This window comes from Brachyhypopomus gauderio, chromosome 5 (genome assembly GCF_052324685.1).
Source record: "Brachyhypopomus gauderio isolate BG-103 chromosome 5, BGAUD_0.2, whole genome shotgun sequence".
Taxonomy (NCBI): Eukaryota; Metazoa; Chordata; class Actinopteri; order Gymnotiformes; family Hypopomidae; genus Brachyhypopomus; species Brachyhypopomus gauderio.
Window position 1 is genome coordinate 28,309,121 of NC_135215.1, and position 143,596 is coordinate 28,452,716.

At 44.0% G+C, this 143,596-nt stretch overlaps 9 protein-coding genes, 1 long non-coding RNA gene and 1 other non-coding gene across 11 annotated transcripts in view; 3 read left to right on the forward strand and 8 right to left on the reverse strand.

The window, feature by feature from the left end:
• Positions 1 to 22,097: 22,097 nt before the first annotated feature.
• On the forward strand, positions 22,098 to 23,556 carry LOC143513901 (uncharacterized). The gene is made up of 3 exons (XR_013130719.1): positions 22,098 to 22,203; positions 22,381 to 22,475; positions 23,399 to 23,556. It is a non-coding gene; the product is annotated as an uncharacterized LOC143513901 (long non-coding RNA).
• A 16,759-nt stretch (positions 23,557 to 40,315) lies between these two features.
• On the reverse strand, positions 40,316 to 42,827 carry rpl18a (ribosomal protein L18a). Its single transcript, XM_077006885.1, has 5 exons — positions 42,670 to 42,827; positions 41,749 to 41,928; positions 41,269 to 41,398; positions 40,782 to 40,891; positions 40,316 to 40,459 (listed from the first exon to the last, which is right to left on the reverse strand). Exons 1-5 carry the CDS (start codon positions 42,685 to 42,687, stop codon positions 40,367 to 40,369), a joined length of 531 nt encoding a protein of 176 aa, XP_076863000.1. The 5' UTR covers positions 42,688 to 42,827; the 3' UTR covers positions 40,316 to 40,366.
• On the reverse strand, positions 41,060 to 41,196 carry LOC143515577 (small nucleolar RNA SNORA68). The gene has a single exon (XR_013131144.1). It is a non-coding gene; the product is annotated as a small nucleolar RNA SNORA68 (small nucleolar RNA).
• On the forward strand, positions 42,823 to 44,790 carry commd9 (COMM domain containing 9). The gene is made up of 6 exons (XM_077006884.1): positions 42,823 to 43,102; positions 43,292 to 43,417; positions 43,510 to 43,649; positions 43,782 to 43,816; positions 43,908 to 44,011; positions 44,140 to 44,790. The coding sequence occupies exons 1-6, from the start codon at positions 43,052 to 43,054 to the stop codon at positions 44,275 to 44,277; spliced, it is 594 nt and encodes a 197-aa protein (XP_076862999.1). The 5' UTR covers positions 42,823 to 43,051; the 3' UTR covers positions 44,278 to 44,790.
• Positions 44,791 to 45,245: 455 nt separating this feature from the next.
• On the reverse strand, positions 45,246 to 59,072 carry fcsk (fucose kinase). The gene is made up of 23 exons (XM_077006887.1): positions 58,907 to 59,072; positions 56,183 to 56,334; positions 55,618 to 55,668; positions 54,845 to 54,970; positions 54,676 to 54,748; positions 54,436 to 54,533; positions 54,273 to 54,353; positions 53,959 to 54,078; positions 53,620 to 53,791; positions 53,414 to 53,520; positions 53,150 to 53,251; positions 52,355 to 52,528; positions 51,990 to 52,063; positions 51,470 to 51,828; positions 50,790 to 51,006; positions 50,534 to 50,700; positions 50,231 to 50,458; positions 49,565 to 49,708; positions 49,079 to 49,198; positions 47,388 to 47,575; positions 47,201 to 47,300; positions 46,558 to 46,781; positions 45,246 to 46,339 (listed from the first exon to the last, which is right to left on the reverse strand). The coding sequence occupies exons 1-23, from the start codon at positions 59,001 to 59,003 to the stop codon at positions 46,253 to 46,255; spliced, it is 3,261 nt and encodes a 1,086-aa protein (XP_076863002.1). The 5' UTR covers positions 59,004 to 59,072; the 3' UTR covers positions 45,246 to 46,252.
• Positions 59,073 to 59,793: 721 nt separating this feature from the next.
• Positions 59,794 to 73,208, reverse strand: ptdss2 (phosphatidylserine synthase 2). The gene is made up of 13 exons (XM_077006888.1): positions 72,901 to 73,208; positions 72,260 to 72,567; positions 71,464 to 71,565; positions 70,449 to 70,531; positions 67,715 to 67,782; positions 67,021 to 67,155; positions 66,860 to 66,910; positions 66,312 to 66,425; positions 66,067 to 66,185; positions 63,817 to 63,931; positions 63,188 to 63,333; positions 62,733 to 62,918; positions 59,794 to 61,804 (listed from the first exon to the last, which is right to left on the reverse strand). Exons 2-13 carry the CDS (start codon positions 72,478 to 72,480, stop codon positions 61,648 to 61,650), a joined length of 1,497 nt encoding a protein of 498 aa, XP_076863003.1. The 5' UTR covers positions 72,481 to 72,567; positions 72,901 to 73,208; the 3' UTR covers positions 59,794 to 61,647.
• Positions 73,209 to 77,288: 4,080 nt separating this feature from the next.
• On the forward strand, positions 77,289 to 79,673 carry cdkn1cb (cyclin dependent kinase inhibitor 1Cb). The gene is made up of 3 exons (XM_077006889.1): positions 77,289 to 77,929; positions 78,020 to 78,131; positions 78,509 to 79,673. Exons 1-2 carry the CDS (start codon positions 77,443 to 77,445, stop codon positions 78,127 to 78,129), a joined length of 597 nt encoding a protein of 198 aa, XP_076863004.1. The 5' UTR covers positions 77,289 to 77,442; the 3' UTR covers positions 78,130 to 78,131; positions 78,509 to 79,673.
• An 8,844-nt stretch (positions 79,674 to 88,517) lies between these two features.
• Positions 88,518 to 91,096, reverse strand: LOC143513902 (putative oxidoreductase YjmC). The gene is made up of 7 exons (XM_077004592.1): positions 91,046 to 91,096; positions 90,842 to 90,940; positions 90,458 to 90,593; positions 89,886 to 90,004; positions 89,590 to 89,685; positions 89,307 to 89,417; positions 88,518 to 88,580 (listed from the first exon to the last, which is right to left on the reverse strand). Exons 1-7 carry the CDS (start codon positions 91,094 to 91,096, stop codon positions 88,518 to 88,520), a joined length of 675 nt encoding a protein of 224 aa, XP_076860707.1.
• Positions 91,097 to 98,685: 7,589 nt separating this feature from the next.
• Positions 98,686 to 100,393, reverse strand: ifitm5 (interferon induced transmembrane protein 5). The gene is made up of 2 exons (XM_077004593.1): positions 100,095 to 100,393; positions 98,686 to 99,127 (listed from the first exon to the last, which is right to left on the reverse strand). Exons 1-2 carry the CDS (start codon positions 100,299 to 100,301, stop codon positions 98,906 to 98,908), a joined length of 429 nt encoding a protein of 142 aa, XP_076860708.1. The 5' UTR covers positions 100,302 to 100,393; the 3' UTR covers positions 98,686 to 98,905.
• Positions 100,394 to 122,179: 21,786 nt separating this feature from the next.
• cat (catalase) lies at positions 122,180 to 130,463 on the reverse strand. Its single transcript, XM_077006890.1, has 13 exons — positions 130,191 to 130,463; positions 129,004 to 129,175; positions 128,664 to 128,774; positions 128,095 to 128,225; positions 127,841 to 127,945; positions 127,609 to 127,734; positions 127,339 to 127,530; positions 127,056 to 127,208; positions 124,130 to 124,268; positions 123,868 to 123,998; positions 123,668 to 123,775; positions 123,494 to 123,577; positions 122,180 to 123,378 (listed from the first exon to the last, which is right to left on the reverse strand). The coding sequence occupies exons 1-13, from the start codon at positions 130,254 to 130,256 to the stop codon at positions 123,319 to 123,321; spliced, it is 1,578 nt and encodes a 525-aa protein (XP_076863005.1). The 5' UTR covers positions 130,257 to 130,463; the 3' UTR covers positions 122,180 to 123,318.
• Positions 130,464 to 131,349: 886 nt separating this feature from the next.
• The window catches only part of syt12 (synaptotagmin XII), a 12,715-nt gene continuing 468 nt past the window's right edge, over positions 131,350 to 143,596 (reverse strand). Inside the window, exons 1-8 of the mRNA XM_077006893.1 lie at positions 143,498 to 143,596; positions 138,691 to 138,747; positions 138,378 to 138,571; positions 137,902 to 138,282; positions 136,346 to 136,561; positions 133,643 to 133,763; positions 133,390 to 133,523; positions 131,350 to 132,797 (exon numbers count right to left, since the gene is read on the reverse strand). The exon at positions 143,498 to 143,596 is cut by the window's right edge and continues 468 nt beyond it. Coding sequence (XP_076863008.1) covers positions 132,624 to 132,797; positions 133,390 to 133,523; positions 133,643 to 133,763; positions 136,346 to 136,561; positions 137,902 to 138,282; positions 138,378 to 138,571; positions 138,691 to 138,736 — 1,266 coding nt within the window. The 5' untranslated portion in view covers positions 138,737 to 138,747; positions 143,498 to 143,596 and the 3' untranslated portion in view covers positions 131,350 to 132,623. The remainder of the gene's footprint in view (positions 132,798 to 133,389; positions 133,524 to 133,642; positions 133,764 to 136,345; positions 136,562 to 137,901; positions 138,283 to 138,377; positions 138,572 to 138,690; positions 138,748 to 143,497) is intronic.

Genomic DNA, 143,596 nt, shown 5'->3' on the forward strand with positions numbered 1-143,596 from the left:
ATATAAGTTCTAAAAGGACATTGTATAATCCTCAGCACACTAATAGGAAATGATTTGAAAGGAAGGAGGTGATACCCTGGAGTTTGCCATGAATGCGTACTTTGAGAGGAGGTTTTTTCTTTTGATGTTTTTCGAGAGGAATTGAATTAAACCAAGAGGAAGCAAGCGGTGGTCTTGGGTGGAGTGTATGTTCTCATGAGCTTTTCTGCTGCATGATGTCATAATTTTTAGCATTTTTGGGTATATTTAATTCCAATGTGGCATTGTATTACAGTAAACACGTTGCTGGGTAGAGGAGGTTAGAGACCTATGACCTATTAATCTCTTTCTTGGTGAATTAGCCTTAAGACACATAAGTAAATGGAGGTGGTGTAACCATCTGTTACATTACTGACAACCATCATAGGGTATTTAACAAAGATATAGCCACGCACAACAGAAGTATACAATCAGCCGAGTCAGCACTTTATGTTTAACATGTAACTTTAACATGCAAACAATTTGAAAATTACTGGACTAACATACCCAGGTGTTCCAAAAATTTTGTAAAATTATGAGCAAAATCCTAAAATGTGGTTTACTAGGAGCACAGTAGCAGAATGATGGGAGACATCAAACACATTATTAGGTCTCTCACAAAATGCATAGGTGTATATACAGTACATTGTCCCCATCAAGAACCTGAAAACAGTCAGTAAGATTTGGCAAAAGAGAGAATCAGAGCAAAAAATATGATGGTGCGAGTGTGCTGAAGGTGCAGTCAGAGGGTGGAGGTGTGGAGGTCTGCTACTGAATGAGCCAGTAAAACAGGCGTGCCTGCCTGTGGGTGTTTGTGTTTTCAGTTTCCTCCACAGCAGGGCGGCAGGAAGTCTTCCACATAGGCTGAGGGGCTGGGTGTGTCTTGGATCATAGGTCAGTCTAGCAGAGCCCTGCAGAAACTCATAAGCTATACAGTAGAAAGCTACCGCAGATACAGAGTTGCACTGTGGTACAGTAGTACTGGGAATGATAGGTTGAATGGAGTGAAATAAAACAGGGTGAAAACAAGACATTGCTTAACATAAATTGAAGTAAAATATGGTGATTCCATACTTTTTGCCAGGGGTTGTAGCATGTACTGCATGTGTTATGGAGACACGAGCGGACTATTGATTGGTCAAAGGCTGTCACTGATGATGAAGAGGGCCACGCAGCCTCATACCACATCCTATCAGGTTGATTCTTTTACACCCATGTTTGTTCTGCATTAGTCATTTGTATCTCAAGCATTTATAAGGTGTTGTAGTTCAATCAACCTCCCACTGAACTGTATCAATAATCTGATATGATATTATATTATCTGCCATTAGAGTTGGTGAAGAAGTACAACTGCATATTACAGTAAGTTTTAAATTTAAAGTAAACAAAAAGAATACATTTTGGAGAATGTAGGAGTGAGATAGCCAACAGTGTAGTGGTACATGAAAAATGATTGTGTGCTAGTCTTCAACAGCTTGAAGCTATGTCTTTATAGGGTGAGTCAGGTTTAAACTAGGCATTGGGATGTTTGACATTAAATATGATGATAGAAAATAGTGGAAGGAACCATGGTATATTTATTCAGATTATGCTGTATAACTTTACATACTGCAAATTTTTTTCATATATGAAAATAATACCAAATATCAATACACCCATCTTAGAGAACAATGATATCATTGATGGAAATCACATAGAGTCACGGCACAGGTTCACAGCAAAGTAACAGAGTCAAATTGCTGGTTATCGAATGACCAGCAGTTATAAGGAATTACTGGTTTAATTGGTTATGAGTGCTTTGTGAAATTGCTTCCAGGGAGAGTGCTTAACTCTATTTAGAATGAGGTGCAACTCCTTCTGTAGTGTGAGAACTGTTTGGATTTCGCTGGGTGTGAGGCTGTGCACGAACACCGCTCTGTCCCCGTAGATCGCAGTGTGCACCGGGCCTGCTCGTGCTATAGCCTTCTAATGGATCCTTCATCTTGTTTTTGGCTCAAACTGTCTGTATGTGTTCCTCACTCAAACAGATAAATGAAATGTGAGGTGTGATAGCCAAAATCTGAATGCCAGTCTTCGCTGCGGTTGGGCCACTTGCAGCTAACAAGTCTGGCACCTGAGGAAGAACAATAGTCCTGAATTTGTTTTCCTGTTAGCCTACTCCTTCATACCCGAGTCTGCCAATCCCACAGGTGCCTTAAGCCAGCTCCAAGGTGAAGCAGAAGCACGATTCACTGGAAGAATGTGCTTTCTGGTGTGAGCCTTCTCGTGTGCAGCTCATTCTTTTTCGCTGCTGACGCACTGTGAAGTCTCAGGGGGTGTTTCGTGGTCCGTGCCACAGGGCACACACAGTTCCTTTTACATGCTGAATCGTCACATGAGAGCCACACTTGTTGAGTCCACAGCAGATTGTCATTCAGTAAGGCCCGGGCGAAAGGAGCGGCGTTGTGCGGGCCCCCCGCTGAGCGCCGCCGGTCCGTTAAAACCGATACGGCCGTGGAGGCCTGCATTACGGATAGAGTGGGTTTGAGATTTATCATCCTAGTGAAAGCGAAGACTGCTAGAGGTCGTTTGGATGTCATGAACACCCTCCAGGTTTGATATGGATCCAGGGCCAACAGTCCCTACAGTGCCAGCAGTGCGTAGACAATCTAGCAATCTCCCCCAGCCCCAGAATGTTCCACTTCCCTGAGAATCTTCTGCTCAGTATAAAGAGATGTATATGTAATGAAGGCTGAGAGACTGAGAGACCTTGCTGCTCTTGTGAAGTCAGAATGAAAGAAGATTAAGTGAATAATGACATTGAAGAATGAATGTATGCTAGAGTGCGGGCCACAGGTGAGCTTTCCTCGCCTACATGACAATGGATTGCTTAACACTTCTAAACACCCACTACGCTGTCGGCTATAAGCCTATCTCTCTGTGCCCTTCCGAAAATGACACTAATGGGTTTTCCAGGTATTTTCTCAGGAAAAGTGATTTTCTGAGACCATTCGCATAAAGCCAACTGTACCGCACATTTATTTTTTCTATCTTCATAATGCGCTCAGATCTGCCTAAATGTAATACTTCATTTTAGGTAGCTATACCTAATAGCCTATTGGACATTATCAAACGGGGTGAGTGTTGCGGTAGAGAAAAACATCCGTTATGAAAACAGCCGCTATGTCACGGCCCTGCAGGTGGCGCTGGAGGGCACCACTCAGACATCTCACAGGATTCCATCCGTTGCTCTGACACCAAAGAGCGAGCTGATTCAGAAGCCTTGCACAGCGGGACAGCTCTCCGTCTAAATTCATGTTGCAGATGGAAGCCATGTTTCCTCTTAAGTAAATTATACGTGTGCCGTATGCTTATGGTGGTTAACCAAGGATGTGAAATTGTTTTCTCAAATCACAGAGCTGCTGAGGAAAATGAGTGAGGTTTTTTGGGTGATTTCAGAGCCAAGCTCCTCCATCTACACTTCTTAGGCTAGTCAATGAAGCTGCTCTCTTTGCTCACTAATTGGTCAGATTTCAGCATTTGGCACATGGATGTAATGATTCATGTGGAACTTGCATGACATTTGGAAGGTCTTGGGGTTTGGTACAGAGCAGTCGGTCTATCTGGCTGTCATTTGATTGGGCAAGTTATTGGTCATGGGACGTTCCGATTCTCTATGCAGTAGTGAGTAACTGGAGTTGAAACGCTTGGTTAAGATAACAATCTAGCTGAGATTTGTTGTAATACATTTAAGAGGCTTCCTCTTACATTGGTTTGGGGGTTGGGGGTGAGGTCTGCACAGTGGGATCACTGTTCCCCATCAGTCTCATTAAAGCATACATAACCTAGGACTAAATGTCACAGCACACAAAGTGGAGACTGTCCCTCCATATTATAACACAAGGGCTTGAAAAGGCCAGTACTCTGCTGTGCCACCATTTCAGCCAAACGGCATGCAGTAAGGGGATCAAGATCAGAACTCATGGTGTGCCGAGCAGCCTCTCAGTTCTCAGGGTACAGAAGGGCTGAAGCACCTAAAAACCATATATAAACCATATGGAAATCAGCTTAGCTAGACCATTAGACTACTCCATGTTCTTCACTATGCAATGTATATAATTCCAGTCAAAGACTCAAATGTGATATAGTGTGACTATGGTACTAAGCTATGAAGCAGAATGGCCATAACATACACCAGGCATCCTTCAGGTCTGCCACCAGACCTCAGATCTGCTCTACTGACCTCAGATCTGCTCTACTGGCCTGGGATCTGCTCTACTAAACTAAGTTGAACTAAATTCAGACTTGCCCTGCAGAAGGACCTCAGACACTGCCACACTTCAGCACTATTGACTTTACTCCGGTGATCATCTGAATCAGCACAGAGCCGAGGCTGGGTCTCTCACGGGTTTGAATTCCACGGAGGTAACAGCTTGAGCCGTTGCAGGTGCAGTGAGTTCGCCCTGGGTCTTACAAACAAACACCACCAGAAGGTCATGGAAATCTGAGGCAAGTTTGATCCGAAACAGTAATAACCATGTGTGGTTGAGGAGTTCCTCCCACTGTGAAACGCTGACAGAATCTGTCTTCAACAGCCTTCGTTTGACTACATTCTCTCATGTCCTAGTGATAAGCTATGACATCATGTTTTTAAAAAGCCATTCCCTGAATCTAACACACCTTTCAGACATTTAAACAAATATGATTAAAAAAAGAATTAATATGTCTAAAATATTATCTTGGCTCTAAGTTAGATTCATCATTTGTGTCATTTGCATGGGTAAATAGATTAGACCTAGACTATTAGACTATTTCTAATCAGAAGAGCATGAAATTATATTTATAGACTGCTGCATCATGTGTGCATTTGCTATTATTACTTTTGAAATTGTTGTTCTATGCACTGTAACTGGGTCTTCCAGTGACTGCTCATTACATTTAGTGATTAAAGTGAATTATAGAATTGTTTTATTTCATCTGGAGGTTTGGCCTGACCAGGACATTGTCTTGACTACTGCATCAGCATGTCTGGTTTGGATATGTGCAATTGCTTTGGTTTGCACACATCACACAAACATTCATAACCACACACACACACACACACACACACACACACACACACACACACACACACACACACACACACACACACACACACATACACACACACACACACACATATACTCATACCAACATTATATTATCATCCCTTTACCTCAACACATATTTGTTTGTCCTGAATTATTTTAGTATATATTGTTCTGATGCATATTCCAGCCTGTATGGTGCTTCTTTATGACTTTTGAATACAGTTTACAAAGTTGCTGTAGACTCACTCAGCAGTGTAACCCGCGGCTTTCTACCTGTAGTGAGGAAGCTTTCCTGTCTAATGCCATTAGTCTTTCACCTCTTTGGTAAATTAGTAAACAAGCCATAGCTGCCCTTTGAGAGTGCTAGATCTAATCACCATTGCATGTCTGCACCGGCCACACCAGACAACAGCTCACCGTCATCACGAGTCATCACTTTAATATTCATCACACCAATTATGTCAGTGTTCCTCTTTTTTTGTCCTTTTCAAATGGAATTAGGTCCACTTTCATATACGATGTCCATCGGGATAGACGCTTCTGCATTAGACCAGTCTGGATTCAGATGCTAAGATTAACATAGGCTGTGTTCTCATCATCCATGTCGTCACTGACATAAATAGCATTTATTCATTGCAGGTTAAACACAGAAGCATGCAACTTGTGCAGCATAAGAGGAGACCAGAGTTTGAACTCCTCCATTAAAAACAGAAAACGTCTTTTTTCATTAACCGTCAAAGGAGCGCATGTGTAATTGAGTTTTAAAATGACGCAGACAGGAACAATCAAACGTGCAGGAGGCGGTGTGCTCGAACAAAGCCTCCAGTCAGTGCGGTCCGGGAGCAAACCCTCCGCCACTTCAGGGCTGATGCCTACTCACAGTCCCAGTAATCAACTGCAGCTCCAGCCACGCTGCTCTAGGATCAGTTTAGTTCTCCAGACCGCTTGGGAGTCTGTTCCCCACCGTCTGTTATGATGTAGTACGTATCACATTAGGCAGTGTGGAGAGTCTGAGCTAGGTGCTGTGTGGTTACTCAAATAATCCTCACCTGAAACCTCATTTTAGCTCTTTTGGAAAGAAAAAAAAAACAGTGTACATGAGGTCTTTTGGTAAATGATTGACGACTCGAATGTAACGCTGATCGTTTGTTTACAGATTGAGGCAGAGAGCTGCTGGCTGAACACGCCATGTCACAGGCCAGCAGACGAAATCAGCTACACACTGGAAGACTTTCAGCACTCACTGGTGGCTTAAGAGGCAGGTAATACTTGCTGTTGCCTGCAGTCTGTGATTCTGTGTATTTGTAAGGTAGTGGTGAAGGGCTCTGCCAGCCACCAGCGCTCTCCTCTACTCCGCATCTGTCTGCACCAGCCCCAACGCTTTAAGCGGCCCTTGGCATGTATGTCAGCGGAAATGAGATGGTGAAGATTTGGAGCAGCAGAAGAGTCAGCACTGCAAACAGTGTGGCAGTATACCGTGTTCAGCAGAGCTCCCGCATGGACTTTGTGGAACCAAAGGAAAACCCAGTTCAATTTACATGGAGAGTGCATTTTACTATAATCATCTGTGTTCTAGACATGAGTAATAGCTTAGAAGAGTCTAAAAATAGCATCGAAATTGTAATGGATTATATTCCCTATGATTTTCCCTGAAGTGCAAGCCAAGGTAAAAAAAAAAGAGAAAAGAAACAGCCACCTTTAAATATCAATAAGTATTTAAAATAGAAAATAGAAAATTTTAATTGTTTAAATTTAAATAGTTTTTACAATTAAATTAATTGTAAATAATATTATTATTACTAAGTCACATTTTCTGAAGTGATTTAAACATTTAAAAACATTGATCAAAAATGGCAATAAACCAGTATCAATTACACAAGAAAAAACATGAATATGTATAAAAAAAAGGTTTATTTAGTTACCATGTCTTTTTAAATTGTTTATTTAGTTACCATGTCTTTTTTAATTGCTAACAAAAAATTATGATAGACTCTGATAAACAAAATGTCAGTATCTTTCATTGCTTTTCTAATTGGCCAAGTATATATCATAGTAATATCATAGGGTCTTTTTATTAAAATAGGTTTATTTTAGACCTTTTACTCTTTAGCGGCCTCTTCTGTTGTTCACTGTATTTAAAGATGTTTTCTATATAAATTGACTTACCCTACAGGGCCAACCATATGTAATATGACAGAAAATCATGTGATTTGCCTTTTTCCCCACTCTTTTTTGTACTTTGTAAAAACAGTGTCACCGTGAGTATATCAGCCAGGAAACGTGGCAGAACACCATTGCAAGCGACTGTGCTAAGACGTTTCCTTGGCACAGTTGTGATGTCATGGGGCAGTTTGCAGAAGACAAATTTTGTCTGACAACAAGACATGAACATTCAAGGAAAACCAAACCTGTTTCAGCCAACTGGTATCTGCCTTCATGACATAAGCTTCACTAAGAGTGTCCGCATGAATAAGGGTTTGTTATGTTCCCTGTCTTTAGGAATAAACTAGATAAAAACAAGCATATTTGCCAACATTGATTGAATGGGAAATTTGTTTGAGCATACCAAACATAGTCAATGTGGTTAATCACAAACTCAATCTCTGGTCTGGACTTAATTTTCTGATTTGGCATGATAGTCTATTAAATGTAGCCCCATATAAAAGTTTAAGAGCCAAGGCTCATGCAAGACCAGGAAAAGGGGGCTGCCTTCCCAGGCAGACACAAAGACCCCCTTGTCCTTTATACATATTGTACAACAAATATCATAATTAAGCCAGACAGAAGGGTTGGAGGTCTTTAGGTGATGTCTCGGTGTGTGGGATTGTCTCAGTTCATGTTTTCTTAGTATCTGAGGGCTGCGTTTTCCAGCAAGAGATGTGAAAATCCATCCTCTCCCTGCATTGGATGGTCGTATCCTTCTGCAGAGAATGATGAAACAGAAGCAGCTCCTTCACGTAGCTGATTTAGTATCTGTAATAGAATTTGGTTATTAATCTTGACACAACAGACAATCTTGTTTGTGCAGTTACCCAAGCAACTGCAGCCAGCTTTGAGCTGAGCTGAACTGAACAGATGGCTGATGAAAAAGTGTCCCAGACTGAGCAGCTCTGGTGAATTTACATTTACATTTTATGGCATTTGGCAGACACCCTTATCCAGAGCAACTTACATTTTTATCTCAATGAGTAATTGAGGGTTAAGGGCCTTGCTCAGGGGCACCTCAGTCATGGCCTCAGGTCTGGGAATCGAACCCACGACCCTCCGGTCACAAGACCAGTTCCCTAACTGCCAGGCCATGACTGCCCATGGTGAATAACTCACTTTTAATAATTTTATGAGTTTATTCTAGTCCTACACTTTTCATTAAACATTAAACTCTTTTCAATTACTACACAGTTAATGTATATAGGAAACTATAAATTTATTTTATTTATTTTTTTTTTTCAAACCAAAAATGTTTAAAACTATATTTTTTAGAATATAATAGAATATATATGTTTATTATATTTTTGTGTCTTAATTAATATATCTTTGTATCAATGGATTTTATATCTTTTTTAACTTCTGCAATGAAATAATATAATAATATGAATAATATGTGAAATAAAATACAATATCTTTGCTAGTCGCAGATGAAGCTGCATCTGTCATCTTGATATTGATGTTTAACTTTAGCTCTTTAAGCCTATGTCTGCACTGAAGAGTTTAATAAGTGACCTGTCTATAGCAATAACACGTTCAGTGAAATAATAACATACATACACACACTGGTGTCTAAGAGTGTGTCTGTGATCTTCATGCAGAATGGTTTGGACAAAAGCCTTTCCCTTCAGCTGCTGCATACATAATCTAATCCTACCACTAAGGTGCAGATGTTTATAGTAGACCAAGCTCAAGCTGCCTAAATGCCCCCCAGAAAGGCACATTTCATTCATTTAGTTTGTGGTCTTCATTTTTAAACTCTATTAAACTCTCTATTAACTCTGGTTAGTTAATGAATTTCATAAAGCAAACAAAGGCAATAGGACTGTTCATATTCATATACCTGTCTTATATTCATGTCTCTTTTGAAGTCTTGTTCTATTCAGACTTTGAATAGAATTTGTTATAGCTGCCCATTAAAGGGGACCTATTATGCTTTACTGGTTTTCTTTTAGCATTATATGGCTTTTTGAGCATTAAACCAGTCTGCAAAGTTACTCAAAATACAGGCCAGTGGGAGTAACTCACTCCCACAAAACACACTTTTCTCAGCTGCCTGAAACACCTTATTGGAATTCCAGCCATTTTTTTTTATTACACAATGACAATTTCACTGTTCTAATTATTTTACTGTGTGCCAGGCACTTCACAGACGACTGCTTCAAGAACTGTGTGCAGTTTGATGCTGGATTTTCACATTTTTTGGTGAGTTTTTGGCTGCAGCTGTTATTGTATTGTATTACAATTGTTACAATCAGACAATCAGAGCAATTGGGGGGACCTAAAGATATGGGAGCTCTAAAAGAGCATTTCAGATAGACGTTGGAAAAAGATGTACAGTATTATAAAAAAGTATCTTTGGAACATTGAAATATGTATATTTGTTCTAGTATACCATCAAAAATTATGAACACTGAAAATGAGCATAATGGGCACTCTTTAAAAAAAATTGGGCTGGGATTCCCAAAATCACTGTAACACATATATTGCCTTAAAATAACACTGGACAGTCTCTCACTCATAAGATAGTCTTTATACTAGAAAGTGTTTCGGAAACAGGGTCCTAAAGAGCAACCAGCATGTCACAAGGTTGCCTGATGATTCAATGTCATAACTTTGGCAAAAACAAACCAGAAAGGTTGTGGCACCAAGGGCTCCTGCATGATCATTGCTGCACCGGACCTCACCACCCTCATCATTGCGGATCAGATTACGGGTCAGAAGGGGACCAGATATTGTCCGCTGATGAATGCGGAGGGGATTGAGGCCAGGGGCCGCATGCCCAGCAGCTGTTAACCTGAGATGGAGCGGGCGGAGAGGGAGAGTCTGCCACAGTGCACCTCAATCAGAGACATCAAGGTAGACCTTTAGCATCACTGCTAAAGTCGTTAGGCATACAGACAGAGAGAGATGGATGCACAGAGAGAAAGAGAAATTGAGACAGTCAGCGAGAGTCTCTTTACCCCCCCCCCCCCCCCCCCCCCCCATCCCCCAACCCACCCCCCCAAATCAACACGTCTTCTTGTGGGATGATGGAGAATTAACGGAAAGGAAGAGTGGGAGATGGAGTATGACAATAAACTTAGCTGTGGGAGCTTTAGACAAAGAACTGCACCCACACACACACACACACACAGACTAGACTGGTTAGCAACATTGTACTTCAGGTAAAGCTTCCAGTTAACTGAATCTTCTGAATAAAAATGTCTGGCCCTGCTCTAAATGGAAAAGAGACTAATAAATCACTGAACTCTGTTTCTATGGCTTTTATTATGTTTTGTGATATTCTGTAATGTCCTGGCAAAAATGTTTTATTTGTTGCTTTGCCAAGGGAAGTTACTGAGACTTTAGGAGGCACTCAAAATGTCTCCTGCTTGACTGGCCCACCTGTGTCCATTTCTGCCTAATTTGAGCTGTTTCTGATATCATGTTATGAAATGCTATGGTAACATTCTCTCTGATGACATAGCTGCTTACACAGTGACAGCATTGCTGTTTTATACATGTAATAAAATTAAGAGCTGATCACTATTACTCAGATCCATGCATCACTGATTACACTGATCAAATTAACTGGATCACAGTAAATCCTGGTTGCAAACACACTTTCTCACCACACACACACACACACACACACACACACACACACACACACACACACATGTTGTGCATTAGTCCAGCTGCTGTGCAGATTAAAAGCAACAGCAGCCGATGACATGGTTGCTGTGGGGGATGAGTATGTGTGGCGTGACGCTTCGCAGCTTCCCCCTCATCCACACAGGCAGATGGAGGGAGCGACCCATGCCAGAGCTGTTTTACCCATCACACCATGGGCTCGCGCCCTCAACCACGGCCCACTGCAGCCCCCCTCCGTCTCAACCAAGCCGTCTGGACACTAATCCACACGCCACGTACTTCCTCATATAGTGCAATGGGATCATCGCATGTGTCCTATCACGTCTCTCCACTGTCTGGCCTGAGCAGCAGTCTGAGCTCCATCTGTGAAGCATTCCTGCCATTTGCCCAGGGTTGTTTTGGTCTGCTGAAGCGTCAGGCATAGCCCATAAAAATGCTATCTGCCTGTCTGCTCTGTCTCTCCATTTCTTTCTGTTTCCATTTCTGATTACACTTTTATGTCTTTCTCTCTCTCTCTCTCTCTCTCTCTGTCTCTTGCTCTCTCCTTCCCCACCCTTTCTTTCTCAGGAATCAGCTGATTATTTATGTGCAGTTCATCGGGCTAGACCGCTCAACACAAGCCTTTTTTGAAGATCCAACTACAGTTCCTGACACACACACACACACACACACACACACACACACACACACACACACTCACACACACACACACACACACACACACACACACACACACACACACACACACACACACACACACACACTTTGGGTAGCTCCAGAGCATTGAGTTAGCTCCTGTGGAGTCCATTTGAAAAAAGACAAGAAGAGACCCAGGAGTTATGAGTGAATACACTGAAATGATGAGGAAAATCAACTTTTTACAATCTTGAGTATACTTTTTACTATGCTATGAGATCTACACAATAATAGGAGCACAGTATATATTCTACAAATATTACTGGTCTTTACTTTAAGAACATGAACCTTGTAAACCTTTTAAAATGTACCTTTTGGCTCTAGATATTTGTAAAGACATTCCTTAGTGCTTGCTAGCCATCTCTCCTACCTTACTGTCTTGTCACTTTCTCACCCAACATATGTGCAAACCCCCATCAAAGATAAACTACTACGTCTGTGGGACCACATTGATCACAATTCTTGTGTTGAGCAGTGAATTCTGTTTCACACCCGGTTTAGAGTTCCCTGTTTCCTGTGTATGTCTGTGTAGAGTAGATTAGCATGTGCAGTTGTGTTATTTGTGCTTTTGCCCATTCAAATATGTGTTTATACGAAGCGGAGTACTGCTTTTTCCTATCACACATTCCTGTTCCCAGCTGTGAAACAGCAGGGTGTATGAGAGGATGGACAGACTGTTTTCTCTCTCTCTTTCTCTCTCTCTCTCTCTCTCTCTCTCTCTCTCTCTCTCTCTCTCCCTGTGTGTATTGGTGTGAATGGAGATCTGCTGCTGTGCAGATGGAGACAGGTTATTTGTCTTAATGGAGCTCCAGCGTCCACACAGGACTTATGTGTCTGACTCAGGCAGTGTGCAGAGGGCCACGCAGGTCGAAGCCCACGCACAACCTTCACGCCCTCTGACCTCCTGGCCCCCACCATCAGGACTGCCACCAGTTTGCAATAGCTCATCACTCAGTCACCTGCCCAGTGTTTTCTTAAGGGAAATACCCATTTAGGCCTCATTAATCAAGGCCAGGCTATATTTAGGCAGCTATGAGCTCACAGGCAGGCCCGAGGCTGACTACAACCATTCAGGCCTTGCACCAGGACACTGCTGTAGCTGCGCTGTAGAAGACATACGCACCGTGGTGGTGGAACCAACAGGTACCCCTATGGCTGAGCTGCTGGCTATCCGAACTGCACGCAACCCATGTATGTACTTTTGACGTAATTTGTAGCTCTCACTTATCTGTTCATATAAATGTTTTTGATGGTGAAAGTCCTGCTGGTGACACGCCATATTGCACATTGTCTCATGTCATCAGCTTCTAGTTACTTGGCTTGTGATTATTCAGTTGATGTTTGAATGATTCTTTGACTACCAGCAGCGTTTCACAAAATCCCCATGTCATAGCATGTGAACCTGAACTCCACACACACTCGAACTGACTCATTCACTCCACACCTCTCCACCTAATCCTTGACTGTCGCAAAAGCCACGCAGCGCCTGTTTCCCAGAGGCCACAGCCAATCATGAGAGAGGAAACAGAGCCTCTCCATTATTACAGTTTCCCTGTTTTTCAGTCGCATGTGGTTCTGATTTTGCCATGAGGCAAAGTGTTTTCTTTGGAGGCTGCAATTGGCTGAGTTTCCTGTTCTCCCCGGAGCTGTGCGCCATTCCTCTGTGCGCTTACTTCCTGCAGCATGGAAGGCGATCCTGCTTCTGGAGAGGTGCAGCCCTTGCCCCCGTGCCCCCATGCCCCGTGCCCTGTGCCGTGTGCCTCGTGCCCCCGTGATGCGTGCCCCCATGCCCCCGTGCCCTGTGACTGTGCTCCCACTTAAGTGACTTCCTCTCCAGACATTGGGATGTCATCTATCACATCTGGACAAGGGGTTGTACATTGCAGTCCATCAGGCAAAGGTGGTTCCTAGTCCAGACCTCCAGGAGCACCTGGTGTAGATGGGCTTTGCAGACCACTGCATGGGAACTGGGCTTTAAGACCTCCAGCACAGCCTGGAGTGGTCAAAATTTTGTGGGATCACTCGTGGGATCAATACAGATATTCTATTCTATTCTATTCTATTCTATTCTATTCTATGTCTACAGTTTACAGAGATGTGAACTCTGTAAGAAATGAAGGAGCTTTAAGAGCTTCAAGAATTTTAAACTCTTTATAGTTTTTTTATGTTCTAGAAATATACTCTTAAATATACTTTTCATTATAAACATGATGTAGGAAATGTTCCTAACATCTAAATATTGCTGTTATTAAGGAATCAAGACAGGAGTCAGACAGAGGAGTCAGACAGAGATCCTGTGTGGGATCTTGTGTTGAAGCCGCAGCACTGAAAACAGATACGTTTAGGGTCTGCACTGTACTGCACCAATGAGAAACGCATGACGCCCACGTTCCCCTCTCAACCTACTTATCAGTTTCCACGAGCAACAGTGACTGATGGTGTATGATGAGCCAGACTGGCACATAAAAAGAGAGGGAGGAGGTCTGGAGAAACCTGCCCCTGCAGAGGGGAAGCTGAGCATTTGAGCGGTAGCTGTCTGAATGAGAAATGGAGGCGGCCATGTCTCAGCCAAAGCAAAGCTCTGCACACTGTATGTGTTTGAAGGGACTTTGCCATCCAACAGCCAACAATGACACCAGTGCTTGTGTAACCCCAAAGACATCTCCTGCAGTGTGACTGCTGGCTGAGCTCTGGGAGAAGATGAATGACTCAACTAAATATGCTCCATTCTTCACCATAGAAGGATGCAGAGTGTTTTGACTGACTTGCATTAAATTTTATCATTCTTTTTAAAAATCTATTCACAGCTTGCAGTGTAGACCTATTGCTGTTATCCAATGTGGGTTTACATGTCATGGCCCTCTGGGCACGGTTAGAAGTCATGTGCGGGATCACATTTAGCCTTAATACTGACTAGATGTCATTGTTCTTTCTTTGCAACACTTTATTTTTTAGGACACTAATTATTTACATGATAATTAAGTAGACGAGTGATGCTGAGAGGTGTTTCCACTGGGGTTTGGGAAGGAAAACCTCTGATCGACAGACATGTTTCAGTCCTGCAGTAATTTTGTTAGTTACTTTTCCATAACACCACTTCAGTACTTATGCATGCAAAAGGAATAAGAGTTTCCATATATAACGCATGCATGTTTGCTCTGGGAGCTCTGAGTCTGGTTGTGCACTGGACATGTTTTAGCAGGTTTTCATTTAAAAACATTATCAAAACAGAACTTCATGTTTAATGTCATTTCATTATAAAACCACGGTTTTGACATTTTGACAAATCATTTTTCATTTGTTTAACATACTATACAAAAGATTTTCTTTCTACAAGAGACTAACATAACTAACACAAACAGACAGTTTTCTTTAGTGTGTCAAAAATTAGATTTTTTAAGTCAACATAATTCTGGAGGATGTTGTGGTCTACGTGGACTCTACATAAACACTTTGTTTTTGGGGGGGTTTTGTAAGTAGATACAATCAGTTCCTTTGAGCAGTTGCTAGAAATGATTTACTTCTGTAAATGCTTTCCTGGTACACATTACAAGTCCTTGCATTTATTACTTGACATACAAGTAAAATATTGATGGTGATATTATTTTCAAAGTGCCCACAAAGTATTTTTTTACTGTGATTCTTATTTGTGAGGACGTTAAAGTCATAAAAGTAAATGGCATCAGATTGCACACACACAGCCTCCTGTTTATGAGCTGATGCCAGGCAGAGTCTCACATTTCCAAATTAAAGTTCAGGTTTTAAAGCCATTCCTCCATAGAGATGTTTCTTCTTCTAATCCATGTTGCACCACACAACAGGCAGACAACAGGCAGCACACTGGACCGACTGGAAAGTGTCAGGTTTGGTGACTGGTCATGTGTACACTGAGAAGGTCTGTAAGCTGTGGAAAACTGTCCACTGTCAGAAAAAATGTGGATGGTGCATCCCTGTAGCAGCTGGGCTTATTGCTTAGGGCTTAGTGTTTGTAGCATCTGAGGAATAGGGCTTAGTGTTTGTATAATCAGAGGAATTATGGCTTAGTGTTTGTAGCAGCAGAGAAATTAGGGCTTAGTGTTTGTATAATCAGAGGTATTAGGGTTTAGTGTTTGCATAATCAGAGGAATTATGGCTTAGTGTTTGTAGCAGCAAAGAAATTATGGCTTAGTGTTTGCATAATCACAGGAATTAGGTCTTGGTGTTTGTAGCATCAGAGGAATTAGGGCTTAAAGTTTGTAGCAGCATTCTACAGTAAGAATTGCCTAAGTAAAATAGTTGTCATGGTGAGGAGGCCGGGCCGCCACCAGAGGGCGCGTGCACCCACACCCACACACACACACACACACACACACACACACACACACACACACACACACACACACACACACACACACCCCCACACAGCACACTCCCTCTAACTCCAAACCACTACCTCGGTCCCAATCACCTCTGTACTAACACCTGTGTCTTGTTATGTTTTACCTTCTTAAGCTCACAGGTCGCGCTGTCCAGTGCTGCACATTCATCCGAGAGAGCTGCTCATCACTGGACCTGCTCCTTGTTAGTTCGTGTTCTGAGGACCTGCTCGGCCCGTTTCTTTTGCCTGTACAACCTCTGCCTCCGGCCGCCTCAGTCCCCACGTTACAGTAATCCACCATTTTTTCTTTTAGCTTAAACTCAAATTCTTAGTACTCAAAAACATTTTTTTCAGTGGTATTTTATTTTCATTCTAAAACACTTTCCTTCAAATAAACAGACTATGACTAAAATAAAATAGACTAAAATAGACTATGATGATATATTGCATGGAAATTGTAAGTAACTGTGGAAAAATATTTATGAATTGTCTTAGAAGAGACACAGGCACTCATGTTTTTTTAAATCATAGTGAATGGACTGAGATGGACATGGTTTGGACTGAGCAGTGTAAATGTACGTGGAATCTTCCACATTAATTTTGGACAAATATATGTCTTTATCTGTGGAGCTTACACACAGACATAACATACACACTAGCAAACACTTTTACAACACTTTTAAGTTATTGACCATAAATCCATGATTTGTCTACCACTATTTTGGTTGATCTCCATACACTACATGTTGTGAAGTTATGTGTGTTTGTCTGACTACATGTTGTCAGAAATTAGTGTGTTTTGCTTTACACAAACGTGGCCACAGTGAGGGAGCATGTATCCCTGACACACACGCAGTGACACTGACCCTGACACTCCGATTCAACTTTACAGCCATTTTGTGGGTTTTTTAAGATTTTAAAATCACATTTAGGGTTTGACTTCAGTTGATAAAAGGGCATTCAGTACAAATCTGATTTGTCTGGTGTGTGGGACAGAAAAAAAGAGTCACTTGTGTGAATGAACAAAAGAGCTAGTTAGTGAGGTGTTTCTGTCTCTGCGTCCTATCACAGAAAGAAGAAAGAGACTGGCCCACCTTCACAGACAGACAGACAGACAGACAGACAGACAGACAGACAGACAGACAGACAGACAGACAGACAGATAGATAGTGTGTTTTCTTAGGTCTACTGTGTTTCTCAGGTCTACTGTAATTCTCACATTTAGTGTTTTTTTGCAGGTCTACTGAGTTTCTAGATAGATAGATAGATAGATAGATAGATAGATAGATAGATAGATAGATAGATAGATAGATAGATAGATAGATAGATAGATAGATAGCAGGAAAACATGGCTATTACTGCCATAAGTTGTTTTGAGATGTTTGAGATTTATGTCCTAAGAGTGGACAGGCAAAAATAGTTTAGCATCTTATTAGTCTTTATAGCAGACATCTTGAGTTCTGCTTGGATGTCTGGATCTAGTAAACAATTTTACTGTGGAATTGAATACAGCTAATTTGATCTGTGGCTATGATTTATGACATTTATACAAAATCTATTTTTTCTTCTTATTGTCCATACCTTCTCCCATATAAACGCCAGGACTCTTGCCCGTGTTTTCTATGTGGAACTCTAACCCACCTTGGTTATTTCACTTATTTATGCTGAGATTCCTACCCACATCTTCTATGTGCAGCTTTAATCCACCCTGGCTAATTGAACATGGAAAAACCAACCCCCCCCAACCCCACCCTCTCCCGTTCTTCTTTAATACAGTGATTCTGCCACCCAGGCCAGACATCCCACCCAAGAGTGGCTTGCTATGTGGAATTTGCCCTGGGACCTGGAGGTCCTCACTGTTTCGTGGGATGTTGGAATCTTGCCGGCTATGTCAGAGGAATTGGGTAGACACTTTCTTTAGATTTAGGTTTAATGTTCTTTAGCTTTGATAAAGAAATGCACAGCTGTAGTGAGGTTTTAACACTCATGACACAAACACACTCATGTTTATTCAGCAGAAACCATGTTAGAAGAAGACACTTCAGCTATGAAGTCCTGACATGGTTGTTTTCAAACTTCATTGGTTATCAGTGACAAAGAAGTCTTAACCAATTAGCCACAAACACTTTATTACCCAACCACAGCTAGAGCGCAAACTTTTCATAATACATAAAACACTGAATAACTATGAATGCAAATAAAGTGTAAATCATGAGTAAAATAATATATGAATGAAATATTAAAAGTCACTACCACAAAAGACAGAACTAAATACTCATACAGCAAAACCATGCTTGCTTCTTGTAAAAGAAAAAAAATGAGCATTCATCTAGTTACCAGTTAGGGGAAGTGACAAATGAGCCTGGATCATTGTAGAAGTTGTAAATAAGCAGTGCTAGTGGGATTTAAAATGAGACATTAGAGCAGATGAAGTCAAAATGAACCTCTGAAAAATGAATAGTTCAATGATGGCAAAGAAAACAGGCCTTTAGCCTGCTATGACATGGGGATTTAGCCTTTCATTTTGTCAATCACATCAGCAGCTCATCACTGTATCAGACACACTGTATTTGCTTATTTACGCCTTTTATCTCACTGCACTCTGTCTGTGCCAAAGTACCTGTGCATATGCTGCATTACATCTACAGTGTAAATCATTCTGATTGATTCGCAGTGTGTATGTACAAGTGTACATAGCATTGCAATTATATGATTATGAACACGAACTTCACAGAAGGTGTTGCTCTGATGCGTGGTCCCTGGAGGACAATCTATCTATGTGCAGATACAGACACAGAGATCCACAGAGCTTCCCAAAGCTCTGACTGCTTATGACAGACGTGTAGTACATACAGAATGGTACAGAAATAGAAAACACAAATAATACCCTTATTAAACACAGTTAAGCCAATCAAGCCTTGGGGTTAAACCCACTGCTCTTGGCCAGGATCTGAGAAGCATGTCATAGGAGTAGAACAAATAGCACATTACATTCTGATTACCTTTGATCATATTATGCTGTATGTCGTGTCCCATATCTCATGCTGGGAGGGCTCCACACTGCGCACTCCAATGTCCACTTAGACATGTTTAATGCCTCCCTTGTAAAGGATCATGCTCAGTGAGGCAGGATCTTGGATTAGCTTTCTGAGGAGAAAAAGATTAATTAAATGGAAACACAAAGGCTCCACAGTTTGAAGTAGCCCACCTGCTTGCACACGCTCACAGGCGAGCGCACGCACATGCGTGCACACACACACACATGCACACACACTTACGTTCACTCACACGCACACACTTCCAAGACCTCAATGCACCTCACAGCTTACGCGACGATGTTCTTATATGTCTTTGAGCCATTACAAATGCACTTTAGAACTGCAGGTGCTGTTATTTAGCCTCACAACATTATCTAAGACTCAGAGAGTCTAAGAATTTCATCCGAGCTGACATCGAAGATGTAGAACATGGCCATCATTTAGCCATCTGGCTGAGAGCAGTTTTTTAACCAGACCTTGATGCGAGTTCCTCTGCAATCTCTCCTGTGTGCTGCCCTCTGCTTCTATCAATCTAATCCCCAAGTCTAGCAGGACTTCTCATGCAGTGATTTAGAACCTGGGCGTTAAAATTCCCAGCGTAGAAGCCATGGACCAGAGAAACAGAATGAGGGGGGGGAGGGCGTGAGCCCGGGACTAGGAATGCGCCGAGGGTCCAGGTGACGCCGAGCTCTTCGTGGGTGGTGGATGCTGGAGATGGAGGTGGGCGGGCCAGAGAGGGAACAGAAGCCTCCATTCAGGCAACGTGCACTTCCACCACTGCCTGCTGGCCCGGGACGGGCTTAGCCCTGGACAGGGGGGAAGCAGTTAGTCAAACTCCGGGTTCCCTTCGATGACAGTCCCGGTGGTTCTCCTGCATGCGGTTACCTTGTCACCCTCTCAGGTTGCGCTGAAAAGTCCCAGCATGCTGTTGGCCCGTGATCTCCATCAGGCTTTGGCTCAGCAGGTTCCTGACTAAAAGAAATGGAAGTATATAAAAAAAACCTGTTTCTTCTCACATTTGTTTGACTCGTAAGTTCTTGATTGTGTGTGTGTGTGTGTGTGTGTGTGTGTGTGTGTGTGTGTGTGTGTGAAGATTCAGTTACATTCTGTTACTACTTTTCCTACTCATGCTCTAAACCTGACTTAATTGTTATTATTCCTTAACAAATGCATTTCATTTTAAAAGAAAAGAGGTATTTCAGCATTTCCGATGTCACATGTAACATGACATGCATGTCGTGAGCGAGGGAGGGGAAGCTGAAAGAGAGCGATGCACATGAATAACATTTATTTAACATGGACGAACAGACAGAGAGTGTGATACAAAGTCAGACAATGGAGGGCATAACATGAATGTTTAAATACGCTTATGTTAAAGAGGGCAGAACAAGAGACAAGTGAAACAGGCTAACATAGGGTAGGCTAACAAGGGTATGTGGCATAACAACAACAATGTGGACCAAACCACTACAGACAGGTGAATGGGGGGAGGGGGTGCCATTTTGTGACTAATGTCTTCTTCATTTACTAGTCAGGGCAGGTTTCCCCAGAATAATAAACCCTAAACTCAAAGCAAAACAATTTGTACAAAGAAAATAAATCACAGTAACTATATAAATGCAAACATATAATGATACAAATGTAAATAAAATATATATATAAAAAAAAAACATTGACGAGTGCCACAAATCTTCATTTCCCAGCCAAGTTAGTGCTCTTCTGGGTTTTGTCTGGATCTGAATTTCCATCTGGATCCAGTGTTTGGTTGGTGACACTTTGTTGGAACAGAAAAATGCAGAAAAAAGGGTTCAGTATAATCCCCACCAGAATGGACACTACTAAAGTGATCAGGACAAGCCAAGCTTCAGAGGTGTACTGATCACAGTCTCAAAATGTTCTGACATAATCCAAGCACATCAAGTTGTAGTCCGAACTGTGACAGTAGACACTGGACACTGGTTGCGGCCACAGTAGCGTAAAGCTGGTCAAGAGCCACAATCTAATATAAAATACATGTGTAAATAGACATAGTGAACGAGTAGGCATAGTGAAAGTCTACACAAGCATATATAACAAAGACAAAACTTTTATTAGACAATGAGTTTATACATTTTATGAAGTACATAATTCCATGACACCTGCATAAAACTGACTTCCAGGTCGTTTCACTGTGGTTCTGGGTCTGTGTCCCATCACAGAGAGTCTGACCCCAACGTTACCTCACCCAGTCAGCAGGGGCACTGCTGTCATTCTGGTCGAGGCCAGACCACAGCAGCCTAGAGCTGTCACTGTGAGAGAACGAGTTACACACAGCACAGCAGTGACCATTCACTGAAGAGCAACCTCTTAATTACACAGCCACACCACCTGCTTGGTTTACTGCTGTGTGCAGTGTGGTCTCTGCAGACAGAGAAGTCGCACTGGAACTGACGGCTGGACAGACTAGTCAGAGGATTCTAAGGAAGACCTTCACCGAAGATGTCTATACAATGCACAGCACACTGAGTAAAGTGACAGACTGCAACAGAGTGGCCCAGAGCATGCAACGGGCACATAGTGTAACCCTTCCTTTGTTATGCAATAACCTTTAACTGATCTGAGGCCAGTGAGCTCATTGTTTCATACTGCATTCTTCCCTCATACAGTGTAAATATTTTTGGTTGGAAGCTGTAACAATTAACCAATTAATGAATGCATGAATGAATGGAGGAATCAAATAATTAATGATTTTATTACTATTTTTGACATGAAAGGAAGGAAAGAATATGAGTTTATTCAATGAATGTATGATTATATATTTTAAAGATTGTGTAATTTTAATATTGTTTTGTCAGTTTATTGTAAATATGCTAAAATGGTCAGGTTGTTACATATTAAACATTACAAACCCAAATGTGTAGAACTGTTTTTGTCATCAGAAATATGTTTTGAAAAGTGTTTTTTTTTTTTTTTAGGAATCCGCTATTTATTCCTATTGATTTATTGATTTAGCTATCCGCTCTTATTTTGAAATCGTGAACCGCGATCTCAAGACGATGCCGGGTATTGCCTTTATGGCAACAACAAACAGGTAGCAGACGCCCAAATGCGTACATCAAAACATAACTAGATGAATCCTGAGTTTACTAGGTTCCAACCTAGAAAGAGATTAGTTCATTTCCAATATAGGTGCAATATTATGACTGTAAGTGTAAATGGTTTCTGCCCTCCCTCCTATTCCTCATTAATATCACCCTGGGTAATGTATAAACTGCTGTTCCGGGAGATGTGAGTTTAACAGGGTGCAAAGCTTTAAACACACACCATTTTACACAATGTTTTTGGTATGATTTAACCAGGCTTTATTTGTACAACTTCGCAGGAACTGAGGATTCCATTTGGTAGAACTTTTCCCCTGATTGTCCAGTTTATTTTTGCGTGCCTGTTTCTGCTCCTCAAATTAGAATTCAAAACGAGGTAATGTCTCCCTCTCTTCTCCACAGGAAATGTCCTCCACAAATTAGCTATCCAAACATCATTCTCAAAACGGACTAATTGAATAATTCGCCCCAGTTCCCTAGGCAAACACACACTTTCACGCATGCTGATAGGATTAACGGCCTGCAGTGAGGGGTGGGGAAATTTTTCAAGCCCAAATTGTAAGATCTGTAAGCCAATATTGAGGCTTTCCAGTTAGCCACCGATGCCCCTCTGGTTAACTCAGAACCACTTATGGTCACTGACTGGTTTGAGTCCAGGTACCTCCACTGTGTGTGTGTGTGTGTGTGTGTGTGTGTGTGTGTGTGTGTGTGTGTGTGTGTGTGAGAGAGAGAGAGAGAGAGAAAGAGAGAGATTCAGAAAAACTGAGAAGAAGCTGAGCCAAGGGCTCTTCTCTCAATTGTCACATGACCCTTATGCAAAGGTTGAGCCCAGATGAAATCTACAGGTCTGGAAAATAAATTATGAGATTATGAGAGGGCTTCCCTCTGTTCTTTAGATTATGAGATTATGAGAGGGCTTCCCTCTGTTCTTTAAATTATGAGATTATGAGAGGGCTTCCCTCTGTTCTTGAGATTATGAGAGGGCTTCCCTCTGTTCTTTAGATTATGAGATTATGAGAGGGCTTCCCTCTGTTCTTTAGATTATGAGATTATGAGAGGGCTTCCCTCTGTTTTTAAATTATGAGAGGGCTTCCCTGTGTTCTTTAACCTTTAGCTCCCTCAGATGTGATGATTCTTCCAAACCTCCCTGAACATCTGAATATGTAAAATGATCAGAAGATGAAATGAAATGAACAGGCTGCTTCCATTAGCGGAGGCCTGGGTGTTCCTGATGCTGATCAGAAGGCCCTTACAGTGCTGCTGACCTGCAGGTCCTCTGCCTGCCCTCTCTGCTCTTAGTGATTCCAAAGCATCTGGACATGTCCTGCTGGACAGAGTCATGGCCACGGGACATCCAGGACATAAAAGGGAATTCACTAAACCCATCTTCTTCAGGCACTGTGGTTTATCTCTACAGAGTTGCACTGTGCCAAGACTTTCTATATCCTTTCTGTGTAACAGTATTCCTTGTAGCCATTTCCTAATGATGATCAAGTCTCATAATTGATTATAAGTCAATATTCTTGGTCTCTGCATGGTTTCGTATCTTACTGATTTACTTCACTCACTTGACTCTCCATCACAGCCACTCCTGTCTGCTGACACTAACCTGCTGGATGTTTGTCCTTCTAGGCTTTTCCAAAAAAAAAAGCCTAAAAACAAAAGCTTTTCGAGTTTGCTTTTTTGTGCTGCTCTGTTCTTATTCACTCTGTTGTATTATCTTTTGTTCTTATTTTAGTAGTAGTCCTCCTGGAATTTTCTTCTCTCATGTTATGTCTTATGTTGTGTTTTTATCTTCTTTCTGTGCTTGTGCTTTTTTAATCTTTGCCTGTGTGTTGTTATTGTGCTACTAGGTCTTGGTATTGTTCTCTATTGTCCTGTATGTTATTGTTATTTCCCTATATTGTCTCAGTTGTTCTATATATATATAAATTTATATTTACTGCCTTTGTATAGCAACTTTGGGTATCCTGAAAGGCACTTATAAATAAAACGGTAATATTAATTATTGTTATTGTTGTTGTTGAGGAAAGTGACCTTTTTGGAGGTTGTAATCTTCTATATGTTTTGTAAAGATGGCATGTGCACAGTTTGATTTATTTTTAATAAAGTTTTAATATGCAGCACAGATTCAAATTCTTACATAGTAATATGTGTCCAGATGTGGTTATTTGTTTGCATTATATAGTGCAGGGTACAACATAAGTGGTGTCATCTTTATATATGGTGTCATCTCTGTGTATGGTGTCATCTTTATATATGGTGTCATCTCTGTGTATGGTGTCATCTTTATATATGGTGTCGTCTCTGTGTATGGTGTCATCTTTATATATGGTGTCATCTCTGTGTATGGTGTCATCTTTATATTTGGTGTCATCTCTGTGTATGGTGTCATCTTTATATATGGTGTCATCTCTGTGTATGGTGTCATCTTTATATATGGTGTCGTCTCTGTGTATGGTGTCATCTTTATATATGGTGTCATCTCTGTGTATGGTGTCATCTCTGTGTATGGTGTCATCTTTATATATGGTGTCGTCTCTGTGTATGGTGTCATCTTTATATATGGTGTCATCTCTGTGTATGGTGTCATCTTTATATTTGGTGTCATCTCTGTGTATGGTGTCATCTTTATATATGGTGTCATCTCTGTGTATGGTGTCATCTTTATATATGGTGTCGTCTCTGTGTATGGTGTCATCTTTATATATGATGTCATCTCTGTGTATGGTGTCATCTTTATATATGGTGTCGTCTCTGTGTATGGTGTCATCTTTATATAGTAAGTAAGTAAGTAAATTTTATTTATAGAGCACAATTTAAAACCAAAGTGCTTTACAATGTCAAAGAAACACCATACCCTCTGCTCTCAAAACATATAACTTACATAAAATAGAATAACATAAAACATATAACTTACATAAAACAGAATAAGACATCCCTCCAAATGCAGTTAAAACAGTTTAACAATTGCAGAAAGCTAGCTTGTAAAAATATGTTTTTAGTTTTGATTTAAAAACAGTCACAGATTTGGTGAGTCTAATGTCATGTGGAAGACTATTCCAGAGTTTAGGTGCAGCAACAGAAAAAGCACGATCCCCACTCTGCTTGAGGCGAGCTCGTGGAACCACCAAAAGTGACTTTGATACAGACCTTAATGATCTCGAGGGTGTATACATACAAAGCATGTTCTCTATATAAACAGGGGCATATCCATTCAAAGCTTTAAAAACCATCAGCGCTACTTTATACTGGACTCTGTAATGCACTGGGAGCCAGTGCAAGGATGCCAAGATAGGAGTAATGTGATCCCTTTTCTTGGCTCCAGTTAATAATCTGGCTGCGGCATTTTGAACCAACTGTAAGCGTTTAAGGGACGCTTCATGCATTCCAATATACAGTGCATTACAATAGTCCAGTCTAGAAGTAATAAAAGCATGGATGACTTTTTCCATATCTAAAACATTAAGAAATGATTTCAATTTGGCAATTGTTCTAAGCTGGAAGAAACTAGCCTTGACCGTTGCATTTATTTGTTTGTCAAATTTTAATTCTGAGTCGAAAATTACTCCAAGGTTTTTAACGTTTGTTCTTAAAAATGGGACTAAAGAACCCAAATTTGTTTTTAAATTTTTGGTTACCATAGAGGAACCAATTAATATGACCTCTGTTTTAGCGACATTCAGTTGGAGAAAGCTATTTGTCATCCAATTTGTAATGTCAGTGATACACTCGTGAAGTCTATCCAGGGAGGAACAATTTCCTAAACTTAAAGGTAGGTATAGTTGTAGATCATCTGCATAACAGTGAAATGAGATGTTATGTTCCCGAATTATTTGACCAAGGGGGAGCATATATAATGAAAAGAGGACTGGGCCTAAAACAGACCCTTGCGGAACCCCGGAAGCCAGAGTAGTGGCGGCAGAGGAGAAATTACCAATATTAACAGAAAAAGTTCTTTGTTTAATATAAGAAGTGAACCAATTAAGAACTAAACCTTTAAGTCCAACACAATGTTCCAGACGTTCGATGAGTAAATCATGATCCACAGTATCGAATGCTGCACTCAGGTCCAGTAAGACCAGGATTGAACAATCACCAGAATCGGCATTAATAAAAAGATCATTAGTGACTTTTAAAAGAGTAGACTCAGTACTATGTAGTGCCCTAAAACCAGATTGAAAGATCTCATAAATGTTGTTGCTGTCTAGAAAAGACGCTAACTGACCAAAAACAACTTTTTCCAGAACTTTTGCTATGAAGGGCAGTTTTGATATGGGCCGATAATTATTCAGAATTCCAGTATCTAGATTATGCTTTTTTAAAAGTGGCTGAACTACTGCATGCTTAAAATATGCAGGAACTATGCCAGAGGCCAAGCTTGTATTTATGATTGATAAAACATCAGGGCCAATGGTATCAAATGATTCCTTAAATAACCAAGATGGAAGAATATCAGCCGAAGAGGTAGAGCACTTCATGTGGGAAACAATGCCAGATAGCTGGGATAGAGAAACTAATTCAAATTTCTCAAATATTGGGATATCCAGCTCATAGACAGGACTAGTTGTGGAAATCGATATATTAGCTCTAATATTTTCAATCTTCGTCAGAAAGAAATCCTGAAAAACTTCACAGTTTTCCTGGGATGGCTCAGGACCATGATATGAAACTGGACTTAATAAAGAATTGATCGTGCTAAACAGAAATTTTGGCTTATGTTGATTTTTTGAGATGATTTCTGAAAAATAATTTGCTTTTACAGATCTAACAGTTTCCTGGAATCTAAGCAAGCATGATTTAAGAATCTCAAAAGACACTACAAGCCTGTCCTTTTTCCACTTGCGCTCAGCTTTCCTGCATTCCCTTCTAACAGCTCTAATGGACTCATTCAGCCATGGTTGAGATTTAAATTTAGTCTTTCTCACTCTGAGAGGGGCAACCACATCGAGTGCATTTGTACAAGAAGATTTAAAAGAAGCAGTTAGGTCTTCAATGTTCAGGTGAGGAACAGTGGAAGACAAACAGTTTCTGTATACAGCTGAGAACTGAACCGCTGCAGTGGGGCTAAACTTCCTAGAACGCAGCTCTGAGGCTCTGACTGGCTTAGCTTGCGCAGCTAGCAGTGAGTTGAACATAACAGGCATATGATCAGAAAATGCTGATTCTGCTATTTTCATATCACTGACATTAAAACCATGAGATAAAACAAGATCAAGAGTATGACCGTGCTCATGAGTAGGGCCATTTACACATTGCATAAAATCAAAAGAATCCAATAAGTGGATAAATTCACTAACCATAGGCTTATTAGGGCAGCAGATGTGGATATTAAAATCCCCCATAATCAAGATATTGTCGGATATCATGACTACTAAGGATAACAAGTCAGAGAACTCTTTTATAAAGTCTTTATTTGCTTTAGGTGGCCTGTAGATGAGGATGCAGAGCACTGAGATCTCAGAATCAATTTTAAACATAAGTGATTCGACACTGGTATAAGCCTCACTAGTAAGGGCAGTGCATTTAAATCCATTTCTAAATATGACTGCAAGTCCTCCACCTCGCCCGGTGATCCGCGGAGAGTTTAGAAAGCTGCAGTCTGTGGGACAGAGATCTGAAAATTGACTTAGGTTATCCACCCGCAGCCACGTTTCAACCAAGTATAGGAAGTCCAATTCTTGAGATATAAAAAAGTCATTTAAAATAAAAGCTTTGTTCGAAACTGACCTTACATTGGCCAGTGCCATTTTCACTATAGAGACACGATCGCATGCAGGCTGTGGTGTAAACTCGAGACGCCGCAGGTTTTGGAAAACAACGCCTCCTTTCCTGCGAGCAGGGACTCTCTGATTCAGAGGGTCGATCATGAAACATCGGCGATTCCCATTGCACAGCATCGATGGTAGATTAGGGTAAACGGGCACCAGATGAGTGTTGATTTGAGCGCGAGGAAAACTTCTCATTCTTGCTCTCACACCAGCTCGCTTACCCCGCTTTCTCTGGCGCTTCCTCTTTTGCGTAGTGCAGGACAAGCAACGGATATAATTTAAAGCCCCCACGGGTAACCGCGGATGAAAGAAACGATTTCCGCCGGTCCTTTTAGCATATATATCCATGTTAGATCGTATGCTGAGTAGAGTTTCACGATCGTATTGAAACTGGATCGCGGATACTGTAGAGAGTTGATGGAGGAGGACAGACACTAGCATGAACACACATAAGACAGGTAGCGACAGAGTTGGTAGAAACCGACGGCACGCCGACAGACATACTGGCGCCATCTTGGATTTGAACTTGGTATATATGGTGTCATCTCTGTGTATGGTGTCATCTTTATATATGGTGTCATCTCTGTGTATGGTGTCATCTTTATATATGGTGTCGTCTCTGTGTATGGTGTCATCTCTGTGTATGGTGTCATCTTTATATATGGTGTCATCTCTGTGTATGGTGTCATCTTTATATATGGTGTCGTCTCTGTGTATGGTGTCATCTCTGTGTATGGTGTCATCTTTATATATGGTGTCGTCTCTGTGTATGGTGTCATCTTTATATATGGTGTCATCTCTGTGTATGGTGTCATCTTTATATATGGTGTCATCTCTGTGTATGGTGTCATCTCTATGCACATGGTCACCAGAATTCCTCTTCTGCTTTTAGAGTAAAGACACATCCAGGCCAAAGGCGTGATAAGCTTTCAGACCCCCCCAAGATATTGTGCTGTTTTAAAATCAGGTCTGGAGCCGCATTCATTCTGAAAAGGTGAGTCAACCTCCCAGTTTTAGTAATGAGGGTGTTTTTTCCCTTGAAACACACATCTCTACTACACAGGTCTTTTTCCTTTCTGCTCGTCTCAGGGGTGGTGAAAACCTAATGTAATCAATCTGTTTCACAAAAACGTAGAAAAATGTAAGAAATAAATCATTTCGCTGCATTTGGATGTACGAAGCAACAAATGTCTGAAAAAATTAAAGCAATTTGTTAAACCTCACTAGACATAAAACATGGATGCACATCTGAAAGGTGACAGCTTTGGTTTCACTGCATTTATGGATGGAGTGGAGACATGCGGTACCAGAAACACGCTCTGAAAGCGTGCGGTGCACATTCAACATCTAGAACATTAAAATAAGCTCTAGTGTGCCCGCCTGCTCTTTCTTTCCCTCCTGTGTGTCCGTGGAAATCAGAAGGCAAATATATTTTAGCTCTACTTTGGCGTGAGGACCCAGAGAGGCTGCCTTTACCTCTGTTCATCCTGCGGTCGCCCTTGGCAACACATCCCAGAATTCCCCTGCTGTCGACCTGAGAAGCAGGGCCTCCTTTCTCTCCTCTTTTTTTTCTTAATGGATCAAAAATCCATTTGTGGAAAGACTGCTGGATCTTTGCAGGAAAAAAGGTCAATTTAAACTCAATGAACATACAGAAACTACTGTATTCGACTCCCTCACCACCCAGTGTGCCAGGAGCTGGCCTCCTGATAATGCTTGCTTTATTTCAGACTGTAAGGGGGAATCTTGGCCAGGATCTTGCAGGGGCTCCATTTTTTATGCCCTCAAATACTGGAACAAAATGAAACATTTTTAAGGACACGTGAGCATAATACATGTGGGTATAATACCTGCTTATTGTCATGTCCTGTGTTTCCTGTCTTCCTGGTGTTCAGTATTTCAGTCTTCTGACTTTAACTCCAAATATGCAATGCAAATGGAGATAGAGCACTCCAAAGATACTCCAAGGTTACTTCATGATGGTCTGTACTGCACCGTTTGTGTACAACCTTTGTCTCTGACAACGTCCCAGTCAACGCCCTGGTTAACAATTGTGACAGTTAACAGTAGCTCCAGAAAAGGTCGGCATTGCCTTCACTAGGTCTTTCTGGTTTAAATGTCACATGCCTAAGAGTTAAGCTCAATAAAATCCTACAAGCTGTGGCACTTTCTCACCTAGTCAGAGACATCTGTCACCCAAGCCTCCCGTCTACATTTTTGGGCCTAGACTGGTCGAGTGCACCTCCAGCCTGGGGCACTGGATGCATGTTGCTTTAAGCTTGGTTCTGTTTTGTGGTTGGCTCTGCTTTTACCCATAAACCTTTTGGAGAGGCCATGAAGAAATGTTTTTAAAAGACCTCGTCTAGTATTACATTCTGCAGTTGTGTAAAATGGTCTGTAATTTTATGGATAATTTCTTTATTCAATAAATACAGTACAAGCAGGCACCTTTCAAGATATACTACTTCAGGATATCATAATTAATGATTGAGTTAAACTAATAACAAATTACCCCCCTCCAATAATAACAACCACCTTTGAAGAGTTTGACTATTTTAATGCTCTCTATTAGCACAACACGCTCTTCCGTGGCAGAATGGCTAGTTTTTACCCTCCTGTGTTGATTTTCTTTCTCAGGTTTGGTCTTGGATTGGTCTAAGATATTGGCCCTGTGGCGGTGATTCATGGGAGGTTGTATTTAAAAGGCCTAAAAACATCGATGTTAGTAAAAGTGTTTGCTTGGACCGCGTATTAAACAAACACCACAGTAAGAGACCAAGACTTGGGTTGGCACTTTTTATGGCGTTGCTTGCAAAACGCTCCCAAAAACTCGACAACTTAAAATCCAATCAATCAAAATGGCTGCCATGAGTCGGGAGCTGCTTGGTCAGCAGGATCTCGCTCAGGTAGTGTGGGAACGGCCCTCCACGGCTCCACACCACTGCTGATTCTTCTGTGTGCTTTGGGCTTTTTGTGCACTTTCCACTGACCAATTCAATTTGGGGCCAGAATCAAGTCTTTTTCTTTAAGAAGGCATTGAAATACTCTGAATACACTTTCTGGATTGGTAAAATGTTGGGTTTTTTTTTGTTTGTTTGTTTTTTCCCTTAATCTTCTGTTTGATTAAAGCTCTCAGATTGTAGACCGAGTACATATAGACCCAGTTAATTTGGTTCTGGTAGAAATACGCCCAAAAAATTGTACATAACCATATTACTGACAGTACCGTATATCAAAAATAGTGCAACAAAGTCACACATTTCTTAAACTGTCTATTGGTCTTACTAAAGATTCAGAGACCTTAAGAAAATACCACAACTGACAAAGCACATGCCAATGACTGGCATGTTAAGTAGGGTCCACTATAGCATTCATAATTTCTATGGTAAATTAGACCTTGCTACTAAATCAGAGTTTGGGGATTATCTCTTAGCTTCTCTAAAGCCAGTAGCCTTTACGCTGTCCCACAGCCCTGGTCCACTCCGCTAAACTGGTACTCAGTGTGTGACCTGTTCACCTGCTCTTCGGCCCGACCCTCACCCCGTAAACATGCACGCACACCAAACCAAACACAAACTCCCCGCTCTGCCATACCTGCCAGCCAGCTGTCTGAACTGAGAGCCTTTATGTGCTGTGGGGTTTTGTGGCTGGAGGTTCAGGAGCGTGCGGGCCGCGCTCAGGGAGGGTTCCTGGAAAGTACTGTCCCCAGGGGGAATCCCCACACACTGGGCTTGCCATCACGGTGCACCCACTGGAGCCCACAAACCACGCCGGCCCCCAGCCACCCACCCTGACCAGACAGTGGTCAGAAAGAACTCACACCGTCCCAGCATCCAAACCAAACCTTGAACCTGTAGCGCAGCTAGGGACGAAATTGTTCATACTTGAGATACAAAGATTGAATTATTATTATTCTCTAGACCATGAATTGCTTCAGAGCAATATGATGTGACATTTTCTTGGATACAATTTCTGACGTCCAGGGGAGATATAAGCATAATGAGAGAGGCAAGTCTGATAAGGCTCTCTGCAGCCGTCAGAATAACTCAATTACTGCTTAGCAGCAGGTAACGTCATTGTTATTGTATACACAAAACTGGACAGTGTCGAAATTAACTATAATAAAAGTGTCAGCTAATATTTTTCATCTAGGAATCAGCTGGAAATGTTTGTGCTTTTCAATTAAATGCATTATGAAGATATATATAATGTATTTTAACAATTACTTTATCATAAATAAATATTTAGCAATGAATGAATGAGCTCTCGGTTATATGCAGTGAAATATACTACATACAAACTCTCCCATTTATAGATAATATTTTCCATCTGTTTATTGCTTCAATGTTTAAAAAAAAAAAATATATATATATATATACATACATACATACATACATACACACTGTTTCATCTCATCTCTGAACTCTGTTGTAATCTGTTCCATATAGATTTCACATAAACACTGTATGTGTGATGGGTTGGTGTTTAAGGAACTTGTGTCCATAAACCACCTTATGTTATATGAGTATGTTTATCTGACCTGCATTACTTAGTTGTTATTTGGTTTTCTGTTTGTTTTTATCTTTTTTAACTCATAACCTTTTTATATTTAAACATAAAATAAACAGACAATTCTCGATTGTTGTAGCTGCTGTGATATTTCCAAGAATTAAAAATTCCAGCTATGCAAGTACACCCCCCCCCCCCTGCTGAAATCACTATAATTTTGGTCAAATGCTGCCATCTTCTGGTGTTACTTCTATTTAAACTCCGTCTTCTGGTGTTATTTTATGTTTACTAAACTCCATCTTCTAGTGTTACATTATGTTTATTACAGTTTTTCTCAGTCAATTTGGTTCATTTCTCACATCATGCTTTACATTGGCATCACAACTAGTGCATTTCTTGAAACAGTTAGTGCAAACAGCAAAACTCAATGAAATACCTGCAAAAGCAGATACTTCACTCAAAATTCTTTGTTTTTGCCCCAAAATCAAATATTTAGGTCAATCAAGTTGTCAGTGCCATCAGAGTATCTAGTCTGTATGCCATTGCCTATGAACAAGGCAGTCAAAATACTTAGTCATGTTGTCAGTGCAACTATAAGTCACAGTCAGTGTAGACTGTATATTCTGATGGAAACTAGCTAAACTTTTGATTTCAAGAACGCTGCACATTCTGTGGTATATCAAATACATGTTACACACATACAAACTTACATGGAACACAAAGTTACACATGACTATATGTGGAAGACTGATAGCAAGAAATTGGACTGGAATCAAATTTGTACAGCAATATTGTTTGACGTTATTGTTCACACTGCAATTTGTTGACCAAAACAAATCTGATTGAAATTCAGAAAAGACCAACAACTGACTGAAAAAACTGCAAAATTAGAAACTTATTCTACACATTCAAAACAACCTGAGCACATACAGCCTCCTCTTTCTTTGTGAAAATGGAACCTGTTACCCCTATGAGCTAGTCTTGATATCCTATATGGTATAAGAATGCAAAAAAACATTTTTTGAATAACATGTCAGAATGTATGTCAATGTGCAGCATTACAACAGAGAGCACATTTCTGAAATACATACATGTTTTCTCTATGAAATGTTTGAACAATTGAAGACACAGTTGATCTTCCAATATTCAGCTGCACCCAGCAACCAGCTTCAGCCATTGTAACACCATGACTTACATGTAAAACATGGTCCACAATTGTTGCCCTTACTGTATTTCACTGTTTTGTCCCCTCAGCCTTACCTCTCTACGCCACATAGTCTTACTCCTCTACACCACATAGTCTTACTCCTCTACACCACACAGTCTTACCCCTCTATACCACACAGTCTTACCCCTCTACACCACAGTCTTACCCCTCTTCACCACAGTCTTACCCCTCTAGACCACACAGTCTTACTTCTCCTATTGACTGTTCACCCTATACATGGCCTTGTCTTTCCATTATGAGACTTTGTGATACTGCAGTGTTTAGCGTCTATAAATGTTTGCCAATTACAGTAAAGGTCATATGACACGCACCTCTGACCTATGGTTGAGACCATTGGTTGGTCTAAGCCTTCACCAATTCCCTTTCTTACTGTAACTGAATGTTCACCTGCAAACAATTTAATCAAATTAGGATAAATTACCAAAATGTAACAAAAATAAATAAACTAAATAAATCTGGTATAATACCTGATTGTCTCATCAGAAACGCAAAATCTACCGAAGATGTTTGATGACCTCACTGACATTTTCTGCAATCTGTCCTCGGGTTCTTCAATGTGAGATATAAAGCATAAATTCAAGTGTTTCAGCAACAACTATATGATTGGTGTTGGATGCATGCGTTTGAATGATGAGTGGGATGTGGAACAGTCGAAACAGCCAACTAGCAGTTAACATAGCTACAACAAAATAGTACACAGGAACAAAAGAGCAAACAAAGGAGCACATGAAGATTATAAATGACAACTAATGAAAATCCCAAATTCAGTATCTCTGAAAATTAGAATATTAATTAAGACCAATACAAAAAAGAATTTTTAGAAATATTTTTTAGTACATGCTAACAACTAGTGATGGGCACAGCAGTTCTTTTAGATGAATAGAATCAGAATCAGTTCACTAAAAAGATTTGTTCAAAAGATTCGTTCACTGAATCGTTCGGTGCTTGGCAGGACTCCGAACCACCTAATGACGTAATTGCGGTGGCTCGGCCCGTGCGCGAGGGCCTCGTGTGCTGTCGCTTAGCGAAGTCGTGCACCTCTCGAATTTTGTAACTTGTAAAAAAGTCATGTTTGCCGGGTTCATATACCTATACAAGGTGGAAGCACTTGAACAAGCACTTGTACGTCACTTACAATTGTACGCTAAATATTTATACATATACTCGAAATGATTCAAAATAATTAGCTTTTTTATCACATGGTTGTTTATTTTCAAAACGCCCAATCTTAACGTCTTCACGTTCTCTCATGTTTCGCCCTGGAATTATAAGAGGATCGTATTTGTTAACGTAATACAAGAAAACTGTTCAGTCAGACAGCTATTCGTTGTGAAACGAAGTAGTTACAATTTCAAGCATTTTCAAGTAGCCTACTTTAGCATAAATTCCAGTACTTTCCAAACCTGGAACACAATGCAACATTAAAATTCATCAGGTAAATATTAATTCTCAATTCTCATTTTTGAGGGGTGTTTCTTTATACTACCACATATCGTTTCGGAGACCACTGCAAAGAATGTGATGCAGCAAGTATAAACGCCTCCGCCGATCGCGCAGGTTCTCGCGAGGTGTGCGCTACGTCACTCACGAAAGTATTATCCAGCCTTAACAGATACACAGCTGAACGATTCATGTTTCAATTTAGTTCATGGCCTCAGGGACCAGGAGACTAGAGTGTTGTAAAAAAAATTATAAATAAAAAATTAGCAAACTAAATGTTGGGTTTATTATACGAAATATAAATCACATTACAAATACAGTAATCCCTCCTTTATCGGATTCTGGAGATTCCAGAACAACCCGCAATAGCCGAAAATCCACGAAGTAGAAACGGTATATTTATTTAAGTATTTATACACTATATTAAGGCTTTATAAACCCTCCCCACACCTTTAAATAAACCTTTCCCATTCCTTAATAACCATTCCCACACTGTTCTGTGCATGTGTGCTTGTCCAGTGTTGTTTACAATCTCATGTAGGCAAGTAGCTAGCGTCTCAGGCTAGCGATGCTGGTTCTGTAACCATGTTACGTAAAAAAATGTATATAAAAAATCATAAAATATATATTTTTTTCCGCCGATTGAATTCCGCAGAGAACCGGCGAAAAAATTAAGACCCGCAAATTATTTTCCCCATTAATATCTTATAAAAACCCACGAAAAAGTGAATTCACAAAAGCTGAAGCGCAAAGTGGCGCAGGATCACTGTAACATAATATAAAAAATAAGTATAAACTACAACTGAGTGCAAAATAAATATTAAATTAAGAGCAAAATTAATATAAAAACTACATTCAGAAGAAAATATCAACTTAAATGTGCAATCAAAAAGAACATGTGAGTGAGTGGCAGTGCAAATGTGAATCACATCCTTAACAACAGTTATCTGGGTGACAGTACGTTCAGTAAATGAATCAGAGTGAACGAGAGCCCTCAGTCTTTGATGTATGCAAATATACATGTGGTTCCCCTTCTTACCCCCTTATGCGTGTATTATTTGATTTGGACTTCTGATTTTGTTATTTAATTAGGGAAATGTATTATGTGTATGTATATATTTATTTTACCTGTTATTTACTCCTTAACAATTTTGCAGTGTTTAGAGCTGTGAACCCAACTTTTATCTGTTTCAGTGTTCAGTGTTACTAGTAAGTGTTCAGGCTTTGATAATACAAATGAAGCAATATTTGTCATGCCAAAGCACCCTGAATTTAATTGAATCAGAGTGAACAGGAGCCCTCAGTACAGTGAACGAATCACTGAGCATGCGCAGTTCCCTTGCAATGACAGTCTCCGCCTCCAGATTCGCGGGTGATTTGGTGATTCAAAGACCACACGGCCTGCACGGTCGCTGCTGAGCTCAATTACTGAACTGAAAAAGGAACAAATCAGCTGATTAAGTGATTAAATTCAGTTCGTTCACTCAAATGATTCGTTTATTTGAACGAATCGTTCGCGAACGACACAACACTACTAGCAACACCTGTACATGCGTAGTCATGGTCCTTAGTGCAAATGCTCAAATCTTCCACAACCTCAGACTCTGGTGGACGAACGTCTACTCCTAGCTGAGAGCTTGCTCTTTCAAATGCGGACAGCCTTTGAGTGGGAACATGGAAACTGTTCCACTGACACCGGCTGGGAACAGCACCAACTTGTAGTCTCGAGCTTCCTGCTATGTAGTCTGCAGCAGTGAAATGCTGGCTACACACAAAGTTTTCCCCTTCATCTCTCCTAATTGCACAAACTCATTTTCTTTTCTACTTGTCGTCAGCCGGAAAACCATGGAAACTGAGATACGGCTGTTTTCGCTTCGAGTTTGAACACCCTGGTACACTGCAAAAGCTCGTTGTTGGACTCTGCCATTGTTTACCGGAAGTAACTTTACCCTGCGACGAGAGCTTCTGGAAGAAAAAATGCGGAAGTGTGAAAAGGGCCTACTAGAACTACCAAACCCAACTAGACTCCCAACTTATGTCAAATGACAGGATTTCTTGGTCTCTTGGCAGGTGTGATAAGCCCTTCTTACCTCCAATGTTATGTAAATGAGGAATGTGTCAGCTGTGGGTGGTTGCTGTTGACACACCTTTCAATACACACCTTTGGCTGCCTCATGAGACTGCAAGCTCTCTTGCAAGAAGTCTGCTCATCTCAGGATATGTTTGAGATTTGATTTGTGAAAGGTTGAAATAATGTGAAATTGACACAAACATAATATTTGAATTATAGTGGCTTATAAGTGGCATTTTCATCAGTCAAAGTAGCTCTGATTTTTTTTTTACTTATTTGAAATAGTTTTTGTCTTTTGAAAAACTGCCACTAGGTAAAGATATGTTTACATAAATTTATACAAAAAAAATTGAAATAGAATAATATTCTTGAGCAATTTTAACTTATCAAGATGGTACTTTTTGCAGTGTGCCTCTTCCAAAAACACAACAGCCATAACCAGTAAACAAAGAGGAAATCTCACACTGCAGAAAGTAGCATTTTCATTAGTCAAAATAACTCAGATTTGTTTTACCTTATTTGAAAGTTTCTTTTGAAAAACTGCTACTATATCTCATATGTGCAACACACTTGTGAATACAGTTGTGATCAAATTTATTCAACCCCCACTGAAATAAAGTGTTTTGGCCAGTTTGACATTGATTTTGATCATTTCAGTCATCTTATTTACAATTATATCAAAGAGGCACTTATAAATTAGACAAACATAACATAATATTTATGATGGAATAACCACAAATGTCTTTACTGTGCTCACATCATTATCAGTTTTATTCAACCCCCTAGTGACATTATTTTTTAGTACTTAGTACAACATCCTTTTCCAGTTATGACAGCTTTCAAGCGTGAAGCATAGCTTGACACAAGTGTCTTGCAGCGACCTATGGGTATCTTAGCCCATTCTTCATGGGCAAAAGCCTCCAGTTCAGTCACATTCTTAGGCTTGCGCACTGCAACTGCCTTCTTTAGGTCCCACCAGAGGTTCTCAATTGGATTTAAGTCTGGTGATTGCGATGGCCACTCTAGAATGTTCCAGCCTTTCATGTTCAGCCATGCTCTAGTGGACTTGGATGTGTGCTTCGGATCATTGTCCTGTTGGAAGGTCCAACGTCTCCCAAGCCGCAGGTTTGTGACTGACTCCATCACATTTTCCTCCAAGATCTCCTGGTACTGAAGGGAATTCATGGTACCCTGCACACATTGAAGCTTTCCTGTACCATTAGAAGCAAAACAGCCCCAAAGCATAATTGACCCCCCGCCATGCTTCACAGTAGGCAAGGTGTTCTTTTGTTCATAAGCCTGGTTCTTCCTTCTCCAAACATAGCGCTGGTCCATTGTCCCAAACAGTTCTAATTTAGTTTCATCTGACCACAGTACACTGTTCCAAAACCTTTGTGGCTTGTCCACATGACTTTTGGCATACTGCAGTCGACTTTTCTTGTTCTTTGGAGTCAGCAAGGGGGTGCGTCTGGGCGTTCTGGCATGGAGGTCTTCGTTATGCAGTGCGCGCCTTATTGTCTGAGCTGAAACTTCAGTGCCCACATCTGACAGGTCTTTTTTCAGTTCCTTAGCAGTCACGCGGGGATTTTTCTCCACATTACGCTTCAGGTAGCGCACAGCAGTCGCGGTCAGGATCTTCTTTCTGCCACGACCAGGTAACGTTTCCACTGTGCCCTTTAACTTGAACTTGCGAATGATACTTCCGATAGTGTCTCTTGGAATATTTAACAACTTCGCAATCTTTTTATATCCATTGCCATTCTTGTGAAGAGCAATAACCTCTTCTCTTGTCTTCTGGGACCATTCTCTTGCCTTCACCATGCTTGGAAACACACCAGTAGATGTCTAGAAGGAGCTGAGTATCACAGTCCTTTTAAATCTGCCTAATTGGTGCTTATCATGCTTGATTGCTGCTCGTTGACATCCACAGATGTTTTCAATACCTGATGGAAAACACTGGAATGAACCTCTGTTCTTAGGAGTGGTAGTCGTAAAGGGGTTGAATAATTGTGTCAATGAAGAAATCACAAAAAGGCCATTTAATACTTTATGACAAAAAAAATTGATGCTATCTTAGTTGCATTTAGTTCTTTAACAAGTCCTTGTAAGATTTCATTATGAACACAATTACAAATGTGCACTGAATTCCATAAAACCCTTCGCAGCATTGGGGGTTGAATAAATTTGATCACAACTGTATATTATTGAATTTATGTTCCAACACATACACACCCATCCACCAACGAGGCAATCCTACCCCAAGGGGAGACCAGGGTTTTTTCTTCTCCATCTGAGTAAATGGATCTACACAGTTCCCACTATCACCCACCCTCACCCCCCGTCTACCTGGAGATGTCTGCATATACATAACAAAGGACAGGCCTGGATGGCCTGGTGCCCAGCACCTCGTCTTTTGACGAGCTCCTGGTAGCTAGTAGGGGACTATGAAAATGCTTGGAGTCCTAGTGTTAAGTTGCTAATATGCACTTTTTAAGTTGGCGATTCTGAATTCAGAGGGTTGTTCATTATGGAGTCCATTGAACATTTTTTACAGCCTTTTGTCGTCAAAACAGTAGACCAGGTGTACTCAACTTAATTTGTCCGCGGTCCAATTTTGGCAGATACCTGTGACCCGAGGTCCGGTGCAGCGGGGGTGGCGAACGTAACACTCGTGACGGAGTGTTTTTTCAATAGCCCTGAAATAAATGATACGGTTTTTTTTTGGTCCGTATCCAGTTAATCAGGAATGAGATTGGGTCCGGACAGGATATATATTGCCAATATAGACAAAATATATTTTGTCCCCTACTTTTACAACACCAAGGAAATCCTATCAAGTTTAGCAGCAGTACTAATAATTTGTATCTAATAACTTGCTGTAACTTTCCTAGCCACAACTATTCCGTAGATTTCTGATGTTTGTTTGGTGAAGTACTACAGTACTAAAACAGAATTGGAATCTTTGAACTGCAGACCAAACATTCAGTATGCTAAAATGAAAATGATGAAAAGGTTTCCACATCTTGTTTTTAAAAATAAGTAGGGTACAGTGGGTACGGAAAGTATTCACATGAGATTTTTTATTTATTTTAGCAAATGGCTGCAATAATACAAAGCATGAAGAATTTAAAGTCTGAATATTTTCTGCACCCACTGTATATCCAGATTTTCACCTGAAATCATAGTCAGACAATCAGTTGTGTGATATTTTTTTCTTTAATTCCCCAGTAAACTGAACAGCATGAACTTTAGTAGAAGGTGTTTGGTCTCCTGGTGGTGAAGCGGGGCTTGTGTTGCTGCCGCAGGATCCTGTGGGGCAGGGGGAACTTGATCTTGGAGTCCTGTTAGACACAGAAAAGTGTCATCAACCAAGGGTTATGCTCATTTCAACTAAAACAAAACTACTGTCCTGTGCCTGGATGTTGCCAGATGTTAAAGCCGCCAGATTCTAAGATGGAAGACTTGATCTGGAAGAGGAATTTGGCCGTTTTATCGCAGGTTTTTTAACCGGAGCTGGTCACAGTACCAGGTCGGTGAGAGACCTGCTGACTGGTGCATTTAACCCACACGGATATGGCCTCTGTACCAGCACCGAACTTAGGGAACGTTTACCTGAGGCAAGACACAGGAAGCATTTCTATTGATGGGAAAGGGCACACTTACATGGAACTGCTTGATGGCAGGTCTACGACATTTGTTGGCTGCGATCACCTGCACCTTCATGATCTGAATCGCATGTGCGCGGGCACGGTGACGGGCACCCATGTCCCGGTCTGAACACAATTCAAGAGAAGAAAAACTCAGCAGAGAACATGACTACATCAAATTAATAGCAAAACATGATGCCCTGCAAAGTCTGACCCCAACAATGTAGGTCTAAATATACACAGCTTCTTGCAGTCAACAAATTTAAAGACATGCATAACAAAGCATGCCATTTTATATGTTCAACCTTGGATTCACTTTCACTAGCACAAAACAGCTTATGAAAGGCGACAAGGTCCTTTGGTTTTTCTTTGCGCACACATAGCAAGAACATTATACGTAGACAATAATGGTCCTTAGATTTGTGTGCCATATTTGGGGAAAATAGCAGTGTTCAATTGCACGTAAAAAGCATCAGATCGGCGTGCAAGCCGGCGGGACTCACAGCACTGGGTGACTGCTCCGGAGGTGGTCAGGTCTCTGTACTCGCGGTACATGTTGTGTGTGCCACTGCGGGAGTCATAGCGCAGCCAGATGCCGAAGTTCTTCACCTTCAGGGGACTCTTCTCATGGACCTGCACAGGACAAAGAGAGGCCCAACTGCTAAACATGCTATTCTAGAATTATGGCTCTGCAAAAAAAAGTTAAGCTTCTACAATAACTAATTTATCGTCATTTGTAAGGGACAGCAAATGTTGCAAAATAACATGACAACCCTTCACATTTCCTGCAGTTAATCACTAGTCCGTTAAAGCCAATAAGGGCTGTCCCCAGTCATGAAGCATTTTCTCTAGTTCAACTCACCTTTGGCACTCATACTATTTATTTTCTAATCAATAAACACTGTAAACTTCAATAATTTGGTCCTCCTGGAGATCTGACATTCCTTCCCACTCTGAGCAGGAAATCACAGCATTGTGCTTACCAGGCCACAGTACACAGTCTCTCCAGAAGCCTTCTTCATCTTCCTCAGCTGAGACACAAAGTACCAGAAGCGAGACTTGGCCACCACATGGTTGGGCGCAAAGATCCTCATGCGATACAGAGGAGGAGCCGGGTTCTTGGCGGAGGGCAACAGACGGCCCACAACTTTGTACTCCCTAAGCTGAAAGAAGAAAAAACATCAACCGGTTAATTTAGATACGAATCACACCAATTCCACCACCACACACCAAAACTCTCGTTTCAAAACTACCCCAAGGTGAATATACTGCTTCCTCCAGAAGCATAAACACTGGCTGATTATCTTTTTTGTGTCAAACATTTTTTATTTCAGCAAAGAACTTCTCTCATCTTGAGTGAAACTCGCACCCCGAGTTCCAGCATCCACGCTGGGTTAACGGGCTTCACCTGCGGAGCCCTAACCGAGACATTTCACCCCAACTTTACTGGTTTTGAAAGCTGTAATTTAGCGTCAACACTTCCACGTCTCGGTCCGACGTCCCTGTACCGGCAACAGCACGCTGAGAAACTCCACAGCTAATTATCCATTTAGCTAACCAGCTAGCCCACTCCCCACTACCATACACCCTCGACTAGACCGTCTAGGACAAAGTTCGCCTTGACGAGAGTGCAAATTTGTGCAGTAACTACCATCGGCGACTCACACCGAGGAGTTAAATGTGAAACACACCCAGTGAACCCAGCCTGGCCCACGCCGCATGGCTGCCGGACGCCATGTTGCAACCCCAACAGCCTTATTAAAACCGGACCTATATAACACTCTTACATCAAATGCGCAAACGGGGAACTAAAATGTCGATGCCCCATCACATCACGGTGTGTTACAACACTTAAATATGAGAGAAGATCGAGAATCGGCTGTTTAAAAGTGACAATTACGTACTGTGCCAGACGCCTTCATGGTGTCTCGCTGACGGCCACAGTGAAAAGGAAGAGGCGGGGCGGAGCGAGCCTACGTCATCACTCTCGTCATACGTCACCACTCTCTTCTTCTGCTGTCGAACCGCAAACCGCGCGCGTGAGTGCGCCCCCTACTTTGTGGCGCCTCTTACTGTTTGCGATGTGTGAATTGTGGCGAGTCGTTCTGCTTGCGATTAAAAAAAAGCTGCTGTTCAGAAAACCGTAGCACGAATTGCATGTGTGTTATGTTGCTGGTGCATTAGATAGCGATATAAATGTTACATGTAAGAAAAAAGGCAACAGGAAATAAATCTCCAAGAGTCAACACCGTGTGACATCTGATCACATGACAGAGACAGTTCAAGATGGCGTCAATCGAGGAAAAACATTTCAGTTCATTAGAGCTCCTGTTAAAGGTTTGGATTTTAGCGGACCAACTTTTAAACGGTTTTAGTTTTAGTTAAAAACTAGCTATTCGTCTCAGTTATATACACTAGTTATATGTCCCAGCGTAATTGATTTTTTTACTTTACTGCATCAGAGATTAAAATGGACTTTTATTGCCCAACGCTAGATTTAATTAATCGTTTGCATACATTGTTTAGGCTCCGTCCAAGGACGCAGTGCGGCAGCTGTGTACGGACAGTGTCCGGTCCGGGGCGCACCAGTCACGGGCATTAGTGGACCGGGCCGCGCGGGTCCTCTCCGTGTCCAGCGATGAAGCGGCGCAGGTGAACCTGAGGATTGAATGGTCGTCTGTAGTTTTATAATGATCCTAATTTGTAGCATCAAGGGCATTTCAGTGCAAGTCTTTATTTTTCAGGTGCTGACCGCTCTTCACCTGCTCTCGCATCATGTCGTGTTCCACAACCTCACAACACCGGAACAAATCCTGTCCATTTTCCCAGAGACTTTCCACCCGAACCTCAAAAATCTCATTACCAAGATCCTACTGGAACAAAGGTTTTTATAAAGTTACTGTAGGATGAATGTAATCATTCGTATTACTATGTTAAATGTATTATTACAATCATAATAATAATAAATAAGGTTATTTTGGTATTTATAGTCTAATTTCTCATTTTTGTTTTTCAGTGTGACCTGGAGAAATGAAGCTTTGGCCAATCAGAGTGCGTACTGGACACTATGACTAGTTGTTTTCTTGATTGCTTTTATTAGGTTATGTAGCCAATCTACAACAGTTCTGTGCTTGTGCTGTAGTCTCTTTGCCACAGCTCGTAGATATGGAGTGGAGGGTGGACATAAAGACAGCTTCGGACTCAGTCAGTCGCATGGCCGTGCCTACCTGTATTTTAAACATGAAGGTATAGTGGAGTAAGAAGCCTCACGGTTCTGTACATTTTACATTTGCTCTGCCATGTGCAGTTAGCTCTGCAGACAGAAGAGATGGTGTTTAGTCTGCATTGTGTAACCATTTGTGTGAATGTTGCAGATCCATGATTCGCCTCGTGTCAATGGCAGTCCCTGTGAGTCTTCAGTCACCGTGGAGTTAAGCAGAGAAACCCTGGACACCATGCTGGACGGCCTGGGCCGCATCCGGGATCAGCTGTCTGCCGTCGCTGGGAGATAGTCTGGACCTGTCACACGCCGGACCACACGCAGCCCGTCTGCAGCGTAGTCAGAACCTGATTACCAGTGTAGCAGTCTCACACTTCCAGTCCTCACACCAGTAGAGTGTTTTGGGGGTGGAGGGGGGGGGGGGGGTTGCCTTTGCATCATTTCTGGACTGTCAGCTGACACAACACTTTTCAGCAGCGTAAATGTATGGAAATGAACATTGGGGACTCCAATCTTGCCAACAGCTGACTGATGTGCTGTAAAAGTGAGAAGAACCCAGGCAGCCATTCTTGCCCTTGCAGTAATGTCAGTTGCTTTTCCAAGGCCCTCACAGATGGCCTAACTGGCATTTAAACAGACTGGTGGACATTATGGTGTGTCATTTTATAAGGGTTTTGTAAATATATGCTATACAAAGTTCATCAGTTTGCAAACTAACTCAATATACACTTAATATTGTGTTACTTTATGTAAAATAACAGCACTGACTGAAATAAAGAAAAAAAACACATTAAATATGGTTTTTGGTCAAGCTTCTTAGAGACTAATCAGAATCAGAGACTGGTAGATAGAGGGGGAAAAGGTTTGCCGTAAAACCATAAAAAATAAACTACATTTAAAAGGATATGAATGGATGCATTTGAAAGCCTGTAATTTCATAGGGACTGAAGAGGACTGGTAAAATGGTGAGTACCCTGGATTTTGGCCCACAGTCTAGCCAACTCTCCATTGGCAGTATCGAGCCTGGTTATCTCTGCCTTGTATGGTGATACTGGACCTGCAACCATATTGGATCCACGTTCAAGACGCACAAAGGCTAGTCTGGTGGATATGACAGCCCTGCTTTCATGTTCAACTCTTCGTGCAACGTCAACATGGCAATAACTTGGTCAAAATGAATAGCATGGACTTGTGAAATCAGTTCACAGAAGTACAAATTGTAGTCAAAAGTTTTAAATGAAAGAAGTGGTCAGATAGCACTTATATACGCAAAACAATTTATTAGTTTAAAAGAAAGTTTCTTCACCTTTGTAGTTCTGAATTTCTTTTCCTATTACAAAATGTTACATATTTTTAACATGGAAGCAAATTTTTTTGATCAATACACAGTAATTTAAGAAATTAGGTCCCAAGATGATTTGTAAAATCTCATTTGTTCTTCAAATACGTCCTAAAACCTGATTTATAGTCTTCATTAACACGGATAAATATTTACAGACACCCTCACCGCACACCCCTTACCCTCTGGGAGAATCAAGGCATAATCCACATACACCATTGGCTGGTAAAAATAAAAATATTTTATGAGAAACTCATATTTTCACAAAAAAGGCCCCACGTTACAGTTGTGCCTGTTATTTTTAATCCTTCAATCTAGAACTGGGACACATTAAAAAGTAAAGTATGTAAACGGGTACATTGTAAACGCTTATTGTTGGTTCACAAGTTTCTTTGACGGGCAGGATCACCATGACAGATTCCACACCCTGACACTGTTGATGTTGGCACTTCTATGCATATTGACACTTTATGTGGATTGTATATTGCTGTCCTGTGCACAATCCATATGTTACTTTTATATTGTCTGTATATTGTCTGATTTTTTTTTACCAACATCCAGAACTGAATTGTGCCAGCATGTGTGTCATCAAACTTAATGTTAGTTCATTTAGTGTTTGCTATGTACCTGTAGTACGGTAGTATGTCTGCCAAATACTGCAGACTTCATTTGCATATTGCAGCCCTCCCTGTTATCAGTACTGCAAGGGTCAATACTGTGATCATCTAATGTCCACACCATGAAACTGCCATCACTGCATTGCCCAGCTGCAGATAGTCTTGAGTAACCACAGGTTTCTTCCACATGATCATAATACACACGTATTACAGTTGCGTAGTTTGACCTCCGACACTGGAGTAAATCTCACAATCACTTTGGCAGAAATTCTGACATTCTATAGTGCAATATGTTTGCTGCTGTGTGTGTGTCACTGAGACTGTCGTGTGTTTCGCTGCAGGACTGTAATCCCGTCTGTGTCCAACTCCACGGAGTGTACGCTGAAGTCTCCGAGGCCCTGTAGAACAACACACTAATCCTGAACAGTGCCAAAGATTAAAGATGCAAAAATGAATGGGTTTATTCTGTGAATATGCCTTTAGTAATTTAGTAATTAAGCTACTTTAGTAATTAAACTACTTTAGCAATTAAACTACTTTAGCAATTAAACTACAACATCCTTTGGTCTGGCCGTTTCAAGCCTGAGGTAAGTCTAGGCTGGACTGTGTCTCTCACCTGTGTGCTGCGGAGGATCTGCTGCACCTTCTCCTCCTGATGGGCATCACGCGTGAGTATGAAAAGGAAGCCACCACCTCCTGCCCCCGCCAGGCTTTGTCCTAAGGTCAGAGGTCGAAGGGCATTCATCATGGTTCTCACTGCAGCTGGTTCACAGCCTGGAGCCATCGCTTTCTTCTGCTGCCAGTAGCGGTCAATGCAGGCTCCCAGTCCAGGGAGAGATCCTGGGGTGGAGGGGGAGAGAGGGAGTGAAGGGAGGGAGAGAGGGAGGAAGAGAAGGGGCAAAATTCAATCTGCAGGGGTTCTCAAATGAGCCTTTACCCAGTTCTTTAAAAAAAAAAAGCCTTACTGCACATTGCCAACAGCACAGTGCTCATGTCAACACACCTTTACTCAAAACACATAAAATGAAAATAAAAGCACTCATGGGTGAATAACATCCCACACAGAACAGGCCAAACAACTCAAGCAAGGGGTTTCACACTCATTCTGAGTCTCATTCTTCCATTCACTGTAATAGAAGCTGGGATGTACCCATTTACCCATGTCAGACACTAAACAAAACCTTTATCAATGTCCTGGTTTGGACAGCTGACACAGTACTGCAGAAGCTGTGTGTTGTGTGTGTGTGTGTGTGTCTCACCCTCAGTGCAGGCCTGAGCACAGGCCTCAGCATTGCTCACCAACTCCTTCGCGTTCTGCACAATGGACGGTAGGCGACTGTACCAGTTCCGCACCACATCCTACAACACACACACACGTTCATCTTAGAAGGAACGATACAGTGTGTGTGTGTGTGTGAGACAGACAGGGCGGAGTCCCGGCCTGACCTGTAGGAGGTTGCGTGCCAGACGTGTCTTTCCGGTGTACACCAGCAGGAGGCGCCCCTGCAGCGCAGCGAGGAAGTCCGGGGGAACGGCGAGCTGCTCCACGTCCACTCGAAGTGGCAGCGCGGCACGTGAGCGGGACAGCTTCAGCCCGCCCACCAGCCCCCCAACCTGGTCCTGCCACCCCCCACCTGTGAGTCAGCAGCGCAGGGGAAGAGAACAACTGAGCACGTTCACACAACACAGTGACTCAGTGTTAGAGCTGAGAGGAATCAGACCTATCAGACGAGAACATGCTGATTATGGTTGTCTGCAGTGTGAATGCTTCAAGCTGATCACAGTGACACTCCTAACAAGAGAGCACTTATCATGTGACCTCAGGCCTTAGATGATAATCCCACATGTGGGAGATAACTTGTAACGGCGGTGGTAGGGACGCACACACCGCGTTAGAGAGAGCGAGAGAAAGGTGGAACCAAGTGCCACAAAAAATAACAGAACTAAAAGGAGCGCCTGAATAAACGCGGACTGCTCAACGCGTAAAAAGAAATAAAGCAAAAACAAGGACGTCAGGGGAAGTAGCTGACTAATAGCAAAAGGCTATTCAAACAAAAAACCCTTCCCATACAAACAGCAACGGGATAGGAAGGTAAACAGGTGAGGAAAACTTGAGGGAGGTCAGTAAGCGACGCAGGAGAGGACTCGAAAAAGACAGAGAAGATAGAAAAGAGAGATAGGTGGCGAGACACCTAAAGAGGCAAACGCTGCAAAACAGAGTAAGAGAGAGGCTGAGAGCGTAACGGCATAACCACAACGAATCAGCAATGATCCGTCTCCACTGGCTTCCTTAAGAAGCCATGGCAACAGGTGAGACAGATCATTGCTGATTGCGTTGCTGGAGTCTAGGACTGGCTCGGGTGCCCCTTGTGGATGTAGATGGCACGGCATCCGAGCCAGCCCTGACATAACTATTAGGTTTAGCGTGTCTGCTCATACCACACAAACTGTTTAAGCCCACCATACAATGATACAAGTGAGGAAATTCTTCAGCTCTGTAGGTTCATATCCACATTGACTCAAAGCCCTGCACATCTGCTCCTCCACCCCTCCAACCTGTTGTCCTCCACCCCTCCCACCTGTGCTCCTCCACCCCTCCCACCTGTTCTCCACCCCTCACACCTGTGGTCCTCCACCCCTCCCACCTGTGCTCCTCCACCCCTCCCACCTGTTCTCCACCCCTCACACCTGTGCTCCTCCACCCCTCTCACCTGTACTCCTCCACCCCTCCCACCTGTTGTCCTCCACCACTCCCACCTGTGCTCCTCCACCCCTCCCACCTGTGCTCCTCCACCCCTCCCACCTGTTCTCCACCCCTCCCACCTGTGCTCCTCCACCCCTCCCACCTGTGCTCCTCCACCCCTCACACCTGTACTCCACCCCTCACACCTGTGCTCCTCCACCCCTCACACCTGTGGTCCTCCACCCCTCCCACCTGTTCTCCACCCCTCACACCTGTGCTCCTCCACCCCTCACACCTGTACTCCACCCCTCACACCTGTGCTCCTCCACCCCTCACACCTGTGGTCCTCCACCCCTCCCACCTGTGATCCTCCACCCCTCCCACCTGTGCTCCTCCACCCCTCCCACCTGTACTCTTCCACCCCCCTGCACATATGCTCATCCACCCCTCCCACCTGTGGTGAGTATCTGCTCCAGGTGCAGCACGGCGTGGATGAGAGAGCTGGTGTCGTAGCTCCGCCCAGTACACCTGTACACAGCAGCCAGAGCCGCACCTGCTAGAATACTGCTAGTACCTGCACACACACACACACACACACACACACACACACACAAACTCCACTCGACATTGGCCTCCACTCCACTCCTTTGTCACATTCCACTCCCAATTCACAATCAAAAGTCATATTTCCTTGAAATAGTGTGAAATGCTCTCAAACACACACATACCCACACTCACCAACACACACACACACACACACACACACACACACACACACACACACACACACACACACACACACACACACACACACACACACACAGAGCCCCATAGACACATGTCCACACACACACACACACATACACACACACACACAACCCCATAGACACATGTCCACACACACACACACACACACACACACACACACACACACACTGACCCAGCCCAGAGCCGTGAGGTAACAGAGACCAGCTGTGCAGTTCCAGTCCTCCACCCCAGAGCTGCAACAGCTGCTGCTCCAGCGAGAGAGGAGACGAAAGACACACCACGTCACTGCACACACACACCGCCTTTAACAGGGCACCTGCAACACACACACACACACACACACACACACACACACACACACACACACACACTCCTCAGCAACTTAGCAGTAAAATTATAAGGCATTTTCAATAATAGAATATCATATATACTGTATTGTAATTATACAATATAAGTTTCCAAACTGGCACCCAGGAAAGGGTATGTGACATTATTATTAAATATAACTACTATTAAATTATGTGAGGTTCATGTCAACATACTGATCAACATATGATCACTAGGTACATTTTCTGCTTAAGAAATATATGCCCTTTAGCCCAAAACGTGATCTGATGTTTTGTACAGTGTAGTACAGTTTTAGTAAGTCACAGGTACAATGTAATATCACAGAGGTCGTCCATCATGAAGTGATAAGTCATGAGATCTTGGAATGGAACAATCATTACAACATGATCATTACAATCATTACTATCTGATCAATATTTACACACATAAGTAAGCTTGTAATACTTTCACACTCAGAGGACCAATCATGGCATCAACAGGAGAACCTGACCAGGTGCGTGGGGCTGGCAGTGGTCGTCCAGGTCGGCGAGCGTTTCACAGACGACTCGCGAGGTCAAGCTGCAGCCGGCCGCGCCACTGGTGCTCACCAGGAACAGGCGGGGCTCGGCCACGCGGCGGGCCTTGGCTCCGATTGGCCGCCTGCCGTCCACCCTGACCGCCACGTTCATGACCACGCCCCCATGCTCAAACGCGATTGGGGGAGTGTCGCTCCAGCCGCCTGGAGACAAGAGAGTGTCAGACCACGCCCACGGGCTCGTCCCCGTCCGGGTTCACGTAAGGAGTGTGAACTCACCGGACAGGTCCAGTCTGGCGGGACACTCCACCTCCTGCCACTCGCCCAGGGGCGGCATGTCGGCCTGCGAGGTGAAGACGAACTCACGCGCAGACATCACCGCCTTCCTCAGGAGAATCTGTCCCGCCCCTTCATAGTGGCGTGCAGCCCGCACCAGCAGATCTGGCCTGCAGGGGGCGATAACGTCAGCCGTTCGCATTGAAACCTGTTGGCCCTCCGCGGGCCGCGGGTCGCGTCCTCTGCTCCGTGAACTCACCTGCTGAGCCAGGCGACTCTCTGATTGGCCAGCTCCTGGACGCCGGCTGCCAGCTTGCCCTGTTCCAGCAGGCTGAACGCTGGGGCCCAGGACGGGTTGGCGGCCGGGCCGCTCCTCAGACCCCCATGACCCTCCCCAGCCAGGGAGCCCAACACGTCAGCGATGCACGCCAGAGTCCGTGCGGCCACACCCAGGTCACCACTGCTGCCCGACGCCACTGTACAGAACGCCCAACCGCGAAGCACACGCAGACACATTCACACACACACACGTTTACAAGGGAACTGGATAAGACGTAAATATGAGTGAGTGTGATTTCTGTGAGTGATTTTTCTGAGTGTGAGTGTGATGAGGCGGGACCTGCATGTTCCTGCATCAGTATTTCTTATAGCCAATTATGGCCATGTGACCACACTGTTCAACTCGTACTCCTCCCTGCTGACTTTAGCCATTCACTACAGTATGTTACCTAGATGAGCAGGCTACATATCCTCATTTAAATCACTTACGAAAAGGCATATTATCAGAGACATTGAATATTCAAATCAGATTATATATAATAGTTGTTTTCTGACCATTGGAGCCACAATGCTTCGATTCTGGAAAACCCATTTTGTAGGGACATTTTTTAAATGTCCTAAGAAACCTAAGAATAGAAGAAATGTTCACCATCTCCTCACCAGAGTCCAAGGCTTCCAACAGAGCCCCCTGCTGGCCAGCCAACACTGCTGCTCTGATTGAGGGCAGGAGGTTGTGGTCCGCATGGCACTTCAGCGTGTCCACAGCTCTCCTCCGACCTGCACTAAAGAACAGCTCCTCTCTCCACCGCAGCTCCCCCTGCTGGTCAGTCAGAGACAGTACCTCCCTGAGCGAGAGTCGCCAGGCTGCCCTCCAGCTCTCCGCAGAGCCAGAGCCGCACAGAAGGAAGCGCACGCCCTCCAGCCCCACGGCGCCTCCCTGAGGCCTGAACACCGGGAACAGACGGGCGTCGAGCAGGCATCGCCGTGCTCCGCTCTGGGCTCCCCACAACTCCTCAGGGCTGTTACACACACACACACACACACACACACACACACACACACACACACACACACAACACACACACACACACACCAAACAATGGTACCATTTTTGGCGCAGGTCTTCTCAAAATTACTCTCAAACTATCATAGGACGGGGGGTTTGTGTTCGGTCCCTAACTCTATTCCAGAGTGACTGAAGAAATGACTCCATGATTTGTTGAGAAAGGAACCAGCGGTACCATCACTAGGAGCCTGGAAAATAGAAAAACGTAAACAATTAATTTAAAAAAACAGTCAAAAAGCAGAGAGGCACAGATGCATCGACACGGCAATGCCCTCAGTGTATATTACGCCCCCAGCTCAACTCTAACACCTCAGCTGCTTCAGAACAGGTGAACATAAGTAGCTGGAATGTACACAGAACCAGGCTTAGCAATGCAATGGTGGGTTGGTTTGAGTCTCGTCCATGTAAGCAGTGAGAGACGTTCATTTGCAACCAGCTCCAAGTCAGAATCATGCCTGCACACCCAGTGACATTAGTACCTCCAAGCTGTCGTGAGCCCCAAACACCGTGAACACTGTTAACTTCAGCTCTCCCAGCTGCACCCTGTGTCCCTGAATGATGATGTCACTGGTCAGAGGTGTGCCCTGCATGTATGCCGATGAAGCCAAGTCCAGGCCTGACAGGAGGCACCCAGAATGCACCTGGAGTGGACCCTGGGAAGGAAATCACATAATCCAGTCAACCACACAATCCTGGATTAGCCTTCGATTCAGTGCATCAAACATGTCCCTGTGAGCATAAAGCCTGTGCAGATAAAACAAACACGCCGAAAGACAACTGTCAGCCAAACAGCACCAGCAAGGTACAAGAGCACCTGTATTTACAGGGCGGCCGGGCGTTAAATCCAGGCACACAGCTTGGGTGGCTGGCTCCCTTCCAGGAATCTAACTGCCTCAAAGCTCATAAGCAGCATGTCATGAACCATCATGCCTGCTGGGCTGAAACGTATCCGCCCATCAGCTGAAGAGCTCCACGCCAAACCCAGCAGAGGCGGGTTAGCACACCTGAGATGGTAATAAGCAAAAGTGCTGCGAAAGCGTTGCGAAATCGATGCTCGTGCTCAGGTACCATGGTGCAGGGCCCCTCAGAGAATAGCCTGTGCTTGTATGTACACACCACGTTGAGCAGAAGGCGTTCAGGTGCTACAGTCACCGAGAGACTGGGCCAGGATACGAAGGAGATTGCTGATCGGGGAACAGAATCGCACAAGGCCCGCAGAGCAGATTCCTAGGTAGAAATTCACCATCACTTGTAAGAGTTCAGGTCTTCCTAACCTGTAGGTGGCAGTGTTGCAACACAGCCCCTGTTGCAACATGAACGGCTCCTTCCAGCACACTGTTAATTACCCTGCTGGCCTCACTCACACACTGCAGCTCCTGCAGAGAGGAGAGAAAGTCACACAAAAACCAAAGCACATCTGCAACTTTGTTATTATTGTTTTTTTCTAAATGCACCATTTGTCTGAGAAAAAAATAGAATAGATTTTTCTAATCCAGAAAGTGGAGTGGTGGTTTACTATAACTCAACACTGGCCTCACCTGTATGTGGGAGAGAGTCTGCCTGTCTCTGCCTGCCTCTGTCAGACGTATGACGTGCTCTGTGCCTGACGATGTCAGATAGTCATAGCCGCCATCCGGAATGTACACTGCAAACACATTCACACGCAAACACTGTGACACAGGACACATGACACATCACAACAGAAAATTCAAGAGTCAGAGTAAGAGAGTAGGTGTTGAAATACCCAGACTCAGGGCAACGCCTCTCAAAGTCCTCCACAACACAGAACGAGCACTCCTCACTGCTGCCCCCTGTGGACCCAAAGGTGAACTGCACCCTGGTCTTTCACCATTCACAAACTCTGTTTCGGTGAGGTCTGAGCAGAGACTCTTCAGAATATCCAGAAAAAGAGAGATCTGCATGGAGGAGAAAGAAGGAGTGTGAAAAGTAAGGGTTGTGGAAGGTGTGTGTGTGTGTGTGTGTGTGTGTGTGTGTGTGTGTGTGTGTGTGTGTGTGTGTGTGTGTGTGTGTGTGTGTGTGTGTGTGTGTGTGTGTGTGTGTGTGTGCATGTGAGTCCGTGTACCTGTACGGGTGGAGCACCTGAGTCCATGCCCAGGTATGTGCAGCCATCAAGTGGTGGGGTGACATGAGTTTGTAAAAGTTTCTCAGATACATCCCTAGAGAAAAAAACAGGTCCAGACACCTGGACAGCAGCCCAACCCCAAACACCAAGAGCTTTAATAAAAATCTACAACATGGCAATAATCACATTTGAACAATGATTTGGGAGCGAGTTGACCATAATATAAAACTTTATCATTCATTGTCAATAAAATAAACAGGAACTTAGTTTTGAGGAAGTCTTAAAATTGGTTTTAGATATGAAAGTCATCATACCATAGGCACTTTCCCATCAGGCATTGCAGCAGTTCGGATAATCTCCTCTGAGCCACGGTAGATGATATCACGTACCCCACCCTGTCAACAGGTTCATTGTTCTTAGTGTGCAGCGTCAGCAATGGCGGCCCCTAAGTGAATGAGTACATTACCCAGCACTGACCTCTGCATCAGTGAGGTAGACACCATGGTGTGCAGCAAAAGGTACGTCACCAGGCAAGGATACCACACGCACTCCAGAGAAGTCCTTCCACGACATATCTGTAGAGACAAATGGCCATGCATTTAACATTTATATACGAGTATATGACTGTGTGTGTGTGTGTGTGTGTGTGTGTGTGTGTGTGTGTGTGTGTGTGTGTGTGTGTGTACAAGAGCTTAGATATGTTGTGTGTATGCTCACTCTGAGTGCTGGGGAGACTCAGAATCATGTCAGTGCTACACACCCAAACCCCCGGTGGAGAGCCAACACACATCTATAAAAAAGCATGCAGGTCAGAGCCATGAGCACCAGCAATACACGCAGCACTCAGTCATGAGATCCACTGTACAGCCAGAACCAGTTTGCTCACCTTGTTTGAAAGGCAATCCAGTAGCATGTCTAAACAACAAACTGGGCCCTCCACACACTGCTCAGCTACTGTCACAGGCATCCAGCAGAACGCCCTACTGCAGCCATCCCAGGGAAAATCCCTTCCCTGACACACACACACACACACACACACACACACACACACACACACACACACACACACACACACACACACACACACACACACACACACTGTGAATCCTTCCCCAAGTTTCCTCCATTAGTCATTCCTCTCCCAGTGAAACTCCATCCCACGTGATAGCGCCCAACCTGGAAGTGTAATGGCTGATAATGGTGTCCAGTACAGCCCATCACCTCATTCTTCTGGTTACGTATGTAACCTAACAGGCACCCTTACTCAGCGAAATACCTCAGTCACGCTTCCTACCCAGTAAGAACATGGTCATTCTTCTGGTTACGTATGTAACCTAACAGGCACCCTTACTCAGCGAAATACCTCAGTCACGCTTCCTACCCAGTAAGAACATGGTCATTCTTCTGGTTACGTATGTAACCTAACAGGCACCCTTACTCAGCGAAATACCTCAGTCACGCTTCCTACCCAGTAAGAACATGGTCATTCTTCTGGCCATGGACAGACGTGGCACCACTGGGGTTCAAACTTGAGGAAACACAACCTTGTACATGGTGAACAAGGCATTACGATGCTAAGCTACCCAGAAGTCCAGAAAGTGCCAGTTCTGTCCCCATGTTTTAGCAACATAAACGTATAGATGCAGAAGATCCTCTCACCGTGTGCAGAATGAGGATGTGTGCAGTGTCCAGTACGTCGGCCGTCACCACCTACATGTAAAACAATTGGACACACACACACACACACGTACAGACCTTGGCTCACCTTTCTTTAATGGCTAGGTGTTCGTTTTTTCAAATCCTTTTTAAGTTGAGCACAGTAGGCTCATAATGCTGTGTGACATGAAGAGTTGCACTAGATCTGTGGCCCTCTCAAGATAAGTGGGACTCCAGCAAAGTGTATGTCTATAGGCTTAACCCAAATATGACTGTGACCTGACTAAACACGTCTGAAAGTTAAACTAGCCCAGAGTCCGGACATTCTTCCTACTAAAGCTGATTGATCTGCCCCTTCCAGCACCTTACACTAATCTATTAACTCTTTTAATTATCTATTAATTAATCTATTATATTTGTTAGACATATTTTACTAAATACTGACTATACATTTTTTAAATACTACCTATCAGAAGCTAATATGAAATGTATGTAGATGAAAGCGTCTCTGAATCTTTGGCATCCACACTCCTATTGGACCGTGCTTGGGCCGTCAGCTGTCACTCACAGTATATCCCGCCCTGGCGCTGAGGTGCTCGGCGGCCACCAGCAGGGCATTGAGCGTGGCTCCCCCGCTGCCCAGGCGCTCCTTCGGGTCAGCCACGGTAAGCAGCAGGGCCCCCGGGGGCAGGAGCCCACGCTGCTGCCGCACCTCCAACTCTGCAACACAGCAGCAGCACCGCCCAAGGTGAAGCCAGTAGCAAGTAGCAGTAGCAAGAAAGTAGAAAGAAAACTATTGTTTTCAATCTTTAGAGCCTCTTTCTGAAATTCAAGGTTGCTGTATAGAATCCATACACAGGATTCAGACATAGCTAAACATTTTAGCAAGTATTCATAGCAAGTATTTTTGAGGTACATGTTGCTTTAGGAAACACCAAGTGACCAAGTGATGTACAAATCTGATACCAATGTAGAAATATCATTGTATTCCCCTGTGGGTCCCTGTGCTGTTTCTAAACAAATAGATTCAGTTTTAATAAAGGGATTCTTTATTTCTTCATAGCTTTGCATTTTGAGATATGTCTGTGAGTGTTAAATGATTACACAGAGCGGTAGCTTCTGAAGTACTGATCCTCAGCTCAAAATAGTGTTGCCAATTTTATCCTTGATGTTTTTATAAGCCACCAAAAGCTACAGTGAAGTATGTTGACATAACCCTTAATGCTGGTCTATAATTTAAGTCCCAGATATATAAAAGTGCCTATTATCTTTAAAAAAAAACATCCAAAATAGGAACAACCCAACATGAGGCTGAGAACCTAGAACTATATAACCTTACATTAGACTGGAGTTCACATGTGGACTTGCTGTATGGCCCTCAGGTTTGCTATTGTACAATTTAAATTTTAGCTGAGTCACTGTGGGCTTTATCTGAGACTTAGTGCGTTTAAAATGAGGCAGCACCTTTACTTTGGACAAAATACTGAACTCAGCATATTCTGTGTACACTGAATACCGATTGAAGTTCTGCTCTGATTATTGCTTATGATGTTTCAAGTCCTTAATGGTCTAGCTTCAGGATGGTCTTCTACTTGTTGGTCTCTTGAAGAACTATTGGCCATCCCGCACATTTCCCACCATTAAGGTAACTTAGGCCTACTGGTACGTACAAGTTGGTGAAAGACAATATTTCATAATGTAATGACTGGCCGCTCCTGAGAAAAAGAGCATGACAAGGACTCCCAGAATGCCATGTTCCTCACCGCAGACTATAAACTAGCTAGATGTTTACAGGAGGGGGCACCTATTGCACTGCAGATATTTATAATACACTAGGTATAAATCAGAAAGCTGACTATGATTTCAAATCCATTGATATTCTTTTTTAAATACTTTTTTATTAACATAAATGATGTAGCTGACAAAAGTGTTCACAATATTTTCCATTAATTAGTATTACAGACCACTAAGATCTATTCTGAATTTCTTAATTTCAACATTCACATTAATTGATGTATAAGAGATCCCACACATTGTGGTGGACAAACACTTTATTGAATATTGGCATATAGCATTGACATTAAAAAAGGAGTGTCTTCTGATTTACAGAGACACACTCATTACCACTCAAGCAGCTCATTTTTATACTGTAATAGATGATAAATAATATAAAATTAAAAACATCTCAATTAATATTGAGAGAATTAATGCAGCATCAATAAATTCTACAGAGAACAAAAACCATGTCAATAAAAACATTTACAGTCCTTCACTCCTATTCAACACCTGGTCTAATATTACTCAGAATCAACCACTAGTTTACTAGACTGGTTACACAAACACTTAATCACACCTTCCTGAACCCAGACTGGGAGTTTCAGGAACATCTACTGTTTCGTTGTTCTTAGTTTGCTCTTTATTGTGGTGTTACATGTCGACCAGAGGCGGATTCCCCCTGATCTGTGGGCTCTCTGAACGTTTCTTCCTCGTTCTTCTGGACTTTTTCCTTGTTCCTGAGGGCTTCTACTCTGACATCTGTACGTCTGGCCAGCACTGACCCAGGACTGCTTTGTTTTGGGCTCTTTCCCGGTGTTGTGCACGACTCCTCGGCAGAATCCGACTCCCCTCGTTTGCATGTATATAGACGACACAGATGATATCGTAGCATTATCTATATCCAGACCAAGACACTGACTCAAGCGTGTTAAATTTTTTAAATATAAAACACACTTGCTATACCGAACTTCACCTCTGACCACGTGACTTCGCAGTATTCCTTTATTACTCGTCATTACTGACCTTACATCTTTTACATCTTACTGCCAAAATGACTTTTTTTCTTAATATTTGACCCAATAAACCCTAAATATGTCTAATTATCTAGTTAGGACAAAACTAGAGTGCTGAATGAACTATGGTGATGTCAACACAATGCCTGTCGAAATGATACTCCAAATCTCTATCATCTTTATGCACATTCGGCACGCCTGTTTCAGTACCTGAATAAAGTTCGGCTAACACTCGCTAAAGCTGGAGAGAAAACCCAGGACACCACATATAAACGTAATGGACCACATATAAAAGTAACGGAGACTGAAGACACTTAGCCGAGGCAAAACCAAGCCAGCCATTTCGCTATTATATCGCTCAGCTATCTAAACTGAAAGTGAAACCCCACACAGAACCACTGCGTGTTGTTCGACTGGTGTATCACGGATCCTGCAAACTCCAGCAGGCTGGTCCAGAAGATGAGTCGCTTAGACGGTTCGGTGTCGGTTCTAGTGCAGCTTACCTCTCTGAAAAGCATACACGCTGTCTTTGTGCTGACATGTGAGCACCACGACAGTCCAGGCCGGGTCCCCGGGTGACTGTGCCCCTTTAAACGGCATGATGAAAAGTACCGACACAAGATCACAGTTTGTTTACTATTACAGGATCTTCCTGCAGGAGAAGCGGAAGGACGGACGCAGCACAGCAGCATGGCGCCCAAATTGAATTTATTTCCCTGATCCAGTCTAGTCTATGGAAGCCTATTTCCGCTACTCCATACAGTATCTCACAATGATGATTTAATATCTCAGTACTTACTTTCTCATAATTACTTAGCACGTAATAATAATACGATTATTACGAGATAGTAAGCCACAATGAGATATTAAGTCATAACTGAGATAGTAAGTCATCATTATGAGATAACGAATGCACGAAAATAGGCTTCCAAAATAGTCGGTATGCTCCCGCCGTTAATTACCAGTCTTCTTGGTTTTAGTTTGAAGCTAAGAAGATGTTATACACTATTTAATAATTTAGATCAGTTAAAAAAGGTCAATCTATTCAGGGTGCAGTAATTTATTTAAGTGCTAACCTGTAGATTCATGACAACCTGAGTACGAATTTGTGAATGTTCTGCCAGCATCCTCTAGGATGGGTGCTGTGTATATAATGGGCAGATAGGGTCTGCACCTCTGGGGGCATTGTGGAATAGAACACCTACAAGAACACAGTGGCAGTACTGAGGGGGTAGGGAACCCTGAAATGTTCCATCAGACCTCTTCACCACTGTGTGACATCACAAGCCTCCTCCACACAACTGTGACATCACAGACCTCCTCTATACTGTGTGACATCACAGACCTCCTCCTCGCATACCATGTGACATAAGACACCAACACACACCAATTTCTGGATAGTTAGTTTATCAGACAAGTAAACCAAAAGTAAAAGAGAAAAATACATTTAAAAGAAGAAAAAGAAGATAATACTGAAAAAGAGACATGGATAAGAACATGGTATCTTTTTGCCACTAATGTACATCCAAAAGAACAAATTTACCTAGCATATACAGACACGGTACAGAAGTAGCAAAACATTGCATCAAGGGCCCCAAAGGCCCATTTCTGCAAACATCTAGATTTGAAGTTTACATTCACAGTAAGATTATAATGGCATCTGCTTGTTCTACACTTTACATGAGGCAGGTCTGGACAGTTTGTACATTTCTCTTTACCATTAAAAGTACAGACATGAATACAAACAAGCACTGGCATAGCAGACAGATGGAGGATATTATATACCACCCTCAAAGTTGTACTCCTCCCTTGCAGCATGCACGCGCGCGCGCACACACACACACACACACACACACACACACACACACACACACACACACACACACACACACACACACAAATCCAGTCTTCCAAATGTTGGTCCACCAATTATGGGCCACAGTGTGCAGTTATGTAATAAACTAGAATAAAACTCTTCTCCTCAACATTCTCCTATTCAGGTTCCCACGAGGCTATAAACACTCACTCAGCCCCACATCAAAGTTGCTGGTTGTTGGCTGAGTATCAGGAACCAGGGTGCAAGACCCATAAACGTGCAAGCTTCCACATGAGGGCGTGAGAGCACACGTGAAAGAAAGTGAAAACGAGTGAGCCCCTCCCCCGTGTTTGGTCCAGCCATGGTCACAATCTGTCCCGTCATGTCAGTGCGATTGTCCCCTGCTCCTGCTTCCTTGGATACGAGTGTGTACGAATGTAAGCGTAATGTGTTAACATGTGGCTGATATTAGCTAAAAAAATAATTAATAAATAAAAAAAACAGGTAGTGTCTGAATCGATTAGTTAGTTAGGTAAAAAAAAAAACCCCAGTGAAATGCTGAAGAACACAATAAAACGCTCAAATAACTGATTGTTACTCTGGAGGGAAAATACCTGAGCAACGTAATGAGAGTGACAGTTCTCCTGAGAAAATGTCCTTCCCTGTTTAACACAGGAAAACGCAGCACGCAGTGGTGGTGTTGAACAGTGGCTGGGCAGAGGCCCGTGTTCCAGTCTCTCAAAGCAGCTGTGGAGTGGTGTAACAGCAGAACTCCGGCACAAAGATCTGTAAAGCCTTAATGTAGTTAATGTGTGAGTGGAGTTAAATCGTATGAACTAGTTCTACTGACTAGTGTCTTATTGCATAGCAGCAAAAAGAAGAAAGATTTTTCAACCTATGGCCTCTGAATCTGGAGTTACATTTACACGTGTGAATGGTCCAGTTAGAATGGACTATAATAATGCAGCCACAGAAACAGAGCACCTTCTAATACCCTCTCCTCACCAATCACCCACCCCTCACCTCTTCTAATACCCCCCCCCACACACACACACACACACACACACACAAACATCTGTCAGAGTAGTCATGCCCTATCTCTTAGAGCATATTACAGCATTTGACAGCTCTAAAAAACAATCAAGCAAAAACTATCAAAGTAACAATATAAATCAAGAATTTCGTATAGATAATGTACGAAGCCATCCAGCCATGTGCTATAATGATTGGCACCCATCACTGCCAGTGTGTGTGTAGCAGTGTCTGCACTGGAATGGTCTGTACGGTCACAGGAAGGCAGGCAGACACACTCGCGCAGACCCGCACCCTACAAAACCTCCCCAGCCCCACGTACACACAGGTAATACGGTCGTGCGTGGAGCGCGAGCGTGTCGGCGTCGTGCTGCGCGTCTTCCGCTTCCTCCTCGCTCAAGGCTTCCGCTGTCGGACGGGGTCCGTGTTGCCGTTGAGTTTGCTGCGGCCGGAGGCCGTGGCGGGGCTGCCGGTGTTGGCGGGGGGCCTCTCGCGCTCGGCCCAGCTCTCCTGATTGCGCCTCCGTGTCTCTTTGTATCGCAGAGTGATGTCACTGCACACACAGGAAGCACTCGTCATTCCTCTGAGCACAAAGGCACGCTCGGGCACACAGACACCCGGCCGTGTAGCCCAGCCCCAGGGTTCCTGCTCCAGGAGTCGTGGTAACAAGGGCAGGGGCCATGAGGGGGAATGAGGGTGTGCCATAGAGGCAGGGAGGGAGCTGCCTGGTCGAGTGTTGGGGGAGAGGATACTGGTTATTCAGTTGCTAAACAAGACATTTTTAAAGATCAAGTGTTTGGGTGGGGAGTGTTGAGGTGGGGAGTGTTTGGGTGGGGAGTGTTGAGGTGTGAGCAGAGACAGCATGCAGGGGTTGGGGCAGCCCAGTGAGAATGAGGGATGAGTGTGATGTCAGCTTTCAGTCAACTCTAACTCTACACCTACCTCTCTCACTGCAAATGGACATTACCGCTGACACACAGACACCCACACACACCCATGCACACCCACAAACACACACTCATATAGACACACAGAGGGAAGAGAGAGACACCATCAGCTCACCGCACACACGCCACAGTGCACAGAACAGTAGCCCAATGCACAAGCCAGAGGAAATCAGAAGAGAAATCGTGAAATAAACAAACAAACTAAACAAACTGCAACAAGGCTTGCGAGGCCTCGACATTTGCATATGTATGTGTTTGTGGTGCATGCTGTGACATCACTTGTGACATGCGTATCCCAGAACAGGGGTCTCCGACCCCAGTCCTCAGGGGCTTTCAGCCAGAACAGGCTGATTCAGTTCCAGCTCCCAACACACCTCAGCCAGGTAATCATGGAATGTGATAGTACTGGTCACCACAAATCTGTGGGCTGGCCATGGGTCCTGTAGGACTAGGGAGGGACCCTTGTACTGAAGAGAATGAGAGGGGAGGGGTTCAGCCTCGCCCATTTACACAACCCCTACTTCACACACTCACCGGATGAAGAAACGCCACAGCGTCCAGGTGAGGATGAGGACGAGGCCGAGGATCCAGCACTGAGTGATGAAGAAGGGGATGGGCAGCGTGATGGTTTTGGGGTCGTACTTCACCACGATGAGGAACTCCGTCACCGTGATGGCCGCCACCAGCCACGCCTGCTGGCCCAGCTTCTTATGGAACTTCCTGAAGGGGCGATTAAAAATTCAGAAGCAGACCTTTTCAGGAAAGGGCAGCAGGTGTAAGCGGCTTAAGGCTGGCCAACGAGCAGACATGCTGCTCCAACCACACCAGCCACGTCACACCGGCAGACGAGGAAACGGTTCACGCTGGCATGCTCTCTACGTGCAAAACGTCTGATCCAAATTCAAACGACCCAGTGACAAACCATGCATAACATGGGAAAACAAACAGATTTCTACAAGTAAAAGGATGAAGGAGTAAAAGCGACTGACGGGTCGTCCATGAAGTCGTAGATTTCTCTCATGCCCACTCCACCCACGTTGACGAAGTAGACAAGGCGCAGGAGCACCAGGTAATGTTCTGGGGGCATCCACAGAACGAACTTCAGATAGAACGTGTTCAGCTCAGCCAGCAGGAACTAGACACAGGCAAACACAGAAGTGCTTATTAATTATGAATGCAGCCACACCTTTGTCCTACACATGAGGCTTTATACTGCTTGACTAACGCTCCACACATGGCGCTACAGTACTGCGCATATTCTCATTTTCTCCCAGAAAAATGCACGACTTTGTTCTAGAGTGGCATGAGACCTCAACCAACTGCTCATGGAGGTAAAACCCTCTTGTGTTCTTTCTATTCTGTGTCTGTGTGCGAAACGAATCGTGTTACAGTGCTAAAACGTCATCCGAAACACGGACAATGTGCTAATTACGGAGGCGCCTCTACTGTGTAATTCTCCTTGGTTATGTTGCTGTGACTCAGGGCACAACAGATGGAGCTGGTGGAGAGTTAAGGTAATGTGATTGGCTCACATCAAGACCAATAACTCAGCAGTAAGCCTGTTCTTCCAGAGCAAAGGGAAGAGCCCCGCCCGTTTGTCCTGCAGACGCACGCTCACCATGAAGATGATGCCCAGCACGGCTAGCCAGCGGCGGAGGTTGGAGGCAGGCCGCCACTCAAACTTCACCCAGCTATACGGGGTAAACTGGAATGCAATGCGCTTTATCTTTCCCCTGTTGAAGACAGAGACACACACACACACACACACCACACACACCACACACACCACACACCATTGGAGTGCAATATTCTACGCATGAAGAAAAATGCATTTCCCTGGCCAGAGAAAAGCAGCCAGAGCCTAATCTGCACTCACCAAGCATTTTATTAGAAAAATCCTCATTATAACTCCACTCAGTGGCCACTTCATTATAGATAACATACATTAAAACTACACTTACTGGCCACTTCATTACAGATAACAGACATTAAAACTACACTTACTGGCCACTTTATTATAGATAACAGACATTAAAACTACACTTACTGGCCACTTCATTAGAAAATCCTATATTGGAATTCCCCTCAGTAGCCACTTCATTAGGTTCACCTATCTGACTAAATCTAGTCTGCATGATGCCATAGCCTACAGTCTTCCTTCTGGCTTCTCACCACATGACCAATGTGACCATTATGTGAATAGCAAACCAGTCAACACGGGTTTAACATTAACATGACTGTGTGAGGAGTTGACCTGCTAAAGAACCAGCGAAATTGTTCCTGGATTTTTTACAAACATCAGTGTCACTGCTGGGTTACAAGTCGTCTGGAGAGTCGTAATTGTTTCATGTCACATCACATACTCCACAACTATTTCTGATGGTGCAGTATATATACTGAATAGTACTTTTCTGCTGGAAGCAGATCCATGCTGACTGTCACCTCACCTGCCAAAGCCCATCTGTGTTGCCTACATAAGCCACAGAGTCCGTGCGGCTAGTCTGTACTCGTAATACGCACGTCTGGCAAAAACGTAGAGTTGCTCACTCTACTGCCAAGAAAGGAGGACGGTGCCAGGGCCACCCAAGACCAACCGGCCAGCCACAAGAACATACACGACAGAGTCCAGCAAAAGGACCTATTAACAGACTCCCACTGTGTACATACCAAATAAGGACTGTGGGTATGAACATAATACGGCTGTGTGAGGCTTATATGGTTAAGAGCCATCAGAACTGTGTCCACAGATGAACTATACCTGTATTTCAGGAAAAAAAAAGTTTCTTGCATTATTTTCTCAAAGAGTTCCCTGTGATAGCCAAGATACTGCTGCTAACCTAAAATTGTGTCCTCTGCTCAGAGGTCATGGACAAGGCTCAAGGACAACTGTACAAGGTCTGTCCTCCAAAGCTTGTGGACAGCTTTCTGGACTCTGTCGAGCGCTGCCAAAATCCGAGGAACGGGTTGGAAACGCACCTGCCATACATACCATACATAGTAGCTCGGATTCCACTGAAGGTGAGCTCCTTGGTGGCAAACAGGTAGACCCCCCAGGGAGCCAACCAGCTCGACTGCTCACCCTCCCCCTGCACTCACCACTCACCATTGCCCAAGCAACCCCCCCCCCCCCCCCCCTCCATCCTCCAGGAACCTGCTCTACTAGCCTGGCTTCTGTTATGCTCAGAAACCATGACAGGTGCGACATACATAGAAGAGCAAGATTCCTGTAGGCTCACAGAAGGAAGATGGGCAACACTGAGTAACAGCAGACCACATGTGTAAACGATACACAAGCCCACCTAGTACACCACTGTACCGAGTAAAGACCCTGAGTGTAGATCTTAAAGCCCTGGTTTGACATTAGACTCCTTTAAGTCCTGTTTAAATGTTTTTTTCTGAATCATTTTATAGTTGAAGACAAGAACATGGTGCACTGTGTTTTCACATTGCTTCTTTTGACAGTTTTCCTTCATAAAAGTTAATTAAATGCAGTATTTAAACATGCACTGAAGATGTACTGAAGTCAACAGGCTGTATGACAGTAAGCAGACATCTCCACATTGTAGATACATCCACATTTGAATGGCACTGACAGTATTTTGATTGTGAAAGTGTAAATGCAGCCTGATGGTGATACTGGACTAAGGGGAATCAGCCCAGCTTCACGAGGCCTTTAGGAGTCATTGTTTTACCAACTGTAATGCAAGGCCCCCACGGCTAAATACCCAATCAGGGCTTGGTCGCTTGTGTGAACAATATATGAACAATAATTCAGATCAGTTCAGAATGAAGTTCAGAATTATTGCAGAAGGTTTCAAATGTGCACATAACTCCAGCGGAGACGACTGGGTTGTGTTGCAGTTCTTACTTGTAAGTGGGAATGTTCCAAAGACCCTGCCACTGGTACGGCTTCATAGACAGCCAGCCGAGTGTCTTCATGCCACAGTAAATACCCAAACCATTACACACCAGCACATCCATAATCCACTGAGAGAGAGAGAAAGAGAGAGAGAATATTTTGGACACAGGTGACCATTCAAAGCATCAGATGAATGTAAAGTGTAAGATTAAGACTGAGGAAGAGTGAGGAAGAGTGTGGAAGGTCCCACTCACATGGTCCCACCAGCACTCTGAGAAGTTTGGCAGCTGGTGCTCCAGACTGTACTCCAAAAACTCAAACATCACGCTGATGATCATACACATCCACCAGTCTCTGATCATCAGCGTCTGACAGAGGGGGAGGGGAGGGATAGACATTTCACACGTAGGCTCAAGCAGTATTAAAATAATGAATGTAAATGAAGGATGAATTGGATGCTTATTTTCCATAATTTGATACTTTCACTATTATGGCATGACGTCAACCACCCGAGAGGTGAGAGAACTACAAAGATCTTTCCTTCTTATCGAAAATCCCACTGTAAACATGGTTAACGCATGCATGCAACTACTGCATTAATGCCTTCACTTCCTTTTAAATGCACTGTTAAATCTAGAGGAATAATACACTATTAATACAGTATGTACTAGAATATTCACAGCCATTGGTGTGTTCTCAAGACCAATATGAGGCTAAATAAACACACATAAGTAATAAAGGGTGCAGACAAACAAACACACAAACAAGCACACAGCTAGAAAAGAGCCAGAAACAAACTGACCTTAATATACCAGCCAAAGAAGTGGGCAGGAACAAACCCATCCATCTTGTCCTGCAAAAACAACAAATTAACAAGACATTATTTGTATGCGTTTGTGTGTGTGTGTGTGTGTGTGTGTGTGTGTGTGAGTGAGTGAGTGTGTGTGCGTGTGTGTTCTATACCCAGATGTTGTGTAAGGGGTCAGTGGTGTGTCCAGGGTCATAGATGAGGCAGTTTCCCCCATAGTCCCTCTCTGGCAGAGGAACACCCAGCTTTGGGTCAATATACTTCATAAACAATCGCCCATCCTGCACAGTCTGAAACATAGCAAACAAATATATCACATATCCAGTTATATATTTATGCTTTAGAAAATAATCATTAAAATTTGCAAAGGATCACATGTGAACCCATAACATGCACCTAGATTCTGGATCTTAAAATATTTACATTAGTGGTTTTAGGGGTTTAACAATTTAAAAATGTTTAAAAGAAATTTCAGATTTAAACTTGAAAATAATTATAACTATTATAAATAACCCTCTTGGTGTCTTATAATGGGTTCCATTGTTCTATACTAAGGTTTCATTAGAGGTTTGATTTTTGTATTATTTACAGTATTTATATAAGAATTGTATTGTTATGATCCAAACCAATCTGTGTGGGACACAATAACAGCTCTACCAAATCAATACATTTTTAAATCGAATCTTGGACTCAATATAAATTCATACTGATCCTGAAAAGGTATTGTTACACCCCTAAATGTGGAAATTAACATTTAATCATACATTAGTACATGTTACAACTTCGAAAATGTATAGAAGTATATACATTTATGTGTGTGCATGCAAATAGGTGTTTCTCTAGACCCACTTGGAAAAGGATGAAGATGAGGAAGAGCTCATAGACAACACTGACACAGAGCCAAAAGCGCCAGTACGCTGCAAAGCAGAGAGGGCAAAACGTCATTGACCTGCAGCTCCACACGGCACTCTTCATCCATACACCACACTCCTCATCCTCACTCCAGCACGCATGCACACTACTTAACACACACACATCATGTTGAACACGTTCATGATTTGATTAATTCCAATCTACATTAAAGGTTAAACATGTGAGTATTCAAAGATGCAATCAGTGGTCTGTGTACTGAAATGACACAGCTGTGCAGTGGGCAGGGGAGTGTTATAGCTCTGCCTTCTGGCCCCTCCCTCTCTTCCTGTTTCCTGATTGCTCAAACGCTGGGCACACTGACCCCCCTTTTGGCCATTGGATAGAATCAGGCCGTTGGAGGGTTTCTGTAACTGGCATATATATAATAAATATATACATAAACTGAATAAGGGTTTTTTGTTGCAATGTGGTTTGATGTACAAAGGGATTTTGCAAGGTGTGTGTAAGGAGCTTAAAAAGAGGTGGAAATCACTCAAATCTTAGTACACTCTCATTACGTTGCAGCAGTAATTTGGTTTATTTTCTCTTGTGCAAGCACAGAACATGTGTGTGTTGCTCATCAGCTGCTGGGTGTGTTCGAGGGTAAATATGCACCGGTGAAGACGGGCAAGAGTGAGCTGATGATTATCAGTCACTCTGATGGCTGTTAGTTCTTCAGTATGGGCCTGGTGCGTCCCTGCCCTAAGCCCGTCTCTTCTACCCCCCAGAGCTGAGCTTGCCTCACAGGCCGCCCTGTTGCCACGTTACTTGCTGCTACAATAAGATAAGCCCTTGTTTTGGGCTCCAGGGAGAGATCTTTCCAGTCCTCACTCCTCGTCCCACGACACCCTAACACCCTGGCAATGTGCTCAAGTCCTCACGGCCTCTTTCCTGGTGCTCCCTGGCAGGAAACATGGGTGTGTCTCATAGGCTGTACTGGCAGTCTCCTTCATTCATGCTAGCACAGGGAACAGGTTCTAGAAGGTTCTGTAATCACCCCACACTCTAATCACTCTACACTCTAACCTAGGAAAAAGACAATGGAGCTGTTCAGAAAACAGAATGTACCATCCTTGAGAAACTAGTCCTTCAACTAGTTCATGTTCTCAGGAACATGAACTGAATTTAAAGGTAGGCTGTAGTTTACTGCAGGGTGACAACAGTGCAGACTGGTCCAGCAGGCAGAACGAGACTGCTGTCTGTGAAAGTGAACCTTACTGACACGCTTCAGTACTATATATATATATATATATATATATATATATATATATATATATATATATATATATTTTATATGATAAAGGGATTAAATGGGTTTGTTTGTTTTTTGTTTGTTTTAGACAGCACTCTTGTTGTTAGGGTTCACATCTATTGTCCCAACATAAAGACTAAAGAGCTATAAAGCTTTAACAAAAAGTAAAAAAAAAAAAAACAAACAATTACCATGGACAGCAAAATTTGGGCGGCAATAAAGAAATAAATAAAAAGGGGGCTGTGGTGCACACTAGCCTGGCACCCAAGGAGCAGTTGGGGTTAGGTGCCTTGCTCAAGGGCACCTCAAGTCATGGCCTCAGGCCTGGGAATCTAACCCACGACCCTCCGGTCACAAGACCAGTTCCCTAACCACCAGACCATGACTGCCCATAAAAAGATACTGCCCCAATTTAACATACAGACAGAGGTGGGCATTCCAGGTTCAGAAAGAAAAAGTCCTTCCCAGGATTTTATTCAAGCTTGCTGGATTTTCTAATTAATGGCAGGTAAAATTCACACATCAGAAACAACACATCAGAATCAACACAATCCAGGAATCCTGGTGAGGACTGACGTTCTGAAGCTGGAATGCCTCTGCGTACAGATGACACAACAATGACAGACCATGTGAAGTAAAACCCTAACTGAGCTTTTCTTGGAGTCACTCTCAACTGTGTAAAATGTTAACAACTCTATAACACCAAAAACAGAAGTCAGGGTCACTCGACGGTCTGTGTCACTCTTTACGGAAACCAAAACAATGACAAATCTTTATGAAAATGGTGAAACGACAATGTCTCAGCATGGTTTCCTTTATATTCTCAACCCCTCCCTCTCTCTCTTATTCCTGGATTCTATTCCTCTCAGCAATGGTGTGTGTGTGTGTGTGTGTGTGTGTGTGTGTGTGTGTGTGGGTGTGTGTGGTGTGCAAATGCCCCAGTTGCTGTAGTTAACCAATCTGTCACATTTTAATTTGGGTAAGAAAGCAGTATTTATAGAACAGGGGTCTACAGCCATGTTTAGAATTGCATCAGAAGGATCTGTGTGTGTGTGTGTGTGTGTGTGTGTGTGTGTGTGTGTGTGTGTGTGTGTGTGTGTGTGTGTGTATGTGTGTGTGTGTGTGTGTGTGTGTGTGTATGTGTGTGTGTGTGTGTGTGTGTGTGTGTGTATGTGTGTGTGTGTGTGTGTGTGTGTGTGTGTGTGTGTGTATGTGTGTGTGTACGCTGGGCCTTGCTGTTCCCAGTGTCAGTGGTGATTACAGTGAGAGATGCAGTCTGTCCGTACGCCTGCATCCACAGCACTAGACCCAGTCAACACAACCATAAGTGGCGAGCTGCAGACAGGGAGCTGCAGCAGACGCTCCGCTAGAGCCAAGGTGGAGCGATGGGTGGTGTCGGCCGTCCTCTCCTGCTCTTACCTGGATGTGGTCGTGAGAAAGGGCCGTCTTTGGCTTGCGTTACTCCAAAGCAGAGGAACACTAGAATACTGGCCACGATCCCTCTGAAACACATATGCATGTTCCCACTGACCATCTCATTGTACCATGTTCAGATCAAAGCTAGAGTGTGCATCATGTGCATATGCGCTCTGAGGATTAAATTATGAAAATTTATTCATGATTCAAAATTACGACAGTTTGCTGTCATTTTGGAATGAACTTTGTTCAGGTGTACGTCCAATGCAGGGAGATTGGCATTAAGATTGGCGATTTTAATCTGTAGTTTAGTTTCACTTTTTCTGTTCACATTTCTTTCACTATCCTGAGCAGTTTCCCCCAACCTTCAGGACCAGACAGTTCACATTTTTTGCTCTAAAATTACAATGCAGCTGTATCAGGAATCCCATGTTGTAACAGTTTGCTCCAGGCATGTTTAGAGGTGAGACAGAAACAATGTGGACTATTTTGTGGGACTGGAAGACTTGGGGACACTGGTCCACAGTATAGGTTAACCGTTCTGCATATCCTAATTAACCTAGAGTTAGTCCTGCCTACTTTCTTGCACTGTGAACCACATCAAAGGAGTCGGCATTTCATTATGCGCTCTAATCTCATTTTTATCAGAATGGTATCTCGACATGAGAAGTCCTAACCCCGCCTACACACCGGGCCTATTTCCATCTCACAGCACAGGTCACAGCAGAGAAGGAGCCACCCTTTAGAAGGGGCGGACAATGTGTCAGTATCTGATAGACTCATGTACTCTGTCCTGCTATCTAATGTTGAGAGAAGAGACTGCAGCCTAATGGATGTTGATCGATCCTGGTGCTCTAGGTCAGGGTAACACTAATGCCATGGTGGTCTTATGTTTGCATAAACACACAGGCCAATAGCATTAGTGTTTATACACACAAATGGACATGCACACTGCTTCAATCTGTAAACTGAGTCGTGTGTGTGTCTCTCTCTCGCCCACACAGGTGCATGCAGATACCTCTTAGTGTTGTAAGCTGTATCTTGTGGCGTCTCCTCCAATAGCGTCACATAAACCAAAGCACACGTCAGTATGAACAGCACAGTGAGGGTGTGTGCTCTCCTGGACAAGAGTAACACATATACAGCAGTTGTTGACTGTTGATGTGATTTGCAGAGTTTGCAGAAATTGTTGACCTGAAGTGAAGGAGAACTTTCTGAATAATACAGTGGTGACACCCTTATCATCTCGTATGGTGATGTGTGGGAGGGCCCTTCAAGGCTTGGCTCAGATTCAACCTTCCTCCCAACCCCCTACACTGTTACATATGTCCACCGTAAAGACTTTAATAGGTCTGAGCGCACTCTTCCTACTGAGGAGACATTACGGCAGAAAAGTCAAAGCTAAGCCATAATGCTCCAAAGCTCCCTGAGGCAGCTCCTTCACTACTGCCTTACTGTCTCAAAGCTGCACCGCCTCTCAGGAACCCCATTAGTCCCATCTCAGGTCAGAGGAACGAAGAGGACTAGAAGGAATTTAACGGTATACGAGTAAAAATGGTCATGTACCGGTTAGAAATACCTGTGTGAACTGAATAACAGTAGCCCTGAGGTACCGCTGAGGTAAAGCACGCCTTAAAGCACTACCTTAAAATACGTCCATGGTTTAATAGTCAAAATTCAGAAAACCCCTCGTCCCTTCATGCTGTTTCGGCCGGTGTTAATACGAACACCGAACCAAGTCCTCACTTCAGTCCCATATGAACTTCTGCGCTGCTAAAGAGAAGCTCCATGCGTACAGCGTTAAAACCCCTTACCAAAAAAACGTGTTGGTTCCGTCGTCGAACACCTCGCTCTCGGTGGTCCGGCGGGACGTGGTGTCGCGGGTGGCCGCTTTGACGGACCTGCCTCTGCCCGCGAGGTCGTGGGGGGAGCCGGTCACGCACAGGTCGGCGGCGCCGTTGGTCACCTGCTCGTCCACGGCACACCTGCCCGAGGCCAGCAGCACGCCGCTTCTCCTCGCCTCCGCTTTGGCCATATTATCCTCGCGAACCGCTCGCTTCAAACACGCGGATTTAAACTGTATTGTGTCGGTGCTGCGCTCGGAGCCGTGTGCACTACCGGTCTGCAGAGGAACGAATACGGGACAGCTAGTGATTTACCTCACTTACACACTTACACAACCATTCCCACCAGACACTCCCATTAACAGAGTAGCATTAGAGGGGTATTACAGCGAACTCTTAAAATACTTCACCGGCGTCTTATTCTGCACGCGCGCGCGCGCGCACACACACACACACAGATAGACAGACAGACACACACACACACACACAGATAGACAGACACATACACACACACACATACACACACGCACACACACACAGATAGACAGACACACAGACAGACACACACACACACACACACACACACACACACACGTGAACTCTGGCGTTACCTTCTGCGATCATGTAGTGATGTCCTACAGATCTCTGGTGTAGATCTCCTCTAACTGTCACTCACATGAACTGAAGTGAACTACACTCTAACATCCTGCTCCTCACACACACTGGGGTCACTCGGCCAACATACGCGGAACTCTCACCAAATCATTCATGCGTGGGGATATGTAGCGAGACTGTAACTAACAGCTTATTATAAGTTTGTATCACACGCGTAAGGACGCAGCGCCTTCCTCCTCCTCCTCCTCGGTCAGGACTGTCCTGCCATCAGGTCACACGCACCTCCAACACGCCTACCTCTCATTTCCAGGGGGGAATAAACGGTGTGGCGCGTTTTAACGTCACTTCCTCTCGGTAAAACCAACCGGGAGCGTTCGAGTGCGGGCGGGAGCGTCAGAATAACGCAGGCCTCGGAAAATGTGTTTCAGTTTTTCTTCTTCTTTCTGAAATATTATTTATCTACCCGATAAGCTTTCGTTCCATTAATTGACTGATTTGTATCGCCTTGTTGATGTCAGTTTTGTCACTAGTAGTTCTGCGAGATTTATGGCAGTATTTTAGCAATGTGAAAAGTAAATGCAAAAATATATGTAATATTGTACATTTCAAATTAGGGGATCAGGATTAAAACTACAGATGCACGGATTCTGCCATGTGTATGGACTATGCTTGACTGAATGTATGTATAATAGTGTAGGATATTTACATTAGTCTCACAGGTCTTAAATGTCTTACTTTGCATTAGTTTGCTAATAAACGTAATGTAATACATTCATGGAAATAATGCCATAATGGATTTCAAATAGACATTTCCTTTGCTACATTTGACCTATGAACAAAGCTTGTGGGTGTTTTGATTTTTTTTTCGCATATTCTTGATAAATCTTAGCAGGTAGTTATTTTGGGACATCTTGAACGGATTTGTGATCTCCCCGTGTTTTTATTTATAGTGCTGTTCTTGAATCTTTGTCCTTGCACGTTCAGACTTTCAGCCCACCCTCAGTCAGCTGGGTTGTACTTAGTAAGCACAAAGAATTCAGTATTCACGAAGGACATTTGGAGTGCATCCCACAGTCTCTCACGGAGCACCGCATTCTGAAAGCCCTCAAGCCACCTTCATGTTCACAAACAAATTCCTTGTGAGCTAATATAAAACTTCATGCTTTCTCTTGGTGTTTTGGGCACATGAGTGAAATTCTTCTAATTAAAGACTTAACTCAACAGTATTCTAATAAATGCTCACTTGTGCGAAGGTGTTGAAATTAATTATTGTTTATTTTAGCAATAAACCATTATTTCACAAATACAACTTAAGACGTGTGAAGAAGGTGTCTAAAGTAGACGGAAATAATTTGAAGGCTGCAAACAATAATCACATCAGTACTACAGATATTTAAAAACTGCTGGAAATTAATTAATTGGTGTATTAATGTTGCTACACATATGTGGACATTTGCAAAGGAAAGTCACTGCAAACATGGGAGAAGTGTTACTTGTGGGAGATGGTGCAGACATACAGGGTGTAATTGGAGTCTTGTAGGAAGTAGAGAATATGGAGTGTGTGTAGTGCATGACCACTATAGAACAAATGTATATGTATATAGAATTGAAGCTCCAGGCTCTGTAATAAAACTTTGAAATAATTTTAATTTGAGAAGCCCTACTGAGAACCAAATCTTTTAACTTTGAAATTGCCCTGAGGAAAAAACTGAAGTTAACCTTTCTCAAAGGGAACATTTTTCCATTTCTTTGTTCTGCTACTTTGTGTATTGAGAACATCATCATGTGATCTAGAAGACATAACAAGGTTTAATTCCATTAAAAAACGAGGAAAAGAAACATAGGATTTGTTATACATTTATTTCACTTGAGTTATTTAGGGAACTTGATTTGAAGTGCTCTAATGCACTTGAAGATTCTTTCTAAATTCAAATTGAGTCCAACAAGTGCACAAAGCATCCTGAACAACATGATGATCAGGGTCAGTCATGACCTGCACTATGAAGGTAATTATGTCATTCATAGAGTTAGAAGCAGTGTTGGTTAGTTCCTGGCACATACATGTTATTTACTTCAATTACATTCAGAACAGAACAGAACAGAACAGAACAGAACAGAACAGAACAGAACAGAACAGAATAGAATAGAATAGAATAAAATAGAATAGAATAGATACTGTATTGATCCCAAAGGAAATGAGGGAAATTAGGTAAATACTTTACCCATTCTTAGTTATATGTTAGTTCTATTTTATTTCTTGTCTGATTTTTACTAAGATGAATAGCTATGCATTGCTACATTGCTACTGTCCCGCCCTGAAAATTCAGCAAAAGCGCTGTCGCCATCTGGTGGTTTTATATATATTGTTATTATTGTATGTACTGTATGTATGTATGTATATATATATATAGTCGGATGCAGTTGTGTAACACAGTCAGCCACTGACTCTAGAGCAGTGGAGGCACACTCTTTGGAGTGACGAATCGTGCTTCTCCATCTGGCAATCTGATGGACGAGTCTGGGTTTGGCGGTTGCCAGGAGAACGGTACTTGTCTGGCTGCATTGTGCATTGTGCAAGTGTAAAGTTCTGTTGAGGGGGGATTATGGTGTGGGGTTGTGTTTCAGGAGCTGCGCTTGGCCCCTTAGTTCCAGTGAGAGGAACTGTAAATGTTTCAGCATACCAAGACATTTTGGACAATTCCATGCTCCCAACTTTGTAGGAACAGTTTGGCACTGGCCCCTTCCAGTGCCAAACTCGACTGGCCTGCACACGTCCTGACCTCAATGCGATAGAACACCTTTGTGATGAATTAGGCCAGAGACTGAGAGCCTTGATGTGTGTTGTGCATGAAGGTGTGTACAATGTGTGGGTCTGTGTAGTTGAAGAACACCTCCTCCTTATGTGTGTGTTGTTTGTATGTGTCTGAGTAGTGTGTGTGAGAGACAGAGATGTTGGTGTGTGGGGGGAGCTGCTGGTTGTGAGAGGATTAGAGTGTAATGTATGTTGAGTCTGGTGTGTGGGAAGGTATGTGGTACATAAATGTGTGTTGAAAGAATATGTATGAAGTTGTGTAGTGTGTATGGTGTACATGTTGCATATGTTGTGTGTATGAAGGTGTACAGTGTGCATGACAACACTTTGCTAGGTGTGTGTGTGTGAGAGAGAGAGAGAGAAAGAGAGAGAGAGAAAGAGAGAGAGAGATGCATGTATGTGTGTTTGGAGTGGGTATGAGAGAGATATATGTATGTGTGTGTGTGTGTGTGTGTGTGTGTGGAGTGAGCATGAGAAAGATGTGTGTGTGTGTATCTGTGTTGTGGAGTGGGTATGAGAGATGTATGTGTGTGAGTGCATGTCTGTGTGTATCTGTGTGTGTTTGGAATGTGTATGAGAGAGATATGTGTGTGTGTAGGAGGTTGTTGATAATTTTTTTCATTACAGCACACACTCTAACTGGCAGTTATAATTTGAAATTCTGAACATTCCGCCATTCATTCCTATGAAAAGTTTAAAAATGTAAAACTTGAATTTATTAAAAACTACAAATCGATCGACTATAAAAACACAGCACAAGGCACTACGTCAAGTCCTTCGAAACGCAGTTCGGGCTGTATTAAACGCAAATGTGTGGAAGGAGAAGCGGAAGAAATATAAGAAGAACGTTGAGTGCATTAAGTTCAGACAGTGGGTTCCTGACAGGAGTGGTTGGGCGAGCAACTGCAAGCTACCAGGAAACCACCAGAAGGCGGTCTTGTATAGGACTGGAAACAACAGCTCCGGACGCATTTAGTCCAATAAAACGATGTCGTAGTAGTACTGATGTTGTTGTTTTTTTTCTGGAGATCGCCGACATGCTTTGGGAAATCAATAGCGCGACTACATTATTCCAACACGGTGGTTCACCACAAGTGAGAGAAATATTACGTTTGTGGAAACCTACATCACAAAATTAATTGTAATTACTTTTAAAATACAAGAAAAACACTGTTTTTGACAACGTTTGATGAGCGGTCCTCTATGGTTTCGCATCGAGCATACCGAAAAATGAACAAAACTTAGTTAAACATAGTCCATTAGCTACTAAACCTAGTCAACATGGAGTGAGCAGTGGTGAGCTTGGCCGGAGCGTGGGGGATGGGCACAACCGCGGCCCAGCAGGCGCAGCGCCGCGAAGCTCCGCTACCCTCCAACGGCCCTCCAAACCCCCACACCTAACACACATCACCAGGCACCCATGCACTGGCGCCACGCCCACAGCGCTTACCCACCAATCAAAACGGCGCAGAGGCGGGTTCGTTCGCGAGAGTGGGCGAACGCTGACCAATCGGAATATTCGCCTATGTGGCTACACGTACCTGCCAAGCAAAGGGACTTTAAATGCGAGTCTGGCGACGTTACACAGTAACGTTTGTCGTGGCGCATGCGTAGGGTGGAAGCTGAAATTTACAAACAACACGAGTCACGTAATAGCGGTTACACTAAAATCGCCTTTTGAGGCTGATAAATTGAGTATTGGCTTCATTTTTTTTTAAAGAACGAGATGTCCAACGTTCAAGTTTCTATCGGCACTTTAGGAAGGTTTACCGTGCGGCGGACCCTACCCCTGCATCGTAGGGACACACGGGCACACGCCAGCGCTCGCCGAAGTCTTTTTGGACCGGTCGACCACGTAGAGCTTAACCGGGAAATTAAGTCCAAACTACGTGAGATTTGTGAACGAGATCAGGAAAGATGGAACTTTAACTTCGACGCTGGCGCTCCGCTGCACGGGGATTACGAGTGGGAGGAAACCCCGGCACAGGCGTCGCCAGCCTTCTACCGAGAGTCCGTGAGGAGCGGGGCTGCGCGGCTGGAGAGGCTCTGCCCGGAGAGACCCGCTGGAGACGCTGTGTCTTGCGAGGAACCTCGTCTTTTACCCGGGCAAATAAACGCAGAGAACAGCGCAGGCGGCGTCAACTCGGGAAAACGGACCTGCAAGCGCATCCCAAGACGAAGAACCGAGCCCGCGACACCCACGCGCATTACAGGTAGGATAGAGGGAAAACAACGTGAGATAAACAAGTACTCGTCGTAGGTGAGCTTTAACGTAACGGTGTGTGTGATCTTTTTTTAACCAGATTTCTATGCACGGCGGAGGAACGCCGACTGTTTGAAGGAGCGTGAAGGTGCCTGCCACAAGACCTTCCCTTCGGCTGACGAGCAGACTCCGAGAAAACGGATTCGATAAAGGTATGTTTTAATACTCCAGAATTAATTACTCTTGTATTGTGCTGCATTATTGTGGGCGCCACGTAAATTTGGCTTAATTGGACAGAGTAATGTTTAATAGTGCCTATGGCGACCGACTAGGTGTGGTGAGGGTTCAGCGTGACTCTTCTGGCCGGGGTTTCGTAGCGGGGTAATTACGCGCTGGGGGAGGGGCGCGCGCCGCTGTGGCGGGAAAGGCTGCAGGAATGTTGACGCCAGGAGAGTCCTCAGATTTTCAGCCCTAGTGTAACGGTGATTAGGAAAACCAACACGTATGTTTTTAGCAGTAGGCTATTTGTAATTATTGGTGACTTATCTATTTTTTTAATTGACCATAGACCCGCCTTTTTGTTTTTCAGGTCTTTATGGAGCCATTTGGTAGATGCAGGGCGTTTTTGGTCCTTGCTGGAACATCCAGTGGACAGTGAACGCCAGAGCATCGCCTGCTCATACAACGACAAACCAAATATAATTTTTAAGTTCTCAGGACTATTGCAATATACCCTGTAGGTTTGTCTTAGTGTGAGAAATTGCTGAAGAATGTGGAAAAAAAATGTAGCGGAATACAGAATAGCCTACAGTTACAGACAACAAAATAGTCTTTGTAATTAACATCTAACCTACATTTACATTTCAAGTTGGTCTACAATGTAGGCTACACCATGTCTTTTGGCCTACTGGTTTCCATACTGTAGTGTTAAGGAATTTCTACTGTCCAGTTGCTGAACAACCATGCAATCATATATTTCTTTTTTGTTAAAACTGAGCCTTGAAATGTGAAATTCAGGATTTATTTAGTTTTGCTCTTCCATGTAGCTACATGTAAACCCTAGTCATTAAAAAGATGACCTGTGTCAAAACCAATCAGTGGTGCCCCATGATCTATGAATGTTAGAAAACATTTTTCTCCTGTTCTTGCGCAGAACCTTTGATTAGCTCTTTAACCTTTCATTGGCACTGAGATTTGAGCATGAACACTAATTCAATGACTGGCTGTGGTTTTCAATGTTATGTTTCCTTTTACTTTTTATAATCAACCTTCAACGGTTTAAAGCTACATCACACAAGACTGTAGTTTTACTTTAAGTAGTGCTTGTGAATTATGTTCACATGCAGGCAGTGGAGAGCAATCCTAAATCAAACACTTCCTCTCATGATTTGTTGGTAAAACTGTTCAACCATAGTTGATCTTGGTAAAGTGGAGGATGTGGACAAATCGTATACATTAGTGAAACAAGTAAAGCTTTACAAGAAAATACTTTAGACCTTTGGGCTAACTGTTTTGTGGTGTTTTTGTAAATACATGAATATATTGTAAAGGACATTTTAACTTAATTTATTTATGTTTTACTGTAGACTTCTACTCAAAGTTGCCTTTGTTTGATTTCTTTATTTTTGCTATCAAAATTGTAGCCTAGCTTTTCAATGTAGCGTTCACCCTTAAAATGGGGCACATCCTACTTCTGAGCCATTTTGTCACTGTTTTCAACTAAGTTTCATTAATAAATTTTGTAAAATGATGGACTCCCAAGTGTACTTGAATTATTGTCCCTACATGTAACCTTAAAGCATGTCAAAGACACACCCTGGAAGTGCAGATAGTCTTGAGAAGCACATTTTGAAAGTATGGAAAAATGCTTTCAAAAACATCACCCAAACATCCAATGTTTAAACATATAAGAGCATGCCACATTCAGTTTGTACAAAGGCTACATACACTGACCTGGTCATTGTTTTGATTTATTCTCTCCAAAGCCTCTTAACGGCATTATAATGCACGTTTGTATTATATTCCAGCCCTGTGGGGTCAGCTGTTTAGCAGCCTATGTATTGTTCACTGAACTTTATTCACATCCAGGTCCTTGGTTCCTGTGAATCAAGTATCGGAATGTATGCTTGGTATCACATTTTATGTGAGTATGCAATGCATAAGGTCATTTTCCCAGTTTGAGAAAGGTATCTACGGTCTACAAAGAGCCGCATGTTGTCTGTATTTCAGATGAGGTGATGTAATGTGATTCTGAGCTACTGGATCCTTATGACTTCATTGTGAAAGTTAATGCTTTATATTTGACTTTCTCCATGATGGACCTTTTTGGATATGAAATATTGTATGTAGGTGTGAGTAAATTTAGCAGTGTCTGCAAAAAACACGGCAGCAGAAATGGGTTTTAACTTACATTTTGCAGCACCCAAATGTCAGAGTACTTTTAGAAGTAGCAAAAATAGATTTCAACATCACTGGTATCTTATTTTGCTTAGTGATTAATGTATCGCAATGATATTGCCACCATGATGCTATTGCCACTCAAACCTCTCATGGAACAGGCAGATGCCTCAGACAGGTGCTTCATTTTTGAATTACTTTTTAAGTACTACACCCTGATCAAAATAAATAAAGGAAATTAACCTTAAGGAGAGACTCTGCTACTTTTCTGTTTTACCCAACTCTAATTATATACATATTAAGGAAGCTGGAATTAGTACACATACACCCCCCCCCCCCACCAACCTGCGGAGAGGAAACAAAAGCTTGGTTTTAGGAGAGGCTCTAAGGACATGATCCCTCTGTTTGCCTCTCTGCTTCTCTCTCACACACACAGCGCAGTGCCCCTACGCTGTCATCTGGGTCACATGATACCTTCCAAAGGCGTCTGTAAGATGAGAGCAGCGGGTAACTCAAAAGTCTAGTCTCCCCTTGAGCTCAGCCAAACAAAGCCCTGACCACTGGCACACAGAGAAGGCCTTCAGCCATGTGTGTGTGTGTGTGTGGGGGGGGGGGGGGGGGGGGGCGTGTGAGTGAACGCACGTCCACGGATCAGCTGCGTTGCTGTGCGTTGACACGGCAGTACACCAGGTATGCTCTGGGCCTATGGGTCGCAGAACACCTCTGTTGTCTCCACGCTTCCTGCTCACCGCAGACAAAGCAGATCGGATGAAAACCAGGCCAGCAAGACAGTGTCACTTACACGTGTCCACGACATCATCACAATGGGCCGATGAAACCGATGCTACTTCCCCTCCAATTGAGTTGTGTGAACAAAAGGAGCGAGAAAGGTTTGGCAGCACTAAATGGAAAAAAATGCCCTGGATATTTTATGTGCTTGGTTTGGCTCAAGTTAAACTATACTGCTTAAACAGTAGCAGAAGCATGCATTTGAAATTTCACGACTGACATCTGATTGCATCAAAACACACACACACACACACACACACACACACACACACACACACACACACACACACACACACACACAAGAAGTGCCATCTGTGGGGTGTGGATGTGGTTTGTCTCTCTAGACAGCTGGAGAGAAGGGTGTGCAAGTGTGTGTGTGGTTAGAGTTTGACACTCGCTGTGAGGAGCAGCAAGGTAATTGTGAAAAGCCCACTGAGGCGCCTCGTACTCTTCAAATGATCTTTCTCCGCCTTGTTGACCACACACAGGCACACACTTGCGTAAAAAAAAACCTCTAGACAATAGTAAGAGAAAGTAAACAGCAGCTGGGAGAAGACCCATGAGATAGCATGAGAGGTGTGCTGGAATCTGCTCAAGGCTCCTCAGTGATCCTCAACTCACTGAATCAGGTGCTGCAAATCAATCAGCCAGTGCTCACAAGGATCACCCACCAGTGCTCACAAGGATCACCCACTAAATATCTGAACTCCAGTATAAATGGTGTGCTGGATCTGTGCTAAAAAAGGCCCATCAGTGATGGACATCCTCTGTACATGCAAATGTGTAATATTGTGTCATGAAAGATTGACTAAGGGATATGTTTATGTGATGTAGAAGAGTGTGAGGTTTTCGGAATCACCATTTTCAACAACTGTACATTTAAACATCTGCTCAGTAGAGAAAAGCCCAGAGCAAATGATCTTGTGTGTACATTATTGTAGTCAGAGTATGAGTATGTGGGTGCGTGGTGTTGCCCTGTATAAGTGATGTGTGTCTTGAGTTGTTGTCTAACTGTTGTAACCACAAACCAGACTTTCTGAATGACTCAGGATTGTGAGTTATGAGAACAGAATTATTGCCTCTCACCCTTTTTTGGAGTCACTCACAGATGCCTAAACCACCATCAACTGATTAATAAAAACCTGTTTTTAGGAGGTAAGACAAGGAAGAGGGTGTGGACTGAAGGCCCATGGGAACACAAGTACAATCCTACACAAATAAACAATAAACGGCAGATAAATAATTGGGCTGAAAAGTGAATATAGTAATACAAACCTAGGTGGTACAGCACGATCTAGAGAATGTTAATGCCTGTATTGTAGGCCAAACACCACTAGCTCCCAGGTGCGACCATGCTGCGGGAGTTCACTAATACAGCACCCTAACTGGACATTTTTACAGCCTCGTTAGTTAATATTTACTCAGGCATAAGTAGCACGTACGATTTCTTCCAGATTCACTGGCGCCTAAGGCAGCCAAAGAAGAGCAAACATGTCTTTGTTTATTATCTGTTTGATCTTGCACCGAAAACACATGAAACATTTTGCCCGTGAGTCAAACATTATTCCAAGAAAAAAAAACTTCTTAAAAATAAATACTTTATCTGAGGTGTCATGACTATTATGATTAATCAAATAGTATCTGTCCCAGACAGACAGCTAAGGCCTAGGTATGGTTTGCCAGCAAAGCATTAATGCAACATTTTTCTCCATATCTACAGAGAAACAGTTAAGTGACTACAGAACAAGGTTTTTTTAGTGACAATCCCAGACCTCTGACCTAAACTCCACTGAAAACCTGTGGGGAGAGGAGAAGAGGACATAAATGACCAAGGAAACGGGTCAGATCTTTTTATATGTGAGATGTTTATGAGACATTCCAAGAGAACATTCAGTGACTGTATATGTTTCAGTGACTATAAGACTCAGGAACTGTAAGAGAAGATTCAGAGACTGAATAACAGAGAGGGTGCAACAAGTACTAAAAGGTTTGTGATGTGGTTGTTTGAGGATGAGAGGGTGAGAGTGGTGGTGGAGTCACTTAAACTTCACTTAAAATATGAAATTTTTCTCATATTTTCCATGTGAGATCAAACAAGTGAGCTTTTTTGGCTCACAAACAATTGTCCACAAACAATTCTACAGGGCTCTGTATATATCCAGCACTGAGATAGTTAATGTAGTCATTAATGTAGCCTCAGTTTACCTTCAGGCAGTACAGTAACCCCACCACATTATCTGGTAGACCAAAGATAGAATATGGCTCAAACATGTTGCTCAAAGAATTATTTCTCTCTGTCTTTCTCTCTTTCCCTCACACCACATCATTAGTATTTCCATCCTCAGATACCTCAAAAAGAATAATAATAATAATAACTTTTTGTCGTTTGTAGAAGAGCTGGGCATCTCCTGGATATTTCCACAGCCTAGGCTACTGTATGTATTCACACGGTGAGCATAAATCTCAACAGAACCACTGGACTTTGATAAAACCATACTGAGAACATCTCACACTCTCGCCCAGTTCAGGATACGATGGACCATACTTTGCAATGCTGAAGAATAGGAATTTATGACTGAAGTTTATCGTGAGTCACTCTAGCTATGGGAACATGCTCAGCTACCAGCTAATGACTCCATTTCTACATGTGAACTCTTCAACATGACCCTCCCACACGGCAGTCCCATCATTAGAGGCAAAAGATTCTGGAGTAGTTATAGCGTCAAACTGTTAATTAAGTTTCACTGACAATAAAGAATTTAATGCTTCAGTGCTCAATCAATAAGAGACACTTATAGATGCATGACCTCTGACCTCTCCAGTGTGGCAGATGGAATGAAACGCTGACCTAGCATACAGATGGAGAAAGCCCACACACATATGTACCTGATCACATTCAACATTCAACTTTAACATGCTGGTTTGATCGCTTGGTCAGCAGGGATAATCCACCTTCATCAGCATAAATAGACTGGTTAATGATCAGCAGCCTGTGTCCTGCTGTTATGACCCAGGCACAAACTAAATAAGATTATACAAAGAGCCAAAAAAAAAACCACAACAACCATACATAGTGATGATGAATAGTGATGATAATACATTTTTATTGAATCTGTGCTTGGTGTGGTGCCATGGCTGCAAAACTAGCATACATTTATAAATGCATCACTCAGAGTGTGTTTGTGTGTGGGGGGGCAGGGCTGGGGGTGGGGGGTGGCAGTGGTAAGAGGTTGTAGAGGACAGTTGCCTTGTCTGCAGCGTGATGTCAGTGTTTTGAAGGAGCAGTGCCAAATGCTTGTGTGAACTCTCAGCTGACAGAGTAAAATGTGTGTGCGTGTGTGTGTGTGTTCTTGCAGCAGATGTGAAGGCTTCCTAAATCTTGGTGTTCATAAACGTTCTCACCCACCACACAGCCGTATCACCCTGAGCACCAGCTGGCGAACCACAGAGATCAGGGAGGGTGGGAGAGGGGCAGGAAGGGTGGGAGAGGGGCAGGGAGGGTGGGAATGGGGCAGGAAGGGTGGGAGAGGGGCAGGGAGGGTGGGAATGGGGCAGGAAGGGTGGGAATGGGGCTGCCACCAGGCTACTGGCTACCAGCTGACACACTGACACAACCGTCTATTCACTCCATTTAATTGCTACTTCATATCATCACATTTCAATTTCCTTTTCCGTTTCCTTTACGTTCTATAGGGAAGTTCTTTGTCCCTCAGATATATGACAGATGGAAAAGAACACGTGAGCAAGACCACACCCAAGATAACAGAATATGCTAAAGTATGGTAGGAAAAGAATAGATAATATTTAAACAAATTAAAAATGTTAATTATCATTAATTAATTACTAATTTGTTGCTGCTGGTTCCTACGTTCCTGTTTTTAAATGTCTGAGCATTTGCTTTGATTTTTGTGTTTTTTCTGACATAGTTATTATTCTTTTGTTTTGGAACTGGATTTAACATGTTTAGAACCTCATTATGATTAAAGTTATAATATTATTGTGACGGGCAGGGAGTGCGAAATAAAATGGAAGCGATCACGCCAAGTGTCAGGGAAAATGGAGGGTCTAGTGAAGAAAAGTGCGCAAAAACCCATGACACGATCCGAATGAAGTATATAATGACCAGCAGTCAACTGGTACAAAGTCAAGACATATATAGAAAAACAAACGACCCTCAAGTGAGATGGATCATAGACCCTGCCCACCTGAGGGACGAACACAACACAACAACAAGACAACTGCCGCTGTGGACGGAGACGACCAGAAAGGGGCCCGCCGTACCGTGACAATTATAATTTACTTTCTGATTATTGAGTGATGAAATAAAGGTTAAGGTTTAAATATAAAAGGTCTATTATTGAAAGACAGTACAAGCACAAACAACATTTATTTAATTTAACACACAACACATATAATTTCAAATTTGATTCGTTTTTTATTTGTTTTCTTTCATTTAAAGAATTTTAAACTACATTTAATTTGTAAAGTGTGTATCAGTATTGTTTCTTGATTGTGCTTGATCCGTTTTCATTATAATTGGGTGTGGTTTTGCAGTTGATGCTATTAACTGGCCTGGTGATTATAACAATAGCAAGGTGAAAATGGCTATGTGCTGAAACACGTTGTTTCTTTTATTCAAACCATACCCCAGTTATTCAGGTATAATCAGCTATTCAGGTATAATTACTGTGTGTTGTTATAACCAATGTAGACTGGAATATGGTAAAGAAAAATATCTCTGCAATATTCATTATATGAATCTTTTATAGTACTGTATTACTACATTTGATGTAACATTGGGCTATACACCCCTATATACCTATATAGATGAACAATTCTGACATGCCACTAAATCCCACCAGGGTCGCAAAAACCAGCAGAGAGTGTTTCCTCATCAGTGTGGCATTCTTAGGCTTTCAGAGCCTGCTTGACAGTCACAGGCTCTCAGCGGGAGCCTCTCAGCAGGGGGATCTTGGCACCAGAGGTCAGTAGCAACCCTCCCTGACATATTTACAGTCATCTAGAGGTCAGACACACCTGTCTGTCACAGTTCCAGTTTATTCCATGCAAACAATCTAAAAATAACGATCAGTCAAAACAGCTGAGGATTTTAAAAGTGGCTGCCTGTCCACATCACACACACACATTCTCTCAAGGCAAACCCCCTCACTCTGTCTCCGTCTGGCCGTCTTCCTCACACACCCCACTCTCCTCCAGCCTCTTCATTCTGCCCTTCCTCGGAGGTGTTGCTCTTGAATATTCATTGATGAGGACATTACGAGCAGTCGAGAGGACGACGCAAAGTCATTAATATTCATGAGGAGGATACGGTGCCTGTATGAGAGCTGACGCTGAGGTGAGAGGACAGAGAGAAATATGGGCAGCACAGCCCATGAAGTAAACTTCATCATTTAGAATGGAAATGACAGTCAAAATCACTGTTCACCAGCAAATTAATAAAATGCCACAAACACTGCAGAAACGAACCAAACACTGCTGATGGATGTATAAGGTCAGTTCTAGCTGTAATGTGTGCCAGAAGTTATGACGGCCCTTGTTTAGTGTCACTGAACCACTGGGCTATACTGTTTATCAATCACACATCACTTATTTTACTACAAATTTAATGCAATTAATGCAAAGTTACACCAAATTATATTGTGTGTATTTAATGTCTCGGACCTGAAGTGTTTCTAATGCCACTGAAGTGGCCCCTGTGTGACTCCTGTGAGTGGCTACTGTGTGACCTCGTGGGCGGGTTTTGGTTGGCCTCACTCTTAACGAGCTCAGCTGTGCAGCGCCGGCTGCACATACAGAGGGTGTGAGATACGGTAGTGGGTGTCTGCTGGCGTGAAGTGGTGGTGCGTGAGGACTTTATCACCCCAAAGCTCAATGGGGACTCATAGTCTTCCCTCCTTTCACAATCTCGATACATCCTGCACACACGCACACACACACACACACACACACACACACACACACACACACACACACACACACACACACACACACACACACTGTATAGGACGAAGGAATTTGACGTTATCTTTCTAAGTCTGCAAAACCCGATGATGTTTATGCTAATGACTACAGTCCAGTCATGGAGACACTGTGTGTGTGACAGTTTAGCAGTTATTGTATTAATAGTGTTTCCTGTGTGGGTAGAGGCACAGACACTGATTAGGGTCAGATATAGGGTTACGTGGCTTTGGTGGGTGGCAGTCAGGGCCTGTGAGGAAGTGCTATTGGGCTGAGGTGTCAGCTGCAGTAGTATGTGATGGGCCCTGCTCTGAGGTGTGAGTCAGTAATGGTGTGAGGTGATGTGGGGGGGTGATTAAGAGCACCTCTCTGGGAGGCCCTGACGTTCCACTTGTATTTAAGCTCACACCTCTCCACCCCTTACACTCCTGTGTTCATCCATAAGCTCACATCTACACACATGCCTGCAACTGTCTTCTAACTCTGGATTTCCATGCTTCCTTCTTTTAGTAGGATTGATTTTAGTAGGCAGTATTGATTTTGAATTTTCTGTGTGTGATTTTCTGTGAGTTTTGTTGGTGAATCTCCTGCGCACCTGTTCTGATGGTCTGAAGTGATTCATGTATATCATGCACAACTCAGCAGGCGCAGTGAGAGTGGAGAAACATGAGTCGTTTCAAAGAGAAACAGGGACTCTAGCTTACCAATGAAAGCAACACTGTGTAAGAGACCAGTGCTAAATTTGGTGTTTTTGGTCTTGTACTTCAGACACGGACGTAATTTTTGGGGGGGACGGGGGGGACATGTCCCCCCCACTTTTTCAAAAGCCGGTTTTGGTCCCCCACAGTTTTTACGGTTAAAACCAAATATTTAAATAGCGACGAATCCATGTCCCCCCCACTTTTGAAATCAAAATTACGTCCATGACTTCAGAACTGTAAATCTTAACTGTGGGAAATAAGGAATAGATTGCTTAGGTGTAGGTTTGGCGCCACCTTTTGGTAAAAAAATAAATAATAAACGCAAGCGCCTAATTATAATCAAAATTTATTCCAAAACAATTGTTACTAAGATAACGTAGTTATTAATATATTTTTACATCATAGTGAAAAGAAATATTGTATGAATAATTGTACGTTTAACATTTACTCTAATTATTATTTTATTTTATTAATTTATTAAATGTATCTTATATTTTTTGTTTTTGGAAAGAATCTCATTATTTTTTCAATAGACGATTTGTGATAAATGATACAGTGTACAAAACCAAGCCGTCTCAAACAAGCAGAGTTGGGAAGGCTGTGTCTGTGTCTGTTCTGTGCATTCTGCTGGTCTTCAAGCCCAGAGGAGCCGTCGTGGGTGCTGGGAAGCATCACCTGCTTCTCCACAGGGGGGCGCCAGATGAAGGCTGGTGGTGGCAGACATCTGCGGTCTTACTGAATAAGTCGGTGGGTGGGCAGCAGGGGTCTCACTCCAAGTGTGTGGGCAAACTCATTCTGCGAGAAAAGTACAGAGAGAGTGAGAACTTAGACAAGTGTCAGAATAAATATTAAATAATTGATAATAATTGAATAACTGAGTTCGTATGAGTGTGTGTGTGGGTGAATGTATGTGTGCGTGGATGTATGGAGTGCATGAATGTGTGTTCAAGAGTATATGTGTGTTTATATGAGTATGTAGGCTTATATACATTATTGTACATGTAATATGTTTGACTAAACTCAGGTAGTAAGGAATGTACCGCGTGTTTGACTACATTCAGGTAGTAAGGAATGTACCACGTGTTTGACTACACTCAGGTAATAAGGAATGTACCACGTGTTTGACTACACTCAGGTAGTAAGGAATGTACCACGTGTTTGACTACACTCAGGTAGTAAGGAATGTACCACGTGTTTGACTACACTCAGGTAGTAAGGAATGTACCACGTGTTTGACTACACTCAGGTAGTAAGGAATGTACCACGTGTTTGACTACACTCAGGTAGTAAGGAATGTACCACGTGTTTGACTACACTCAGGTAGTAAGGAATGTACCACGTGTTTGACTACACTCAGGTAGTAAGGAATGTACCACGTGTTTGACTACACTCAGGTAGTAAGGAATGTACCACGTGTTTGACTACACTCAGGTAGTAAGGAATGTACCACGTGTTTGACTACACTCAGGTAGTAAGGAATGTACCACGTGTTTGACTACACTCAGGTAGTAAGGAATGTACCACGTGTTTGACTACACTCAGGTAGTAAGGAATGCCCCCCAGCTCTTGGCAGGTCTGCATGTGCTTCCTCTCTGGGTCTCCTGCAACCATTACAGGTATCCCAGGGTCTGCCTGTAGCAACACAGGGAGAGGGAACACTTCACACCCCCACACAGGAAACAATGCCACAACTGTTCTGTATTCACATGCAGTACATTTTACAGGTGACGTCAAAATGTGAGAACTTCTGACAAAGGCCTAATTGGAGCTCTGTAGTCACTGCTGCAAGGATAGAAACACTCACTGCTTCCAGGTTCCTGTGTAAGGACAGGAGATCTGACATTCTGTCATTGAATCCTGAAGCAAAGTTCCCCGGGTTTACTGCCACAAAGCACTGACCCTGGAGAGCAAAAAGTTAATGTTGCATATCAGCCACAAGATGGCAGTGTTAGTACACTTGTTTGCACATAGGACCGTTTAATCCAAAAACTCTAATGTCGGCTAAATGTGCAATGTGTGTGTGTGTGTGTGTGTGTGTGGGTGTGTGTGTGTGTGTGTGTGTGTGTGTGTGTGTGTGTGTGTGTGTGTATATATAAGTACCAGGTCAGCCTTGTGGTCGGTCAGTTTCCAGGCGCATATATATTTGCTATACTGGGCGCCAGCAAGCATGCCACAGAACACCTCCACCATCAGGGATAGGCCATAGCCCTTATGACCCCCTAGCAAACACACACACATAGGTCATACACCCATGGCGCACACACACAAACACAGTAATCGCATATGATTGGCACCAAGTTGGGTGGGCTAACATTCAACTTGTTATTAAATAGTGCAATGGGCCTATCAGTGAAGGCCTAAAGGTCTTAACCAAAATATTCTTGCTTTAATAATGTCCATGCTGAACTCATATTTCTGAAGACATCATGAAGAACATCCTATGCATGTCATGCCAGGATCTCCACAGTGTTAGAAATGTCATACCCCAGACCAACATGGTCTTTGCTCAGGTCTTTTCTCACAGCACACACTTGTGATTGTCTGATCTGACCATATTCTTAAACGTAATGACAGAGGTCATGAGCACCTAGTTGCAGCGGGAGGTTGATGTGTAACTGGGGTCCACAGGACCTCCCAGAGTAGGAAGTGTTTGAGACGAACAGAAGCCTGACCTGTGGTCTCACTGCCGCCCAAGGGTACCAGACCTCCTCCGCACATCACCGCCCTGGGGTCGGTACTGACCCGGCCTCCTGCATCACACCCCCAGCCCTCGGGGATGGAGATGGCATTACGCTCATGGATTTCGACCTCCAAACACATAAAGGACAGTAGGAAGGAAAGAAAGAAAGAAACAGACAGAAGAGAGAAAACGGTACACAATCCCAATTCAACCTTTCAGATTCAGATTTTTTGGTGAAAAGAACTTTGTGAGCAGCTAGAGGTCTGATGTCATATTTTCTGTGTGTGTGTTTATGTACGTGTGCCGGTGTGCATATATGAGTGTGTGCATTCGCATGTGTGTGTATGTTTGCATGTGTGCGTGTGTGTAGCTATACCTTTCCAAATGCTACAGCAGAGGTTGCCATATCCAGCACAAAGCTGTCTCCATCCCCAGCAGGTGCTGCCACACTTAAGGGGTTGGTGCCCAGTGTGATCTAAGCACGTACTACAGAACCAGTAAACAGTAAATGCAGAGACACCAGTAGCAGTTATGGTAGTACTCGTGCAACCCAGCAAATCTGAAATTGTGCAGCAGTCACCTCTTTTGCTTGAGTTGGGAGCACTCGTGGAGAAGCGTTTGTATAGGCCATTCCCTGCACAAACAGAGGGAGAGGAAAAGGAAAACAGAATTCCCCTAAACAGCAAAAGGGCACTGATAGAGGATTATACTACAGCCAAAGTTGCAGCTGTAATGAGCCTCAGAGACAGACACACACACACATTTACATATGAACACTATCTCTCTTCCTCTCTCTGACTCTTTCTCATGCACACACACACACACACACGCACGCACGCACGCACGCACACACACACACACACACACACACACACACACACACACACACACACACACACACACACACACATGCAGAGAGAGGGATTGAGAGTGCAAAGGGAATGTAGCCATTTCACCATTTTCATACCATTTTCAAGATATGTCTGTAACACCTTACATTGTGTTTACTTACTATAACGTGAAGTAATGCATTCGTTAACATGAACAACACATGAAGTAACACATTAAAAATAATTAACTAACGTTAAGTAAACATGTAACAGTTGCGGCTCCTGTTTAGGCTCTATGTTGCTCGCATGTTTTTAAAGCTTTAGTGTTTTAGTTTGGAGCAAAAGGGACTAAAGAGCTAAAATCAGTATGGACACACTTCAGTTCCTATGCTGATAGATTCTGAATATTTCCAAGTTACCCATTACTTATGTAGGTAAATCAGTACAATGTAACATATTTCTCTAAGGTCGCACCAAAAAAAGTGCAAGCAACAAAGAGCCTAAACAGGAGCCACAACTGTTACATGTTTACTTAATGTTAGTTAATTATTGTTAATGTGTTACTTCATGTGTTGTTCATGTTAACCCTTTGATGCAATGTGTGTAAACTGTAACAGTAGATAGATCACAATATAATCATTCACAAATGGAAATTTACAGTTGTGATCAAATTTATTCAACCCCCCACTGAAATAAAGTGTTTTGGCCAGTTTGACATTGATTTTGATCATTTCAGTCATCTTATTTACAATTATATCAAAGAGGCACTTATAAATTAGACAAACATAACATAATATTTATGATGGAATAACCACAAATGTCTTTACTGTGCTCACATCATTATCAGTTTTATTCAACCCCCTAGTGACATTATTTTTTAGTACTTAGTACAACATCCTTTTCCAGTTATGACAGCTTTCAAGCGTGAAGCATAGCTTGACACAAGTGTCTTGCAGCGACCTATGGGTATCTTAGCCCATTCTTCATGGGCAAAAGCCTCCAGTTCAGTCACATTCTTAGGCTTGCGCACTGCAACTGCCTTCTTTAGGTCCCACCAGAGGTTCTCAATTGGATTTAAGTCTGGTGATTGCGATGGCCACTCTAGAATGTTCCAGCCTTTCATGTTCGACCATGCTCAAGTGGACTTGGATGTGTGCTTCGGATCATTGTCCTGTTGGAAGGTCCAACGTCTCCCAAGCCGCAGGTTTGTGACTGACTCCATCACATTTTCCTCCAAGATCTCCTGGTACTGAAGGGAATTCATGGTACCCTGCACACGTTGAAGCTTTCCTGTACCATTAGAAGCAAAACAGCCCCAAAGCATAATTGACCCCCCGCCATGCTTCACAGTAGGCAAGGTGTTCTTTTGTTCATAAGCCTGGTTCTTCCTTCTCCAAACATAGCGCTGGTCCATTGTCCCAAACAGCTCTAATTTAGTTTCATCTGACCACAGTACACTGTTCCAAAACCTTTGTGGCTTGTCCACATGACTTTTGGCATACTGCAGTCGACTTTTCTTGTTCTTTGGAGTCAGCAAGGGGGTGCGTCTGGGCGTTCTGGCATGGAGGTCTTCGTTATGCAGTGCGCGCCTTATTGTCTGAGCTGAAACTTCAGTGCCCACATCTGACAGGTCTTTTTTCAGTTCCTTAGCAGTCACGCGGGGATTTTTCTCCACATTACGCTTCAGGTAGCGCACAGCAGTCGCGGTCAGGATCTTCTTTCTGCCACGACCAGGTAACGTTTCCACTGTGCCCTTTAACTTGAACTTGCGAATGATACTTCCGATAGTGTCTCTTGGAATATTTAACAACTTCGCAATCTTTTTATATCCATTGCCATTCTTGTGAAGAGCAATAACCTCTTCTCTTGTCTTCTGGGACCATTCTCTTGCCTTCACCATGCTTGGAAACACACCAGTAGATGTCTAGAAGGAGCTGAGTATCACAGTCCTTTTAAATCTGCCTAATTGGTGCTTATCATGCTTGATTGCTGCTCGTTGACATCCACAGATGTTTTCAATACCTGATGGAAAACACTGGAATGAACCTCTGTTCTTAGGAGTGGTAGTCGTAAAGGGGTTGAATAATTGTGTCAATGAAGAAATCACAAAAAGGCCATTTAATACTTTATGACAAAAAAAATTGATGCTATCTTAGTTGCATTTAGTTCTTTAACAAGTCCTTGTAAGATTTCATTATGAACACAATTACAAATGTGCACTGAATTCCATAAAACCCTTCGCAGCATTGGGGGTTGAATAAATTTGATCACAACTGTAGTTCTCTTGTCTCTGGTCTTTAGTAAAGTATAAAAATGATAGATAGTTAGATATTGCTGGCTGACGTAGAAGGCATAAGACCGAAAGACCAAAAGTAGTTAGTAAGTAACTACTACAAAATGAGTTCTGGTGATTTTACAGGAAGAAATATCTCACATTTTAGTTCTTACATCCTTTTTAGGTACCTCTTCCTCCACACGTCAAAAAATAACTTGTGGCGTCCCCCAAGGATCAATTCTTGGGCCGTTACTATTCAACCTATATATGCTTCCGTTACCACACATCATTAATAAACATGGTATTAGTTATCATCAATATGCAGATGACACTCAACTGTATATCTTTCTAGAACCTAAAGCCCTAAAATCAATTTGCTCACTGTTTGACTGCATAGATGATATACAGACATGGATGTCTGACAATTTTCTACAGTTAAATAAACAGAAGACAGAGGTTCTTGTTCTTGGCAGTGATTCACAAAGGAATGATGTCCAGACTTATTTAAATCAAATGAATCTGAATGCCAGACAATGTGTTAAGAACCTGGGCGTCACCTTTGATAATGAGCTCAACTTCAAATCACACATCATGACTACATGCAAGACAGCTTACTTTCACCTTCGAAACATCGCTAAGGTACGAGATATGCTCTCTCCTGCTGACAGTGAAAAACTTGTTCATGCATTTATCACAGTGGGGAACCGTCAGGGCCCTCTACGCCCTCTCAGAGGGCCTAAAATATTCTTAAAGCATTATATATATAATTATCCAATTTTATTTTATCTACTTACAGTCGACATCTAAACAATTACAAAAATATAAGCAAATAAAATATTCACCCGTGTCTATTCAATCTGTGTTGGAAGGTGAGGGGTTGAGTGGAAGCCTGTGAGCCTGTGTCTCCCCCTATCAGGACTGTGATGCCCGCTGTTCGTTTACAGAGGGCCTGGCAGTTATAATTCAGCGCAATACCAGTTTCAAATGACAGCAAAATTGACCAATCATATCTTCTCTCTTAGTGGGCGGGCTTAACTGTATGATAATTTCCGCCCGCTGTGGCGACGCTAGCTGTCGTTAGCACCATCGCTAGCTAGTTTCGATTCATCCCTTTGACGTCCTCGTGCGCGTTGTTTACATATTCCGCTTCCGAGAACCACGGAGCTGTGAACCTTATTTTGTTTGGAAACTTATTTTGCTTAAGATGTTATCTAGTACAGATATTATTGTTTATTGCGTTTTTAAAGCTGTACTGTCGTCTCAGTTTTTCTTTATTTAGTTTATTAAGAAAGGAAAAAAAAAATTTCGGGGGGGAGGGGGGGGGGGGGGTAGCGGGCCCAGGTTTAAAGGTCACGGTTCGCTACTGATTTATCACATCAAGGCTAGATTATTGTAATGCTGTTCTAACTGCTCTTCCAAAGAGCTCTATTTCGCACCTACAGCGAGTTCAGAACGCGGCTGCAAGGGTTCTGACCCGCAGGAGAAAGAGAGATCATATTACACCAGCACTCCACTCACTGTACTGGTTACCTGTCAGCTTTAGAATAGATTTTAAGGTTCTAGTGATGGTTTTTAAATGTCTTCATGGTCTTGCCCCTCTTTACCTCAGTGAAATTATGGTTAGATATGTTCCAGTCAGGTCTCTCAGGTCTTCAAACAGTAATCTACTGGTGATTCCTAAAAGCCGATTAAAGATTGGCGAGGGTGCTTTTAGCCACTATGGCCCAAAGCTCTGGAATTCTCTTCCTGAAGAGCTCAGAGGCATTTCATCCCTGCATAGTTTTAAGAACAGTCTCAAAACATTCCTGTTTAGATCTGCTTTTAGTTAAGAAATTCTCAATCTTATTTACTTTATTACATTATGTTGTCTATAATTTTCTAAATCCAATTATCTTAATAGTTTTATCTTATTTACTTTACTTTTTTTACTTATGTTATTTTAATATTTTTATCTTTAATTTCTTTTAACATTTTCTTTTTGTCTTATCTCCTTTTAATGTTTATTTTATTTATACTGTAAAGCACTTTGAGTTGCATGTATGTATGAAAGGTGCTATACAAATTAAGATTATTATTATTATTATTATTATTATTTTACTATATATCAATGTTATGAAGAACATGTTAGGGAAAATTCTTCCAAAAATATATTCTTGTGAATTCCCAGAGAAAGATTACAAAAACTTCAAAGCAGAAACTCCCTTTCATGAACCATGAACTAACCATGGACTGTAAAACTATATTTAGCATATACATTTATAATTTTATATATGTTTCTATAATTTTTTATGTTATATTATATTTCTAAACATCTTTGTGAGCATAAATATCAGTATAAAATTGACATCCATGCACCAAAACATTGAAGAAATGAAATAGATATTTCATAGAAATGTAAAATTGGGTTTAAAATAATGGATTATGAAACATATGGTTAGTGTATTTATACATTACTAGAAATGCTTAATATGCAACACATAACAAACCCTCAGTCTCATCAACTGTACCCAGTATTTCAAACCCAGAGCACAGACGCATAGCTGTATCAGACACATAGTTGTATCAGATGTACCACACATTTGCTAAGGTATCACAGGAACTTTTAACTGGATGAACACCCAAAGAGCTTGAACTATACTACTTATGGACGTAATTTTGATTTCATAGGTGGGGGGGACACAAATGGGGGTGCTGGTGTGTTCCAGATCGTTGACGGGGGGGGGGGGGGGGGGGGGGGGGGGGGGGGGGGTGGGGGGGGTTAAAAACGTTAAAAACCAAAATTATTTAAATATTTGGTTTTAACTGTAAAAACTGGGGGGAACCAAAACCGACTTTTGAAAAAAGTCCTGTCCCACCGTCCACCCCCCAAATTACGTCCATAATACTACTTATTATCATTACTGGTACAAACCCTCCCAGTAGTTCAAGGAGAAGATTATACCTTAAGCTCCAGCAGCACACGGCCACCCTCTATATAGACATCTTCTGTAACTGCTCATTTGAGCTTGTGAACATGTGTGTGATCCACCCAAGAACACTCCAACACCACCACAGCAGAGAAAGAAAATACGCAACGATGCCCAAATATGACATGGTGCATTGACAGTCATAGATTAGTGTGAACAAGGCCTGTCATTCTTAATGAGGCAGCGTACTTTAAAGAGCCCAGTGACGTACATATGCTGTAGTAGTCTGCATGGACACATTTCTCACCAGCAAAAGCACTATAAGATGTTTGCATCCTGCATGGTGTTGGAATCATAAAGTGTTTGTTCCATTATTGAAAAAGAATCACTTTTGAAAGAGAGAATCATTATTGATAGAGAAGAGCAGATTCCTTATTTCATGTTTCTTCTTTTGAGGAAATATACTACACTGATGTAAAAAAAAAAACAGATTTGTAATAGAAGGCTTCTTGGATAATAAATAATTAATGTATTATGACTTCGAAGGCCTTAGGTCTATTTAATATTGATTAATTTAATAATTGAAATTAGATTGATTCAATGAAATTAGATTGATTCATAAAGTGTATGACAAAGCAAATAAATTTGTTTGAAGATTACAGAGATGCTTTTGATAAAATAGTAAAGAAATTTTTTTAAATATATTTTTTACCTAATGCGTGACAAAATATTTAACAGAGTTAGACTGGCTTACCTGATAAGGCTCATGATAGTGAAGAGCTGTCTATATAGAACTGTCTGTATGTGACAGATGTTAGACATATGTGTGCATTCAGGAGGGGAAGACAGTTTGAAGACTGTTTTGTTAATGTTTGGCTAATATTTAAAGTCCGTCACCTTTGGCCAAATATGGAAACATCTACTTAGAAATAGGAACATGACTAGGAATACAGTAGGAACACATGCACAGCCAGGCCTAAGACAGATGAAGGTCCATGTGACACATATGAAATTGTATTAGATAACTACTATAACCACAGAGACTCAGGACAAAGGGATGAGAGATAGTGAAAGAGCGTGTTCGCGAGAGAGTTCAAAGTGTATGTGTACGTGTGTGTGTGTGTGTGTGTATGCTCCACTCTTTAATCGAGTTCTTCCACATCTGTCTCCACTCTATGAGCAGAAATAGCGCAGGACTCTGGCCATGGCAGACAGGTCTGTCATTTAGATCCTAGAAATACCAATCTGGGCAGGAGTGGTGAGCAGCTAAAGGCAGCAGGGCGGCTCAGCACACAGCACACACACGCACGCACACACACAGAACACACACACACTCACACACACACACACACAGAACACACACACACAGAGAACACACACACATTCACACGCACGCACACACACAGAACACACACACACTCACACACACACACACACACACGCACGCACACACACAGAACACACACACACTCACACACACACACACACACTCACACACACACACAGAGAACACACACACATTCACACGCACGCACACACACAGAACACACACACACTCACACACACACACACACACACGCACGCACACACACAGAACACACACACACACACACACACACACACACACACACACACACCACACACACACAGCACACACACACAGCATACACACAGGCCCAGGATTCCAGAACAGACCCGGCTACAGAGAGCACTGTTCTGCTCTCCCTATGCCAGGAAACCAACGAGACAGCATGTCGTGATCTGCATGGTGTTAGGACATCTGAGAGAGCAAACTCAGCCTGACTCTGCCAAACTCATCCCAACTCATCCTCACTCATCCTAACTCATCCTCATTCATCCCAATTCATCCTAACTCATTCTCACTCAGCCTGCTCTGAACCGTAAGCTTTTCCCTTGTGACTGGGCTTCCATTTGGCTATTTGCCTAATGAAGGGTGATATTAGAACCTGCATCATTCTCGGTCCAATGCTCTCCCCTGGAGGTCTCCTTAAATAGGGCATGCTGTGTGGTCTCTCTCTCTATCTCTCTCTCTCACACACACCCGTGCGCACACATGGAAAAGTTCTTCTTCACAAGTGCCCATCACCCAGTCAGGTGTACACTGCAGTCCATGAGCCTCAACACAGTGATTTGAAAGAATCATTGAAGACATTAAATACTTTATTCTACTTAAGTCACATTTGCTTCAAGTAAAGAGTTAAACTGAAAAAAAAAACTGTTCTGAAAAGTTCTCATATAGCAGACAAGACTCTGAATATAAAATGAATAACAATAATACAATAACACAATAACACTAAAAGAGGGCCGATAAGACCCTCTTTTTGCGAGGCACAGAGAATGATGAGTCCATGGTTGATGGCTGGAGCCAGTGGCTTTCTGCCGGTCGATTCGTTTGCCGTCTTGTCCGTCTACCTGCCAAACAGATTCATGAAGCTCTGGAAGCCGTCTTCCCCGAAGAAGTCGAAGGTCCCTTGGGAGCTGCCCAGGTGCACGAGCAACAGGACCAGCATGCCGAGCACTAGCAAGGGGATCAGCAGGTTCCAGCCCGATGCCAGGATGTTGTACCACTTGGCCTTATCTGAGCACTCCTGAGCAGCTCGCATGTCTCCCAGCGTCTTCTGGTCTCGCGCCTGGTGCCACGCACACGCATGTATTCGTACACGTGCACAAACACGCGCACACACACACACACACACACACGCACACGCACACACACACACGCACACGCACACACACAGAAAACATGTGATTCATGCTCTGATTTATCTGCTTAACAGCTTTCACGTGATGTAGCCAAAATCGGTGGTTTGCCCTTTGCTAAATATTTGGCCTTACTATCACAGCATATGGGTCCAACTCTGTAGGAAGTGTACACTTTTCTGTATTGTAATCCAAATGGGTATGTGTGAATGCGTATGTGTGTGTGTGTGTGTGTGTGTGTGTGTGTGTGTGTGTGTGTGTTTGTGTATTTGGGGAGTGGGGTGGGGTGGGGGCAGAGAGGGAAGAGACGAAGAGAGTAAAATATCTCCAAAGCTGCCTGTAATCCTGAGGACTGGCTGTACCATTAGGTACCTACTAATTACACCACTCCATTTATAAACATGAGTGCCTCTAATTTCAGCATCACTGAGGGAGTGTGCTCTTCTAGTGCTTTCTTAACCGGACTCTATCTCTCTGTCTCTCTTTCTCTCTCTTTCTCCCTCCACCTCAGTCTCCCTCTCCAAACTCGCATTCCTGTGGAGCAGTAACAGTTTCCCATCATTTTGCCCTATACACAACCCAGGATATAACCCAGACAGCTTGGTCTGAATGTGTCCACCACTGTATTTAAATCAGACCAGTACCAACAGCAAACCCACTCAGTTAGCAGGACACCTGGGGTATGAGAAGGCTGCTATAACACACAGCTCCTCCCCAGTGTTCAGCTTACAACTCACACACACACACACACACACACACACACACACACATATACACACACACACACAGACACACAAAGCAGATTTTAACCACTGGGTTACCTTCTTTTCCCCATCTTAACAAATGTATATATAGAAAATGAGGAGTGTGTGTACGTTTGTAAGGTACGTTTCCCACCTTGATGGAATAGATGAGAGCCATAAATCCAAGACAGCAGAAGTTGACATAGAGGGTGTTGCAGAGGGACCAAACCAGGTAGTCGCTGGGGGGCTTCTTCCCCGCCGGGCCCATGTTGACCACAGTGGAGGCAGCGGGCCTACGAGCGGATTTACAGCTGGTGAGGGGGGTGCAGTCGGACGAGTAGCTGTACGTGGCGTTATCCATCCCACCGCTGGCCGGAGAGCACGTTCAGATGCTGCACTGAATACACTCCAGCCCTCTGGTCAACCTACTTATATCTGCACCCTAGAGGCGTGGTGACACACAAGTTCACAGAGGAAGAGAGAGAGAGAGAGAGAGAGAGAGAGAGAGAGAGAGAGAGAGAGAGAGAGAGAGAGAGAGAGAGAGAGAGAGAGAGAGAGAGAGAGAGAGAGAGAGAGAGAGAGAGAGAGAGAGAGAGAGAGAAGCAGAGGTCTGTTATTATGGGTGGTGAATGGTAGAGAAGAGGGCATGGTGCTGCTTGTTGACAGAGTAGTCTCCACTCCACTGCCCCCCTTTCCAGTGTGGCCTGCACACACCCAGTTGTGTCTTTGTGGAGCAGTTCCACTGCCTTGGGTAGTACTGCAGTTAAATCATGTAAAAATAAATAAATAAAAAATAAATCAGTTAAATCATGCTCAGTAGGTCTGTAGTACAGTAGAATACTGCAGTATAACCTGTACACTGGGAAACAAAGTAAAACATTTGTTTCTTCTAGTTTAGAAAGCTTAAAAGTGCTTTTTTGTGGGGACCAACCAAATGTCCGCACTACATAAAAAGTATGAGACAACACTCTTTCACACATACACACACACACACACACGCTGCACATCCACCAAGAACTTTGAGAACCTCCAGGCCATCACTATGCCCATGAGGTACAGATGATCAAATTCATTGGAGCCACGTACATTCTCAGAAAAGTCCTGAGTTAAAGCCATATGTTCTTGGTTAGGATACGGCTAGCTCAAAGCTTCAACAACAGGTGCTACTCCCCTTCGCTTGCATGCACGTCTGAAATGATGCTTCCCTTATCTCTACATAGTATGTTATACCATGTAAAGGTCTCTACATTTATCAGGAGGGGTTTTATTAAGGATACTGTCATTTAGACAATGCCATCATGACACCTGCCAAAATGATCAACTATATGTATCCACCTAAATATGCAGTGTTGTTGGTCCCCAAGAGAAGGATTGGAGAGCCTTGTAAAAACCTGGAAATAGCACACTTTATAAGTTCTTAATAACGTGTCCTTACTGCTGCAGTGGTTTGATTTGTCCATTGCTTTATCAACCTCTTGTGGGATTTTAACTTTAGTTGCAGATTTTAACTGCTTTATATATATTTTTTTGTTTAATGTCACAGGACAAGCTGCTGCTGTAGATGGGGGCGACCAGTAGGGGGCCGCCGTACCGTGACAGATCCCCCCTCCAAGCCGCACTCCCCTCCACCGGCTGTGCGGCCTACAGCAGCAGCACACAAAACAAAGGGGCAGGCAGGCAGGGACAAGGGACACACCCCCTGTAGTCCCGGAGCTGAAACACAAAACACAAACACAAGTTAGCTCGCCTACCTGGGCGGGACCCTGGACCGACTGGGCCGTCAACAAGACAAAACCACGCCCCGGTCGGTCACAGGGCCCTCACGCCCTAACCGGACTTAAGCCGCATAGCCCCACAGGTGCGAGGACGGCGGGCCACGGCTCCATGTCCGTCCGGAGTGTATGTGTGCAGGTTACCTCCCTGGGGCGTGGCTAAGTTACCTCCTGGACCTACCTCCTCCCGGAGCTGGCCCCTGCCTTCTGCTAGGGGCCACCCCAGCCTCCTGGGGAGTCAGCCCCAGCCGGGGCCTGACTTTACGAGGTGGACTCCTCCACCAAACCCAGGAGCGCCAGAGACCGAGGCCCAGAGCGCCCTTATCGCGGGCTGGGGAACAGCTCCCAGGGGCCTCCTGGTCACCCCGATCAGGAGGGAGGATCTCCATCTTCAGCAGGAGCTCTTCGGACCAGAGCCCTATCGTCCCCAAACATCCGGGGGCCCCAGCCCTCTAGGGAGGGGCTCTTTCCGACCAGGCTCCGGTCACCCCACAACATAAGGGGGCTCCTGCCAGCTGGAGACCCCCACAAAGTCCAGGACTGCCACGATCCACCGCCAGGGAGAAGCACCTGCACATAAAACACAAAATGCACACACACACCCACACACACCAACACAAAACAGACGCGCACTGCCCTGATCCCCCTTACAATGGGGGAGGGGTCTCCGTCTTAGCAGGGGACCTCCACCTGCTCAGGAGAACCCCCCACGTTCCTGGTCAGGGCCTCCCTCAGGAGCGACGCCCTCGGACCATCACTGGTCCACCCCCAACACACACTCAAGGGGGAGGAGCATGTGTGGAATTACATTCAACATAATCACGGGCACGCGAGAACAACACACACGCAAAGACTAGACAAAAACGGTGTACAGACGACGAACAGACGAGACCCACACATGCGCGCTCGGTTTAAACACATAACAGCGACGCGCCGCTCATGTTCGCAGTCACTCCCCACATGAAACACAACACAACGGGGAGCGAGGCAACAGTGAGGAGCGGCTTCCGCGCTTTACACAAAACATTAAACATTCAACACCACGAGCACGCACACTGGTCCTCGCCGTGCTACACACATACACAAAACACATAAGAACGGCGAAGCTCTTCACACAAAACACCACGCAGACAAACACTTACCACGAGACATGACCACGAACGAAGGAGAAAGCAAAGGAGACTGGCGGCTTCCGAAGGGAGGCTGGTTATTCTGTGACGGGCAGGGTGAGCGAAAATAAATGGAAGCGATCACGCCAAGTCTCAGGGAAATAGGATGGTTTAATATGTAAAGTGCGCAAACCAAAACCCGTGAACTGATCCGAATTAAGGATATAATAACCAGCAGTCAACTGGTACAAAGACAAGACATATATAGACGAACAAACGACCCTCAGGTGAGACGGATCGCGGGCTCCGCCCACCTGAAGGACGAACACAACACCACACCCACAGGACAAGCTGCTGCTGTAGATGGGGGCGACCAGTAGGGGGCCGCCGTACCGTGACAGTTTCACTGATCTCTGAACGTCTAGCAGTCCAGTATCTATATGTGTGTTTTCCTTTTGACCCTTGACTCCTTTTGACTCTCTCAATGGTTCTTCAATCTCAAGTTTTTACTTTTGAGTCTTGGTTTCTGTAAATACTTTTTATAATTTAATTAAATATGGCCGACATAATCTGTAGGCTGCAATGATACTTATGGTTGAACTTATCCCACTTACATTTTACACCTGTGACGTGGGAGATGGCAGATGGACGAGACAGATCCGCTGGTTTTGGCAACAGACGTCACGTTTATTTACAAGTATTACAAGTAGGTCTGTAGTACAGTAGAATACTGCAGTATAACCTGTACACTGGGAAACAAAGTAAAACATTTGTTTCTTCTAGTTTAGAAAGCTTAAAAGTGCTTTTTTGTGGGGACCAACCAAATGTCCGCACTACATAAAAAGTATGAGACAACACTCTTTCACACATACACACACACACACACACGCTGCACATCCACCAAGAACTTTGAGAACCTCCAGGCCATCACTATGCCCATGAGGTACAGATGATCAAATTCATTGGAGCCACGTACATTCTCAGAAAAGTCCTGAGTTAAAGCCATATGTTCTTGGTTAGGATACGGCTAGCTCAAAGCTTCAACAACAGGTGCTACTCCCCTTCGCTTGCATGCACGTCTGAAATGATGCTTCCCTTATCTCTACATAGTATGTTATACCATGTAAAGGTCTCTACATTTATCAGGAGGGGTTTTATTAAGGATACTGTCATTTAGACAATGCCATCATGACACCTGCCAAAATGATCAACTATATGTATCCACCTAAATATGCAGTGTTGTTGGTCCCCAAGAGAAGGATTGGAGAGCCTTGTAAAAACCTGGAAATAGCACACTTTATAAGTTCTTAATAACGTGTCCTTACTGCTGCAGTGGTTTGATTTGTCCATTGCTTTATCAACCTCTTGTGGGATTTTAACTTTAGTTGCAGATTTTAACTGCTTTATATATATTTTTTTGTTTAATGTCACAGGACAAGCTGCTGCTGTAGATGGGGGCGACCAGTAGGGGGCCGCCGTACCGTGACAGATCCCCCCTCCAAGCCGCACTCCCCTCCACCGGCTGTGCGGCCTACAGCAGCAGCACACAAAACAAAGGGGCAGGCAGGCAGGGACAAGGGACACACCCCCTGTAGTCCCGGAGCTGAAACACAAAACACAAACACAAGTTAGCTCGCCTACCTGGGCGGGACCCTGGACCGACTGGGCCGTCAACAAGACAAAACCACGCCCCGGTCGGTCACAGGGCCCTCACGCCCTAACCGGACTTAAGCCGCATAGCCCCACAGGTGCGAGGACGGCGGGCCACGGCTCCATGTCCGTCCGGAGTGTATGTGTGCAGGTTACCTCCCTGGGGCGTGGCTAAGTTACCTCCTGGACCTACCTCCTCCCGGAGCTGGCCCCTGCCTTCTGCTAGGGGCCACCCCAGCCTCCTGGGGAGTCAGCCCCAGCCGGGGCCTGACTTTACGAGGTGGACTCCTCCACCAAACCCAGGAGCGCCAGAGACCGAGGCCCAGAGCGCCCTTATCGCGGGCTGGGGAACAGCTCCCAGGGGCCTCCTGGTCACCCCGATCAGGAGGGAGGATCTCCATCTTCAGCAGGAGCTCTTCGGACCAGAGCCCTATCGTCCCCAAACATCCGGGGGCCCCAGCCCTCTAGGGAGGGGCTCTTTCCGACCAGGCTCCGGTCACCCCACAACATAAGGGGGCTCCTGCCAGCTGGAGACCCCCACAAAGTCCAGGACTGCCACGATCCACCGCCAGGGAGAAGCACCTGCACATAAAACACAAAATGCACACACACACCCACACACACCAACACAAAACAGACGCGCACTGCCCTGATCCCCCTTACAATGGGGGAGGGGTCTCCGTCTTAGCAGGGGACCTCCACCTGCTCAGGAGAACCCCCCACGTTCCTGGTCAGGGCCTCCCTCAGGAGCGACGCCCTCGGACCATCACTGGTCCACCCCCAACACACACTCAAGGGGGAGGAGCATGTGTGGAATTACATTCAACATAATCACGGGCACGCGAGAACAACACACACGCAAAGACTAGACAAAAACGGTGTACAGACGACGAACAGACGAGACCCACACATGCGCGCTCGGTTTAAACACATAACAGCGACGCGCCGCTCATGTTCGCAGTCACTCCCCACATGAAACACAACACAACGGGGAGCGAGGCAACAGTGAGGAGCGGCTTCCGCGCTTTACACAAAACATTAAACATTCAACACCACGAGCACGCACACTGGTCCTCGCCGTGCTACACACATACACAAAACACATAAGAACGGCGAAGCTCTTCACACAAAACACCACGCAGACAAACACTTACCACGAGACATGACCACGAACGAAGGAGAAAGCAAAGGAGACTGGCGGCTTCCGAAGGGAGGCTGGTTATTCTGTGACGGGCAGGGTGAGCGAAAATAAATGGAAGCGATCACGCCAAGTCTCAGGGAAATAGGATGGTTTAATATGTAAAGTGCGCAAACCAAAACCCGTGAACTGATCCGAATTAAGGATATAATAACCAGCAGTCAACTGGTACAAAGACAAGACATATATAGACGAACAAACGACCCTCAGGTGAGACGGATCGCGGGCTCCGCCCACCTGAAGGACGAACACAACACCACACCCACAGGACAAGCTGCTGCTGTAGATGGGGGCGACCAGTAGGGGGCCGCCGTACCGTGACAGTTTCACTGATCTCTGAACGTCTAGCAGTCCAGTATCTATATGTGTGTTTTCCTTTTGACCCTTGACTCCTTTTGACTCTCTCAATGGTTCTTCAATCTCAAGTTTTTACTTTTGAGTCTTGGTTTCTGTAAATACTTTTTATAATTTAATTAAATATGGCCGACATAATCTGTAGGCTGCAATGATACTTATGGTTGAACTTATCCCACTTACATTTTACACCTGTGACGTGGGAGATGGCAGATGGACGAGACAGATCCGCTGGTTTTGGCAACAGACGTCACGTTTATTTACAAGTATTACAAGTAGGTCTGTAGTACAGTAGAATACTGCAGTATAACCTGTACACTGGGAAACAAAGTAAAACATTTGTTTCTTCTAGTTTAGAAAGCTTAAAAGTGCTTTTTTGTGGGGACCAACCAAATGTCCGCACTACATAAAAAGTATGAGACAACACTCTTTCACACATACACACACACACACACACGCTGCACATCCACCAAGAACTTTGAGAACCTCCAGGCCATCACTATGCCCATGAGGTACAGATGATCAAATTCATTGGAGCCACGTACATTCTCAGAAAAGTCCTGAGTTAAAGCCATATGTTCTTGGTTAGGATACGGCTAGCTCAAAGCTTCAACAACAGGTGCTACTCCCCTTCGCTTGCATGCACGTCTGAAATGATGCTTCCCTTATCTCTACATAGTATGTTATACCATGTAAAGGTCTCTACATTTATCAGGAGGGGTTTTATTAAGGATACTGTCATTTAGACAATGCCATCATGACACCTGCCAAAATGATCAACTATATGTATCCACCTAAATATGCAGTGTTGTTGGTCCCCAAGAGAAGGATTGGAGAGCCTTGTAAAAACCTGGAAATAGCACACTTTATAAGTTCTTAATAACGTGTCCTTACTGCTGCAGTGGTTTGATTTGTCCATTGCTTTATCAACCTCTTGTGGGATTTTAACTTTAGTTGCAGATTTTAACTGCTTTATATATATTTTTTTGTTTAATGTCACAGGACAAGCTGCTGCTGTAGATGGGGGCGACCAGTAGGGGGCCGCCGTACCGTGACAGATCCCCCCTCCAAGCCGCACTCCCCTCCACCGGCTGTGCGGCCTACAGCAGCAGCACACAAAACAAAGGGGCAGGCAGGCAGGGACAAGGGACACACCCCCTGTAGTCCCGGAGCTGAAACACAAAACACAAACACAAGTTAGCTCGCCTACCTGGGCGGGACCCTGGACCGACTGGGCCGTCAACAAGACAAAACCACGCCCCGGTCGGTCACAGGGCCCTCACGCCCTAACCGGACTTAAGCCGCATAGCCCCACAGGTGCGAGGACGGCGGGCCACGGCTCCATGTCCGTCCGGAGTGTATGTGTGCAGGTTACCTCCCTGGGGCGTGGCTAAGTTACCTCCTGGACCTACCTCCTCCCGGAGCTGGCCCCTGCCTTCTGCTAGGGGCCACCCCAGCCTCCTGGGGAGTCAGCCCCAGCCGGGGCCTGACTTTACGAGGTGGACTCCTCCACCAAACCCAGGAGCGCCAGAGACCGAGGCCCAGAGCGCCCTTATCGCGGGCTGGGGAACAGCTCCCAGGGGCCTCCTGGTCACCCCGATCAGGAGGGAGGATCTCCATCTTCAGCAGGAGCTCTTCGGACCAGAGCCCTATCGTCCCCAAACATCCGGGGGCCCCAGCCCTCTAGGGAGGGGCTCTTTCCGACCAGGCTCCGGTCACCCCACAACATAAGGGGGCTCCTGCCAGCTGGAGACCCCCACAAAGTCCAGGACTGCCACGATCCACCGCCAGGGAGAAGCACCTGCACATAAAACACAAAATGCACACACACACCCACACACACCAACACAAAACAGACGCGCACTGCCCTGATCCCCCTTACAATGGGGGAGGGGTCTCCGTCTTAGCAGGGGACCTCCACCTGCTCAGGAGAACCCCCCACGTTCCTGGTCAGGGCCTCCCTCAGGAGCGACGCCCTCGGACCATCACTGGTCCACCCCCAACACACACTCAAGGGAGAGGAGCATGTGTGGAATTACATTCAACATAATCACGGGCACGCGAGAACAACACACACGCAAAGACTAGACAAAAACGGTGTACAGACGACGAACAGACGAGACCCACACATGCGCGCTCGGTTTAAACACATAACAGCGACGCGCCGCTCATGTTCGCAGTCACTCCCCACATGAAACACAACACAACGGGGAGCGAGGCAACAGTGAGGAGCGGCTTCCGCGCTTTACACAAAACATTAAACATTCAACACCACGAGCACGCACACTGGTCCTCGCCGTGCTACACACATACACAAAACACATAAGAACGGCGAAGCTCTTCACACAAAACACCACGCAGACAAACACTTACCACGAGACATGACCACGAACGAAGGAGAAAGCAAAGGAGACTGGCGGCTTCCGAAGGGAGGCTGGTTATTCTGTGACGGGCAGGGTGAGCGAAAATAAATGGAAGCGATCACGCCAAGTCTCAGGGAAATAGGATGGTTTAATATGTAAAGTGCGCAAACCAAAACCCGTGAACTGATCCGAATTAAGGATATAATAACCAGCAGTCAACTGGTACAAAGACAAGACATATATAGACGAACAAACGACCCTCAGGTGAGACGGATCGCGGGCTCCGCCCACCTGAAGGACGAACACAACACCACACCCACAGGACAAGCTGCTGCTGTAGATGGGGGCGACCAGTAGGGGGCCGCCGTACCGTGACAGTTTCACTGATCTCTGAACGTCTAGCAGTCCAGTATCTATATGTGTGTTTTCCTTTTGACCCTTGACTCCTTTTGACTCTCTCAATGGTTCTTCAATCTCAAGTTTTTACTTTTGAGTCTTGGTTTCTGTAAATACTTTTTATAATTTAATTAAATATGGCCGACATAATCTGTAGGCTGCAATGATACTTATGGTTGAACTTATCCCACTTACATTTTACACCTGTGACGTGGGAGATGGCAGATGGACGAGACAGATCCGCTGGTTTTGGCAACAGACGTCACGTTTATTTACAAGTATTACAAGTAGGTCTGTAGTACAGTAGAATACTGCAGTATAACCTGTACACTGGGAAACAAAGTAAAACATTTGTTTCTTCTAGTTTAGAAAGCTTAAAAGTGCTTTTTTGTGGGGACCAACCAAATGTCCGCACTACATAAAAAGTATGAGACAACACTCTTTCACACATACACACACACACACACACGCTGCACATCCACCAAGAACTTTGAGAACCTCCAGGCCATCACTATGCCCATGAGGTACAGATGATCAAATTCATTGGAGCCACGTACATTCTCAGAAAAGTCCTGAGTTAAAGCCATATGTTCTTGGTTAGGATACGGCTAGCTCAAAGCTTCAACAACAGGTGCTACTCCCCTTCGCTTGCATGCACGTCTGAAATGATGCTTCCCTTATCTCTACATAGTATGTTATACCATGTAAAGGTCTCTACATTTATCAGGAGGGGTTTTATTAAGGATACTGTCATTTAGACAATGCCATCATGACACCTGCCAAAATGATCAACTATATGTATCCACCTAAATATGCAGTGTTGTTGGTCCCCAAGAGAAGGATTGGAGAGCCTTGTAAAAACCTGGAAATAGCACACTTTATAAGTTCTTAATAACGTGTCCTTACTGCTGCAGTGGTTTGATTTGTCCATTGCTTTATCAACCTCTTGTGGGATTTTAACTTTAGTTGCAGATTTTAACTGCTTTATATATATTTTTTTGTTTAATGTCACAGGACAAGCTGCTGCTGTAGATGGGGGCGACCAGTAGGGGGCCGCCGTACCGTGACAGATCCCCCCTCCAAGCCGCACTCCCCTCCACCGGCTGTGCGGCCTACAGCAGCAGCACACAAAACAAAGGGGCAGGCAGGCAGGGACAAGGGACACACCCCCTGTAGTCCCGGAGCTGAAACACAAAACACAAACACAAGTTAGCTCGCCTACCTGGGCGGGACCCTGGACCGACTGGGCCGTCAACAAGACAAAACCACGCCCCGGTCGGTCACAGGGCCCTCACGCCCTAACCGGACTTAAGCCGCATAGCCCCACAGGTGCGAGGACGGCGGGCCACGGCTCCATGTCCGTCCGGAGTGTATGTGTGCAGGTTACCTCCCTGGGGCGTGGCTAAGTTACCTCCTGGACCTACCTCCTCCCGGAGCTGGCCCCTGCCTTCTGCTAGGGGCCACCCCAGCCTCCTGGGGAGTCAGCCCCAGCCGGGGCCTGACTTTACGAGGTGGACTCCTCCACCAAACCCAGGAGCGCCAGAGACCGAGGCCCAGAGCGCCCTTATCGCGGGCTGGGGAACAGCTCCCAGGGGCCTCCTGGTCACCCCGATCAGGAGGGAGGATCTCCATCTTCAGCAGGAGCTCTTCGGACCAGAGCCCTATCGTCCCCAAACATCCGGGGGCCCCAGCCCTCTAGGGAGGGGCTCTTTCCGACCAGGCTCCGGTCACCCCACAACATAAGGGGGCTCCTGCCAGCTGGAGACCCCCACAAAGTCCAGGACTGCCACGATCCACCGCCAGGGAGAAGCACCTGCACATAAAACACAAAATGCACACACACACCCACACACACCAACACAAAACAGACGCGCACTGCCCTGATCCCCCTTACAATGGGGGAGGGGTCTCCGTCTTAGCAGGGGACCTCCACCTGCTCAGGAGAACCCCCCACGTTCCTGGTCAGGGCCTCCCTCAGGAGCGACGCCCTCGGACCATCACTGGTCCACCCCCAACACACACTCAAGGGGGAGGAGCATGTGTGGAATTACATTCAACATAATCACGGGCACGCGAGAACAACACACACGCAAAGACTAGACAAAAACGGTGTACAGACGACGAACAGACGAGACCCACACATGCGCGCTCGGTTTAAACACATAACAGCGACGCGCCGCTCATGTTCGCAGTCACTCCCCACATGAAACACAACACAACGGGGAGCGAGGCAACAGTGAGGAGCGGCTTCCGCGCTTTACACAAAACATTAAACATTCAACACCACGAGCACGCACACTGGTCCTCGCCGTGCTACACACATACACAAAACACATAAGAACGGCGAAGCTCTTCACACAAAACACCACGCAGACAAACACTTACCACGAGACATGACCACGAACGAAGGAGAAAGCAAAGGAGACTGGCGGCTTCCGAAGGGAGGCTGGTTATTCTGTGACGGGCAGGGTGAGCGAAAATAAATGGAAGCGATCACGCCAAGTCTCAGGGAAATAGGATGGTTTAATATGTAAAGTGCGCAAACCAAAACCCGTGAACTGATCCGAATTAAGGATATAATAACCAGCAGTCAACTGGTACAAAGACAAGACATATATAGACGAACAAACGACCCTCAGGTGAGACGGATCGCGGGCTCCGCCCACCTGAAGGACGAACACAACACCACACCCACAGGACAAGCTGCTGCTGTAGATGGGGGCGACCAGTAGGGGGCCGCCGTACCGTGACAGTTTCACTGATCTCTGAACGTCTAGCAGTCCAGTATCTATATGTGTGTTTTCCTTTTGACCCTTGACTCCTTTTGACTCTCTCAATGGTTCTTCAATCTCAAGTTTTTACTTTTGAGTCTTGGTTTCTGTAAATACTTTTTATAATTTAATTAAATATGGCCGACATAATCTGTAGGCTGCAATGATACTTATGGTTGAACTTATCCCACTTACATTTTACACCTGTGACGTGGGAGATGGCAGATGGACGAGACAGATCCGCTGGTTTTGGCAACAGACGTCACGTTTATTTACAAGTATTGCGCAATAGTGCAAGAGAAACATGGATACGCACATGTAAACGTTCAGACTTAGACAACGACAAGCACAGAACACTGCGCGAGCGCACATTAAATAGACAAACCACATTAGCCCCACATGATGACGAGACGAGCCACAGGTGAGACATATTATCACACAACATAACCACTACCACGAAGATCCACAGACGCAGACGATGCACGTGGACAACGTAAACACACGCCCAAAAGGGAGGGGCCGGGGTCCTCAACGTGACAACACCATTCAAAAATTGTGTATTTTGTACTCATGCTCTACCACAAATGTCCATCAATAAAGTTCTATCAATGTAAAGTTAATAAGCTAATTACACCATACATATTTCACATGTTCACAAAACAACTGAACAATTTGACTACTCTAACTATTTTTTTCATTTCATTCATTTATAGCACATATTGTAGGAAAAAAGAAACTTAAAGGCGAAACAAAACTTAATGTTTTCTTGGAAGACTGTGAGAGAGCAGAAGGGAAGAGGCCACAGTGGCCTTGAGAAGAACAGAATGAGCCCATTCAGTGCAAAATGTAAGGCAAGCAGTTTTTTAGATAAGCAGGCAGACAACTAGAGAGGAGCAGGTGGGTTTCGATGGAGAGCAGCAAAGGTGGGGGAGTTATCGAAACTTAGAGAGAAACAGAGACTTAGAGAGAGAAAGAGTATGAAAGGGAGGACATCGCCCAGCACGGGGGACTTTTTGCGCGGACGCTGCTGAGATCCACTTGGGTTAGGTAGAATCCTAAGCAACTAGCACCAGTGCACTGGAGAGTTTGTACCACGTATACTTTGGCTATTTTGTACTCGCTTATATTCTATATAAATCTATCTGAAAAGACCTTTTGGTGTTAAGACCAATCGGTTCATCGGGGCAGTGTTGGGGCCTATCTGGGTCAGGAGAAAATATCCCAACAATATTCATTGAGTCCACTGAACATAATCTCTCCTCTTGTGGTGCAGAGTTATAGAATACTGCTATAGAATACTAGCTGTTAGCCATTATCTCATCTGTGATATTTTTTCAGATTGTCCTGGAAGGACAAAGGGGAAATTTTACTGCGGTGGCCGAGAAGAATTAATACATGCACGCTATATTTCGGAAATGTGCTGAATATCCAGTCACACCACAACAGAAGTGGGCCACATCCCAACAGAAGCGTTTCTGGACAAACCATTATAAGTAGTGTCTACCAAGTGAAAAGGGGCTCTGTTCAGAACAGCTATACACAGTGGCGGACTTAGCAATTTGGGGGCTCAAGGCGAATTTAGCTAGGGGGCCCATCAACATTAATATGCAAGAAATAAGTTAGCTAGTCAGGGGGCCCCTACAGTGGGCTGCAGTGGGAGGGGCCCAAGGCAATTGCCTAGCAACGCCTCTATGCAAAGACCGCCTCTGGCTATACATACTACTATGTATGTACAATATACTACTACATAGTACTGATTGGGCCCCAAATCAGTATTCAGTATGCAACCAAAATGATTTTTTTTCCAGTACCCAAAAGATATCCGGATGACGTGCTACTTCTGCAAAATATTCCAGTACATGAACAGAGCTATCCTTGTGGTTTACTGCATCCCATCATGCAAGGCAGGCACCTTCGACATCCTTTAAAAAAGCATGGCGGACCATCCACTAACCAACAGCTGACTAATAATTTGTGAACCATTATTTAACTAGTTAAATAGTATTATATTAGCAGCCTTTAACTATAGCTTTAAATCATGTTAACTAAATTTCCCACAAGAGGCTATTGTCAAGATAATTATCAGAATTAATTATCAATAGCATATTTAATTTTAAATATATTAGTTCGGAATTACAGTAATAAACTTTTTATTGGTTGTTGGTAGGGACAGACCATAATACTAAGGCACGTACTGCATGGCGAGCCTCTAACGAGGCTTTGTGTACAGGGAGACAGAACACTGAACAAAAGACATTTGGGCAAGTTAAATTTGCTTGTTCTGAAATGATCGCAAAGGCTATCATGTATTTTTACCAATCTTGAAACTATATGCAGTACATAAGCAAAATGTTTATTTGTTTAATTTATCTTTTTTTCCAGAGAGTTTGTAAGAGTTCATAGGCTCGATGGCAAAATATATCCCATTAACTCTGAATTTCAGTGTTGGACAATAATGAGTTGATTGCAAAATACTGGAAACATTAATATCAGTTGTTTTGTAGACTAATAGTATTTAGTATATGGTTACCAATAGTGTAAAATGTGTGGTAGTCTATTCTTAGCTATCTAAGCAGGTGTTTGTACCAACATTTAACTCTGTTAAATAGCTGTTCTTAAAAGCTTTCATAATTTGTTCTCCACCTTCCCTCCTTGTTTTTTTTTAATTGATAATCAGTCCAACATTTCAGGACTCCAAAAGAATAGCTAAGCTTTGGTGTCAGAAAATAAATAGGTGGAAAAAATATACGTTAATGTGATCTGCGTGCTTTTGTTGCATACTGGAAACTATACCGCACACTACTATGTGCACAAGTATGCAGTATGCAGTATACACTATGTAGCAGGCCATTTTGAATATAGCCAGGGTGTGTCTCAATTGCATACTATACACTAATACTATAAGGAATATACTATATACACATCTTAATAATTCTGGTTTGACGGGTTAGTACGCAAAATATTAATGCACTACTCCTTTTCATACTAACAGGAAATAATGAAGTGTTACTATGCCATTGCTGTACTAACATACATCCTTGGAAGATACAACTTGACAGGGATTTATTATCTTTTAAAAATGTAAGGAAATTAATTATACTATATACTAGAGGTGTATTCAACTAAGGATTTTCATAGTCGAATCTGATTCGTCAGCTTTTCCCTTTAGTCGACTAATAGTCTAATCGGGTTTATTTTTATTTATTTAGAGCACCTTAAACGGGATCCCGTTCTTTTTTCCTCTTCAAAGTAAAAACCTAAAACACTCAGATAAATGAATAAACACGGTAGGTTGGCTTTATTCTGCTTTAATTCATTTACTTATTTATTTTTTTAGAGAACATTAGAGTTAACGTTAGAGAACATTAACCGTCAGCGCGCATTGCGCATATCAAACTGTCAGACAGGCACTGTGCAAAATGTCAAAAATATTTTAAATAAAATATGCCTGCCTGAAAATATTTTAAAAGTTGCCACACAACAGCAAAAAAATATAAGGAAAGGTTCAAGTAACGGGGTTTAAAAGCAAACAACAACAAAAAATGTTTATAGGCCAACTTGCCGAGATGCACCACAATAAGATGAGATGACACGACCAAAACAACAAACGGCTGAACTGTTTTTTTTTCGCCTTACGTGTTTTAAATGGTATGCCATGTTGGTTGTTGTTGTGCGAAATGAAAGACGTTGATGACACAACTTGCACTTTACTTCGTTTGATTCATCTTTATCTTTTTCAAAATACTTTTGAAGTTTTTTAGTAGCCATTATAATCTCGGCAAATGCTGCGTATTCTGTAGCGTCAGGCCCGTTGACAGTCTTGCTGGGGCCCGGGACAAGAAAGTTTCATGTGTCCCCCTCCCCACGCACGTCATTTGAATTTCCTCTGTAGCAGACAATCCTTGAGTTAGGTCATATAGTAAACAATATAGCCACACATCAAAGCTGTTTCTGACAGCTGACTGGTTTATACTTGACTCGTCATGAGCGGCGCGAGGGTTCGCGAGGCGAAAATTACGTAATCACAGTGGCTCCGTCCGTGCGTGAGGGCCTCACGTGCTGTCGATTTGCGAGTTCGTGCACCTGTCGACTTTTGCAACTTCGCGCGCGCCGCGCTTCAGCGCAATGAACAAAGTCATGTTTGCAAGGTTCATACACCTTAATAAGGTGGAATTCAAGCACTTGTACGTCATTTTCAAGGTCCATTTCAATATTTTCCAGCATGTTAAACTTAATTAAGTTAAATATTTATACATATACTCGAAATGATTCGAAATAATTCGCTTTTTATCACATTATTTAATGGTGGTTTATTTTCAAAACGCCCAATATTAACTTCTTCACATTCTCTCTTGTTTCGTCCTGCAATTACAAGAGGCTCGTATTTGTTAACATAATACAAGAGAACTGTTCAGTCAGACAGATATTTGTTGTGAAACGAAGTAGTTACAATTTCAAGCATTTTCAAGTACTTTAGCCTAAATTCCAGCACTTTTCAAACCTGGAACACAATGCAACTTTAAAATTCATCAGGTAAATATTTTTCCTTTCTTTTTTGCGCTCCAGATTTCTGTATTTACTTTAACTATCCACCACTGTATTTCCCGCTGTTGGGCGGGTACCAGCTGGTTATGGTCGCTGGATCAAACCATTTTTCGGTGGGAGGCGGGGGTGTATGCACTTAATGAAACATATGCAGATAGGTAAAAAACATATATATTTTAGCCATTGAGCTTTTTTGAGTACAGAATTTTATATTAATGAAATATTTCAAGATTATTTAAAAATTATAGACTTTAAATAAAAAATAAATTGCTGGGCTCTTTGATGGGCCCCCCTGGCCCTGGGACAACAGACCCGGTTGTTCCCCCCTGTCGACGGGGCTATGTAGCGTATTCAGCTCCGCTCATTTGGATTGTGCAACTGCAGGGTGTGATTTATTAATGTGTAGTAAAGAGGATGCCTATTGTTAATGCGCAAACATCATTTAAAAATATTTATTAACAGAAATTAGGATGATTTTATTTGACAAAAGGCTATATATAACGAAAACAAAGACATTTCATGTAACAACTAATGGTTAGCTGCATCCTAGGGCACCCGCATGCAGTTAGAATGGTACATTCGACTATGACGTTCATAGTCGACTAGGGAATATAGTAGACTATAGTCGAATCAGCGACTATTGCAGGTCACCCCTACTATATACTACATAATTATAATTTACAAAACCGCTGTATATATTCACTTTATGTGGAAGTTTTTTTTGTTTTTAAATTTTTTAAGTTAAATCACAGCCATCACAAGTTTACCACAGTCATATTTCATATAACTAGGTATGCACTGACGTTAATGTCCCGATGGTATATTCCCTTCATTGGGAAAGAGTAGCAAAACTTTGTACAAGGCAGTTGTACAAAGCTGTAGCATACGTGTTGTCATTTTGATGAATTTGCATTGTGTATTTCCAGCGCATTTTCCTTTTGCAATGCGATGGGTCTTCTCGGCCACCGTAATTCACAGAGGAATAAATTTCACATACTATACACTTTTAACTATTAATCAACGTCTAACGGTTAGAAAAATGTTACTCTAGATTTTTACCCTAGAATACACAAAAAGAGAGAGAAAGAACTTTGTGTCCAGAACTAGTGATGGGAATTTCGGCTCTTTTTAAGGAGCCGGATCTTTTGGCTCAGCTCCTCATAAAGAGTTGGCTCTTTCGGCTGCCAAATGGCTCCTTATTTGAGGGGGTGGCGAACGTAATTTGTTGATGGGGGGGGGGGGGGTGGCGAACGTAATTTGTTGACAGGGGGGAAGGAGTCTTAGAGGGGAACCGGCTCGGTCTTAGAGGGGAACCAGCTCTCGTCGTTCACTTAAAAGAGCCAGCTCTTTGAACCGGTTTGTTCGCGACCGACACATCACTATCCAGAACACTTACATGTTTACGTTGCTGTTCATGGGTGTAATAACATATGGTGTAGTTACTGTTGTGTGTTTAGCAGACTGGTTTTGTGGGAACTAGACTTCGAGCCAGTACTTGTTGGTTTCAGTCGAGTTGGTTTCAGTTAATAAAATGCTGTGGAAATTTTTATATTTTCCTTGATGCTATGCTTTATTAGTATATATTAATCATAATAGTCACATGAAAGTACAAGCTAGAGCTTTTTACCAATATATGTGTGCTATGTGTTAATCATGTAAGAAGGGTACTGAAGCTATTCAGTGTCTGGTATGGCTCAGTAGGCCTTAGAGGTCTTTCTTCTGCCACTTCATCGGCCTACTCTGGGTGCCTGATGTTCCTAGAGTGACCTCGCTCTTATCCATACTGGAGACACCAGCTGGTCTCCTAGTCTTGTAAGAAAAAAGAAACTTAAAGGTGAAACAAAACTTAATGTTTAAACTTAATGTTTTCCAGGGAGACTGTGGGAGAGCAGAAGGGAAGAGGCCACAGTGGCCTTGAGGAGAACAGAATGGGCCTATTCAGTGCAAAGTGTAAGGCAAGCAGTTTTTAGATAAGCAAGCAGACAACAGGGAAAGAGCAGGGGGTTTTTGATGGAAAGTAGCAAAGGTGGGGGAGTTATCGAAAATTTGAAAGAAAGAGTATGAAAGGGAGGACATCGCCCAGGACAGGGGGCTTCTTCGCTTGGACACTGCTGAGATCCATTTGGGTTAGGTAGATTACTAGGCAACTTGCACTAGTGCACTGAAGAGTTTGTACCACGTGTATTTTGACTACTTTATACTCATTTATATTCCATATAAATTGATCTAAAAGAACTTTTGGTGTTAAGACTTTTCTTGGGTCACTCAGTCAAAACAAGTCGGTTCATTGGGGCGGTGTTGGGGCCCATCTGGGTCCTGAGAAGAAATCCCAACAGTCTCAACATGGAAGTGGTCACGTCGGCTCTCAGACTATCACAAGACTGTCAAGCATGGAGGGGAGAGGCCAATATACATTGTCAAATCATGTGTGATTTATGTCTAGTTTATCCAATCATATGCTTTAATCACCTCATGTTCACCTCGTGAACACCTTGGGTGCTTATGAACTAAAGTATATGGCCCTATGGCCCTTTTCCTTGGGATTTTCTGATAAGATGGCTCACAGTTCTAAACCATCTTCAATTATATTAAACCGCACTGGAAAACGAGGCCCTAACACCACGATAAATGTCCCGGACCGGAATGAACTGATGTGGATCTTTTTCGCTAACAATGTGGGAATTTGAAATGACAGGATGGCAAAACATACATGTCTATTCTGTGCACTATATATCACTTTTTGAAACTTCATAAAACACACAAATTACCAAATGTCTCCCCTAGATTCTTAAATACACTTTATCTTTTACCCATGGTATGAATTATGCATTAGGATGGTGTTACTTCTGGGTAACAAACCGTTTTCCTCTTAATATCACATGCACAAAAGAACACAGCCCAATCAAAAATGTCTTTATGAAAAGGGAGGGCTTAATTGCAGCCAGTCATTGACTTATATTTGGTCACCTGACTTTTATGGAGGTTTTTTCAAGCACTTTTCCTGGACATGAGACTTGTGTGGCAGCCATATTTTTTGTGTTAGAAAATTGGTCATAAAAAGCATCAATTTGAATGTTTTTGACAATGAACTAAATATGTTTATAATCTGAGGTAAGTTGATTACATTTTTTCTTAGTGGATGATGTTTTTAGCAACAACATATATTGTAAATTGATAAAATAGGTATGTTGCTTCAAAGTAACAACATGCAACAATGGAACAAATGAAAATCTACAGCACTGGAACAGTATGACCAAATCGGTTGCCTGGATGCATCTTTATGGAGGACGGAGAAATGAAGAAGAAAGGAACAGTTGCCTTTGAAGAAAGAAACAAAATGATGGTGTCTACCTGAGACACCACCTCATTGCACTTGATCACACAAAAATAAAGTCCAAGAAGACGTACTAACGTTCTTCCATATGATGGATGTCACAGGGTGGAGCACGGCTGCTCTACTGAAGAGACTACACTGGCTCTGGCCTCCCAAAGAAGGAGCATCTAAGCGTAATGGATATCAAAACAGGTGGCAAACTTTCTCTGCAAACAACTAAACGTCTACAGCAAGACAGGAAGACCTTCACTGAGTGTCGAGGCTGGCATTGAAGAGAAATTGAGAAAGGGTCCGATTGCACCCACACCAACAGCCCCTGTCTGTCTAGAGAACACAGTCCATTGGCCTGTTTATTATAAAACAAAGGTACATGCAGGTTCCCTGGATGCAAGGACATCAGTAAGGTTCAGTGCACCGTGTGGAGTTTTTCTGTGTTTCACAGCCAACAAAAAATCCTTTTTTCCCTTTCATACACAGTAAGGTTCTACAGTCAGAATTTTATTGACACCAGCTGATGATTGCACTTTATGTTGTTCACAAGCTGTTTAAAATAGCATCAACTGCAGAATTAAAAGTGTTTTTCAATATTCAAAAGTTTAGGTTATATACTATATGAATTGAATTGCAAAATGCATGTAATGTTTTTATATTGTTCATTTGTCGCACAGTGTTGCTTCTAGGTAACGAACCTATATTAAAAATAAAATAAATTACCTGGTTATGGGGGTAGTGTAAATGTTTTTATTTATGTTATATATGTTTATATGATATGTTTTTATTTATATATGTTTATATGATATGTTTCAGGCATTGTCACTTTAAATAATTAAAACAAACATGTTTTCATAAAAATGTAAAATTTCTAATTACCATTGTCACATTGTTGCCTCCAAGCAAAGTACCCCAAAGTAACCCCCTCAAAAAAAAATTTTTTATCACCAAAAAATTTTTGAATAGGTTATAGTGGACCATAAGTTTATAAGAGTGACCAAATATTTTATAATCAAAGATTTTATAATGCATGCAGTAGAGGGCTAAGTCAGTGTACTTTGTAACCAACATTAATCTTTTAATTTTTAAAACATTAATCAGCATAGTTGATCAAATATATATATATATTCCCACTATCTGGCTTGGTATCAAAAAATCAAATAAACGAAAATACATACTCAATCTTAATAAATAAATTTAAAATTTAATAAAACTATGACTTGAACATTTAAGGCAGATTTATTACCATTTTTAAAAGGTGCAAGGTGTTTTTTTTTTATCAATTCATAAAATTACGTCCTTTAGGTTTTGTGATTTAGATGGGAATATAAACTTCACAGTTAAAATACAATTTAAGTTGAATTACATAACCAGTTTATTACCTACATTAATATATACATACCCAATGTAACCATGTTCTCAGTCATGGACACCACCTCATTTTTCCCTTTCCCTGCTCTGTCTGGAGACATTTTCAGTATATCCATGTGACACCTCAGTCACTGGACTGATCGAGGGTGGTGAGTCTGCATATCGCCAAGAGGTTGACAAGCTGGTGTGCTGGTGCAGCCAACACAACCTGGGGCTGAACACTCTAAAGACTGTAGAGATGGTGGTAGACTTCCAGAAAGTCCCCACAGTGCAGTCCGCTCTCACAATATCCAACCACCCTGTGTCACAAGCGGTAATTTACAAGTTCCTGGTATCCATCATCTCCCAGGATCTGAAATGGCTGTCCAACATCACCATCCTCATAAAGACCTGGCAGACTCTACTTTCTGTGACAAACATCACCATCCTCATAAAGACCCAGCAGACTCTACTTTCTGTGACAAACATCACCATCCTCATAAAGACCCAGCAGACTCTACTTTCTGTGACAAACATCACCATCCTCATAAAGACCCAGCAGACTCTACTTTCTGTGACAAACATCACCATCCTCATAAAGACCCAGCAGACTCTACTTTCTGTGACAAACATCACCATCCTCATAAAGACCCAGCAGACTCTACTTTCTGTGACAAACATCACCATCCTCATAAAGACCCAGCAGACTCTACTTTCTGCCACAATTACGGAAACACAGTCTCCCACAAGAGCTGCTGATCGTCTACACTGCTGTCATTGAATTCATCCTCTGTTCATCTATCAGTTTGATTTGGAGCAGCCACTACACAGTACAAGCAAAGACTTCAAAGCTTTCTCTCTATTTACACTTTCTCTTTATGTGCAGACACACAGCATTGAAGCTGCATTTCTACACCAACTGCTCTGCTTTCAGGAAATGGGCCATGCCATCTGTGCATCTGATTGGTCCTCAAATCTTTTGCACATAAATGTACATTTTTAATACCTTCAAAAATAAAAAAAACTCAAACAGCATAGCAAATTAAAGTATTTTATTAAATTTTGCCACAGTGTGACAAATCGATGTGAGTTGAAACCATGACAGAAAATCCCAACTTGTTATTCTCTTTTAGCAAAAACAGAAATCAGGATACAGAAATCAACATGGAACTGCAAAGCACAATGAACAAACCATTAAACGAAGAGAAGCCATGTAGAAGAGAAGCACAAACCCCTTCCATTCTGAGTGAGGTACAGTCCCAAAGTAGCTCACTCTCACACCAGCCTCACCCCCATCACGCCATTCACAACGGCAAAACCAGACAGCACTCCCTCCGTCTCTATACCAAGAGCCAAACACCCATTGCGTTGGGTTGTATCTGAACTTTAGAAAAAACACAAAGCACTAGATTCACTCATTTATTTGGTTTTAATCTTTACTACAAATTCACATTTTGAATTCTGTGATGACTCTTGTGATACAACTGCTGCAGAACTGTTGAGAACATGTGCAGTGCAATGTTAACAGTTCTGGGGGTGGTGTGTATGTTCAGTGAATGCTGCAGTGGTCCAGCTATGAAATGTAAGCAAACCATAAAATATTTAATGTCTATTTCAATTGTCAGTCAGACAAGCATTTTTTCATATTCTGAATGTTTGTAATCTGAGTTCTGATTCATACCTTTTTTGTGATCTCTACATGAGTAATTCTGTTAGTCACAATTTCATTGTTAAAAGGATAAGACAGACCTCAGGGAATGTCTATTTAATGCTGAGATACCTGAACTATCAATTTCTAATAATTCATTTAGTTTTCAGTAAAACAGTATTATTTGTAGTCACAATTCAGTAGTCAGAGTCAAATAAGGCATTCATCAACAAAAGTTAATTTGTCTTCATGTTCTGGGTACTGCATATTTACCTAAACGATTATATAAAGAGAGTTGTTAAAACTCACACACACTCACAAACACACACGTACACACACACACTGGTGTGTTGCCCTCAGTTTGATGTGTGACAGAGAAATGCTGTGAATATGTAAGAGGGGACGGAGTCTGGGCAGGTGAGGTTCACGCTCACTGGGGCAGATAGGGCAGGGGGCAGTGGGGTTGAGTCCTGCTCATGGAACTGTCTAATCTATACTTGTCAATGCCCTACTAAAAATGTGTGTTTTAAAACAAACTGTGTTTTTAGCTCAAATTTGTTTCATTTTTCATGCTTTCTGCCCCTGTACCTATTAAGATTTGGGCATTTTTGCAGATGGATAACCAACTAACCCAGCTGTGTTCAGAAGCAGCAGATTAGAGGGAGATTTCCTGACCTCAGGTCAGCGCAGTTCAATTTCCCACATAAAATCATAGACATGCAGGGTTTGGGGGTAGAACCATTTACATTAAGGCTCTCGAGACCTTTAAGCCTCTGAAGTATGAAAAAGCAGACAGTTCTCATGTGTACGTGTGTGTGTGTGTGTGTATCTATACACATGTCAGTGGTGTGAGTGTGTATGCAGCTTTATCAGATTCAGTGAGAATCTCCAGGTCCATCACATCTTGGAGGAGGCGACAGCTGAAGCTCCACCCTGGGTGTACACATGGATCGAGTTCTGGAAGAGACAAGGCAACAGACGCACACTTAGCAGATTTTTTCCCCTGTAGACAAGTAAACAGTTTTCCTGTAGCTTGTGAAGACCGTGCTGCAGCGGTGACTGGACAGCTGACCTTTTTGGCCTCCGCATTGTGCTTGTCTAGCAGCTCCTGGACGCGAGACCCATAATTCTGATGCACTGCCATCAGTCGCTGGACCTGCGGGGAGACAGACGGAGAGGAACATCACGCAATCCAGAAACCTGTAGAATAATCAGTGTTGTAGGGACGGACGGGCGAGGACTTCACCATGCGTTTCTGGATGAAGAGCTGGGCTCCTTTCAGATGGCCGGCCATGTTCTGGCAGAGACGCTCGCGCTCCGCCTCGTTCAGGACTTCGGTGAAGAAGGTCCGTACCTGCAGAAGCCCGCCAAGGGGTGAGAAGGTCAGAGCCACAGCCCCAGAATCACAAGGATACTCGTCCATGTCTCCTTCACCACGACGCCCACCTGAGACACGTTGTCATCGTCTGAGCTGTTGTAGCGGGCGACGTCAGGAGACACCTTGAACTTGGACTCCACAAACTGCACCTGACATTCTGGTGCACTGAAGCTGTTGGGGTAGTAATTAGGTGCTCCTCCTGTAGGACAGCAGAGGGATTGCTCAGCCTTAGTGGGTGAGGGTTGGGCAACACTGCCTGCACGGCGTTTTGTTGAACTGACAGCGAGAGGATTGATATGGCGAGACAAGGGGAGAACTGCGTCTTCTCACCCTGGTTGTCGTTCATGCACATGGGCCCGTCTCTCTGGTAGTTGGCCACGCGGGCACGGAAGGGGCAGTTCACGGGCAGCTGGAGGTAGTTGGCCCCCAGGCGATGGCGGTGGGTGTCGGGGTATGAGAAGAGACGACCCTGTGCACAGCACACCACGCTCCATTATCACCGAGAACTGCACTGCACTAAATCACTAGGGAACTAGGGGTTTAATAAGCAAAACTGATCCTGGTGGTCTAAATGAGGGAAACAAACCATTTAGAAACACCAACTGTTGGTGGGTTCAGTTGTGGCCAATGACCCTACAAGGCTTTTGAACTCAAAGCTTAAAAAAAAAAAAGATTTTTTTAAGTAAACAGTTGACAATGTCCCAATCAAACACTTAAGCTGTGAAGAAAACTTTTGTGGATACTTGCACCATTAAACCTGAAAGGGGGAGAGATTCATCAAAGCAAATCACATTACACAGAGAACCAAATGAAGAAAATCCCACACACGCTGTGGACCACACCAGACCTCCAGCCCACTGATTTCAGGAGGCCCAGAGTTCAGCTCTGTAGACCACTCCCGTGCTCTAAAACAGCAACATAACACCAAACTAAAATACACGAAGATGTTTCGAGCCGCAAGCGCAGTAAATTTACCCACACCACTTTAGCCCAAGAGTTCTTACACCAGAAATGGTGGAAATGCTCGTATTTCTTTTTAAGGGGAGTAGGAGGACATGACGATGTAGCAACGAGAAGCTCCCTCTCCAGTTTAATGACAAATCCACTCGTTTCTCTCACCGTCAATATTCTTAGGCAAATACGTGACGAGTTCAGCTGAGGCTCTGTCCTCGACAGAGAGGAGATGTCAATGTTGACGTCAAAGTTACCAAGCAACTGAATGATGTTGCACATTCTTGAAAAGATCATTTACATTAAGCTATATTAGATAATAAGCAAACTAAGAACTTAATACTTACATGAATTTAATGTGAATTTAATAATTTAATAATTCACAAGAATCACCCAGAACAAAGCTGTCAGGTGTAATGGGTGAATCATTCCCAATTGCTGAAAGCTAGTATAAACCTACCCCACATGAGGGGTAGCAAAGGGGGACAGGGGCAGACACACATCATGAAATTTACACCTTTGCCATAAAAGTCTTAAAGCTTAAAGCTAATTACTGCAGCAAAAGATGGCTACTACCATTGAAGGGTTTAATTCTTAAACAAGTAGCGTTTCTCATTCTGCTGTAAAACCAGGGCAGGTGTCAACAGAGGAACTGACATCAGCCAAATGTACTAGTTTGGTATGGGTCAGTGAGCCCACAATGAGGCAGAAGCTTAAAAGGTGTAAACTGCTCTGGAGCTGCTCATCTTTACGTTTATAATAAACAAGCAAACAAAAATACTAACTGGAACAATTAGTGTGACAGGCCTTTCATAACTCAAGAGTTTCTTTTTGTTACATTTTTAGAGGACCTTATGTGAACTACAAACAATCCATGACTGACCAGCACTAAAATCAGAAGTAGACTATAGAAGTGACTCCTGGCGTGCAATTTCCGGGGTCCAGGGTACCAAGTGGGGGAATCAACATCAATATCGTGATTTGAAATCAACACCAACCTTCACATTTAGCTCTCACAGCTAGAGGAACTGATTTCAGACATGAGCTGTTAACAGGACAGAAGATTGCAGCTCTAAACATGCATCTTCTCTAAACAATTCTCTAAACCAATGGCTATGTCTGTCAGAGGAAGAAAAAAAAAGATTTGGGTGGTTCATCTCTTTTGTGCTGCGGAGGAACTGGCAGTGTTGTGTATTAAATGATTAAATATGCCCAATTGGACTCTGCAGATCTGATCGCAGATCTCAGCTTTCCAAGTTTCCTTTGTGGGCCATCTGTGAGTCTTCAGAAACTCCAGATGAGAAGCCACCACAGCCTGTGTGAAATCCCGACTTCACTGTGGGCTCAGTGCGCTGCACTTGTTTCCTGCGTGTTGGGTCACACCGAGTCCGTAGTTTCAGTACCCACAGTTTCTCAAAATAGCACCTTACAGTTAGTTTATAATTACTGATTGGCAAATAAAGATCTTTAAACTTAGTATTACTACAATAGCAATCATTCCAATTATGGCACAAAGGGATACATCACCAAATATAGCAAGCATATCCTCAAGGTCTATTAACCTAACCAAATATTTCTGATTAGACTAAGCCTATAGTGTTAACTTAAGGTTAGTATGAATTATGCTAAGTTAAGAGAACTCTACATGCACACAGCCACAAAAAATAAATCAACTTGTGACAATAAACCTCAACCTTTTTCAATATTTATGTCTTCAAAATAGCATGTTACCTTATAATGATCACTCTGTCATTTCCTATGACCAAATTAGCAACCCAGCCCACAACACAAATCTAAAAAAAAAATCAATGTCACATTACTGCATCCAATCACTTTGTTAATGTACTTATTTAAACACTATAATTCCTATAAATGGTGGACCATAACTGAGGTTGTCAGTTTCATAATCCCTGTACACTCCATTACGAGTTTAATCCAAATTCAATATGACTAACTGATCAGTCCATTACCAAAACCCTAATCAGAGCACATGAACATGCACTTCAGGGCGGGACCAGTGGTGAAGAACACAAGACCCAGCTGAAGCACCAGGAACATTCTGGCTCCCTCTGGAGATCTTGTAAATCAACTACACTCACTCCTGAACTTCAGTAGTACAGTGATCACCTCAACAAATGGCAATATAGATGATGAGGATATTTTGACTTGTCTGTTGTGCAAAGCAAGAAGAAAAATGTATTTCTTGCTAATTAAGGTAAAACTGCTATCTGAGGCAGACATTATAATGGACAGTGTGAGGGGATGGATAGCACAAGTGATGTGTGTGTGTGTGTGTGTGTTTTACCTGCAGCATCTTATCAGGGCTGGGCTCGATGCCTGGCGGCATGTTACTGGGGTCAAATGCAATCTGCTCCACCTCGGCAAAGTAGTTCACAGGGTTTCTGTTCAACACCATGCGACCCACCGGGATCAGGGGGAAGTCCTTATGAGACCACACCTACAACATGCACAGAGCAGTCACACACCTCTCACTAACCATCCACAAAGCAAAGACATCTACAGTACAGCTGGGTTGGGAAAATAATGTTGGGGAGACAGGAGGATAAGGTCAGTGAGTATTCAAGTACCTTGGTCAAATCAAATGGGTTCCATGGGTACTTTTCTGCCTGCTCAAAGGTCATGACCTGGATGTAGAAGGTCCAAGAGGGGAAGTTTCCAGTTGCGATGGCATTGTAAAGGTCACGGATGGCGTAGTCGGGGTCCGTGGCGGCCAAACGGTCGGCCTCCTCCACGGGCAAGTTTTTAATGCCCTGATCGGTCTGACAGGAAGTGTGAACATGTTATAGCCATACACAGTCCAAAGCAAGAGCACGTACAAACAGGTGCAAAACACACACCTTGTAGTGGAACTTGCAGTAGACAGGCTTGCCTTGAGCGTTTATTAATTTAAATGTGTGGGATCCATAGCCGTTCATATGGCGAAAGCCATCGGGCAATCCACGATCACTAAAGAGGAAAGACACCTGCAAGAATGACAGAGTAAGAGAGGCAGCAGGATTAAAGCCCCATCTGCAGACTGTGGCGGAGATCTGAAGTGCAGGATGAACCAGACGGGATCGTCTCCAGTACCTGATGCAAAGACTCTGGACGCAGGCTCCAGAAATCCCACACCATGTCAGGGTCCTTCAGGTGAGTCTGAGGATTACGCTTCTGAGAGTGGATGAAGGAGGGGAACTGTCCCGCGTACACACGCGCGCGCGCGCGCGCGCACACACACACACACACACACACACACACACACACACGTCATTTCTGTCTCTAGTCCAGCATCTCTGAAACAATCCGTGGTGCAAATCTTTTAGCCTGTAGAAGCTCACGCTCACCAGAAGTGCATCCCTGATGAAGAAGACTGGCGTGTTGTTACCCGTCAGGTCCCAGTTACCCTCATCAGTGTAGAACTTCACTGCAAAACCTCGAGGATCCCGCACTGTGTCAGCTGAGCCTGACTCACCAGCTAATCTCACACACACACACACACACACACACACACACACACACACACGTCATATTATAAAACAATGAAGTTGTAGGTGTAACACTCAACCTGCAGGGGGAGCTGGACTGAAGGTCTGCAACACCTGCCATCGGCACCTCTGCTGACTGAAGTACGCTCACTATCTGCCCCAGCAGGACGTGCTGCTCCAGCCTCTTACACAAGTCCCGCTTGGCTCCCTTACAACAGGGGCAACCCACAGGGCATCTGCTACGCCAGCATCTACCGACATGTTCTGCTGTCTGCCACTGAACAGTCGATATACATACAGTCCAAACTCCTGCAGCTCCGACAAACAACCCCTGTGCCCTACCTACCAAACAGTTACGCAACAGTGATGATTCCTTGCTGGCTTATACTAGGACAGTAAGCAGCGTTTATACGGGAGGAGCGTCTCACCCACGGTGGAGAAGCGCACGGCGATGGGTGTCGTCTTGCCAACGTGCTCAAACACCTTGGCCTTGCTGTAGCGCGTGATGTCATGGGTCACCTCAAAGTAGCCAAAGGCACCTGCAAGAAGGAGAAAGCATCCAAACTCAGATTCACCTCCCAGTGGAATGAAGCGATCGCTGTAAACAGAGCATGCAGCCCTAGACAAAATCTCCAGATCCCTGTGCCAACTTCATCTGTTCAGTGCAGACAAATGTCCTCAAGCATACTAGGATTGTTTTAAATAAGCGCCCCATTGCATTTGTGTGTGTGTGTGTGTGTGTGTGTGTGTGTGTGTGTTGAGGCAGACCTGCTCCTTTGGCATGCACCACTCTCTCAGGAATCCGCTCCCGGTCAAAGTGAGCCATCTCGTCAGTGAAAACGACATCTTGCACCAGGAGAGGCCCACGTGGCCCGGCTGTCTGGATGTTCAACTTGTCACCGACCGGGACACCTGCTCCTGTTGTCAGGACATCCGCACGCTGAGACAGGAAGACAGCTAGTGGTCAGCAGTGCGGGACAGAAAAATCAGCATCATTTGGAACTTTTTAAACAATCAGCTTTAAGAAGTATAAGCTCATTACTGTGTTGAACACCTCTAGCACCTGTGGTGCATCTGTGTGTGTATGTGTATGCATATGCACTTTGTCTGCATGAGCTTGCAGCATTGCATACATTTGCTCAAATTAATGTGGTTTTATAGTTGTCTAAAAAGTAGAATTTCAATGTGAATTTAGAGCTTATTGCAGGGCCAAATGTCTGCTTTGGGGAACTGTATGAAACTACAAGTGATATTGTTTGGTTGTTAATATGGGCCTCTGGTTCATTTATCCTTATGCCTCCGGCCTTGAAACCTCTATTACATAACAGGGCAAAGATCCGGTTAAAAATCAACCGAAACGCACAGACAGAACCAGCATTTCAATACACATGAGAACAAAGCTAGGCTGACTAGCTAGGCCCTTATGTATTATCTGAACCTTTATGTGGACTCGAACAGGCCACCCTCGGACAAATGGACTGGTGTTGCAAACACGTTGCAGTCTTCTTCTGACCCATGGTTAGCTACGAGTGAGAGCCTCGAAAGAGCCTTGAACTCAAAGTCATGTCCAAGTCTGTCCAGATATGGACGGGCTAGGCTAACTGGGTCAGCTAGGCTAGCTAGGCTAACTAGCTAGCTTTTCGAGGTCTAAATTCGCAAAAACGTGCATGTTTTCTCCACGTTCGCTCCTGCAAAACTCGACTTCCCGAACTAGACTTTAGTTATGGCCAGAAAAAAACAGGATAAGAGGATTAAACATCGCCTGCTGCTTCTAAATGGCTGCAGCATACCCCAAACTTAGCAAGCCATCTAACCTACTTCAGTAAAGTTGGACAGTCAACTTGACTTTTGCCTCAGATACACAGAGCGCAAAACCCTATCTAGCTGATCAAAATAATAAAAAAACAGTCACAAATACAGCTATATCGAACTTGCATGCAAATGCGCGTACAAACCTGCGATCCTTTATTCTCTTTCCATTGTTTCATTTGATCCGAAGCTTTATCTCTGCTTTCAGACATCTTTCTCGTAGCGTTAGACAGCACAGCTCCGCAAAGACGTGAACCGCCGGACTAACCTCGGTGTTGTTGTTCCTGGACTTCAGCCCCACCTCCTGCTTTAGTCTCTTATCTCTACTGGTCCCTGCCGAACTAACCTCAGTGTTCCTGAACTTTAGCCCCGCCTCCTGCTTTAGTCTCTTATCTCTACTGGTCCCTGCTGGACTAACCTCAGTGTTCCTGGACTTCAGCCCCGCCTCCTGCTTTAGTCTCTTATCTCTACTGGTCCCTGCTGAACTAACCTCAGTGTTCCTGGACTTCAGCCCCGCCTCCTGCTTTAGTCTCTTATCTCTACTGGTCCCTGCTGAACTAACCTCAGTGTTCCTGAACTTTAGCCCCGCCTCCTGCTTTAGTCTCTTATCTCTACTGGTCCCTGCTGGACTAACCTCAGTGATCCTGGACTTCAGCCCCGCCTCCTGCTTTAGTCTCTTATCTCTACTGGTCCCTGCTGAACTAACCTCAGTGTTCCTGGACTTCAGCCCCGCCTCCTGCTTTAGTCTCTTATCTCTACTGGTCCCTGCTGAACTAACCTCAGTGTTCCTGGACTTCAGCCCCGCCTCCTGCTTTAGTCTCTTATCTCTACTGGTCCCTGCTGGACTAACCTCAGTGTTCCTGGACTTCAGCCCCGCCTCCTGCTTTAGTCTCTTATCTCTGCTGGTCCCTGCTGAACTAACCTCAGTGTTCCTGGACTTCAGCCCCGCCTCCTGCTTTAGTCTCTTATCTCTACTGGTCCCTGCTGGACTAACCTCAGTGTTCCTGGACTTCAGCCCTGCCTCCTGCTTTAGTCTTATCTCTACTGGTCCCTGCTGGACTAACCTCAGTGTTCCTGGACTTCAGCCCCGCCTCCTGCTTTAGTCTCTTATCTCTACTGGTCCCTGCTGGACTAACCTCAGTGTTCCTGATCTCCAGCACCACCTCCTGCTTTAGTCTTATCTCTCCTAGTCTCTCCTAGTCCCGGCCAGTAACCTAATTTCGGCTCGTTGCAGAAAAGTAGTGACCGAGTGCATTTTGAAAACAAACCAGACAGAGGCATTCATTTATTTAAACAGTTCTATATTTGAACAACAGTATACCATACTCATTACAATTTCATGCACTGTGAAATTCTTTTTAAACTTCTCAAAGATCACAAACATTATATGTAGACATCAGCCTAAATGAAAATATTGCTTCTCTAGTGGTGAATTTGGCACGGAGGAAGCTGAGTACTGCTTAAAATATAGTTCGCTATGAGACAGATCCCAAGGTCTGTCTGCACATAATACAGACTAGTTCAATAGGCTACAATAATAAAACATGAATCTAGTTGTTTAAATAATTTCTTTATATGAACGTCTTAAGGAAAACGTCAGCTGTGACCGTCCAGCATGTAAAGCCGACATGGCAGAAGTAGATGTGGTCTTCTAACAGAGTGTGGATGTGTTGAATGACTTCTGAAAGAGCTCAATATTATTGCCTAACTACTCACTGTAGTTGATAGTGGATGGAGGTGAGACTACATACCTTTCTGCAGGTAGAATGTAACCTAAATTTAAGAGGTGCGTAACACTGAAGCAAACCATTTTAATTAAGATTCATCAAGAAATGTGTGCAAATTCAAATGCCTTACGTTAAATGCCTCAAAAGGTAACTGCACATGTACAGTGTGAGAAACAAAAGCTGATCATCAACGGTAACTGAGATTCACTCTGGAGTTTGACCCACAGAAGGCCTGGACAGTACTCTGTCTCACTTCCGTAATGGTGCTGCAGAAGGACTGTGGTGGGAGGAGGTATTATTCACCTTTAGCAGCGCCTCTGTTCACACTGCTTGAATTACTGCAGTCTCAGAGAGGACGGGGGAAAGAACTAACTATTATACACGCTATTGCTCTGAACCAATTCTAAAACCAAAATGTTGATTTAATAATAACAGTAATACTACTACTAATAATACTACTACCACAACTACTAATAAAATTTTTAATAATAATAATTAAAATGTTATTAATAATAATAATATAAATAATAATAATAATAGTTATTATTATTACACTTTAATAGAAGAGTTGGTAATATAAATGAACAAATGAGCATGACAGGTATCTTTTAGTCTGCTTAGGTTAGCCACCCTGTTATAACTGCTACAAATAAAGACTGATTTAACCTGGATAAAAGGACCTGGGATTTAAAGCAGAGACCTCTGACTGCACTGCTGCTTGAAAAAAGACATGATTTTCCTGAAAAAAAGATGTTCTCTTGACCTCTAGAGTCTTTTCCGACGGGGTCGTGGGGACCCGCCGGAGCGGGCGGGCGTGGGAGCAGGGCGAAGGCTCTGGGGAGGATGGGAGGTTTAGTTCCTCCGCAGCGGGTGCCACATGGAGACGGGCTTTCGCAGCGTTGCCAGCATCTGGTTCCAGTGAGTGATGCCCATCCCACTGGCCTCCGGGCCGATGATCACATGACCCACGTTCTCGCCGCGGCCGTCCTCCGTGTTTTCAGCCACCGTGACTCTCAGAGAGAGGTCCTGTGCACAGACCGTGGACATTACACATGCATGCTCTCAAACCTCAATACGTTATTTATACCGCAGTGTAAGCATAATGTTGATACAGGTGTGGTTTCACGTTGTGGATGCTATATGGTGCAGGTGATCTGTTCTGTAAGTGCTCATATATGCAGGGTGCAGTGAGAGACGTGGGGCATTCAGTGTCTCCCACAGACCACCGCTATAAACCTCTCTACAAACACTCGACTGGTGGTTAAGTCTGACTTCAAATTGACAATAATGTACAACAGTGTCAATGACAAGGCCATGCAACACCACTACCTTATAAATCTTTTGCTTTCCAGCAAAGGTGCACTGAGCTAGTTTACAAACCCTTGCTTGGGAATGGAGACTTAGTGACAAGGGTCATTAGTTGTAGCTGGGGTCACACTAACAACTACACCAGCTACCACTAATCCAATAATTAATGGACTACCTAATTCTCATCTGAAGAGATATTTCAAAACAAATCACAAACCGATTCCCTCATCATATCAAAGGTGCTTGAGCAATATTCATCCATAGTTGATTACTTGTGTGGCTTTTTAAAAACAACTGCTAAATGCATCACCTGTAGCACAATGGCAGGCACGGAGAAGATCATAGCCTCGTTGAAAATAGGGTTAGTGTCGTCTCTTTTTACAGATGTTTTCTTCTTACTGATCTTCCTGCCATCTTGGAGTAGGTAAACCTTCACAAATGGATCTGTTCAAACACAAAAGCGTGCGTTCGGCACCGGGGAAGGAAGGCGAGAGGTGAGAACGGTGAGGGCTCTCTGGGCACCAGACTACCAGGCAGTGGGAGCTTCACGGCTCTGCGCTGACCTGCCGTGGATTTCCCGTTAGTCCACACCAGGTTCTTCGCTTTAGCCACAACCACCGTGAGGCGCTCTGCAGTCGGCAGATAGCTGAGGGACAGCAGAACCTCCCCCACAGCGTCCACGGCCTGTGTACCGCCAGCACAGCACCACACACACAAAACTTTCACTGGAAACGCTGTGTTAAGGTTAGCAATCGATTTAAAACGAGTCGAGCACACCTCAGACCTTACAGAACCGGCTGCTGCTTCTCACCAGTGTGTGAAGGGTGATAACAGCTTGTACCTGAGCTGATTGTAAAGCAACCTTGGGTATCTTGAATGGCGCGATATAAATCTAACTTTCGTTCATTCATTCAATGTGTGATTGGAAAAATGTTTCATTTTATTTCAATCAGAGTATGAATGGGCAGAACATCTCTTAATATCTTGAATATTGCATATGCTACTGAAGAGGCCATTTAAGAGCTGTGTCCTCACAGACACTGCAAGGCCCTCCACTGTTCAGATGAACAGAAGGAGTTCTTTCCACTATCTAGTTATGAATCCAAAAAATCTTCTCCTGTCTCTTGAGGGGTGGTGGTTCAAGATGTACTGTACCTGTGGCATGAAGGGTGTGAGATACGGTACGGGATGATGTGAGTGCTCTCAGAGAGGGGCGGGCAGGCCCATTTGGGCTTTATAGACAAGCATCAGGGTTTTAAATCTGATACAGAACAACAGGAAGCCAGTGGAGGGAACACAGCACTGGAGTGAAGTGTGTGAGCTTGGAAAGGTGAAATATGAGTCAAACAGTTGTATTGTATTTCAGCTGAAAGTGTGTAGTGGTGTGTGGTGTGTGCAGGGAGGTGTCTGGTGTGTGGTGTGTGGAATGTGGTATGTGCAGGGTGGTGTGTGGTGTGTGCAGGGAGGTGTGTGGTGTGTGCAGGGAGGTGTCTGGTGTGTGGTGTGTGGAATGTGGTATGTGCAGGGTGGTGTGTGGTGTGTGCAGGGAGGTGTGTGGAGTGTGCAGGGTGGTGTGTGGTGTGTGCAGGGAGGTGTGTGGAGTGTGGTGTGTGCAGGGTGGTGTGTGGTGTGTGCAGGGAGGTGTGTGGTGTGTGGTGTGTGGAATGTGGTGTGTGGTGTGTGGAATGTGGTATGTGCAGGGTGGTGTGTGGTGTGTGCAGGGAGGTGTGTGGAGTGTGGTGTGTGCAGGGAGGTGTGTGGAGTGTGGTGTGTGGAATGTGGTGTGTGGTGTGTGGAATGTGGTGTGTGCAGGGTGGTGTGTGGTGTGTGCAGGGAGGTGTGTGGTGTGTGGTGTGTGGAATGTGGTGTGTGCAGGGAGGTGTGTGGTGTGTGCAGGGAGGTGTCTGGTGTGTGGTGTGTGGAATGTGGTGTGTGCAGGGTGGTGTGTGGTGTGTGCAGGGAGGTGTGTGGTGTGTGGTGTGTGGAATGTGGTATGTGCAGGGTGGTGTGTGGTGTGTGCAGGGAGGTGTGTGGAATGTGGTGTGTGCAGGGTGGTGTGTGGTGTGTGCAGGGAGGTGTCTGGTGTGTGGTGTGTGGAATGTGGTGTGTGCAGGGTGGTGTGTGGTGTGTGCAGGGAGGTGTGTGGAGTGTGCAGGGAGGTGTCTGGTGTGTGGTGTGTGGAATGTGGTATGTGCAGGGTGGTGTGTGGTGTGTGCAGGGAGGTGTGTGGTGTGTGGTGTGTGGAATGTGGTATGTGCAGGGTGGTGTGTGGTGTGTGCAGGGAGGTGTGTGGAGTGTGGTGTGTGCAGAGTGGTGTGTGGTGTGTGCAGGGAGGTGTGTGGAGTGTGGTATGTGCAGGGTGGTGTGTGGTGTGTGCAGGGAGGTGTGTGGAGTGTGGTATGTGCAGGGTGGTGTGTGGTGTGTGCAGGGAGGTGTGTGGAGTGTGGTATGTGCAGGGTGGTGTGTGGTGTGTGCAGGGAGGTGTGTGGAGTGTGGTGTGTCTGCTACAGTAGTCTAGTCTTGAGATGGAAGGAGTGCACAAACAACCGAGTGTCCTGCTCTATAAATAAATGGCTGAATCCTCCTGATGTTACAGAGAAATCTGTATGTGTGGTACATGTGTGGGTCAAATGAGTAAAATGTGCAGAGAATAGCTGGTTGTCCAGAACTACAGCCATTTGTGGACAGTGTGATCATGGTCACACGCTCCTAAGACCAGGGGATGATAAATAAATGAGAGCATGTGGACAATCTCCTAGACACATATGAACCTGAGCATTCATAAAGAGGCCTTGAGTGACCCCTTGGCTTAGTCAGTGAAGCGTCCAGTGAGACAGTATCATGTCAAGATGGTCCATATATTTTATCCATAATATTCTAAGACTGTGACAATTGTAATGACTAATAATTACTGGACAAATACGGTCCAGTCAAGTGCACTGTGTGTATCAATGTCTTCAAATAAAATGATGCTCATATGACAGCACTGGACTTGAACCATGAACTACCAGATCATGCAATATCATTAACGAGTATTTCATTGCTGTTGAAGAATGCATTACACAAAATGCATCTTAAAGAATTCCACAGTGCCATGATCACTGCATACTTGATCACCTCATACCTGTACTTGATCACCTCACACTTGATCACCTCACACTTGATCACCTCATACTCAGCTACTTGGATGAAATAGACCACAACAGTATGGACTGGCTGGGTGTGAGTGAGGCCTGGGTCGGGCTCTGGTGTGTGTCTGCTAGAACCTTGTTGATGTCCTGCAGATACAGCCAGGCGTCGAAGGGCCGGATGGACAGGTCCAGGTCGGACAGCTTCAGCTCGGCTACCCCCGCACTGATGTTCCTCTCGTCTGAGTCCACCCCGAAGGCTGAGAAGCGCAGGCTGGTGTCCTCCAGCGCCGCCGTGTCCAGAGGTACGGAGAAGCGCTCCTGGAACACCACGGTGAAGGCGCTGCTCTGGACCTGCAGGAGAGAGAGTCCCACACACACATTAACATACCTGTGTTAACATACTGTACCTACCTATGAGCCACAGTCTGGGAGAGCTGAGTGTTGAGTCCTACACACGTACAAGTAAGACTGACCCTTCAAAATGGTCCTGCTGAAAGACAGACTAAGCTGCCCATTTACACTACAGTTCAGTCGACCCCCATTAAAGACCAAGACCAAGTTCCTTAACCTCTCCATTTAGATTAAACTGGGTTTGATAGCACAATGTTCCTGCAGTTTGGCCTTTTGCTGTTTTGTAATGTAAATGTAAGAATAACAGAAAAGAAAAGAAGCTCTGAAAACCTAAAAATCTTTGCAGTTTTTTCTTTTGGCTAAGCACATGGCTAATGGACTTGTCTATCTCTCAACAGAGACTTCTAATTTGCAAGCTAAGCATAAAGGAGCAAAAGCAGGTGAACTGGATTGTGTAGTGGTACAGATGGCAGCTGTGCTACTCTCAGCTCTCAGAAGCAGAACCGATGCTGAAGCGTCAGAGGATTCTCGAGCCCGTCACCTGGGGCTCCATCAGCACCATCAGCACCATCAGCACCCGTCACCTGGGGCTCCATCAGCACCATCACCACCCGTCACCTGGGGCTCCATCAGCACCATCAGCACCCGTCACCTGGGGCACCATCAGCACCATCAGCACCATCAGCACCCGTCACCTGGGGCTCCATCAGCACCATCAGCACCATCAGCACCCATCACCTGGGGCTCCATCAGCACCATCAGCACCATCAGCACCCGTCACCTGGGGCACCATCAGCACCATCAGCACCCGTCACCTGGGGCTCCATCAGCACCATCAGCACCATCAGCACCCATCACCTGGGGCTCCATCAGCACCATCAGCACCATCAGCACCATCAGCACCCGTCACCTGGGGCTCCATCAGCACCATCAGCACCCGTCACCTGGGGCACCATCAGCACCTGTCACCTGGGGCACCATCAGCACCCGTCACCTGGGGCACCATCAGCACCCGTCACCTGGGGCACCATCACCACCCATCACCTGGGGCTCCATCAGCACCATCAGCACCCGTCACCTGGGGCTCCATCAGCACCATCAGCACCCGTCACCTGGGGCACCATCAGCACCCGTCACCTGGGGCACCATCAGCACCCGTCACCTGGGGCACCATCAGCACCTGTCACCTGGGGCACCATCAGCATGGCACCGCTCCTGGTGGCCAAAGCACCCGGATGGAGCTACCTTGGCACCATGATGGTGACGCTCAGAGCTGAAGTGGCACTGGGCACTGACACACGTAGTCGGGGTCCCACAGGGGCGTGACCCGGGCTCCTCACCTGAGTGACCCCCACGTTGAGCTCGTCGGGCAGCAGGATAATGGTGACGTAGCAGCCGGGGAAGCTCTCCTCCTCCCTCTCCAGCAGGTCTTTGCCCTGGTGCAGAGTGATGTGCAGCAGGCTGGCGCGTGCCTCCAGCTCCAGAGACACCTCCAGCTGGCCCACGGTGAAGTCATGGCCGAAGGTGTGGGCAATGGAGGAGATGGAGCACAGGGACTCGCTGGAGAGCGACCTGCTCAGGCCACCACCCCCACCCTCCAGCTCACGGCTCATCAGCTCCAGCGTCCCGAGCTCCCGAAAGCCGTCGGGAGTGTCTGCCAGGTGCAGACTGGGCTTGCGGCTAGCCGACGACGCCCTCCGGTGATTGGAGGCTGCGACGCACTGTGTAGGAGATCAGATGATGAAAGCATGTATGTTCACCATAGTTTTGGGATGAAGTATTACTGCTCGCTGGTGTGAAGGAGTAGCCTTCTCACCTTCTGCCTGACTTCAGTGTAGGAGGTGCCATATTTTTCTTGCAGGTACCGGTAGTCGAAGTTAGGATATGGTGAGGGGGCTGGAAAGGAGCCAGACTTCCAGAGCTTCCACAGGTTCACTCCCACTACACCCAGCAGGATCAGAAACCCCAACACATAAACACCCACCTCCCAGGAAGGTGGGTCGCGGACCACTGACAGCCACACACACACACACACACACACACACACACACAATTATCTGTGAGCATGTTGGGGGACAGTAGATGTTAATATATGTCTTAAGATACTTAAGTCAGTGTCTTTCTCTCACCACTGAGATGGTATTCAGAGATGTCCCGTCCTTGAGTGGAGGACATGGTCCCGCCACCTGTAAAAAAAAAAAAACGGTTACAGAAATCAGGAGTAAGAGAGAGAGAGAAAGAAGAACTCTCTGAATGCTGTTTAACCTCTGAGAAGGACAGCAGTGGTGAGAGTCAAGCACAGCATATGAACAGCATTAAAAATATAAAAACAGAAAAATTCAGTCTGAGCTCCTTTGCTTTCATTTTAATTTGAGGTTTTTAAGTGTCAGTGCTTAAAAGTGTCTGTGCAGAAGACAGGAAACAACACTTTAGGATGTATAATCTTTTATTAGCAGGGAGGCTTTTAGGAGAGCGGTGTGCATGTGTTTGCGCATTTCTGTGAGAATTTGAGAATGAGCAAGACGGTATGAGTCACCCTCTCTCTGGCACTGAGGCAGACATTATACTAATGAGGGAGGAAGAGGACAGGCGCATGGTGCGGGAGAAACCCCGACTTCTGTGGAGAGGAGTGTGAAGGAAATCCAGCCTGGTACTGCAACACAGACAGCAGCTCTGCCTACGTGCCCACTCATAGCTCACAAACACACACACACACACACACACACACACACACACACACACACACACACACACACACACACACACACACACACACACACACACACACACACACACACACACACTCTCTCTCTCTCTCTCTCTCTCTCTCTGTCATCTCTCTGTATTGTTTTTATGAAATATTGCAGAGAACACATAGACAGTACGCAGCATAGCCCCAAAACAGATGACATGCATCAGTGCTAATATCACCACTGAGTACAGTTGGTCCTTATTGAAGGATATCTCCCAATTTTAAAAGCTTAGCTGTTCTTTTGCAGTAGCTGAAATCCCATGAAATATGGCTTCAGATTCAGACATATAGAACATCTTTTATGTTGACATAACTGCTTTTTTATCGCTGTAGAACAAATTCTTTTGAGAATTTGTAGTAACTTGATTCAGCACTTAAATGAAATCATGTAAGTTCTGCCAGGCCAGAGTAGTCAATACAGGAAAAGGCTGCTCCTGTCACTCACACTGCTGTGTGTAATTCGTCTACATCCTCCTTATATAAAAAACACACTCTCTTGATGTAGCTCAAATGTCACATCAGAGAATTTGCTTCATAAAAATTAACCACCCAAAGAATGTGATCTATCCAATAGAGTTCTGTAACACAGGGCCCTGCAAGGAACACTTAATTTGGTATTAGCATTTGGTCCATTTGAAAAACTGAAATGTGAACAAGCATGAATCTGATTCTGGTTCTGATCTGGTTTCAGGGCTCTCACTCATTACTCACCTGTGTACACCTGCAATCTTAAACAGGCACAGAGGCTGTTTGGCAGAGACCAACTTCATCATCTCTGTACCCCGATTTTAGTCAGCATTAGTTCATAAGCTATACACACATGGTCAGCATTTATGCAGTGTCAAGTATTGGAGGGGGTGGTGGTCTGAAATTAGGCAGGGTATCGTTCATCTGGTCATGATTTGCAAAATTCCATAAAATGAGATCAAATTCCATAAAACAAGATTCTTACTGATTGCAAAATTATTATTACAAGTCAAACATTTTCCACTTAGGCGTTCAGGTTCCTGCATACTCAAGTGAACACCAATAAAACTCTCTATTCACCTTTAACATTTATATTCATGTTAATATGTGTCGCTTTCTGATTTTTAAAGAGAACAATGATGCTATAAAGTACATCAGGGTGTGGTGTGTAGACAGGTTGTGCTTTTAAATCAGAGACTGAATATGGTTTAACTGACACGTGCTGGCACTGTGCCTGTAATCCAGGTTTTGCAGGATGAGTTAAGGCACAGCTGTGGGCCCCAGGTTATGGTCTTTCAAGTACTTGCATGTACTAGCAACACACAGCAGGAGCTCTACTAATGATACGGGCTGGAAGTGAGTGTTAGATGGCTCTGGGAAATGGAGCCTGGATTTGCGCTTGTATAAGTTAGAGAGGGAAGGAGAAAGAGAGTGAGGCAGAGAGAGAGAGAGAGAAAGAGAGAGAGAAAGAGAGAGAGAGAGAGAGAGAGAGAGAGAGAGAGAGAGAGAGAGAGAGAGAGAGAGAGAGAGAGAGAGTGTGAGAGGTTGAGAGAAAGCACATAAAAGCCCTTGGTAATGAAGACTGAAGTTATGATTGAATCAGAGTGATCATATGTCAAAATGATCAAATTATAGTGTCAGCTCTGCACTGGAGTAATGAAATATACCACATTGCTCCATATACTGTGCGTTTGTGCATTTGTGTGTGTGTGAGTGTGTAGTGCCCACACCCTGTTTACTGTTCTGATAGTCCACACGATTCCTTTTTATGATTAGAAAAAGCTCGTTATACTATTTCCATTCATATGTCTGTTTATATTGATGCTGTCAGAGTTCATCTCCATCCTCTCTGAAAACACTCAGTGCAGTCCCTCCATGCCGCTCAAATGTCAAATCGGAGGAGTGACTTAATGCAAGTGGTCCATGTCAATATAAAAGGCAGTGCTTTGGTAAGGCTCTGCCACGGCTTCTGAAGATCACAGGAACACAGATGGAGAGCCTCCCCCCCCCCCCCCCCCACACACACACACACACAGTGTAAAACACACAATGTAACAGTGCAAGTCTTACTCAGTGTGCAGAGACTGCTGGGAAATGAACTTTTAGATAACAAACAAATCATTGCAGTATAATGGCATCATTTTTGCTCTGCTGTGGGTGTAAGCATGTGCGGTAGTGTAAGAACCACATTCCACACGGTCTGTGTGTGGTAACAGAGGCAGTGCAGCTCTCTTCACAATCCACAGACACGGCACCACAGCATCGATGGTTAAAGCAGAACGGCGTGGACCTTCACTCAGCTGCTGGGGCCACCACAGGTGAACAACCACAGCCCCCCTTGGGGGAAAACGGATCGTGATTCACTCGTGCCAATAAAGCAGCTTCCAACTTTGATGAATCTGAACTTAATGGAGGGACAGAGACGCAGACTGCTCTGCTGAGGAGAAATGAAAATGTGCACTTCCTTCTATTGGTCCTCCATTGAAAAACAGCAGTGATCAATACTAGCGGGCCGGTCCTGGCACTGGGAGAGCAGCGTCAGAGCTGCACTGTCAGCTCATTGCAGTGAGGGGGCCAGTGAACACACTCTCATAAATCACCTGTGCTTTTAATCTCTCCAATGAGTCATGATAGTGTTAACTGCACTGTGGCCGACTACATGCACTTCATCACACACACACACACAGGAGCAGTGGAGGAGCAGTGTTATGACACACACACACACACACACACACACACACACACACACACACACACACACACACACACACACACTGCATGGTGGAGGAGCAGTGTTATGCCACACACACCAGCTCACAGACATACAGACATACACACACACATCAGCTCACATACACATGCGCAAATGCACACACACACTCGCACGCACACACATGCACACGCAGTTATGTCTAAGGAGACACATGCATCGTGACCAAAGGGACTCGAACTTGAAAAATCCGAGCTTCTGATACAGAAAGATTTAGCAATTGTTACAACAGCACCCTCCTGCTTGGCAAACACACATACACACATTTGCTCAAACACATACACACACGCAGACATACGTATGTACACACATACTCTCTCTCTCTCTCTCTCTCTCTCTCTCTCCATTCTCTCCATCTCTGCCAGGCTGCCAGAACGACACTTGGAGAAGAGGCTGAAAACTTCCCCCAGCTGTTAAAACAGCCCCATGACCTGTGTATGCTCCTCCACCCCTGGGTGCATGAGGCAGGGCACAGCCAAAGAGCAGGGAGGGGCATGGAGCAGGGAGGGGCAAAAAGGTGGGCGGGGCAAAAGGTGCTCCTCCTGCCCAGGTACACACTAGGTTTGCTACTGTAGCCATGCTGGCCCTGGGCTTTGACATAACCTTAATGGAGAGGCTTAAACAAGGACTGTGGGGAGGAGTTAAACAACGGCCTGTTTGGAGACCCCACCCCCATCAGCAAACAGTAATAACGCACTGGACAAAGGGCACTAGGATGGAGTCTGGTGGTGACCATGACAACCTTCTCAGCTGGAGAATGACTGTCATCAAGGGAGAGATAGGTTATTAAGAAGCACACAGCAGCGCAAATATCCCACTCATAATATCAACATGAATCTAAGGGCAGGAATCAACACCGCGAGAATAACTCGGCCTTGAGAAACTGTAACAGATCAGACGGGCACATTCTGAACTCTCCCCGGGGACTCTGCTGATCTGAGCTGTGTGTGTGGTTAAAAAAAAACACCATAGCGCAACAAAAAACAACAAATGTCCCGACATAAATGTTGCAGTTGTTTTCTTGGGACTGTTGAGCAGCGGTGCCACGCTGCTGGTGGTTCTGAACGGACAGCTCCACTGGACCTCATAACGGAGCCACTAGGGAACCCGCACGACCGAACGCTGCGTGTGCGATTCCTCTTCAACACTTTTGGGAGACGGGGGAGCCCGAATAGGCCCGCACGAACCTGTCATGTGTGTCATCATCTGTGCAATTACAATGTAAAAAGCTTACTTATGTTTGGGAGGTTGACTCTGTGTACGCGAACGACATTTACGGCTAAAACTAAAAAAAGACACACGCAATAACGGCAGAAAACGGCTAAATGCATAATGCGCTCCGAAGTGAATCTCGCAATAGCCGTATAACGTTGCAGGTCAGGTTCACATTCACCACAACATACTACCGCTGGTTCGGACCAGGGCGGAATGGCGGTTAAGCGCCTACCTTGGAGTTTGTTTTGGTGCAACGAAGGGGGGAAACTCCGGTCTCCCTTCTCCGGCTCTCACGCTCCTCTCTCCATCAAAGGGCTCCGGTACTTGTTAC

What these genes read in the sequence shown, in the direction of transcription:
- rpl18a (XM_077006885.1), bottom strand. An exon ending in CGGAGCAGTCACCCAGTGCT is followed by an intron (nt 40,892 to 41,268) that starts GTGAGTCCCGCC and finishes AATTGTGTTCAG; the next exon opens with ACCGGGACATGGGTGCCCGT. An exon ending in CTGCCATCAAGCAGTTCCAT is followed by an intron (nt 40,460 to 40,781) that starts GTAAGTGTGCCC and finishes TGTGTCTAACAG; the next exon opens with GACTCCAAGATCAAGTTCCC.
- commd9 (XM_077006884.1), top strand. Translation starts at nt 43,052, where the DNA reads ATGGCGTCAATCGAGGAAAAACATTTCAGTTCATTAGAGCTCCTGTTA. An exon ending in CCAGCGATGAAGCGGCGCAG is followed by an intron (nt 43,418 to 43,509) that starts GTGAACCTGAGG and finishes TTTATTTTTCAG; the next exon opens with GTGCTGACCGCTCTTCACCT. An exon ending in TGAAGCTTTGGCCAATCAGA is followed by an intron (nt 43,817 to 43,907) that starts GTGCGTACTGGA and finishes CTTGTGCTGTAG; the next exon opens with TCTCTTTGCCACAGCTCGTA.
- fcsk (XM_077006887.1), bottom strand. Translation starts at nt 59,003, where the DNA reads ATGCCGTTTAAAGGGGCACAGTCACCCGGGGACCCGGCCTGGACTGTC. An exon ending in CTGATGGGAAAGTGCCTATG is followed by an intron (nt 54,079 to 54,272) that starts GTATGATGACTT and finishes GCTGCTGTCCAG; the next exon opens with GTGTCTGGACCTGTTTTTTT. An exon ending in AGGCGTTGCCCTGAGTCTGG is followed by an intron (nt 53,521 to 53,619) that starts GTATTTCAACAC and finishes ATGTGTTTGCAG; the next exon opens with TGTACATTCCGGATGGCGGC.
- ptdss2 (XM_077006888.1), bottom strand. Translation starts at nt 72,480, where the DNA reads ATGGCCAAAGCGGAGGCGAGGAGAAGCGGCGTGCTGCTGGCCTCGGGC. An exon ending in ACAGCTTACAACACTAAGAG is followed by an intron (nt 70,532 to 71,463) that starts GTATCTGCATGC and finishes TATGTGTTTCAG; the next exon opens with AGGGATCGTGGCCAGTATTC. An exon ending in TCTTTGGCTGGTATATTAAG is followed by an intron (nt 66,426 to 66,859) that starts GTCAGTTTGTTT and finishes CCCCTCTGTCAG; the next exon opens with ACGCTGATGATCAGAGACTG.
- cdkn1cb (XM_077006889.1), top strand. Translation starts at nt 77,443, where the DNA reads ATGTCCAACGTTCAAGTTTCTATCGGCACTTTAGGAAGGTTTACCGTG. An exon ending in GACACCCACGCGCATTACAG is followed by an intron (nt 77,930 to 78,019) that starts GTAGGATAGAGG and finishes TTTTTTAACCAG; the next exon opens with ATTTCTATGCACGGCGGAGG.
- LOC143513902 (XM_077004592.1), bottom strand. Translation starts at nt 91,096, where the DNA reads ATGGCCTATACAAACGCTTCTCCACGAGTGCTCCCAACTCAAGCAAAA. An exon ending in CTGCTGTAGCATTTGGAAAG is followed by an intron (nt 90,594 to 90,841) that starts GTATAGCTACAC and finishes ATGTGTTTGGAG; the next exon opens with GTCGAAATCCATGAGCGTAA. An exon ending in GGGCGGCAGTGAGACCACAG is followed by an intron (nt 90,005 to 90,457) that starts GTCAGGCTTCTG and finishes TGTGTTTGCTAG; the next exon opens with GGGGTCATAAGGGCTATGGC.
- ifitm5 (XM_077004593.1), bottom strand. Translation starts at nt 100,301, where the DNA reads ATGGATAACGCCACGTACAGCTACTCGTCCGACTGCACCCCCCTCACC. An exon ending in CTCTCATCTATTCCATCAAG is followed by an intron (nt 99,128 to 100,094) that starts GTGGGAAACGTA and finishes GCGTGGCACCAG; the next exon opens with GCGCGAGACCAGAAGACGCT.
- cat (XM_077006890.1), bottom strand. Translation starts at nt 130,256, where the DNA reads ATGTCTGAAAGCAGAGATAAAGCTTCGGATCAAATGAAACAATGGAAA. An exon ending in GTCCAGAGTCTTTGCATCAG is followed by an intron (nt 127,735 to 127,840) that starts GTACTGGAGACG and finishes TCATTCTTGCAG; the next exon opens with GTGTCTTTCCTCTTTAGTGA. An exon ending in ACAATGCGGAGGCCAAAAAG is followed by an intron (nt 123,379 to 123,493) that starts GTCAGCTGTCCA and finishes TGTCTCTTCCAG; the next exon opens with AACTCGATCCATGTGTACAC.